General features: G+C 40.4%; 1 protein-coding gene across 4 annotated transcripts; it reads right to left on the bottom strand.

Annotated features, from left to right (window-relative positions):
* Positions 1–77,029: 77,029 nt before the first annotated feature.
* On the bottom strand, positions 77,030–119,114 carry LOC142098860 (uncharacterized). 4 transcript variants are annotated; one of them, XM_075181707.1, is made up of 16 exons: positions 119,001–119,114; positions 109,996–110,083; positions 108,282–108,320; positions 104,604–106,360; positions 102,609–102,670; positions 98,726–98,877; positions 94,255–95,417; positions 93,367–93,425; positions 90,417–90,568; positions 89,135–89,431; positions 85,596–85,724; positions 83,273–83,647; positions 82,806–82,949; positions 81,837–81,934; positions 80,393–80,441; positions 77,030–78,179 (listed from the first exon to the last, which is right to left on the bottom strand). In XM_075181707.1, exons 2-15 carry the CDS (start codon positions 110,039–110,041, stop codon positions 80,406–80,408), a joined length of 4,509 nt encoding a protein of 1,502 aa, XP_075037808.1. In that variant the 5' UTR covers positions 110,042–110,083; positions 119,001–119,114; the 3' UTR covers positions 77,030–78,179; positions 80,393–80,405. The 4 variants fall into 4 exon arrangements, with proteins under 4 accessions (XP_075037808.1, XP_075037807.1, XP_075037809.1 ...); XM_075181706.1 differs by having other exon boundaries at positions 89,129–89,431; XM_075181708.1 differs by lacking the exon at positions 108,282–108,320 and having other exon boundaries at positions 89,129–89,431.
* Between the last annotated feature and the right edge of the window lie 25,065 nt (positions 119,115–144,179).

The raw sequence follows: 144,179 nt of genomic DNA on the forward strand, positions 1-144,179 counted from the left end.
ACCAGTGGAAGAGACAGTTGTTCCAGTTGTAGTGGTACCAGTGGAAGAGACTGTTGTTCCAGGTGTAGTGGTACCAGTGGAAGAGACAGTTGTTTCAGGTGTTGTTGTACCAGTGGAAGAGACAGTTGTTCCAGGTGTAGTGGTACCAGTGGAAGAGACTGTTGTTCCAGGTGTAGTGGTAGCAGTGGAAGAGACTGTTGTTCCAGGTTTAGTGGTACCAGTGGAAGAGACAGTTGTTTCAGGTGTTGTTGTACCAGTGGAAGAGACAGTTGTTCCAGGTGTAGTGGTACCAGTGGAAGAGACAGTTGTTTCAGGTGTAGTGGTACCAGTGGAAGAGACAGTTGTTCCAGGTGTAGTGGTACCAGTGGAAGAGACAGTTGTTTCAGGTGTTGTTGTACCAGTGGAAGAGACAGTTGTTCCAGGTGTAGTGGTACCAGTGGAGGAGACAGTTGTTCCAGGTGTAGTGGTACCAGTGGAAGAGACAGTTGTTCCAGGTGTAGTGGTACCAGTGGAAGAGACAGTTATTCCAGGTGTCGTGGTACCAGTGGAAGAGACAGTTGTTCCAGGTGTAGTGGTACCAGTGGAAGAGACAGTTGTTCCAGGTGTAGTGGTACCAGTGGAAGAGACAGTTGTTTCAGGTGTTGTTGTACCAGTGGAAGAGACAGTTGTTCCAGGTGTAGTGGTACCAGTGGAAGAGACAGTTGTTCCAGCTGTAGTGGTACCAGTGGAAGAGACTGTTGTTCCAGGTGTCGTGGTACCAGTGGAAGAGACAGTTGTTTCAGGTGTAGTGGTACCAGTGGAAGAGACAGTTGTTCCAGGTGTAGTGGTACCAGTGGAAGAGACAGTTGTTCCAGGTGTAGTGGTACCAATGAAAGAGACAGTTGTGCCAGGTGTAGTGGTACCAGTGGAAGAGACAGTTGTTCCAGGTGTAGTGGTACCAGTGGAAGAGACTGTTGTTCCAGGTGTAGTGGTACCAGTGGAAGAGACAGTTGTTCCAGGTGTAGTGGTACCAGTGGAAGAGACAGTTGTTATGGGTATAGTGGTACCAGTGAAAGAGACAGTTGTGCCAGGTGTAGTGGTACCAGTGGAAGAGACAGTTGTTCCAGGTGTAGTGGTACCAATGGAAGAGACAGTTGTGCCAGGTGTAGTGGTACCAGTGGAAGAGACAGTTGTTCCAGGTGTAGTGGTACCAGTGGAAGAGACAGTTGTTCCAGGTGTAGTGGTACCAGTGGAAGAGACAGTTGTTCCAGGTGTAGTGGTACCAGTGGAAGAGACAGTTGTTCCAGGTGTAGTGGTACCAATGGAAGAGACAGTTGTTCCAGGTGTAGTGGTACTAGTGGAAGAGACTGTTGTTCCAGGTGTAGTGGTAGCAGTGGAAGAGACAGTTGTTCCAGGTGTAGTGGTACCAATGGAAGAGACAGTTGTTATGGGTATAGTGGTACCAGTGAAAGAGACAGTTGTGCCAGGTGTAGTGGTACCAGTGGAAGAGACAGTTGTTCCAGGTGTAGTGGCACCAATGGAAGAGACAGTTGTTCCAGGTGTAGTGGTACCAGTGGAAGAGACAATTGTTCCAGGTGTAGTGGTACTAGTGGAAGAGACTGTTGTTCCAGGTGTAGTGGTACTAGTGGAAGAGACTGTTGTTCCAGGTGTAGTGGTAGCAGTGGAAGAGACAGTTGTTCCAGGTGTAGTGGTACCAGTGGAAGAGACAGTTGTGCCAGGTGTAGTGGTACCAGTGGAAGAGACAGTTGTTATGGGTATAGTGGTACCAGTGAAAGAGACAGTTGTGCCAGGTGTAGTGGTACCAGTGGAAGAGACAGTTGTTCCAGGTGTAGTGGTACCAATGGAAGAGACAGTTGTGCCAGGTGTAGTGGTACCAGTGGAAGAGACAGTTGTTCCAGGTGTAGTGGTACCAGTGGAAGAGACAGTTGTTCCAGGTGTAGTGGTACCAGTCAAAGAGACAGTTGTTCCAGGTGTAGTGGTACCAGTGGAAGAGACAGTTGTTCCAGGTGTAGTGGTACCAGTGGAAGAGACAGTTGTTGCAGGTGTAGTGGTACCAATGGAAGAGACAGTTGTTCCAGGTGTAGTGGTACTAGTGGAAGAGACTGTTGTTCCAGGTGTAGTGGTAGCAGTGGAAGAGACAGTTGTTCCAGGTGTAGTGGTACCAATGGAAGAGACAGTTGTTATGGGTATAGTGGTACCAGTGAAAGAGACAGTTGTGCCAGGTGTAGTGGTACCAGTGGAAGAGACAATTGTGCCAGGTGTGGTGGTACTGGTGGAAGAGACAGTTGTTTCAGGTGTAGTGGTACCAGTGGAAGAGACAGATGGGCCAGGTGTGGTGGTACTGGTGGAAGAGACAGTTGTTTCAGGTGTAGTGGTACCAGTGGAAGAGACAGTTGTTCCAGGTGTTGTGGTACCAGTGGAAGAGACAGTTGTTCCAGGTGTAGTGGTACCATTGGAAGAGACCGTTGTTCCGGGTGTAGTGGTACCAGTGAAAGAGACAGTTGTTCCAGGTGCAGTGGTACCAGTGGAAGAGACAGTTGTGTCAAGTGTAGTGGTACCAGTGGAAGAGACAGATGTGCCAGGTGTAGTGGTACCAGTGGAAGATACCGTTGTTCCAGGTGTAGTGGTACCATTGTAAGAGACCGTTGTTCCGGGTGTAGTTGTATCACTGGAAGAGACAGTTGTTCCAGGTGCAGTGGTACCATTGGAAGAGACCGTTGTTCCAGGTGTAGTTGTATCACTGGAAGAGACAGTTGGGCCAGGTGTAGTGGTACCAGTGGAAAATACCGTTGTTCCTGATGTAGTGGTACCATTGTAAGAGACCGTTGTTCCGGGTGTAGTTGTATCACTGGAAGAGACAGTTGTTCCAGGTGCAGTGGTACCAGTGGAAGAGACAGTTGTTCCAGGTGTAGTGGTACCATTGTAAGAGACCGTTGTTCCGGGTGTAGTTATATCACTGGAAGAGACAGTTGTTCCAGGTGCAGTGGTACCAGTGGAAGTGACAGTTGTTCCAGGTGTAGTGGTACCAATGGAAGAGACAGTTGTTACGGGTGTTGTGGTACCAGTGGAAGAGACAGTTGTTCCAGGTGTTGTGGTACCAGTGGAAGAGACAGTTGTTCCAGGTGTTGTGGTACCAGTGGAAGAGACAGTTGATCCAGGTGTAGTGGTACCAATGGAAGAGACAGTTGTTCCAGGTGTAGTGGTACCAGTGGAAGAGACAGTTGTTCCAGGTGTTGTGGTACCAGTGGAAGAGACAGTTGTTCCAGGTGTTGTGGTACCAGTAAAACTTGTAGTTATCTCAGTTATATTAGTACCAATAAATGTAGTAGTCACTGTAGGTTTGGTAGCATCGGTGTAAGAGGTAGTTTTTGCAGGTGTAGTGCTACCATCTATAAGAGCGTTTGTGTCTGGAGTCAGGACACCAGTTAGAGGTGTAGTGGTTGTACTGTGTCTGGTTGTTGTGTTAGGTGTAACAGTTGAAGTGTGTCCTGTTGCGGTTCCTGTCTCGCTGGAAGTAATTAGCTTTGTGCTAGATCCAGATGTTGCAGTAGGTGCGCGCATTGTGCTAGATCCAGATGTTGCAGTAGGTGTGCGCATTGTGCTAGATCCAGATGTTGCAGTAGGTGCGCGCATTGTGCTAGATCCAGATGTTGCAGTAGGTGTGCGCATTGTGCTAGATCCAGATGTTGCAGTAGGTGCGCGCATTGTGCTAGATCCAGATGTTGCAGTAGGTGCGCGCATTGTGCTAGATCCAGATGTTGCAGTAGGTGCGCGCATTGTGCTAGATCCAGATGTTGCAGTAGGTGTGCGCATTGTGCTCGATCTTGATGTTGCAGTAGGTGTGCGCATTGTGCTAGATCCTGATGTTGCAGTAGGTGCGCGCATTGTGCTAGATCCAGATGTTGCAGTAGGTGCGCGCATTGTGCTAGATCCAGATGTTGCAGTAGGTGCGCGCATTGTGCTAGATCCAGATGTTGCAGTAGGTGCGCGCATTGTGCTAGATCCAGATGTTGCAGTAGGTGCGCGCATTGTGCTAGATCCAGATGTTGCAGTAGGTGTGCGCATTGTGCTCGATCTTGATGTTGCAGTAGGTGTGCGCATTGTGCTAGATCCAGATGTTGCAGTAGGTGTGCGCATTGTGCTAGATCTAGATGTTGCAGTAGGTGTGCGCATTGTGCTAGATCTAGATGTTGCAGTAGGTGCGCGCATTGTGCTAGATCCAGATGTTGCAGTAGGTGCGCGCATTGTGCTAGATCCAGATGTTGCAGTAGGTGCGCGCATTGTGCTAGATCCAGATGTTGCAGTAGGTGTGCGCATTGTGCTCGATCTTGATGTTGCAGTAGGTGTGCGCATTGTGCTAGATCCAGATGTTGCAGTAGGTGTGTGCATTGTGCTAGATCCAGATGTTGCAGTAGGTGTGCGCATTGTGCTAGATCTAGATGTTGCAGTAGGTGTGCGCATTGTGCTAGATCCAGATGTTGCAGTAGGTGTGCGCATTGTGCTAGATCTAGATGTTGCAGTAGGTGTGCGCATTGTGCTAGATCCAGATGTACTCAGTTGTGTAGTTGTGGTTTGCGGATATGTTAGAACTGTAAAAGTAAAGACAAAATCTTGTTAAACATTTATAGATGATCCATGCAGCAAGTTACACCTGATCTCTGGCAGATGGTTGTTGTTTCTCTCATTACCATTATACATTTAATCCTGTATGAAGGGAAATACCAGGCAAAACTGTTTTTTATTTGTGCAGGAAATGCAACAGTGCAAACTCTTTACACAACCACTTGTGGATTTGCAGGCTGAGATAATAACCTGATTATGTTCACACTCCTGCTAACTATCACTTATGCTGGGTACACACTACAGAACATGTATCCAAAGGTGATATCATAAACGATTTTACCAACGACTGCAAAGATGGTGGCTCTGCCCAGTCCATAGAGATCTATGGACGCTGCTGGTCGACACTGCAGAATTGGACATCGTTCCATCGTTGAACAAAATTTTTAGTTTGGTTTAAAAATGAAATGAAATGATATTATGTGCTTCGGTAGAATAACCGTTCATCGTTGCAGTGTACACACTAATATATATCCGACCGAACGGTCGTTTATCGCGTGATTGGCCGAATAATTGGCTGAAAACCCTGTAGTGTGTATCCAGCCTTAGGAACAACATTTATGTCTCAATAAGCTATGAGAGGGAAGGGAATTTGGGGCTGTCTATATTTTCGGTGTCAAATTTGTATATTTTATTGTTTTAGTGGAACACCTATAAATCTGCTTTTCTTTATAACATGCGTATGATCGCCAGCGCCTCTGAGGACATGTCAGAATCAATTGGTTTTCATACATGGCACAGTGGTAAGCATTGCTGTCTCACAGAGCTTGGGTCATAGGTTCAATTCACACCACGGTCCTATCCGTGTAGAGTTTGTGTGGTCTCCCCATGTTTTCTGAAATCGTGGTCCCTTAATGCACACTCTGGAATGGTAAAACGAAGAATGGGGCTCATTATACAACTAAATAAGGATGCAGGACAGCAGGTGCTAGACCTGAATAATGGCCGCCCAGTGGGTGGAGCCAGCTGAAGGACCGCTCTCCCACAAATATATGAATATGTTGTATTTGGAGATTGCAGTGTGTGACTTATTTAGTTTCACTATAAGATCCAACTTACCAACTCCGGAAACACTTTCAGGAACAAAAGTCAGGTTTCCTATTGTGTTGTTCCTCTTTGCTAGTTCGCTAGTTATGTTCTTTTCCAGAACCTCTTTAGAGGGGGCATCGTTGGAGTTTGGGAATAAAAGGTTGGTTTCTGCCACCACTGATCCTCTCCTGCGACAACAGAGAAAAAGATGTGTGATTAGGCTGTAAGCATAACATCAGTCTGTCCGGGATGTTCACAAAGTGTGACTATTAAACCATGTGTGACCCCTGTCCATTATACTGGAGCTACATGTTCCACAACACACTGGCAGCCATTGAGTGTAAGGGCATGCTGGTGCTCGTGGTTTAAGATGCCCTTCCAGTCAATGGCTGCCAGTGAATGTTGGATTCTAGTTCCATGATAGCTGGAGGAGGGAGGGACAGCGGATAGAAACTGTTTGCGTAAAACTTGGTTCCCATCAAACGTTAGTACCTGCCAAATACCACACGAGGTCCGACAAGCAGGAACTTCCACGGAATTAGGGGATACTTTGGGTGCGATAAGTGGAACTTTGTACGTGAAAAGTGGCACTAATATCATGTCTGTAAAAAAGCTTCATTTATCGTGCTAAATTAAATAGTCCCCAGGGTGTTCTCTGAATAAATCTGATTCTCTTCCTGTGTTTAGTCAAAATGATTTCCCTGTATCCATCATTATATTATTATATGATATACAGTGATATTTAAATGAGAACGTTGATCTAAACAATATATAACCAATGGTATAATTTATGATATGTACATACTATTAAATGAAGTGGTGATTTAAATAAACAATGAGGAATACAAAATAATAAAATATTGTGATTATGGAAAGTAGATAGGAAACTATGCCAATTTCTATTGAAATATCCAGGTTAATTTTTTTTACTTGTTTCTGAATTTAGTTTTATTTTAGTTTAATATTATTTCTTTTATGATCATTGTTTTTATCATATATAATTTATCATTAATTTTTATATGGGATTTCCTTTATACACCAATATATAACCAATAATATAATTTATGATATGTACATGGTATTAAATGAAGTGGTGATTTAAAAAACAATAAGGAACATAAAATAATATGATATTGTGATTATTGAAAGTAGATAAGAAACTATGCCAATATGTATTAAAATATCCAGGTTAATTCTTTTTTACTTGTTTCTGAATTTAGTTTTAATTTAGTTTAATATTATTTATTTTATGATAATTTTTTTATCATATATTATTTACCATTAATTCTTATTTTGGATGTATTTTACGTTACTAATCTAACTAAATATTTATATATAATATTATATTTTTGGGAGTTGGATGAGCATACCTACATTTTAAATTTAATGAATTCAATGAATTCAATTAATTTAACATTAATGCAAATTGTTTTTTCAATCTATGATTATGGATATATTATATGAATTGAATTTTCTGAGGTTGATAATTAATCGATACCTGCCCAGGCCTATATTACTTGTACGTAATACAATTGTTTTATACAACATGACTTTTTATTTGAACTACTGTTCAGTTTATTTATAACTGTATATGAGTGCGTTTTGTAACTGTTTTTTTTAAATAAAAATAAAAACTAGATGCTAAAAGCAAGTTGATACTTCTAGGAATTGCACAAAAGTGCACTGGTATTAATTCTACTGAAGCGATTATGAATGGATACATTGTAGCTTCGAAACAAGGGAATGTTTACCTAGTAATCATTTTGCTATACATCGGAACTTTGACCAATACATGTTCAATGAGGGTGATTATTCAATAGATTTCATCTAAGGCTGGGTACACACTACAGAAATTCTCATCTGATGCAATAGGGTTAACGATTTTACTAACGACTAAAACAATAAAAGTCCCGATCAGTAGCCGGTTCATATGCACATACTATACACATTTTACACGATTTACCTTCAGATCTGTGCCCTTCATAGAGATCTATGGACACTGCCGGTCCTGAGTGCGTACACACTGCAGAATTGGAACGACATTGTTCCATCGTTGAATGAGATTTTTAGTTGAGTTTAAAAATCAAATGCTACAATGAGCTTTGGAACAATAATCGGTCATCGTTGAAGCGTACACACTAATGTGATATCGGGTCAAACGGTCGTTTATCGTCTGATTGGCCCGATAATCGTCTGAAAACCCTGTAATGTGTACTCACCCTTAGAGATATGTAACAAATTCTATAATGAATTGGTTTGTATAGTAACTGGCAAACAAAGGCGAATAATATAAGTGTGACATGATGCTTTTATTTAGTTAGACATCAGACATTACTGAGAATTATTCACAAACTTACCTGAACCCTTTGACTTGTACTCTCTCACAGCCCGGTAATGCCTCCTTTATCATCCGAAATACCTGCAGGAGAAGCATGTTATGGGAGAAAGGATTATACAGGTTGATATAGATGTATCGCTTGTAAATCCTGGAGTGAAACATCTCCCAGCTATAGATAATAATCACAAGTACTTTGTGAGATGTTGGAGATGAGGTAACAGTTTGGCTTTATTGGAGAATTGGTGAAGAATTTTTAGAGATCTATGGACAAAATTACTTTTGAAATGATTGCTCATAACATTGTATGAAAATGAGAGAAAGAAGACACATTCCTCATACAATCTAAGGGCCTGATTCAGTAAGACACGCAAAATGAACGTATTGTGTATTATTTTTAAAACCGCACATAAATTGGGCATACGCACGTCCGTACTCAACAAGTAGCGGATGTGAGGATACGTCTGGTGATGAATACGGGTCTAGGTCCGCTCTGCTCTAACAGACAACACACTGCAGGATACGTCCAATACATATGTGGAATATAAAGTCACAAAATAACGCACAGAAGAAAAAAAATATTTGATTAATGTCACCTGTTAATAATATAGAGAAAAAGTTGTTTTTTTTCTCATTTATCCCCAATAAAATACATTTATTAGGATGTTGTTAATGACTACTGTACATAAAATACATTGTTACAGTTGCTGCTGATTACAAACACATGTTCTAGCTGTATACACAGCCGTCATCACTAGTAATCAGCACTTACACCTGAGCTGTAGCTGATGTGAGTGGTACAACATAAAATCACGTACCAGAGAGATGCCCAAAGCTTGAATCGGACGCTGCAGTGTGCGCTCCAGCTGGGCACGTCCTTACTGTACACTGACTACCTGCATACGCCCAGTACCCTCCCCATTACGTTCATGAAATCATAGGCTGTAGTAAGGGTCCTTTGAGCACAAAAATGAATTGGACCTTGCTGCATTCTCTGGTGTAAGGTTAGTATCTGGCCATGTGCAGGGTGAACTTAGGCAAAATATGGCACGTGTGGGCATTTATGTTTCATATTGAATCAGGCCCTAGATGTGTAAATATGGTTACTTGGACAGACTTTGAGCCTGATTCATTAAGGAACTTAGGCAAGAAATTGAGTAAGTTTTCTTACTTAAATTTTCTGGACAAAACCATGTTATAATGCAAGGGGTGCAAATTAGTTTATTATTTTGCACATAAGTTAAATACTGACTGTTTTTTCATGTAGCACACAAATATCAACTTTAAATTTCAGTGTACTAATAAGCTGTCAAGTATTTGTGTGCTACATGAAAAAACATCCAGTATTTTCCTTATGTACAAAATAATAAACTAATTTGCACCCCTAGCAGTGCAACATGGTTTTGTCCAGGAAACTTAAGTAAGAAAACTCACTCAATTTCTTGCTTAAGTTCCTTAATGAATCAGGCCCTTTGTCCATACCTCACGTTAAAATCACTGGTGGTCACCTATGAAGTTTAGTCGATACACACATCAAATCACATTGGTTTTGCCTTAGTCCTCAAGGTGTACACCTACACTCCTCTCTCCGAAAATACCTCTGTTATATATAACTGTGACTGTCACATCAAAGTCCGATCTTCTACAACTGTAGAACCATAGACATCCGGACTGGTGGTATTACCGGTCACAATTGCATGTGTGAGAGTTTTTATTACATTACTGGGAGCTGTGAGTTCTCTTCTTCACCACTGCAACATTGAGACACAAATCTGGTCCTATTAAAATGATATGACAAGACCCTATCTCCACTTACTCAGGGCTTCTCCAGCATTCAAGTCCATTTGCAAGAGACACCCCTAAAACTGTGCCCTCCCCGCCTGTTTGTCTAATTTCAATCATCTCTGTACTTTCTTTCCTGCACCTACTGCAAAGATTGCTAAGTGGTCTTAAATGAGCTTTAAAGTAACAAAAAATCCCTATAAATTGTTTTACTGGATTTGTATATTACACACAGGACTAGTACAAAGTGTTAGGTTTCAGATATCATTAATACAGTAATTAGTTAACTAATAAGTTGTATGTGACATTTTAGAAAAGGATAAAAAGACTTATGTGCATCCGCCCTACACAACATAGGAAGTAATGTATCAGTGATATTTCAGTAATGTATCAGTGATGTATCAGTAATGTATCAGTGATGTATCAGTGATATATCAGTAATGTATCAGTGATATATAAGTGATGTATCACATATTTATCAGGAATGTATCAGTAATGTATCAGTGATGTATCAGTAATGTATCAGTGATATATCAGTAATGTATCAGTAATGTATCAGTAATTTATCAGGAATGTATCAGTGATGTATCAGTGATATATCAGTAATGTATCAGTGATGTATCAGTAATGTATCAGTAATTTATCAGGAATGTATCAGTGACAGATCACACACAGTATAATATGATGCTCAGTTAATCAGGGTAAAAGACACAATAACACGATACAACTTACCTCTGTTACCAGCACATATACTAGAGATTTGTAGTAACTTGACGTAGAATCACTGAGGCTATCCATGAATACTATGTTATAAATTTTGAACTCCAAATAAACAATTTTTCCAGTGTAGGAAGTAGTGGAAATAGATGAAGCTGCAGATGATGTAGGTTCTGCAGTTGTTGATGATGCTGTTGATGTGAAAAAGACCATTGTTCCAGGTGTAGTGGTACCAGTGGAAGAGACAGTTGTTCCAGGTGTAGTGGTACCAGTGGAAGAGACAGTTGTTCCAGTTGTAGTGGTACCAGTGGAAGAGACTGTTGTTCCAGGTGTAGTGGTACCAGTGGAAGAGACTGTTGTTCCAGGTTTAGTGGTACCAGTGGAAGAGACAGTTGTTTCAGGTGTTGTTGTACCAGTGGAAGAGACAGTTGTTCCAGGTGTTGCTGTACCAGTGGAAGAGACAGTTGTTCCAGTTGTAGTGGCACCAGTGGAAGAGACTGTTGTTCCAGGTGTAGTGGTACCAGTGGAATAGACAGTTCTTCCAGGTGTAGTGGTACCAGTGGAAGAGACAGTTGTTCCAGTTGTAGTGGTACCAGTGGAAGAGACTGTTGTTCCAGGTGTTGTGGTACCAGTGGAAGAGACAGTTGTTCCAGTTGTAGTGGTACCAGTGGAAGAGACAGTTGTTCCAGTTGTAGTGGTACCAGTGGAAGAGACTGTTGTTCCAGGTGTTGTGGTACCAGTGGAAGAGACAGTTGTTCCAGGTGTAGTGGTACCAGTGGAAGAGACCGTTGTTCCAGTTGTAGTGGTACCAGTGGAAGAGAAAGTTGTTCCAGGTGTAGGGGTACCAGTGGAAGAGACTGTTGTTCCAGGTGTAGTGGTACCAATGGAAGAGACAGTTGTTCCAGGTGTAGTGGTACCAGTGGAAGAGAAAGTTGTTCTAGGTGTAGTGGTACCAGTGGAAGAGACAGTTGTTCCAAGTGTAGTGGTACCAGTGGAAGAGATAGTTCTTCCATGTGTAGTGGTACCAGTGGAAGAGACAGTTGTTCCAATTGTAGTGGTACCAGTGGAAGAGACTGTTGTTCCAGTTGTAGTGGTACCAGTGGAAGAGACTGTTGTTCCAGGTGTAGTGGTACCAGTGGAAGAGACAGTTGTTCCAGGTGTAGTGGTACCAGTGGAAGAGACTGTTGTTCCAGGTGTAGTGGTACCAGTGGAAGAGACAGTTGTTCCAGGTGTAGTGGTACCAGTGGAAGAGACAGTTGTTCCAGGTGTAGTGGTACCAGTGGAAGAGACAGTTATTCCAGGTGTCGTGGTACCAGTGGAAGAGACAGTTGTTCCAGGTGTAGTGGTACCAGTGGAAGAGACCGTTGTTCCAGTTGTAGTGGTACCAGTGGAAGAGACTGTTGTTCCAGATGTTGTGGTACCAGTGGAAGAGAAAGTTGTTCCAGATGTAGGGGTACCAGTGGAAGAGACTGTTGTTCCAGGTGTTGTGGTACCAGTGGAATAGACAGTTGTTCCAGGTGTTGTGGTACCAGTGGAAGAGACAGTTGTTCCAGGTGTAGTGGTACCAGTGGAAGAGACTGTTGTTCCAGGTGTTGTGGTACCAGTGGAAGAGACAGTTGTTCCAGGTGTTGTGGTACCAGTGGAAGAGACAGTTGTTCCAGGTGTAGTGGTACCAGTGGAAGAGACAGTTGTTCCAGGTGTAGTGGTACCAGTGGAAGAAAAAGTTGTTCCAGGTGTAGTGGTACCAGTGGAAGAGACAGTTGTTCCAGGTGTTGTGGTACCAGTGGAAGAGACAGTTGTTCCAGGTGTAGTGGTACCAGTGGAAGAGACTGTTGTTCCAGGTGTTGTGGTACCAGTGGAAGAGACAGTTGTTCCAGGTGTAGTGGTACCAGTGGAAGAGACAGTTGTTCCAGGTGTAGTGGTACCAGTGGAAGAGAAAGTTGTTCCAGGTGTAGTGGTACCAATGGAAGAGACAGTTGTTCCAGGTGTAGTGGTACCAGTGGAAGAGAAAGTTGTTCTAGGTGTAGTGGTACCAGTGGAAGAGACAGTTGTTCCAAGTGTAGTGGTACCAGTGGAAGAGATAGTTCTTCCATGTGTAGTGGTACCAGTGGAAGAGACAGTTGTTCCAATTGTAGTGGTACCAGTGGAAGAGACTGTTGTTCCAGTTGTAGTGGTACCAGTGGAAGAGACTGTTGTTCCAGGTGTAGTGGTACCAGTGGAAGAGACAGTTGTTCCAGGTGTAGTGGTACCAGTGGAAGAGACTGTTGTTCCAGGTGTAGTGGTACCAGTGGAAGAGACAGTTGTTCCAGGTGTAGTGGTACCAGTGGAAGAGACAGTTGTTCCAGGTGTAGTGGTACCAGTGGAAGAGACAGTTATTCCAGGTGTCGTGGTACCAGTGGAAGAGACAGTTGTTCCAGGTGTAGTGGTACCAGTGGAAGAGACCGTTGTTCCAGTTGTAGTGGTACCAGTGGAAGAGACTGTTGTTCCAGATGTTGTGGTACCAGTGGAAGAGAAAGTTGTTCCAGATGTAGGGGTACCAGTGGAAGAGACTGTTGTTCCAGGTGTTGTGGTACCAGTGGAATAGACAGTTGTTCCAGGTGTTGTGGTACCAGTGGAAGAGACAGTTGTTCCAGGTGTAGTGGTACCAGTGGAAGAGACTGTTGTTCCAGGTGTTGTGGTACCAGTGGAAGAGACAGTTGTTCCAGGTGTTGTGGTACCAGTGGAAGAGACAGTTGTTCCAGGTGTAGTGGTACCAGTGGAAGAGACAGTTGTTCCAGGTGTAGTGGTACCAGTGGAAGAAAAAGTTGTTCCAGGTGTAGTGGTACCAGTGGAAGAGACAGTTGTTCCAGGTGTTGTGGTACCAGTGGAAGAGACAGTTGTTCCAGGTGTAGTGGTACCAGTGGAAGAGACTGTTGTTCCAGGTGTTGTGGTACCAGTGGAAGAGACAGTTGTTCCAGGTGTAGTGGTACCAGTGGAAGAGACAGTTGTTCCAGGTGTAGTGGTACCAGTGGAAGAGAAAGTTGTTCCAGGTGTAGTGGTACCAGTGGAAGAGACAGTTGTTCCAGGTGTTGTGGTACCAGTGGAAGAGACAGTTGTTCCAGGTGTAGTGGTACCAGTGGAAGAGACAGTTGTTCCAGGTGTAGTGGTACCAGTGGAAGAGAAAGTTGTTCCAGGTGTAGTGGTACCAGTGGAAGAGACAGTTGTTCCAGTTGTAGTGGTACCAGTGGAAGAGACTGTTGTTCCAGGTGTAGTGGTACCAGTGGAAGAGACAGTTGTTCCAGGTGTAGTGGTACCAGTGGAAGAGAAAGTTGTTCCAGGTGTAGTGGTACCAGTGGAAGAGACAGTTGTGCCAAGTGTAGTGGTACCAGTGGAAGAGACAGTTGTTCCAGGTGTAGTGGTACCAGTGGAAGAGACAGTTGTTCCAGGTGTAGTGGTACCAGTGGAAGAGACAGTTCTTCCATGTGTAGTGGTACCAGTGGAAGAGACCGTTGTTCCAGGTGTAGTGGTACCAGTGGAAGAGACAGTTGTTCCAGGTGTAGTGGTACCAGTGGAAGAGACAGTTGTTCCAGGTGTTGTGGTACCAGTAAATCTTGTAGTTATCTCAGTTATATTAGTACCAATAAATGTAGTAGTCACTGTAGGTTTGGTAGCATCGGTGTAAGAGGTAGTTTTTGCAGGTGTAGTGCTACCATCTATAAGAGCGTTTGTGTCTGGAGTCAGGACACTAGTTAGAAGTGTAGTGGTTGTACTGTGTCTGGTTGTTGTGTTAGGTGTAACAGTTGAACTGTTTCCTGTTGCGGTTCCTGTCTCGCTGGAAGTAATTAGTATTGTGCTAGATCCAGATGTTGCAGTAGGTGCGCGCATTGTGCTAGATCCAGATGTTGCAGTAGGTGCGCGTATTGTGCTAGATCCAGATGTTGCAGTAGGTGTGCGCATTGTGCTAGATCCTGATGTTGCAGTAGGTGTGTGCATTGTGCTAGATCCAGATGTTGCAGTAGGTGTGCGCATTGTGCTAGATCCAGATGTTGCAGTAGGTGTGCGCATTGTGCTAGATCCTGATGTACTCAGTTGTGTAGTTGTGGTTTGCGGATATGTTAGAACTGTAAAAGTAAAGACAAAATCTTGTTAAACATTTATAGATGATCCATGCAGCAAGTTACACCTGATCTCTGGCAGATGGTTGTTGTTTCTCTCATTACCATTACACATTTAATCCTGCGTGAAGGGAAACGCCAGGCAAAACTGTTTTTTCTTTGTGCAATGCACTTATTTCACGGCCTTGTGTACACATAGATGTACATCTACTGTCTGCTTGTAGGAAGTGCAACAGTGCAAACTCTTTACACAACCACTTGTGGATTTGCAGGCTGAGATAATAACCTGATTATGTTCACACTCCTGCTAACTATCACTTATGCTGGGTACACACTACAGAAAATGTATCCAAAGGTGATATCATAAACGATTTTTACCAACGAGTGCAAAGATGGTGGCTCTGCCCAGTCCATAGAGATCTATGGACGCTGCTGGTCGACACTGCAGAATTGGACATCGTTCCATCGTTGAACAACATTTTTAGTTTGGTTTAAAAATTAAATGAAATGATATTATGTGCTTCGGTAGAATAACCGTTCATCGTTGCAGTGTACACACTAATATATATCGGACCGAACGGTCGTTTATCGCGTGATTGGCCGAATAATTGGCTGAAAACCCTGTAGTGTGTACCCAGCCTCAGGAACAACATTTATGTCTCAATAAGCTATGAGAGTGAAGGGAATTTGGGGCTGTCTATAGTTTCGGTGTCAAATTTGTATATTTTATTGTTTTAGTGGAACACCTATAAATCTGCTTTTCTTTATAACATGCGTATGATCGCCAGCGCCTCTGAGGACATGTCAGAATCAATTGGTTTTTATACATGGCACAGTGGTAAGCATTGCTGTCTCACAGAGCTTGGGTCATAGGTTCAATTCACACCACGGTCCTATCCGTGTAGAGTTTGTGTGGTCTCCCCATGTTTTCTGAAATCGTGGTCCCTTAATGCACACTCTGGAATGGGAAAACGACGAATGGGACAGCAGGTGCTAGACCTGAATAATGGCCGCCCAGTGGGTGGAGCCAGCTGAAGGACCGCTCTCCCACAAATATATGAATATGTTGTATTTGGAGATTGCAGTGTGTGACTTATTTAGTTTCACTATAAGATCCAACTTACCAACTCCGGAAACACTTTCAGGAACAAAAGTCAGGTTTCCTATTGTGTTGTTCCTCTTTGCTAGTTCGCTAGTTATGTTCTTTTCCAGAACCTCTTTAGAGGGGGCATCGTTGGAGTTTGGGAATAAAAGGTTGGTTTCTGCCACCACTGATCCTCTCCTGCGACAACAGAGAAAAAGATGTTTGATTAGGCTGTAAGCATAACATCAGTCTGTCCGGGATGTTCACAAAGTGTGACTATTAAACCATGTGTGACCCCTGTCCATTATACTGGAGCTACATGTTCCACAACACACTGGCAGCCATTGAGTGTAAGGGCATGCTGGTGCTCGTGGTTTAAGATGCCCTTCCAGTCAATGGCTGCCAGTGATTGTTGGATTCTAGTTCCATGATAGCTGGAGGAGGGAGGGACAGCGGATAGAAGCTGTTTGCGTAAAACTTGGTTCCCATCAAACGTTAGTACCTGCCAAATACCACACGAGGTCCGACAAGCAGGAACTTCTACGGAATTAGGGGATACTTTGGGTGCGATAAGTGGAACTTTGTACGTGAAAAGTGGCACTAATATCATGTCTGTAAAAAAGCTTCATTTATCGTGCTAAATTAAATAGTCCCCAGGGTGTTCTCTGAATAAATACGATTCTCTTCCTGTGTTTAGTAAAAATGATTTCCCTGTATCCATCATTATATTATTATATGATATACAGTGATATTTAAATGAGAATGTTGATCTAAACAATACATAACCAATGGTATAATTTATGATATGTACATACTATTAAATGAAGTGGTGATTTAAATAAACAATGAGGAATACAAAATAATAAAATATTGTGATTATGGAAAGTAGATAGGAAACTATGCCAATTTCTATTGAAATATCCAGGTTAATTTTTTTTACTTGTTTCTGAATTTAGTTTTATTTTAGTTTAATATTATTTCTTTTATGATCATTTTTTTTTATCATATATAATTTATCATTAATTTTTATATGGGATTTCCTTTATACACCAATATATAACCAATAATATAGCTTATGATATGTACATGGTATTAAATGAAGTGGTGATTTAAAAAACAATAAGGAACATAAAATAATATGATATTGTGATTATTGAAAGTAGATAAGAAACTATGCCAATATGTATTGAAATATCCAGGTTAATTCTTTTTTACTTGTTTCTGAATTTAGTTTTAATTTAGTTTAATAACATTTATTTTATGATAATTTTTTTTATCATATATTATTTACCATTAATTCTTATTTTGGATGTATTTTACGTTACTAATCTAACTAAATATTTATATATAATATTATATTTTTGGGAGTTGGATGAGCATACCTACATTTTAAATTTAATGAATTCAATGAATTCAATTAATTTAACATTAATGCAAAATTGTTTTTCAATCTATGATTATGGATATATTATATGAATTGAATTTTCTGAGGTTGATAATTAATCGATACCTGCCCAGGCCTATATTACTTGTACATAATACAATTGTTTTATACAACATGACTTTTTTCTTGAACTACTGTTCAGTTTATTTATAACTGTATATGAGTGCGTTTTGGAACTGTTTTTTTTTTTAATTAAAATAAAAACTAGATGCTAAAAGCAAGTTGATACTTCTAGGAATTGCACAAAAGTGCACTGGTATTAATTCTACTGAAGCGATTATGAATGGATACATTGTCGCTTCCAAACAAGGGAATGTTTACCTAGTAATCATTTTGCTATACATCGGAACTTTGACCAATACATGTTCAATGAGGGTGATTATTCAATAGATTTCATCTAAGGCTGGCTACACACTACAGAAAATTTCATCTGATGCAATAGGGTTAACGATTTTACTAACGACTGAAACAATAAAAGTCCCCATCAGCAGCCGGTTCATATGCACATACTATACACATTTTACACGATTTACCTTCAGATCTGTGCCCTTCATAGAGATCTATGGACACTGCCGGTCCTGAGTGCGTACACACTGCAGAATTGGAACGACATTGTTCCATCGTTGAACAAGATTTTTAGTTGAGTTTAAAAATCAAATGATACGATACAATGAGCTTTGGAACAATAATCGGTCATCGTTGGAGCGTACACAGTAATGTGATATCGGGTCAAACGGTCGTTTATCGTCTGATTGGCCCGATAATCGTCTGAAAACCCTGTAATGTGTACTCACCCTTAGAGATATGTAACAAATTCTATAATGAATTGGTTTGTATAGTAACTGGCAAACAAAGGCGAATAATATAAGTGTGACATGATGCTTTTATTTAGTTAGACATCAGACATTACTGAGAATTATTCACAAACTTACCTGAACCCTTTGACTTGTACTCTCTCACAGCCCGGTAATGCCTCCTTTATCATCCGAAATACCTGCAGGAGAAGCATGTTATGGGAGAAAGGATTATACAGGTTGATATAGATGTATCGCTTGTAAATCCTGGAGTGAAACATCTCCCAGCTATAGATAATAATCACAAGTACTTTGTGAGATGTTGGAGATGAGGTAACAGTTTGGCTTTATTGGAGAATTGGTGAAGAGTTTTTAGAGATCTATGGACAAAATTACTTTTGAAATGATTGCTCATAACATTGTATGAAAATGAGATAAAGAAGACACATTCCTCATACAATCTAAGGGCCTGATTCAGTAAGACACGCAAAATGAACGTATTGTGTATTATTTTTAAAACCGCACATAAATCAGGTATACGCACGTCCGTACTCAACAAGTAGCGGATGTGAGGATACGTCTGGTGATGAATACGGGTCTAGGTCCGCTCTGCTCTAACAGACAACACACTGCAGGATACGTCCAATACATATGTGTAATATAAAGTCACAAAATAACGCACAGAAGAAAAAAAATATTTGATTAATGTCACCTGTTAATAATATAGAGAAAAAGTTGTTTTTTTCTCATTTATCCCCAATAAAATACATTTATTAGGATGTTGTTAATGACTACTGTACATAAAATACATTGTTACAGTTGCTGCTGATTACAAACACATGTTCTAGCTGTATACACAGCCGTCATCACTAGTAATCAGCACTTACACCTGACCTGTAGCTGATGTGAGTGGTACAACATAAAATCACGTACCAGAGAGATGCCCAAAGCTTGAATCGGACGCTGCAGTGTGCGCTCCTGCTGGGCACGTCCTTACTGTACACTGACTACCTGCATACGCCCAGTCCCCTCCCCGTTACGTTCATGAAATCATAGGCTGTAGTAAGGGTCCTTTGTGCTCGAAGATTAATTGGATGTTGCTGAGTTCTCTGGTGTAAGGTTAGTATCTGGCCATGTGCAGGGTGAACTTAGGCAAAATATGGCACGTGTGGGCATTTATGTTTCATATTGAATCAGGCCCTAGATGTGTAAATATGGTTACTTGGACAGACTTTGAGCCTGATTCATTAAGGAACTTAGGCAAGAAATTGAGTAAGTTTTCTTACTTAAATTTTCTGGACAAAACCATGTTACAATGCAAGGGGTGCAAATTAGTTTATTATTTTGCACATAAGTTAAATACTGACTGTTTTTTCATTTAGCACACAAATATCAACTTTAAATTTCAGTGTACTAATAAGCTGTCAAGTATTTGTGAGCTACATGAAAAAACATCCAGTATTTTCCTTATGTACAAAATAATAAACTAATTTGCACCCCTAGCAGTGCAACATGGTTTTGTCCAGGAAACTTAAGTAAGAAAACTCACTCAATTTCTTGCTTAAGTTCCTTAATGAATCAGGCCCTTTGTCCATACCTCACGTTAAAATCACTGGTGGTCACCTATGAAGTTTAGTCGATACACACATCAAATCACATTGGTTTTGCCTTAGTCCTCAAGGTGTACACCTACACTCCTCTCTCCGAAAATACCTCTGTAATATAAAACTGTGACTGTCACATCAAAGTCCGATCTTCTACAACTGTAGAACCATAGACATCCGGACTGGTGGTATTACCGGTCACAATTGCATGTGTGAGAGTTTTTATTACATTACTGGGAGCTGTGAGTTCTCTTTTTCACCACTGCAACATTGAGACACAAATCTGGTCCTATTAAAATGATATGACAAGACCCTATCTCCACTTACTCAGGGCTTCTCCAGCATTCAAGTCCATTTGCAAGAGACACCCCTAAAACTGTGCCCTCCCCGCCTGTTTGTCTAATTTCAATCATCTCTGCACTTTCTTTCCTGCACCTACTGCATAGATTGCTAAGTGGTCTTAAATGAGCTTTAAAGTAACAAAAAATCCCTATAAATTGTTTTACTGGATTTGTATATTACACACAGGACTAGTACAAACTGTTAGGTTTCAGATATCATTAATACAGTAATTAGTTAACTAATAAGTTGTATGTGACATTTTAGAAAAGGATAAAAAGACTTATGTGCATCCGCCCTACACAACATAGGAAGTAATGTATCAGTGATATATCAGTAATGTATCAGTGATGTATCAGTAATGTATCAGTGATGTATCAGTGATATATCAGTAATGTATCAGTGATGTATCAGTTATTTATCAGGAATGTATCAGTGATGTATCAGTGATGTATCAGTAATGTATCAGTGATATATCAGTAATGTATCAGTAATGTATCAGTAATTTATCAGGAATGTATCAGTGATGTATCAGTAATGTATCAGTGATGTATCAGTGATGTATCAGTAATGTATCAGTAATTTATCAGGAATGTATCAGTGACAGATCACACACAGTATAATATGATGCTCAGTTAATCAGGGTAAAAGACACAATAACACGATACAACTTACCTCTGTTACCAGCACATATACTAGAGATTTGTAGTAACTTGACGTAGAATCACTGAGGCTATCCATGAATACTATGTTATAAATTTTGAACTCCAAATAAACAATTTTTCCAGTGTAGGAAGTAGTGGAAATAGATGAAGCTGCAGATGATGTAGGTTCTGCAGTTGTTGATGATGCTGTTGATGTGAAAAAGACCATTGTTCCAGGTGTAGTGGTACCAGTGGAAGAGACAGTTGTTCCAGGTGTAGTGGTACCAGTGGAAGAGACAGTTGTTCCAGTTGTAGTGGTACCAGTGGAAGAGACTGTTGTTCCAGGTGTAGTGGTACCAGTGGAAGAGACAGTTGTTCCAGGTGTAGTGGTACTAGTGGAAGAGACTGTTGTTCCAGGTGTAGTGGTACTAGTGGAAGAGACTGTTGTTCCAGTTGTAGTGGTACCAGTGGAAGAGACAGTTGTTCCAGGTGTAGTGGTACCAGTGGAAGAGATAGTTGTTCCAGTTGTAGTGGTACTAGTGGAAGAGACTGTTGTTCCAGGTGTAGTGGTACCAGTGGAAGAGACAGTTGTTTCAGGTGTAGTGGTACCAGTGGAAGAGACAGTTGTTCCAGGTGTTGTGGTAACAGTGGAAGAGACAGTTGTTCCAGTTGTAGTGGTACCAGTGGAAGAGACAGTTGTTTCAGGTGTTGTTGTACCAGTGGAAGAGACAGTTGTTCCAGGTGTAGTGGTACCAGTGGAAGAGACAGTTGTTCCAGGTGTAGTGGTACCAGTGGAAGAGACAGTTGTGCCAGGTGTAGTGGTACCAGTGGAAGAGACAGTTGTTCCAGGTGTAGTGGTACCAGTGGAATAGACAGTTGTTCCAGGTGTAGTGGTACCAGTGGAAGATACAGTTGTTCCAGGTGTAGTGGTACCAGTGGAAGAGACAGTTGTTCCAGTTGTAGTGGTACCAGTGGAAGAGACAGTTGTTCCAGGTGTTGTGGTACCAGTGGAAGAGACAGTTGTTCCAGGTGTAGTGGTACCAGTGGAATAGACAGTTGTTTCAGGTGTTGTGGTACCAGTGGAAGAGACAATTGTTTGAGGTGTAGTGGTACCAGTGGAAGAGACAGTTGTTCCAGGTGTAGTGGTACCAGTGGAAGAGACAGTTGTTCCAGGTGTATTGGTACTAGTGGAAGAGACAGTTGTTTCAGGTGTAGTGGTACCAGTTAAAGGAACAGTTGTTTCAGGTGTTGTGGTACCAGTGGAAGTCACTGTTGTTCCAGTTGTAGTGGTACCAGTGGAAGAGACAGATGTTCCAGGTGTTGTGTTACCAGTGGAAGAGACAGTTGTTCCAGGTGTTGTGGTACCAGTGGAAGAGACAGTTGTTCCAGTTGTTGTGGTACCAGTGGAAGAGACAGTTGTGCCAAGTGTAGTGGTACCAGTGGAAGAGACCGTGGTACCAGTGGAAGAGACAGTTGTTTCAAGTGTTTTTGTACCAGTGGAAGAGACAATTGTTTGAGGTGTAGTGGTACCAGTGGAAGAGACTGTTGTTCCAGGTGTAGTGATACCAGTGGAAGGCACAGTTGTTCCAGGTGTAGTGGTACCAGTGGAAGAGACAATTGTTTGAGGTGTAGTGGTACCAGTGGAAGAGACAGTTGTTCCAGGTGTAGTGGTACCAGTGGAAGAGACAGTTGTTCCAGGTGTATTGGTACCAGTGGAAGAGACAGTTGTTCCAGATGTAGTGGTACCAGTGGAAGAGACAGTTGTGCCAAGTGTAGTGGTACCAGTGGAAGAGACCGTGGTACCAGTGGAAGAGACAGTTGTTTCAAGTGTTTTTGTACCAGTGGAAAAGACAGTTGTTTGAGGTGTAGTGGTACCAGTGGAAGAGACTGTTGTTCCAGGTGTAGTTGTACCAGTGGAAGAGACAGTTGTTCCAGGTGTAGTGGTACCAGTGGAAGAGACAGTTGTTCCAGGTGTAGTGGTACCAGTGGAAGAGACAGTTGTTCCAGGTGTAGTGGTACCAGTGGAAGAGACAGTTGTTCCAGGTGTAGTGGTACCAGTGGAAGAGACAGTTCTTCCAGGTGTTGTGGTACCAGTGGAAGAGACAGTTGTTCCAGATGTAGTGGTACCAGTGGAAGAGACAGTTGTGCCAAGTGTAGTGGTACCAGTGGAAGAGACCGTGGTACCAGTGGAAGAGACAGTTGTTCCAGGTGTAGTGGTACCAGTGGAAGAGACAGTTGTTCCAGGTGTAGTGGTACCAGTGGAAGAGACAGTTGTTCCAGGTGTAGTGGTACCAGTGGAAGGCACTGTTGTTCCAGGTGTAGTGGTATCAGTGGAAGAGACAGTTGTTCCAGGTGTAGTGGTACCAGTGGAAGAGACAGTTGTTCCAGGTGTAGTGGTACCAGTAGAAGAGACAGTTGTTCCAGGTGTAGTGGTACCAGTGGAAGAGACAGTTGTTCCAGGTGTAGTGGTACCAGTGGAAGAGACAGTTGTTCCAGGTGTAGTGGTACCAGTAGAAGAGACAGTTGTTCCAGGTGTAGTGGTACCAGTGGAAGAGACTGTTGTTCCAGGTGTAGTTGTACCAGTGGAAGAGACAGTTGTTGCAGGTGTAGTGGTACCAGTGGAAGAGACAGTTGTTCCAGGTGTAGTGGTACCAGTGGAAGGCACTGTTGTTCCAGGTGTAGTGGTATCAGTGAAAGAGACAGTTGTTCCAGGTGTAGTGGTACCAGTGGAAGAGACAGTTGTTCCAGGTGTAGTGGTACCAGTGGAAGAGACAGTTGTTCCAGGTGTAGTGGTACCAGTGGAAGAGACAGTTGTTCCAGGTGTAGTGGTACCAGTGGAAGAGACAGTTGTTCCAGGTGTAGTGGTACCAGTTAAAGGAACAGTTGTTCCAGGTGTTGTGGTAACAGTGGAAGAGACAGTTGTTCCAGTTGTAGTGGTACCAGTGGAAGAGACAGTTGTTCCAGGTGTAGTGGTACCAGTTAAAGGAACAGTTGTTCCAGGTGTAGTGGTACCAGTGGAAGGCACTGTTGTTCCAGGTGTAGTGGTATCAGTGGAAGAGACAGTTGTTCCAGGTGTAGTGGTACCAGTGGAAGAGACAGTTGTTCCAGGTGTAGTGGTACCAGTAGAAGAGACAGTTGTTCCAGGTGTAGTGGTACCAGTGGAAGAGACAGTTGGGCCAGGTGTAGTGGTACCAGTGGAAGAGACAGTTGTTCCAGGTGTAGTAGTACCAGTGGAAGAGACAGTTGTTCCAGGTGTAGTGGTACCAGTGGAAGAGACAGTTGTTCCAGGTGTTGTGGTACCAGTAAATCTTGTAGTTATCTCAGTTATATTAGTACCAATAAATGTAGTAGTCACTGTAGGTTTGGTAGCATCGGTGTAAGAGGTAGTTTTTGCAGGTGTAGTGCTACCATCTATAAGAGCGTTTGTGTCTGGAGTCAGGACACTAGTTAGAGGTGTAGTGGTTGTACTGTGTCTGGTTGTTGTGTTAGGTGTAACAGTTGAACTGTGTCCTGTTGCGGTTCCTGTCTCGCTGGAAGTAATTAGTATTGTGCTAGATCCAGATGTTGCAGTAGGTGCGCGCATTGTGCTAGATCCAGATGTTGCAGTAGGTGCGCGCATTGTGCTAGATCCAGATGTTGCAGTAGGTGTGCGCATTGTGCTAGATCCAGATGTTGCAGTAGGTGTGCGCATTGTGCTAGATCCTGATGTTGCAGTAGGTGTGTGCATTGTGCTAGATCCAGATGTTGCAGTAGGTGTGCGCATTGTGCTAGATCCAGATGTTGCAGTAGGTGTGCGCATTGTGCTAGATCCTGATGTACTCAGTTGTGTAGTTGTGGTTTGCGGATATGTTAGAACTGTAAAAGTAAAGACAAAATCTTGTTAAACATTTAAAGATGATCCATGCAGCAAGTTACACCTGATCTCTGGCAGATGGTTGTTGTTTCTCTCATTACCATTATACATTTAATCCTGTGTGAAGGGAAACACCAGGCAAAACTGTTTTTTCTTTGTGCAATGCACTTATTTCACGGCCTTGTGTACACATAGATGTACATCTACTGTCTGCTTGTAGGAAGTGCAACAGTGCAAACTCTTTACACAACCACTTGTGGATTTGCAGGCTGAGATAATAACCTGATTATGTTGACACTCCTGCTAACTATCACTTATGCTGGGTACACACTACAGAAAATGTATCCAAAGGTGATATCATAAATGATTTTTACCAACGAGTGCAAAGATGGTGGCTCTGCCCAGTCCATAGAGATCTATGGACGCTGCTGGTCGACACTGCAGAATTGGACATCGTTCCATCGTTGAACAACATTTTTAGTTTGGTTTAAAAATTAAATGAAATGATATTATGTGCTTCGGTAGAATAACCGTTCATCGTTGCAGTGTACACACTGATATATATCCGACCGAACGGTCGTTTATCGCGTGATTGGCCGAATAATTGGCTGAAAACCCTGTAGTGTGTATCCAGCCTTAGGAACAACATTTATGTCTCAATAAGCTATGAGAGTGAAGGGAATTTGGGGCTGTCTATATTTTCGGTGTCAAATTTGTATATTTTATTGTTTTAGTGGAACACCTATAAATCTGCTTTTCTTTATAACATGCGTATGATCGCCAGCGCCTCTGAGGACATGTCAGAATCAATTGGTTTTCATACATGGCACAGTGGTAAGCATTGCTGTCTCACAGAGCTTGGGTCATAGGTTCAATTCACACCACGGTCCTATCCGTGTAGAGTTTGTGTGGTCTCCCCATGTTTTCTGAAATCGTGGTCCCTTAATGCACACTCTGGAATGGGAAAACGACGAATGGGGCTCATTATACAACTAAATAAGGATGCAGGACAGCAGGTGCTAGACCTGAATAATGGCCGCCCAGTGGGTGGAGCCAGCTGAAGGACCGCTCTCCCACAAATATATGAATATGTTGTATTTGGAGATTGCAGTGTGTGACTTATTTAGTTTCACTATAAGATCCAACTTACCAACTCCGGAAACACTTTCAGGAACAAAAGTCAGGTTTCCTATTGTGTTGTTCCTCTTTGCTAGTTCGCTAGTTATGTTCTTTTCCAGAACCTCTTTAGAGGGGGCATCGTTGGAGTTTGGGAATAAAAGTTTGGTTTCTGCCACCACTGATCCTCTCCTGCGACAACAGAGAAAAAGATGTTTGATTAGGCTGTAAGCATAACATCAGTCTGTCCGGGATGTTCACAAAGTGTGACTATTAAACCATGTGTGACCCCTGTCCATTATACTGGAGCTACATGTTCCACAACACACTGGCAGCCATTGAGTGTAAGGGCATGCTGGTGCTCGTGGTTTAAGATGCCCTTCCAGTCAATGGCTGCCAGTGATTGTTGGATTCTAGTTCCATGATAGCTGGAGGAGGGAGGGACAGCGGATAGAAGCTGTTTGCGTAAAACTTGGTTCCCATCAAACGTTAGTACCTGCCAAATCCCACACGAGGTCCGACAAGCAGGAACTTCTACGGAATTAGGGGATACTTTGGGTTCGATAAGTGGAACTTTGTACGTGAAAAGTGGCACTAATATCACGTCTGTGAAAAAGCTTCATTTATCGTGCTAAATTAAATAGTCCCCAGGTTGTTCTCTGAATAAATACGATTCTCTTCCTGTGTTTAGTCAAAATGATTTCCCTGTATCCATCATTATATTATTATATGATATACAGTGATATTTAAATGAGAACGTTGATCTAAACAATATATAACCAATGGTATAATTTATGATATGTACATACTATTAAATGAAGTGGTGATTTAAATAAACAATGAGGAGTACAAAATAATAAAATATTGTGATTATGGAAAGTAGAAAGGAAACTATGCCAATTTGTATTGAAATATCCAGGTTAATTTTTTTTACTTATTTCTGAACTTAGTTTTATTTTAGTTTAATATTATTTCTTTTATGATCATTTTTTTATCATATATAATTTATCATTAATTTTTATATGGGATTTCCTTTATACACCAATATATAACCAATAATATCATTTATGATATGTACATGGTATTAAATTAAGTGGTGATTTAAAAAACAATAAGGAACATAAAATAATATGATATTGTGATTATGGAAACTAGATAAGAAACTATGCCAATATGTATTAAAATATCCAGGTTAATTCTTTCTTACTTGTTTCTGAATTTAGTTTTAATTTAGTTTAATATTATTTATTTTATGGAAAAATTTTTTATCATATATTATTTACCATTAATTCTTATTTTGGATGTATTTTACGTTACTAATCTAACTAAATATTTATATATAATATTATATTTTTGGGAGTTGGATGAGCATACCTACATTTTAAATTTAATTAATTCAATGAATTCAATTAATTTAACATTAATGCAATTTTTTTTTTCAATCTATGATTATGGATATATTATATGAATTAAATTTTCTGAGGTTGATAATTAATTAATACCTGCCCAGGCCTACATTACTTGTACGTAATACAATTGTTTTATACAACATGACTTTTTTCTTGAACTACTGTTCAGTTTATTTATAACTGTATATGAGTGCGTTTTGGAACTGGTTTTTTTAAAATTAAAATAAAAACTAGATACTAAAAGCAAGTTGATACTTCTAGGAATTGCACAAAAGTGCACCGGTATTAATACTACTGAAGCGATTATGAATGGATACATTGTCGCTTCCAAACAAGGGAATGTTTACCTAGTAATCATTTTGCTATACATCGGAACTTTGACCAATACATGTTCAATGAGGGTGATTATTCAATAGATTTCATCTAAGGCTGGGTACACACTACAGAAAATTTCATCTGATGCAATATGGTTAACGATTTTACTAACGACTGAAACAATAAAAGTCCCGATCAGCAGCCGGTTCATATGCACACACTATACACATTTTACACGATTTACCTTCAGATCTGTGCCCTTCATAGAGATCTATGGACACTGCCGGTCCTGAGTGCGTACACACTGCAGAATTGGAACGACATTGTTCCATCGTTGAACAAGATTTTTAGTTGAGTTTAAAAATCAAATGATACAATACGATGAGCTTTGGAACAATAATCGGTCATCGTTGAAGCGTACACACTAATGTAATATTGGGTCAAACGGTCGTTTATCGTCTGATTGGCCCGATAATCGTCTAAAAACCCTGTAATGTGTACTCACCCTTAGAGATATGTAACAAATTCTATAATGAATTGGTTTGTATAGTAACTGGCAAACAAAGGCGAATAATATAAGTGTGACATGATGCTTTTATTTAGTTAGACATCAGACATTACTGAGAATTATTCACAAACTTACCTGAACCCTTTGACTTGTACTCTCTCACAGCCCGGTAATGCCTCCTTTATCATCCGAAATACCTGCAGGAGAAGCATGTTATGGGAGAAAGGATTATACAGGTTGATATAGATGTATCGCTTGTAAATCCTGGAGTGAAACATCTCCCAGCTATAGATAATAATCACAAGTACTTTGTGAGATGTTGGAGATGAGGTAACAGTTTGGTTTTATTGGAGAATTGGTGAAGAGTTTTTAGAGATCTATGGACAAAATTACTTTTGAAATGATTGCTCATAACATTGTATGAAAATGAGATAAAGAAGACACATTCCTCATACAATCTAAGGGCCTGATTCAGTAAGACACGCAAAATGAACGTATTGTGTATTATTTTTAAAACCGCACATAAATCAGGTATACGCACGTCCGTACTCAACAAGTAGCGGATGTGAGGATACGTCTGGTGATGAATATGGGTCTAGGTCCGCTCTGCTCTAACAGACAACACACTGCAGGATACGTCCAATACATATGTGGAATATAAAGTCACAAAATAACGCACAGAATAAAAAAAATATTTGATTAATGTCACCTGTTAATAATATAGAGAAAAAGTTGGTTTTTTCTCATTTATCCCCAATAAAATACATTTATTAGGATGTTGTTAATGACTACTGTACATAAGATACATTGTTACAGCTGCTCCTGATTACAGACACATGTTCTAGCTGTATACACAGCCGTCATCACTAGTAATCAGCACTTACACCTGACCTGTAGCTGATGTGAGTGGTACAACATAAAATCACGTACCAGAGAGATGCCCAAAGCTTGAATCGGACGCTGCAGTGTGCGCTCCTGCTGGGCACGTCCTTACTGTACACTGACTACCTGCATACGCCCAGTACCCTCCCCATTACGTTCATGAAATCATAGGCTGTAGTAAGGGTCCTTTGAGCACAAAAATGAATTGGACCTTGCTGCATTCTCTGGTGTAAGGTTAGTATCTGGCCATGTGCAGGGTGAACTTAGGCAAAATATGGCACGTGTGGGCATTTATGTTTCATATTGAATCAGGCCCTAGATGTGTAAATATGGTTACTTGGACAGACTTTGAGCCTGATTCATTAAGGAACTTAGGCAAGAAATTGAGTAAGTTTTCTTACTTAAATTTTCTGGACAAAACCATGTTACAATGCAAGGGGTGCAAATTAGTTTATTATTTTGCACATAAGTTAAATACTGACTGTTTTTTCATGTAGCACACAAATATCAACTTTAAATTTCAGTGTACTAATAAGCTGTCAAGTATTTGTGAGCTACATGAAAAAACATCCAGTATTTTCCTTATGTACAAAATAATAAACTAATTTGCACCCCTAGCAGTGCAACATGGTTTTGTCCAGGAAACTTAAGTAAGAAAACTCACTCAATTTCTTGCTTAAGTTTCTTAATGAATCAGGCCCTTTGTCCATACCTCACGTTAAAATCACTGGTGGTCACCTATGAAGTTTAGTCGATACACACATCAAATCACATTGGTTTTGCCTTAGTCCTCAAGGTGTACACCTACACTCCTCTCTCCGAAAATACCTCTGTAATATATAACTGTGACTGTCACATCAAAGTCTGATCTTCTACAACTGTAGAACCATAGACATCCGGACTGGTGGTATTACCGGTCACAATTGCATGTGTGAGAGTTTTTATTACATTACTGGGAGCTGTGAGTTCTCTTTTTCACCACTGCAACATTGAGACACAAATCTGGTCCTATTAAAATGATATGACAAGACCCTATCTCCACTTACTCAGGGCTTCTCCGGCATTCAAGTCCATTTGCAAGAGACACCCCTAAAACTGTGCCCTCCCCGCCTGTTTGTCTAATTTCAATCATCTCTGTACTTTCTTTCCTGCACCTACTGCATAGATTGCTAAGTGGTCTTAAATGAAATTTAAAGTAACAAAAAATCCCTATAAATTGTTTTACTGGATTTGTATATTACACACAGGACTAGTACAAACTGTTAGGTTTCAGATATCATTAATACAGTAATTAGTTAACTAATAAGTTGTATGTGACATTTTAGAAAAGGATAAAAAGACTTATGTGCATCCGCCCTACACAACATAGGAAGTAATGTATCAGTGATATATCAGTAATGTATCAGTGATGTATCAGTAATGTATCAGTGATATATCAGTAATGTATCAGTGATGTATCGGTAATGTATCAGTTATTTATCAGGAATGTATCAGTAATGTATCAGTGATGTATCAGTAATGTATCAGTGATATATCAGTGATGTATCGGTAATGTATCAGTAATTTATCAGGAATTAACAGTAATGTATCAGTGATGTATCAGTAATTTATCAGGAATGTATCAGTGATGTATCAGTGATATATCAGTAATGTATCAGTGATGTATCAGTAATTTATCAGGAATATATCAGTGACAGATCACACACAGTATAATATGATGCTCAGTTAATCAGGGTAAAAGACACAATAACACGATACAACTTACCTCTGTTACCAGCATATATACTAGAGATTTGTAGTAACTTGACGTAGAATCACTGAGGCTATCCATGAATACTATGTTATAAATTTTAAACTCCAAATAAACAATTTTTCCAGCGTAGGAAGTAGTGGAAATAGACGAAGCTGCAGATGATGTAGGTTCTGCAGTTGTTGATGCTGCTGTTGATGTGAAAAAGACCATTGTTCCAGGTGTAGTGGTGCCAGTGGAAGAGACTGTTGTTCCAGGTGTAGTGGTACCAGTGGAAAAGACAGTTGTTCCAGGTGTAGTGGTACCAGTGGAAGAGACAGTTGTTCCAGGTGTAGTGGTACCAGTGGAAGAGACAGTTGTTCCAGTTGTAGTGGTACCAGTGGAAGAGACTGTTGTTCCAGGTGTAGTGGTACCAGTGGAAGAGACAGTTGTTCCAGGTGTTGTGGTACCAGTGGAAGAGACAGTTGTTCCAGGTGTTGTGGTACCAGTGGAAGAGACAGATGTTCCAGGTGTTGTGGTACCAATGGAAGAGACAGTTGTTCCAGGTGTTGTGGTACCAGTGGAAGAGACAGTTATCCCAGGTGTTGTTGTACTAGTGGAAGAGACTGTTGTTCCAGGTGTAGTGGTACCAGTGGAAGAGACAGTTGTTCCAGGTGTAGTGGTACCAGTGGAAGGCACTGTTGTTCCAGGTGTAGTGGTACCAGTGGAAGAGACAGTTGTTCTGGGTGTAGTGGTACCAATGGAAGAGACAGTTGTTCCAGGTGTAGTGGTACCAGTGGAAGAGACAGTTGTTCCAGGTGTATTGGTAACAGTGGAAGAGACAGTTGTTCCAGGAGTATTGGTACTAGTGGAAGAGACAGTTGTTCCAGGTGTAGTGGTACCAGTGGAAGAGACAGTTGTTCCAGGTGTTGTGGTACCAGTGGAAGAGACTGTTGTTCCAGGTGTAGTGGTACCAGTGGAAGAGACTGTTGTTCCAGGTGTAGTGGTACCAGTGGAAGAGACAGTTGTTCCAGGTGTAGTGGTACCAGTGGAAGAGACAATTGTTCCAGGTGTATTGGTACCAGTGGAAGAGACAGTTGTTCCAGGAGTATTGGTACTAGTTGAAGAGACAGTTGTTCCAGGTGTTGTGGTACCAGTGGAAGAGACAGTTGTTCCAGGTGTTGTGGTACCAGTGGAAGAGACAGTTGTTCCAGGTGTTGTGGTACCAGTGGAAGAGACAGATGTTCCAGGTGTTGTGGTACCAATGGAAGAGACAGCTGTTCCAGGTGTTGTGGTACCAGTGGAAGAGACAGATGTTCCAGGTGTTGTGGTACCAGTGGAAGAGACAGTTGTTCCAGGTGTTGTGGTACCAGTGGAAGAGACAGTTGTTCCAGGTGTAGTGGTACCAGTGGAAGAGACAGTTGTTCCAGGTGTAGTGGTACCAGTTGAAGAGACAGTTGTTCCAGGTGTAGTGGTACCAGTGGAAGAGACAGTTGTTCCAGGTGTAGTGGTACCAGTGGAAGAGACAGTTGTTCCAGGTATAGTGGTACCAGTGGAAGAGACAGTTGTTCCAGGTGTAGTGGTACCAGTGGAAGAGACAGTTGTTCCAGGTGTAGTGGTACCAGTGGAAGAGACAGTTGTTCCAGTTGTAGTGGTACCAGTGGAAGAGACAGTTCTTCCAGGTGTAGTGGTACCAGTGGAAGAGACAGTTGTTCCAGTTGTAGTGGTACCAGTGGAAGAGACTGTTGTTCCAGGTGTCGTGGTACCAGTGGAAGAGACAGTTATTCCAGGTGTCGTGGTACCAGTGGAAGAGACAGTTGTTCCAGGTGTAGTGGTACCATTGGAAGAGACAGTTTTTCCAGGTGTAGTGTTACCAGTGGAAGAGACAGTTGTTCCAGGTGTTGTGGTACCAGTGAAAGAGACAGTTGTTCCAGATGTAGTGGTACCAGTGGAAGAGACAGTTGTGCCAAGTGTAGTGGTACCAGTGGAAGAGACCATGGTACCAGTGGAAGAGACAGTTGTTTCAAATGTTTTTGTACCAGTGGAAGAGACAGTTGTTTGAGGTGTAGTGGTACCAGTGGAAGAGACAGTTGTTCCAGGTGTAGTGGTACCAGTGGAAGAGACAGTTGTTTCAAGTGTTTTTGTACCAGTGGAAGAGACAGTTGTTTCAAGTGTTTTTGTACCAGTTGAAGGCACAGTTGTTCCAGGTGTAGTGGTACCAGTGGAAGGGACCGTTGTTCCAGATGTAGTGGTACCAGTGTAAGAGACAGTTCTTCCAGGTGTAGTGGTACCAGTGGAAGAGACAGTTGTTCCAGGTGTAGTGGTACCAGTGGAAGAGACTGTTGTTCCAGGTGTAGTGGTACCAGTGGAAGAGACAGTTGTTCCAGGTGTAGTGGTACCAGTGGAAGAGACAGTTGTTCCAGGTGTAGTGGTACCAGTGGAAGAGACAGTTGTTCCAGGTGTTGTGGTACCAGTGGAAGAGACAGTTGTTCCAGGTGTATTGGTACCAGTGGAAGAGACAGTTGTTCCAGGAGTATTGGTACTGCTTGAAGAGACAGTTGTTCCAGGGGTTGTGGTACCAGTGGAAGAGACAGTTGTTTCAGGTGTTGTGGTACCAGTGGAAGAGACAGTTGTTCCAGGTGTTGTGGTACCAGTGGAAGAGACAGTTGTTCCAGGTGTTGTGGTACCAGTGGAAGAGACAGATGTTCCAGGTGTTGTGGTACCAATGGAAGAGACAGTTGTTCCAGGTGTTGTGGTACCAGTGGAAGAGACAGATGTTCCAGGTGTTGTGGTACCAGTGGAAGAGACAGTTGTCCCAGGTGTTGTTGTACTAGTGGAAGTAACAGTTGTTCCAGGTGTTGTGGTACCAGTGGAAGAGACAGTTGTTCCAGGTGTTGTGGTACCAGTGGAAGAGACAGTTGTTTCAAGTGTTTTTGTACCAGTGGAAGAGACAGTTGTTTCAAGTGTTTTTGTACCAGTTGAAGGCACAGTTGTTCCAGGTGTAGTGGTACCAGTGGAAGGGACCGTTGTTCCAGATGTAGTGGTACCAGTGTAAGAGACAGTTCTTCCAGGTGTAGTGGTACCAGTGGAAGAGACAGTTGTTCCAGGTGTAGTGGTACCAGTGGAAGAGACAGTTGTTCCAGGTGTAGTGGTACCAGTGGAAGAGACAGTTGTTCCAGGTGTAGTGGTACCAGTGGAAGAGACAGTTGTTCCAGGTGTAGTGGTACCAGTGGAAGAGACAGTTGTTCCAGGTGTTGTGGTACCAGTGGAAGAGACAGTTGTTCCAGGTGTATTGGTACCAGTGGAAGAGACAGTTGTTCCAGCAGTATTGGTACTGCTTGAAGAGACAGTTGTTCCAGGGGTTGTGGTACCAGTGGAAGAGACAGTTGTTTCAGGTGTTGTGGTACCAGTGGAAGAGACAGTTGTTCCAGGTGTTGTGGTACCAGTGGAAGAGACAGTTGTTCCAGGTGTTGTGGTACCAGTGGAAGAGACAGATGTTCCAGGTGTTGTGGTACCAATGGAAGAGACAGTTGTTCCAGGTGTTGTGGTACCAGTGGAAGAGACAGATGTTCCAGGTGTTGTGGTACCAGTGGAAGAGACAGTTGTCCCAGGTGTTGTTGTACTAGTGGAAGTAACAGTTGTTCCAGGTGTTGTGGTACCAGTGGAAGAGACAGTTGTTCCAGGTGTTGTGGTACCAGTGGAAGAGACAGTTGTTCCAGGTGTTGTGGTACCAGTGGAAGAGACAGTTGTTCCAGGTGTTGTGGTACCAGTGGAAGAGACTGTTTTTCCAGGTGTAGTGGTACCAGTGGAAGAGACAGTTGTTCCAGGTGTTGTGGTACCAGTGGAAGAGACTGTTGTTTCAAGTGTTTTTGTACCAGTTGAAGGCACAGTTGTTCCAGGTGTAGTTGTACCAGTGGAAGGGACCGTTGTTCCAGGTGTAGAGGTACCAGTGTAAGAGACAGTTCTTCCAGGTGTAGTGGTACCAGTGGAAGAGACAGTTGTTCCAGGTGTAGTGGTACCAGTGGAAGAGACTGTTGTTCCAGGTGTAGTGGTACCAGTGGAAGAGACAGTTGTTCCAGGTGTAGTGGTACCAGTGGAAGAGACAGTTGTTCCAGGTGTAGTGGTACCAGTGGAAGACACAGTTGTTCCAGGTGTTGTGGTACCAGTGGAAGAGACTGTTGTTCCAGGTGTAGTGGTACCAGTGGAAGAGACTGTTGTTCCAGGTGTAGTGGTACCAGTGGAAGAGACAGTTGTTCCAGGTGTAGTGGTACCAGTGGAAGAGACAATTGTTCCAGGTGTATTGGTACCAGTGGAAGAGACAGTTGTTCCAGGAGTATTGGTACTACTTGAAGAGACAGTTGTTCCAGGGGTTGTGGTACCAGTGGAAGAGACAGTTGTTTCAGGTGTTGTGGTACCAGTGGAAGAGACAGTTGTTCCAGGTGTTGTGGTACCAGTGGAAGAGACAGTTGTTCCAGGTGTTGTGGTACCAGTGGAAGAGACAGATGTTCCAGGTGTTGTGGTACCAATGGAAGAGACAGTTGTTCCAGGTGTTGTGGTACCAGTGGAAGAGACAGATGTTCCAGGTGTTGTGGTACCAGTGGAAGAGACAGTTGTCCCAGGTGTTGTTGTACTAGTGGAAGTAACAGTTGTTCCAGGTGTTGTGGTACCAGTGGAAGAGACAGTTGTTCCAGGTGTTGTGGTACCAGTGGAAGAGACAGTTGTTCCAGGTGTTGTGGTACCAGTGGAAGAGACAGTTGTTCCAGGTGTTGTGGTACCAGTGGAAGAGACTGTTGTTCCAGGTGTAGTGGTACCAGTGGAAGAGACTGTTGTTCCAGGTGTAGTGGTACCAGTGGAAGAGACAGTTGTTCCAGGTGTAGTGGTACCAGTTGAAGAGACAATTGTTCCAGGTGTATTGGTACCAGTGGAAGAGACAGTTGTTCCAGGAGTATTGGTACTAGTTGAAGAGACAGTTGTTCCAGGTGTTGTGGTACCAGTGGAAGAGACAGTTGTTCCAGGTGTTGTGGTACCAGTGGAAGAGACAGTTGTTCCAGGTGTTGTGGTACCAGTGGAAGAGACAGTTGTTCCAGGTGTTGTGGTACCAGTGGAAGAGACAGATGTTCCAGGTGTTGTGGTACCAATGGAAGAGACAGTTGTTCCAGGTGTTGTGGTACCAGTGGAAGAGACAGATGTTCCAGGTGTTGTGGTACCAGTGGAAGAGACAGTTGTCCCAGGTGTTGTTGTACTAGTGGAAGTGACAGTTGTTCCAGGTGTTGTGGTACCAGTGGAAGAGACAGTTGTTCCAGGTGTTGTGGTACCAGTGGAAGAGACAGTTGTTCCAGGTGTTGTGGTACCAGTGGAGGAGACAGATGTTTCAGGTGTTGTGGTACCAGTGGAAGAGACAGTTGTTCCAGGTGTTGTGGTACCAGTGGAAGAGACTGTTGTTCCAGGTGTAGTGGTACCAGTGGAAGGCACAGTTGTTCCAGGTGTAGTGGTACCAGTGGAAGGCACTGTTGTTCCAGGTGTAGTGGTACCAGTGGAAGAGACAGTTGTTCCGGGTGTAGTGGTACCAATGGAAGAGACAGTTGTTCCAGTTGTAGTGGTACCAGTGGAAGAGACAGTTGTTCCAGGTGTATTGGTACCAGTGGAAGAGACAGTTGTTCCAGGAGTATTGGTACTAGTGGAAGAGACAGTTGTTCCAGGTGTTGTGGTACCAGTGGAAGAGACAGTTGTTCCCGGTGTTGTGGTACCAGTGGAAGAGACAGATGTTCCAGGTGTAGTGGTACCAATGGAAGAGACAGTTGTTCCAGGTGTAGTGGTACCAGTGGAAGAGACAGTTGTTCCAGGTGTATTGGTACCAGTGGAAGAGACAGTTGTTCCAGGAGTATTGGTACTAGTGGAAGAGACAGTTGTTCCAGGTGTTTTGGTACCAGTGGAAGAGACAGTTGTTCCAGGTGTTGTGGTACCAGTGGAAGAGACAGATGTTCCAGGTGTAGTGGTACCAATGGAAGAGACAGTTGTTCCAGGTGTAGTGGTACCAGTGGAAGAGACAGTTGTTCCAGGTGTTGTGGTACCAATGGAAGAGACAGTTGGGCCAGGTGTTGTGGGACCAGTAAAACCTGTAGTTATCTCAGTTATATTAGTACCAATAAATGTAGTAGTCACTGTAGGTTTGGTAGCATCGGTGTAAGAGGTAGTTTTTGCAGGTGTAGTGCTACCATCTATAAGAGCGTTTGTGTCTGGAGTCAGGACACCAGTTAGAGGTGTAGTGATTGTACTGTGTCTGGTTGTTGTGTTAGGTGTAACAGTTGAACTGTGTCCTGTTGTGGTTCCTGTCTCGCTGGAAGTAATTAGTATTGTGCTAGATCCAGATGTTGCAGTAGGTGTGCGCATTGTGCTAGATCCAGATGTTGCAGTAGGTGTGCGCATTGTGCTAGATCCAGATGTTGCAGTAGGTGTGCGCATTGTGCTAGATCCAGTTGTACTCAGTTCTGTAGTTGTTGTTTGTGGATATGTTGTTAGAACTGTAAAAGTAAAGATAAAATCTTGTTAAACATTTATAGATGATCCATGCAGCAAGTTACACCTGATCTCTGGCAGATGGTTGTTGTTTCTCTCATTACCATTACACATTTAATCCTGTGTGAAGGGAAACACCAGGCAAAACAGTTTTTTCTTTGTGCATTGCACTTATTTCACGGCCTTGTGTACACATAGATGTACATCTACTGTCTGCTTGTAGGAAGTGCAACAGTGCAGACTCTTTACACAACCACTTGTGGATTTGCAGGCTGAGATAATAACCTGATTATGTTCACACTCCTGCTAACTATCACTTATGCTGGGTACACACTACAGAAAATTTCTCCCAATGTGATTTTGTTAACGATTTTACCAACAACTGCAAAGATGGTGGCTCTGCCCAGTCCATAGAGATCTATGGACGCTGCTGGTCGACACTGCAGAATTGGAACGACATCGTTTTATCGTTGAACAACATTTTTCGTTTGCTTTAAAAATTAAATGAAATTATATTATGTGCTTCGGAACGATAACCGTTCATCGTTACACACTAATATATATCGGACCCAACGGTCGTTTATCACATGATTGGCCGGATAATTGGCTGAAAACTCTATAGTGTGTACCCAGCCTTAGTACCAACATTTCTGATTTCTGCCAAAAATACATTTATGTCTTATTAAGCTATGAGAGTGAAGGGAATTTGGGGCTGTCTATATTTTTGGTGTCAAATTGTTATATTTTATTGTTTTAGTGGAGCACCTATAAATCTGCCTTTTCTCTATAACATGACTGATCACCAGCATCTCTGAGGACATGTCAGAATCGATTTGTTTCTCATACAGTGGTAAGCATTGCTGTCTCACAGAGCTCGGGTCATAGGTACGATTCACACCAAGGTCCTATCTGTGTAGAGTTTGTATGTTCTCCCCATGTTTGCGTGGGTTTCCTCTGGGTTCCTCCCATGCTGTAATCATGGTCCCTTAATGCACACTCTGGAATGGGAAAACTTGACGAATGGGGCTCATTATATAACTAAATAAGGATGCAGGACAGCAGGTGCTAGACCTGAATAATGGCCGCCCAGTGGATGGAGCCAGCTGAAGGACCGCTCTCCCACAAATATATGAATATGTTATACATGGAGATTGCAGTGTGGGACTTATTTAGTTTCACTATAAGATCCAACTTACCAACTCCGGAAACACTTTCAGGAACAATAGTCAGATTTCCTATTGTGTTGTTCCTCGTTGCTAGTTCGCTAGTTATGTTATTTTCCAGAACCTCTTTAGAGGGGGCATCGGTGGAGTTTGGGAACAAAAGGTTGGTTTCTGCCACCACTGATCCTCTCCTGCGACAACAGAGAAAAAGATGTTTGATTAGGCTGTAAGCATAACATCAGTCTGTCCGGGATGTTCACAAAGTGTGACTATGAAACCATGTGTGACCCCTGTCCATTATACTGGAGAAACATGTTCCAGAACACACTGGCAGCCATTGACTGTAAGGGCATGCTGGTGCTCGTGGTTTAAGATGCCCTTCCAGTCACGGGCTGCCAGTGATTGTTGGATTCTAGTTCCATGATACCTGGAGGAGGGAGGGATACGGTTAGAAGCTATTTGCTTAAAACTTGGTTCCCATCAAACTTTAGTACCCGTCAAATACCACATGAGGTCCAACAAACAGGAACTTCTACGGAATTAGGGGATACTTTGGGTGCGATAAGTGGAACTTTGTACGGGAAAAGTGGCACTAATATCACTTCTGGGAAAATGCTTCATTTATCGTGCTAAATTAAATAGTCCCCAGGGTGTTCTCTGAAAAAATATGATTCTATTCCTTTGTTTAGTCAAAATGATTTTCCTGTATCCATCATTATATTATTATATGATATAAAGTGATGTTTAAATGAGAGCGTTGATCTCACCAATATATAACCAATAATATAATTTATCATATGTACATGGTATTAAATGAAGTGGTGATTTAAATAAAAAATATTGAATATAAAATAATATGATATTGTGATTATGAAAAGTAGATAGGAAACTATGCCAATTTGTGTTGAAATTTCCAAGTTATTTTTTTTACTTGTTTCTGAATTTTGTTTTATTTTAGTGTAATATTTTTTCTTTTATGATAATTTTTTTATCATATATTATTTATCATTATCTTTTATTTTGGATGTATCTTACATTACTAATCTAACGGAATATTTATATATATTATTATATTTTTTGGAGGTTAGATGAGCACACCTATATTTTAAATTTAATGAATTCAATGAATTCAATTAATTTAACATTAATGCAATTTTTTTTTTCAATCTATGATTATGGATATATTATATGAATTGAATTTTCTGAGGTTGATAATTAATCGATACCTGCCCAGGCCTATATTACTTGTACGTAATACAATTGTTTTATACAACATGACTTTTTTCTTGAACTACTGTTCAGTTTATTTATAACTGTATATGAGTGCGTTTTGGAACTGTTTTTTTAAAAATTAAAATAAAAACTAGATACTAAAAGCAAGTTGATACTTCTAGGAATTGCACAAAAGTGCACCGGTATTAATACTACTGAAGCGATTATGAATGGATACATTGTCGCTTCCAAACAAGGGAATGTTTACCTAGTAATTATTTTGCTATACATCGGAACTTTGACCAATACATGTTTAATGAGGGTGATTATTCAATAGATTTCAACTAAGGCTGGGTACACACTACAGAAAATTTCATCTGATGCAATATGGTAAACGATTTTACCAATGACTGAAACAATAAAAGTCCCGATCAGCAGCCGATTCATGTGTACACACTATATATGTTTTACATGATTTACCTTCAGGTCTGTGCTCTTCATCTGTCATAACCATCAGCTGAAAAGATGGTGACACTGCACACTGCATAGAGATCTATGGACACTGCCGGTCCTGTGTGCGTACACACTGCATAGAGATCTATGGACACTGCCGGTCCTGAGTGCTTACACACTGCATAGAGATCTATGGACACTGCCGGTCCTGAGTGCTTACACACTGCAGGATTGGGACAACATTGTTCCATCATTGAATGAGATTTTTAGTTGAGTTTATAAATAAATCAAATTAAATGATACAATACAATGAGCTTTGGAACGATAATCGTTCATCGTTGGAGCGTACACAGTAATGCGATATCCGGCCGAACAGTCGTTTATCGTCTGATTGGCCCAATATTTGGCTGAAAACCCTGTAGTGCTTACCCATCCATAGAGATATATAACACATTCTATATTGAATTGGTTTTCATACTAACTAGTAAAGAAAGACAAATGAGTGTGACATGATGCTTTTATTTAGCCATAGTTAGAAACATCAGACATTACTGAGAAGTATTCACAAACTTACCTGAACCCTCTGACTTGTACTCTCTCACAGCCCGGTAATACTTCCTTTACCATCCGAAATAACTGCAGGAGAAGCATGTTATGGGAGAAAGGATTATACAGGTTGTATATCCTGGAGTGAAACATCTCCCAGCTATAGATAATAATCACAAGTACTTTGTGAGATGTTGGACATGAGGTTTACAGTTTGGCTTTATTGGAGAAATGATGAAGAGTTTTTAGGGATTTATGGACAAAATTACTTTTTAAATGATTGGTCATAACATTGTATGAAAATGAGAGAAAGAAGACACATTCCTCATACAATCTAAAACTGCACATAGATTGGGCCTACGCACGTCCGTATTCAATGAGGAGTGGATGTAAAGATACATCTGGTGTATGGTTAGTTTCTGGCCATGTGCAGGGTGAATTTAAGCAAAATATGGCACATGTGGGCATTTACGTTTCTTATTGAATCAGGCCCTAGATGTGTAAATATGGTTATTTGGACAGACTTTGGGCCTGATGCATTAAGGAGCTTAGTCAAGAAGTTGAGTACGTTTTCTTACTTAAGTTTCCTGGACAGAACCATGTTGCACTGCAAGGGGTGCAAATTAGTTTATTGTTTTGCACATAAGTAAAATACTGGCTGTTTTTTCATTTAGCACACAAATATCAACTTTAAATTTCAGTGTACAAATAAGCTATCAAGTATTTGTGTGCTACATGAAAAAACAGCCAGTATTTTCCTTATGTGCAAAATAATAAACTAATTTGCACCCCTTGCATTGTACACATGGTTTTGTCCAGAAAACTTACTCAATTTCTTGTTTAACTTCCTTAATGAATCAGGCCCTTTGTCCATACCTCACGTTAAAATCACTGGTTGTCATCTATGAAGTTTAGTCGATGCACACATCAAATCACATTGGTTTTGCCTTAGTCCTCAAGGTGTACACCTATACTCCTCTCTCCGAAAATACCTCTGTAATATATAACTGTGACTGTCACATCAAAGGCCGATCTTCTACAACTGTAGAACCATAGACATCCGGACTGGTGGTATTACCGGTCACAATTGCATGTGTGAGAGTTTTTATTACATTACTGGGAGCTGTGTGTTCTCTTCTTCATCACTGCAACATGGAGACGCAAATCTGGTCCTAATAAAATTATATGACAAAACCCTATCTACACTTACTCAGGGCTTCTCCAGCATTCAAGTCCATTTGCAAGAGACACCCCTAAAACTGTGCCCTCCCCGCCTGTTTGTCTAATTTCAATCATCACTGCACTTTCTTTACTGCACCTACTGCATAGTGGTCTTAAATGAGCTTTAAAGTAACAAAAAATCCCTATAAATTGTTTTACTGGATTATTATATTACACACAGGACTAGTACAAACTGTTAGGATTCAAATATCATTAATACAGTAATTAGTTTACTAATAAGTTGTACGCAACATTTTTAGAAAAGAATAAAAAGACTTATGTGCATCTGCCCTACACAAAGTAGGAAGTAATGTATCAGGAATGTATCAGGAATGTATCAGTGATGTATCAGTAAAGTATCAGTGACAGATCACACACAGTATAATATGATGCTCAGTTAATCAGGGTAAAAGACACAATAACACGATACAACTTACCTCTGTTATCAGCACATATACTAGAGATTTGTAGTAACTTGACGTAGAATCACTGAGGCTATCCATGAATACTATGTTATAAATTTTAAACTCCAAATAAACAATTTTTCCAGTGTAGGAAGTAGTGGAAATAGATGAAGCTGCACTTTCCGGCATTTCGGTAGCTTTAGTGGGTATTTCTTGGACTCTTCTGGTTGTGAATACTGTAGTTGGTTCTTCTGAAGTTATGGGGGCAGCAGTTTTTCTTGGTGCTCCTGTAGTTGAAGGAAAAGGAGTTACGTCTGGGGATCCAGTTGTTGTGGTCTCAGCAGTTGTTGCTGAGACTGCTGCAGCTCTGGACAAATCAGTTGAAACTTTGTTTTCTGCAGTTGTGAGCAGAGCAATTGTTTCTGGGGCTGCTGTAGTTGTGGTCCCAACAGTTGTTTCTGCATTTGATGTAAGTGTTCCTGTGGTTATGTGTGCAGTTAGTGTTAGGGATGCTGATGTGGATGCTGTAGTTATTGATGCAGCCCCTGTTGTGGTTGACTTTGCTGTCAATGTGGGTTCTCTAGTTGTTGATGAAACTGTTGATGTGGGTGTTGTAGATGTTGAAAATACTGTTGATGTGGGGATATTTGCTGTTGATTTTCCAGTTGTTATTGGTGTTATAGATGTTAATGCAGCTGTTGATGTGAGTTCTGCTGCTGTTGAAGTTGGTTCTGTAATTGTTGATGCAGCTCTTGATGTGGGTGCTACAGATGTTGATGCTGCTTTTGATGTCAATTTTGTAGTTGTTGATTTTGCTGTTAATGTTGGTGTTATAGTTGTTGATGTTGCTTGCACAGTTGTTGATGCAGCTGCTGATGTTGGTTCTGCAGTTGCTGATGCTACTGTTGCTGTGGATGTTGCAGTTGTGGATGCAGCTGTTGATGCAGTTGTTGATGCGGGTGTTATAGATGTTAATGCTGCTGTTGATGTGGATGTTATAGATATTAATGTAGCTGTTGATGTGAATTCTGAAGTTTTTAATGCAGCTGTTGAAGTGGGTTCTGCAGTTGTTGATGCTGCTGTTGATGTTGGATCTGCAATTGTTGATGCGGCTGTTGATGTGGGTGTTATAGTTGTCGATTTTGCTGTTGATGTTGGTGTTATAATTGTTGATGTTGGTATTGCAGTTGTTGATACGGCTTGTGATGTGAGTTCTGCAGTTGTTGATGTAGTCGTTGATGCTACTGTTGATGTTGGTTCCATAGATGTTGATGCAGCTGTTGATGTAGGATCTGTAGTTGTTGATGTAGCAGTTGATGTGGGTTCTGCAGATGTTGATGACACTGTTGTTGTGGATATTGTAGTTGTTGATTCAGCTGTTGATGTGGATTCTGCAGTTGTTGATGATGTTGTTGATGTAGGTATTATAGAAGTTGATGTGGATGTTGTAGTAGGTTCTGCAGTTGTTGATGCAGCTGTTGATATTGATCCTGCAGCTGTTGTTGTGGGTGTTACAGATGTTGATGCTGCAGTTGATGTGGGTGTTATAGTTGTTGATTTTGCTGTTGATGTTGGTGTTATAATTATTGATGTTGGTATTGCAGTTGTTGATACGGCTTGTGATGTGAGTTCTGCAGTTGTTGATGTAGTCGTTGATGTTACTGTTAATATTGGTTCCATAGTTGTTGATGCAGTTGTTGATGATGGTTCTGCAGTTCTTGATGCAGGTGTTATAGATGTTGATGCTGCTGTTGATGATGGTTCTGCAGTTGTTGATGCTACTGATGATGTGGGTGTTGTAGATGTTGATGCAGCTGTTGATGCGGGTGTTATAGATGTTGATGCTTCTGTTGATGTGGGTTCTGCAGTTGTTGATGCTACTGATGATGTGAGTGTTGTAGTTGTTGATGCAGCTGTTGATGTGGACATTGTAGTTGTTGATGTAGCAGTTGATGTGGGTTCTGCAGATGTTGATGACACTGTTGTTGTGGATATTGTAGTTGTTGATGTGGATTCTGCAGTTGTTGATGTAGGTATTATAGAAGTTGATGTGGATGTTGTAGTAAGTTCTGCAGTTGTTGATGCAGCTGTTGATATTAATGATGCAGCTGTTGTTATGGGTGTTACAGATGTTGATGCTGCAGTTGATGTGGGTGTTATAGTTGTCGATTTTGCTGTTGATGTTGGTTTTACAGTTGTTGATGCGGATTGTGATGTGAGTTCTGCAGTTGTTGATGTAGTCGTTGATGCTACTGTTGATGTTGGTTCCATAGATGTTGATGCAGCTGTTGATGATAGTTCTGCAGTTCTTGATGCAGGTGTTATAGATGTTGATGCTGCTGTTGATGATGGTTCTGCAGTTGTTGATGCGTGAGTTATAGATACTGATGATGCTGTTGAAGTGGGTTCTGCAGTTGTTAATGCTGGATCTGAAATTGTTGATGCAGCTGTTGATGATGTTGTTGGTGCTATAGAAGTTGATGTGGATGTTGTAGTAGGTTCTGCAGTTGTTGATATTGATTCTGCAGCGGTTGATGTAGGTGTTACAGATGTTGATACTGCAGTTGATGTGGGTTTTAAAGTTGTCAATTTTGCTGTTGATGTTGGTGTTATAATTGTTGATGTTGGTTTTTCAGTTGTTGATGCGGCTTTTGGTGTTGTTTCGGCAGTTGTTGATGCTGCTGTTGATGATGGTTCTGCAGTTGTTGATGCTACTGATGATGTGGGTGTTGTAGTTGTTGATGCAGGTGTTATAGATATTGATGCTGCTGTTGATGATGGTTCTGCAGTCTTTGATGCAGGTGTTATAGATGTTGATGCTGCTGTAGATGAGAGTTCTACAGTTCTTGATGCAGGTGTTATAGTTGTTGATGCTACTGGTGATGAGGGTTCTGCAGTTGTTGATGCTACTGTTGATGTGAATTTTGTAGTTGTTGGTGCAGCTGTTGATGTGGGTGTTATAGATGTTGATGCTGCTGTTGATGATGTTTCTGCAGTTGTTGATGCAGGTGTTATAGATGTTAATGCAGCTGTTGATGTGAGTTCTGCAGTTGTTGGATTTGAAATTGTTGATGCAGCTGTTGATGTGGACATTGTAGTTGTTGATAAAGCTGTTGATGTAGGATCTGCAGTTGTTGATGTAGCAGTTGATGTGGGTTTTGCAGATGTTGATGACACTGTTGATGTGGATATTGTAGTTGTTGATGTAGCTGTTGATGTGGATTTTGCAGTTGTTGTTGATGATGTTGATGTTGGTGTTATAGAAGTTAATGTGGATGTTGTAGTTGTTGATGCAGGTTCTGCAGTTGTTGATGCAGCAGTTGATATTGATCCTGCAGCTGTTGTTCTAGGTGTCACAGATGTTGATGCTACTGATGATGTGGATGTTGCAGCTATTGATGCAGCTATTGATGCAGGTGTTATAGATGTTGATGCTGCTGTTGATGATGGTTCTGCAGTTGTTGATGCATTATCCAACTTACCATCTCCGGAAACACTTTCAGGATCAATAGTCAGGTTTCCTATTCTGTTGTTCCTCTTTGCTAGTTCGCTAGTTATGTTCTTTTCCAGAACCTCTTTAGAGGGGGCATCGGTGGAGTTTGGGAAAAAAAGGTTGGTTTCTGCCACCACTGATCCTCTCCTGCGACAACAGAGAACACAGATGTGTGATTAGGCTGTAAGCATAACATCAGTCTGTCCGGGATGTTCACAAAGTGTGACTATGAAACCACGTGTGACCCCTGTCCATTATACTGGAGCTACATGTTCCACAACACACTGGCAGCCATTGAGTGTAAGGGCATGCTGGTGCTCGTGGTTTAAGATGCCCTTCCAGTCAATGGCTGCCAGTGAATGCTGGATTCTAGTTCCATGATAGCTGGAGGAGGGAGGGACAGCGGATAGAAACTGTTTGTCTAAAACTTGGTTCCCATCAAACGTTAGTACCTGCCAAATCCCACACGAGGTCCTACAAGCAGGAACTTCCACGGAATTAGGGGATACTTTGGGTGCGATAAGTGGAACTTTGTACGTGAAATGTGGTGCTAATATCACGTCTGTGAAAAAGCTTCATTTATCGTGCTAAATTAAATAGTCCCCAGGGTGTTCTCTGAATAAATATGATTCTCTTCCTGTGTTTAGTCAAAATGATTTCCCTGTATCCATCATTATATTATTATATGATATACAGTGATATTTAAATGAGAACGTTGATCTAAACAATATATAACCAATAGTATAATTTATCATATGTACATGGTATTAAGTGATTTAAATAAACAATAAGGAACATAAAATAATATGATATTGTGATTATGGAAAGTAGATAAGAAACTATGCCAATATGTATTGAAATATCCAGGTTAATTTTTTTTACTTGTTTCTGAATTTAGTATTATTTTAGTTTAATATTATTTCTTTCATGACAATTTTTTTTATCATATATTATTTATCATTAATTTTTATTTTGGACGTATCTTACATTACTAATCTAACGGAATATTTATATATATTATTATATTTTTGGGGGTTGGATGAGCACACCTACATTTTAAATTTAATGAATTCAATTAATTTAACATTAATGTGATTCTTTTTTCAATCTATGATTATGGAAATATTATATGAATTGAATTTTCTGAGGTTGATTATTAACTGATTCCTGCCCAGGCCTCCATCACTTCTGCGTAATACAATCGTATTATACAACATGACTTTTTACTTGAACGACTGTTCAGTTTATTTATAACTGTATATGAGTGCGTTTCGGAACTGGCTTCTTTAAATTAAAATAAAAAACTAGATACTAAAAGCAAGTGGATACTTTCTGGGAATTGCACAAAAATGCTACATATTACTGCACCGGTATTAATACTACTGAAGCGATTATGAATGGATACATTGTCGCTTCCAAACAAGGGAATGTTTATCTAGTAATCATTTTGCTATACATCGAAACTTTGACCAATACATGTTCAATGAGGGTGATTATTCAATAGATTTCATCTAAGGCTGGGTACACACTACAGAAATTTTCACCCGCTGCAATATGGTTAGAGATTTTACTAACGATTGAAACAATAAAAGTCCCGATCAGCAGCCGATTCCTGTGTACATACTATATATGTTTTACATGATTTACCTTCAGATCTGGGCCCTTCATCTCTCATAACCATCAGCTGAATAGATGGTGACTCTGCACACTTCATAGAGATCTGTGGACACTGCCGGTCCTGAGTGCTTACACACTGCAGGATTGGGACAACATTGTTCCATTGTTGAACAAGATTTTTAGTTGAGTTTAAAACGCAAACAATACGTTGGAGTGTACACACTAATGTGATATTAGGCCAAACGGTCGTTTATCGTGTGATTGGTCCGATAATCGTCTGAAAACCCTGTAGTGCTTACCCATCCTTAGAGATATATAACAAATTTTATATTGAATTGGTTTGCATAGTAACTGGCAAAGGAAGACAAATATTATGAGTTTGACATGATGCTTTTATTTAGCCATAGTTAGATATCAGATATTACTGAGAATTATTCACAAACTTACCTGAACCCTCTGACTTGTACTCTCTCACAGCCCGGTAATACTTCCTTTACCATCCGAAATAACTGCAAGAGAAGCATGTTATGGGAAGAAGGATTATACAGGTTGATATAGATGTATCGCTTGTAAATCCTGGAGTGAAACATCTCCCAGCTATAGATAATAATCACAAGTACTTTGTGAGATGTTGGAGATGAGGTAACAGTTTGGCTTTATTGGAGAAATGATGAAGAGTTTTTAGGGATTGTAATATATAACTGTGACTGTCACATCAAAGTCCGATCCTCTACAACTGTAGAACCATAGACATCTGGACTGGTGGTATTACCGGTCACAATTGCATGTGTGAGAGTTTTTATTACATTACTGGGAGCTGTGAGTTCTCTTCTTCACCACTGCAACATTGAGACACAAATCTGGTCCTATTAAAATGATATGACAAGACCCTATCTCCACTTACTCAGGACTTCTCCAGCATTCAAGTCCATTTGCAAGAGACACCCCTAAAAATGTGCCCTCCCAGCCTGTTTGTCTAATTTCAATCATCTCTGCACTTTCTTTACTGCACCTACTGCATAGTGGTCTTAAATGAGCTTTAAAGTAACAAAAAATCCCTATAAATTGTTTTACTGGATTATTATATTACACACAGGACTAGTACAAACTGATAGGGTTTAAATATCATTAATACAGTAATTAGTTTACTAATAAATTGTACACAACATTTTTAGAAAAGAATAAAAAGACTTATGTGCATCCGCCCTACACAACCACATTAAGTAATGAATCAGTGATGTATCAGTAATGTATCAGTAATGTATCAGTGATGCATCAGTAATGTATCAGTGATGTATCAGTGACAGATCACACACACAGTATAATATGATGCTCAGTTAATCAGGGAAAAACACACAATAACACGATACAACTTACCTCTGTTACCAGCATATATACTAGAGATTTGTAGTAACTTGACGTAGAATCACTGAGGCTATCCATGAATACTATGTTATAAATTTTAAACTCCAAATAAGCAATTTTTCCAGTGTAGGAAGTAGTGGAAATAGATGAAGCTGCAGTTTTAGATCTTTGTGTTGGTATTTCGGTAGCTTTAGGGGGTATTTCAGGGACTCTTCTGGTTGTGAGTACAGTAGTTGGTTCTTCTGAAGTTATGGGGGCAGCAGTTTTTCTTGGTGCTCCTGTAGTTGTAGGAAAAGGAGTTATGTCTGGGGATCCAGTTGTTGTGGTCTCAGCAGTTGTTGTTGTCTCAGCAGTTGTTGTTGTCTCAGCAGTTGTTGTTGTCTCAGCAGTTGTTGTGGTCTCAGCAGTTGTTGCTGTGGCTGCTGCAGCTCTGGACAAATCAGTTGAAACTTTGTTTTCTGCAGTTGTGAGCAGAGCAATTGTTCCTGTGGCTGCTGTAGTTGTGGTCCCAACAGTTGTTGCTGGGATTGCTGTAATCATGGGTAGAGCAGTTGATGTTGGGTCTACTGTAATTGTGGGCAAAGCAGTTGTTACTGGTGTTCCTGTAGTTGTGGTTGGTACCCTGGTAATTGTGCGTGCAGCAGTTGTTGTCTGTGCTACTCTAGATGCCAGAGCAAAAGACGTTGGGGATTCTGTAGTTGTGGTTGAAGTTGTTGTTAATGCTGCTGTTGATGTGGATGTTATAGATGTTAATGCAGCTGTAGATGTGAGTTTAGCAGTTGTTGATGCAGCTGTTGAAGTGGGTTCTGCAGTTGTTGATGCAGCTCTTAATGTCAGATCTGCAATTGTTGATGCAGTTTTTGATGTGGACATTGTAGTTGTTGATTCAGCTGTTAATGTAGGATCTGCAGTTGTTGATGTAGCAGTTGATGTGGATATTGTAGCTCTTGATGCAGCTGTTGATGTGGATTCTGCAGTTGATGCAGCTGTTGATGTTGGATCCGCAATTGTTGATGCAGCTGTTGATGTGGACATTGTAGTTGTTGATTCAACTTTTGATGTAGGATCTGTAGTTGTTGATGTAGCAGTTGAAGTGGGTTCTGCAGATGTTGATGAAACTGTTGATGTGGTTATTGTAGTTGTTGATGCAGCCGTTGATGTGGATTCTGCAGTTGTTGATGTGGGTGTTATAGTTATAGATTTTGCTGTTGATGTTGGTGTTATAATTGTTGATGTTGATTTTCCAGTTGTTGATGCGGCTTTTGATGTGGGTTCTGCAGTTGATGTAGTTGTTGATGTTGGTTCCATATATGTTGATGCTGCTGTTGATGATGGTTCTGCAGTTGTTGATGCTACTGATGATGTGGATGTTGTATTTGTTGATGCAGCTGTTGATGCAGGTGTTATAGATGTTGATGCAGCTGTTAATGATGGTTCTGCAGTTGTTGATACGTGAGTTATAGATGTTGATGCTGTTGTTGATGATGGTTCTGCAGTCTTTGATGCAGGTGTTATAGATGTTGATGCTGTTGTAGATGAGGGTTCTACAGTTGTTGATACAGGTTTTATAGTTGTTGATGCTGCTGTTGATGATGGTTCTGCAGTTGTTGATGCTACTGATGATGTGGATGTTGTATTTGTTGATGCTACTGTTGATGCAGGTGTTATAGATGTTGATGCTGCTGTTGCTGATGGTTCTGCAGTTGTTGATGCTACTGATGGTGTGGATGTTGCATTTGTTGATGCAGCTGTTGATGTGGGTGTTATAGATGTTGATGCTGCTGTTGATGAGGGTTCTGCAGTTGTTGATGCTACTGATGATGTGGATGTTGCATTTGTTGATGCAGGTGTTATAGATGTTGATGCTGCTGTTGATGAGGGTTCTGCAGTTGTTGATGCTACTGATGATGTGGATGTTGCATTTGTTGATGCAGCTGTTGATGTGGGTGTTATAGATGTTGATGCTGCTTTTGATAATTGTTCTGCAGTCTTTGATGCAGGTATTGCAGATATTAATGCTGCTGTTGATGATGGCTCTGCAGTCTTTGATGCAGGTGTTATAGATGTTGATGCTGTTGTAGATGAGGGTTCTACAGTTGTTGATGCGGGTGTTATAGATGTTGATGCTGCTGTTGTTGATGGTTCTGCAGTTGTTGATGCTACTGATGATGTGGATGTTGCATTTGTTGATGCAGCTGTTGATGTGGGTGTTATAGATGTTGATGCTGCTGTTGATGTGAGTTCTACAGTTGTTGATGCTACTGATGGTGTGGATGTTGCATTTGTTGATGCAGCTGTTGATGTGGGTGTTATAGATGTTGATGCTGCTGTTGATGTGAGTTCTACAGTTGTTGATGCTACTGATGGTGTGGATGTTGCATTTGTTGATGCAGCTGTTGATGTGGGTGTTATAGATGTTGATGCTGCTGTTGATAATTGTTCTGCAGTTGTTGATGCTACTGATGATGTGGATGTTTTATTTGTTGATGCTATTGTTGATGCAGGTGTTATAGATGTTGATGCTGCTGTTGATGTGAGTTCTACAGTTGTTGATGCTACTGATGGTGTGGATGTTGCATTTGTTGATGCAGCTGTTGGTGTTATAGATGTTGATGCTGCCGTTGATAATTGTTCTGCAGTCTTTGATGCAGATATTGCAGATATTAATGCTGCTGTTGATGATGGTTCTGCAGTCTTTGATGCAGGTGTTATAGATGTTGATGCTGCTGCTGATGTGGGTTCTGCAGTTGTTGGTGCAGGTGCAGCTGTTGATGTGGGTTTTGCAGTTGTTGGTGCAGCTGTTGATGAGGGTTCTGCAGTTGTTGATGCTACTGATGATGTGGATGTTGCATTTGTTGATGCAGCTGTTGATGCAGGTGTTATAGATGTTGATGCTGCTGTTGATGAGGGTTCTGCAGTTGTTGATGCTACTGATGATGTGGATGTTGCATTTGTTGATGCAGCTGTTGATGTGGGTGTTATAGATGTTGATGCTACTGTTAATGTGGCTTTAGTAGTTGATGATGCAGCTGTTGATAATGGTCCTGGAGTTGTTGATGCAGCTGTTGTAGATGTTGATGCTGCGGTTGATGTTGGATCTGCAATCGTTGATGCAGCTGTTGATGTGGACATTGTAGTTGTTGATTCAGCTTTTAATGTAGGATCTGCAGTTGTTGATGAAGCAGTTGATGTGAGTTCTCCAGATGTTGATGCTACTGTTGATGTGGTTATTGTAGTTGTTGATGATGCTGTTGATGGTTCTGCAGTTGTCGATGCTACTGATAATGTGGATGTTGTATTTGTTGATGCAGCTGTTGATGTGGGTGTTATAGATGTTGATGCTGCTGTTGATGATGGTTCTGCAGTTGTTGATGCTACTGATGATGTGGATGTTGCATTTGTTGATGCAGCTGTTGATGTGGGTGTTATAGATGTTGATGCTGCTGTTGATGATGGTTCTGCAGTTGTTGATGCTACTGATGATGTGGATGTTGCATTTGTTGATGCAGCTGTTGATGTGGGTGTTATAGATGTTGATGCTGCTGTTGATGATGGTTCTGCAGTTGTTGATGCTACTGATGATGTGGATGTTGCATTTGTTGATGCAGCTGTTGATGTGGGTGTTATAGATGTTGATGCTGCTGTTGATGATGGTTCTGCAGTTGTTGATGCAGGTATTACAGATATTAATGCTGCTGTTGATGATGGTTCTGCAGTCTTTGATGCAGGTGTTATAGATGCTGATGCTGCTGTTGATGATGGTTCTGCAGTCTTTGATGCAGGTGTTATAGATGTTGAGGCTGCTGATATGGGTGCTATAGATGTTAATGCAGCAGTTGATGTGGGTGTATTAATTGTTGATGTGGGATCTGCAACTGATGATGCTGTTTTTGATGTTGGTTCTGCAGTTGTTAATGCAGCTGTTGCTGTGGGTGTTACAAATGTTGCTGCTGCTGTAGATATACGTTCTGCAGTTGTTGATTTGGGTTTTGTAGTTGTTGATGCTAATGCTGATGTGGTTTCTGCAGTTGTTGATTCTGCTGTTGATGTAGGCGCTAATGATTTTAATGCTGGTGTAGATGTGTTTTCTGCAGTTGTTGAAGTTGCTTTTGATGCTCCCGTTGCAGTTATTGATTTTGCTGGTAATGTTGGCTTTGCAGTTGTTGATGCTACTGTTGATGTGGGTTCTGCATTTGTTGAGGTTACTTTTGATATTGTTGTTATTTTTGTTGATGTTGGCTGTGCAGTTGTTGATCTACCTGTTAATGACGATTCTGTAGTTGTTGCAGGTATTGATCTGGATTCTGCAGTCATTGATCCTGCTGTTGATGTGGATGCTTTTGTTGAAGCTGTGTTTGATGTTGGTTCTGCAGTTGTTGATGCTGCTTTTGATGAAGTTGTTGTAGTTCTTGATGCTGCTGTTGATGCGGGTTCTGCAGTTGATGCTTCTGCAGATGTGGATACTGTAGTTGTTGATGCTGTTGGTGATATAATCAGGAAATGCCCTGTTGGGAAATTGGGTGTTGTTAAAGTTATTTTGCCAATTTTAAAATAAACATAATTTTCCATTTAACAACGCCTCTATAATGTGCTTTTTAAAACTGCGCTCACGTCCATTATACAGCGCTGTTATGTTTTGTACATAGCAATGTATTAGAGAGGTTGTAGACCTGCTCCAACATGTGTGTCACGGACCCATAAGATTGGTTAGTATGCAGAATGGAGCAGGGAGATTATCAGAGTACAATATCTGTATACTGCACAACTCGTGCTGGATGGCCTGATTTAATTTAAAAAATGATCTTAATGTGTGTGTTACAATAGTGTTAGATTATATCTATGGGCAGCACAGTGGTCTGCATTGTTGCTGGCAGCTGCAGGGAGGGAATGAAGCGAATGAATAAACAAACATGATAACATTGCAAAGTGCTGCCTAATATATTAGAGCAATATAAATAAATGGTATAATAATATTATATAGGAATAATATTAATATAGGGATATACTACCGCAAATTAAGTGTTTGCTTCAAAAATAACACAGCTAGAATAAAATTGTGTGGAAATTTGCATTAAAAATAAGATAAAACTGCTCAAAATTGGAAAATAAATAGTATATTTCTTTTTACTAAAAGCATGTACCTTATAAATTAAGTTTTTTCCCCAAAATCAACTTTTTACCTGGAAACAACATTTGAAATTTCTAAAAAAAAAAAATTAACTTAAAAAACAATTATTTAAAAACGGTTCCATAATGGACCTATTAACATCACTGTTTTATAAAGTGGACTAATTTAAAGTATATCTGTCGCCTACACAATGTGGAGGCAGACATTTTTTTGACAATTGGGAGTAGATTTTACTAAAACTTCTAAGAAGGATATTTAGAATTGTTGCCCATGTCAACCAATCAGGTTCTATCTATGTGCTAGATGTGATAGCTGGAATCTGGTTGGTTGCTATTGGCAACATCTCCAATTTACCTTTTTAGGAGTTTTAGTAAATATTTATTTGCTCCTAATGAACTGTTAGACTACATTAGAGTGTACACAATGGGTTTCCCTTCCCATTTTCAGTAAATACCAAGTAAGCTTTGAAAAGAGAATTTTCAAGACATAAGACGTTTTATAAATCGTGGTGCTCATTGTTTACTAGTCCTGAGACTCTTTAACAGCGTGTTTGGTTTGTACAATAAATTATGAATGCTCTTAAAACTAGAACTGTGCTTTTTATATTATCATCTATGTTTTTCTCTGTTAAAATAAATACTATGTCTGCACTCATCACAATTGTCTTGCAGGTTACCAAGGTAAGGTCACATAACAGACCTATGTATGGTCCCACCCCTGGACCTATGTATGGTTCTCCTGGACCCCATCATAACCTGGCCTATCTGTTCCTAGGAGATCCAGCCATTTCCACCACCTAACCCAATTTTTTCAATTATCATAAAAAGTGTTTACCTGCCACGAGGGGGGCGGGAACTGAGGTTTAAAGTTTATGGAGGTTTATGGTGGGTCTTGAAGACCCAATTGCCCACTAGATGATAAGAATCGGGTCATCAAGCTCCGCCCACTTCCTCTTTTCCTGCCTCGCCTCCCACCTCCTGGAAAGGAGGTAACAAAAGGTAGGTAGCTATGAGATATATAATGATGTGTTTACAGTATAACTCTTTGAAAGTAGAGGGCAGCACTGACCGAAGGACAGTCGGGAATTTTTTTTTACATTTATTTTATTTATTGCTTTCTGAAAATCAATTATCAATTATCATCTGACTCAGTGATAGTGGACCAAAGCGGTAAGGTTTATATTTGCAAATGTGCGCATGCGTGAGACGGGTTCTTTCAGTTCCAATTAAATTAAATTAAATTAAATATAACAGACTAAAAGATTAAAAATAGAGAAAAACATTTTTTTTAAAAAAAATTAAAAAAATTATTTACAAACTTGTATACATTGAAAAAAAATTATTCAAACAATTAAGCATTTTTAAATGACTTTAATCTGTTATCGTCATCCTTAGGTATTGTGGTGGTACAAGTGATTAAAATCTCATCACAGACAGCAGAAAGATATTTATCATCACAGGGCAAATAATGCTAGATACACTCTCCTAAATAGTGTATCAAACCAATAAAAGAAAATAAGCAGAGATATTCATATAAAAATTACACTTATGGCCAATAAATATATTTTATAGGCATTTTTTTAAAAAACAAACAAAAAAACCCAAACATTTCTGTTATATACTGGATAGTTCTTCTGACGTACTCATTCTTTAGTTGTGGCTTACATCAGAAAACTTACATTTTTCTTGGATTTAAATTCCCTCCACACCCATAAAATCTTTACTATTATAATGTATTCTAGTCCACTAATAAAACAATAAAATGTTTTTACATATTCATTGGAGGGTGCTTTGCATACAACTTTTCTCTTACCGGTCAGGAGCACAAAGCACGTCCATATAGACATATTCCTTTCCATCTCGAGGTCAGACTCTGCAGAGAAGGAAATGAAACTGACATTAGTCCAGTCAACAAAATTATCTTTATTAAATAACATTTACCCCACTTGAAGTTGCTGAAAGCAAATTGTTCAATACATTTTTTTAAATAGAATAAAAAAGGAAAAATGTACAACCTACTTTAAAATATATGGATCTTAGAACTCATCAAGGATTTGTCTGACTATATAATGGACAAGACAGAAAGTAAAGTAATTCAGCTCACATTTTCCAACATGTAATGCTTTCAGAAAGGACACCACTAAACACTAAATATAATGTTTAGTGTATGTTTTATTGGGTTTAAAGTATAGTTTTTATTATCTAGGATTTATCAATATATTGCTGATCCCACCGATATCGCAGTGTAAAAAAAATGTATCAGAATTGATAAAAGAAAACAAAAATCTTCTATTATTACACAGCCCAACAACAACAACAGAATTTATTTGCTAAGGATATTTGAACGAAGTTAAGGCATTTTATTGGTGCTGAATGCAAAAATGAAATTAGTTTTATCGAACTGGCTCTAGTTTTTGTGATTGTGATTGTTATTTGTGTATTATTATGGAACTTAGCCATAACACCTGCATACGCGAATCTACCAGAACATTCTAGAGGGCGAGACACGCGGATATTCTAGGCGTTCACTCCGCTATCATTGTAGAATATTCCGTATATAAGTGATCGGTCACCCAACCAGCAGTCAGGTGGTAGTTGAGCGGTTCGTGCTGTCTATTGTGTTTTTCTTGTTTCTTGTCTTTTTAATATATTTGTATACATGTAATTAGTATAAATAAGTTGTAGTAGTGACATTTTGTATATACAGAGTATTTAAAATAAGAATAAAGTTAATTAACGATAAAAAGTGTTTTATCTACAACGCCCACAAGACAATATCATATTAAATAAACTTTATTTTTATTGGTATTTTTTTTTCAAAGAAATAGGAGATCTCCATGGAGAAGCTGCTGAAACAATCCTAATGCATTCTGCTGCTTTTGTGGTGAATACTCTCTGCAAAAACAAAGGAAAACCATCAATGGGGTACTGTGACAGAATCACTGGGTTGATGCTGAATGGCAGGTATCCATGTCCCAGGCTGTCTCCCTTATATGCTGTTAAACCCAGGGAAATTGCTCTGTATAGGAAGCATTGTCCAAAAGAGTGTGTTCGGCTTCAGGAAAAGCTGTTAAGGGTCCCTGGTGTTTTTTATGGAGAGAGCAGCAGGCTCCATACATAAGGCCCAGTTGGGGTCTTCTGATCTGCAGGCTCACAGAGGACTAATTAGGAGCTGCACCTGAGTGGTGTCTGTTAAAAGCTGCAGCTCTGCCTCAATCAGTCTCTCAGATCTGGGGAGGAGGTTGGATGCCTCTTGTGAGAACCTGCAAGTGGTGAGCAGATATTATTATGTTTGGTATTTGTCTGGGACACAAGGTTCCACACTTGAGAGAGGGTGTTGGAGAATTTAGTTAGTGCTGCACAGGCACGGCTTTTTATTTATGTTTTGTTTATTTGAATGTGCTTAATAGAACTGGCTGAGATCAGTTCTATCGAAAATAATGGCCTTGTATGACTTTATTGCTGCTGTTCGCTGCCGTCTGCCCCAGGAGATGGTACCTGTTCCCCTGATTACCTCACATATGGCGGAGAACAAGCTTGCAAAGATCTGCCCATGTCTTATCATGTGGATAAAATCAGCTACAAATTGGAGTGTTTGCGTACAACAACAGTGGAAAGCAGAGAACCGCGTGGATGTGAGTGACGAACCCTGCTATAAAGATTTAAGAGAAGTTAAACTTTGTCGGTGTAAAGTGGATATTTTTGTGATTGGAATAACAGAAGTGTCTGCAAAACCATTTCAGCAGCAGTGAAAAGTTTTCTGCTCTGTTTTCATGGAGTGAGTTTGTTAATTTCTGTAAATCAGCTGAGTTCAGTAAGACTGCAAAGAAAACCCAGGTATATTCTGCTGTAGTCTAGAAAGTGGATGTGCCTGCACAATACAAGTTGGGGGTGACTTGGACCTGTGCAAAATACAAACAGCAAGGAGAGTTTAACAGAAAAGTTTATTAGGACATACGCTGGTTATTGTAGTACCACACATCCTACGTCAAATGAAATGGATTTCTATAAAGAAGGCACTTTTTTTCTCTGAAGATAAAACTGGCTGCTTTTCGAGCTACATTGGGAAAAAAAAAGCAGAAGATTACGGACTTAAAACCAAAAAGATTGTAGACAAGTCTATCAGAGCCTCAAGGAGGACAGAAGAATTTAAAGGGACAGGTAACAATTTATCTTGGATTTGGGAAAAAGACTGTTACAGTGCCCTAGCGTGGAGGATTTGGTCAAGGCATTTCAGCGGTTAGCTATTGAGGAGTCCTGGAGGCCACAGCAACGAGTTCATGAAGCCCTCTGTCCAGGACCGTCATTAGGGGGGTACAGGGAGTACAGTTGTATGGGGCCCAACAGCAGATTGGGGCCCCACCAGCCCTGGACCCAAACAAATTTATTATGGGCGGTGGCCTCTGCACTGAATTAAGGGAGGTAGCGGGCGCCATTTCTAGGCAACAGCTGCGCTTGAGATGTGAGAATTGGTGTGGGGAGAGTCCTCTGTGTGTAACTAAGGATGCGGCAGGGGAGTCCTTGTAGGCACCATGTCTGCCTCCGATCCCAAGATGTCAGGGCCCCACAGCTGCCGCTCTTTGCTCCAATCCCAGCCCCCCAGGTGCTCGGCTCCCAGACAGAGATAAATTAATAACGTCACAGCACTGTCAATACAGAGTAGCCGAAAGGAGAACGCAAGTAGAACCAGAGAGGTAAGTAAACTACTGCAGGGGTTAGAGGGAACTGCGGGAGACTGTAGAGAATGGGGTGGGGGCAAACGTTGGGTAGAGAATAATTTACAAATGAAGATGGGGTGAGAGAAGGAAGGAGGGGGGCCCTGCCTGTTACATTTGTACTGGGCCCCACAATTTCTGGTGGCAGCTCTGCCCCCATATAATGGTGAGTTCAATGTCCCTTTCAATGAGGAAGGAAAGACTCAGGAGGATGTCATAGAAATGCTCAAATTGCTGAAACAAGATTTGAAACTTTTCAAGTGGAATATTTAAGATACCAGCAGCGTACAGAGCACATGGGGAGAGAAATAAACCAACTACAAGATAGTATGACTACAGAGCATGGAAAGGTTCTGGTAACTGCAAAGACAGTGGTCCAAGGAAACCTGAGTGTCTCAGTGCAGACGATCAAAAGCAGCCCTCTGATTTCTGGCTATTGATCCATTTATAAATCAAATGCAAAATATCATCATCATCATCATGACCGCCAGTTATTTATATAGCGCCACTGATTCTGCAGCGCTGTACAGAGAACTCACATCAGTCCCTGCTCCATTGGAGCTGACAGTCTAAATTCCCTAACATACACACACAGACAGAGAGAGATAGACTAGGGTCAATTTTGATAGCAGCCAATTAACCTACTAGTTTGTTTTTGGAGTGTGGGAAGAAACCGGAGCACCCGGAGGAAACCCACGTAAACACGGGGAGAACATACAAACTCCTCACAGATAAGGCCATGGTCGGGAATTGAACTCATGACCCCAGTGCTGTGAGGCAGAAGTGCTAACCACTGAGCCACTGTGCTGCCCTGCCCTGTTCACAGATATTGAAAACCATGATGGCGCTGCTGCTAATCTCAATACACTGTATTCTATTAAACAATAACAATAAAAAATATATCTCAAGTGATGTGAATCCTAAAAAATAAAAATCATATGTGTCATTATTTGATTCAAAAACAAAAAAATAGCCATAGAAATGTCTATAAAGTCTAAATTGTAAATCACCTAAAATTCAAATACCGTCCTTGATGTCAGATTTCCTCAGATTTTCCTCTAAAGTGATGTATATATAGGATAAAACAGGAAAAAAAATATCATAGTGCAATATGATGGAGCATAACAATATTAATGAGTGTATTCCAAACCAGTACTTCCCAATTAAGCTGGGTACACACTACACTGTTTTCGTCCAATAATCGGCTCAAACAGCCGACATACGACCGCTCGTTCAAAAGCCGGGTCAGTGTGTGCAGTGACACGATGGTCGAAAGTTTGCCCAAATGGACGATTATCGCCTCATTTGGTTGGTCGTACCGTTTAATATTTTCGTTCCAATCTCGTTTCCACTGTGTAGTGTGTATAAACTTCTGACCGACCCACAACAGTGAGTACGAAATTACAGTCATTGCTCACGACAACATGGCTGTAAAAAGTTGCTAAAGGGACGTCCGCTCTTCCCTTTATCGTCCTAAACAAGGCTAGTGTGTATGCAGTCCATGGACCGAGCGATCGGAACATCGGTCGCATGTAAAATCGCTCGGCATAAAAAGTTGGTCGAAATTTCTGTAGTGTGTACCCAGCTTTAGTGAGTGGTCAATTTCAATTATCAACACCGCGTGAGTCACTCCACAACATTTTGTAAGTGCACTTACAAGATGACGATTGTAAACCAGCGTTGTATATCAATAATGCTCCGTCTTACTGAAGCCATACGTCAGATTATTCACTTAGATCCGCTTGCTATATACATGTGGAAGACAATTACCACTAATAGTGTATTATCCTTTAAACATTTATTAAATAATAATACCCAAGGAGATGGTACCTATTCTCCTGATTACCTCACAGTTACTAATTTGCTCAAATATTAGAGCCAATCTAGCAAAACCAATGTCATATTCAGAATCAGCACCACAAAGTTACCCAAAAATCACTGTATTATGATAAATTATTGCTTCCTGCTCCACGATACAATATTGATTTCATTAATTTGACAGATTTTCAATGAAATGATTTCATATCAACAGTAACTGTCTTAAAGAACAACGTCTTCCATTTCTACTGACCCCCACATAGTGATATAAGAAGATTTTCAACATAGGAATCAATAATATTCAATAATAGCTGAACTAGTAGTCTTCTTTTTTTTTTGTTCATCAATTGTTTTTATTATCCAAGAAAATATCGATCATGCTTAGGAATGGAAGTCGGGTGCACTAGTAGTTTTCTTAAAGACTACAGGCCTGATTCATTAAGGAAAGGAAAGCAATAAAATGAGTAAGTTTTCTCCTGGGCAAAACCATGTTACAATGCAAGGGGTACATATTAACTTATTATTTTGCACATAAGATAAATACTGGCTGTTTTTTCATGTAGCACAAATACTTTATAGTTTTATTTGTACACTGAAATTTAAAGTTGATCTAGGACATGCCCTACCCCAACTATAAATCTGTCCTCACATTTTAAATGTAGCTCCTCTTCCAATGCAACATGGTTTTGCCAAGGTGCAAAGTTACTCATTTTTTTGTTTTCCTTTCCTTAATGAATCAGGCCCTATGGGTTTCCTCTGGAAACTCTGGTTTCTTCTCACATTCCAAAACACATACTAGTAGGTTAATTGGCTGCTGGCAAATTAACCCTAGCCTGTGTGTGTCTGAGTGTTAGGGAATGCGCTGTAAATATAAATGGTGACGAAGATAATAAGTATTTATAAATAGATACACTTATTGTATCTGCCAGTAATTTATGAAATGCAAACAACACTCTACCTGTTAAATTGTAACTTAGTAATAAAGTTCAGATACTGAAGAGATGCATTTAAGTCTTTACAAAGACAAGTACAAGAGTACTTGTGTCATAATAGTATCTTCATTATGTCTGATCAAACCTTTTACTCTAACCTATAAATATAATTTCCTACTTATGAGTACTATTTTATGGACATTTTTGTTTTATAATCCTATTTGGAATTAAATCATGTTAATAGCAGGCTCTTGGCTATGTAATATATCTACACTTATTGCGCTTTTGAAGGTGTAGCTCAGTGGTTAAATACACTTATTAAATAACAAGAAGCTTTAACTAAGGAACTAGCTAGAAAACCTGTTTCAATTCCTCATCAACTCTGTTTCACCCAAGATAAATCCATTTGTCTCTGGCAACTAGACTCTAATACCTGAACTTAACACTGTATATATGTGTACCCCCCGCAGTATATACAATGTAATACTGTATTTAGCTGCCTGATACTATGGCCAGATTTATACAATTATTATGAACAATCAGCACTTCCTAGCATACATTCGAATAAGCCTTTATATAACCCTTATTTAATGAAATTTACAATTTTACAAAGAGTGGCTTCAGAAAATATATTTTACACTGAATCAGCAAAACATGTTAAGACAAGGAGAGACAAGAAGGGGTAGTCTGGTTTGGGGGGTGCATTAGTAGGATATAAATTGACAAGATTACGCCATACATTTTTATTAATTTATTTTCCCCCGTTTATATATAAGATGATACAAATTATCCTTTTCATTTTCAACAGGTGGGAAAAATAAACCTGCATTAAAATACATTGTAACCCATCTACTTCTAAGCTGGAGACTTCAGATATTCAGAGCGAGTTTGAAAACATATGCAGAGAATATGCGTTGACCTATCAGTCTCTGTTTATATAGTAATAAAATCCGGTGACAGTGGAACACATCACTAACACTTAATGATTATACTTTCATGACACCCAGCCTGGGTCAGACAGGAAGAAATAATTCTTATACAATAAGAGAAGAAGCCAGAAGCCAGTTGCAACATCCTGGGCAGGAATTCTGCTAAGACGACAAGTTATTGTCTTTTAATCTCTCAGTTTATTTTGTTATTGCAGGAGTGTGACTCACTTCTGGCACCTCGGAATGATATATTATTATATACACACCCTAAAGATGAGCAACCCCTCAGGCATTATCAGGGATTTCTTTTCCCTTTTTGTTTATTCCATTACAAATCTCAGGGTGAAATTCCCCTCTAAGGAACTAAGAGCTGAAGGTGAGAAAATACCGTGCGCGTTATTATCTAACCTGGGGGTCTGAGCTGTCCCTACGGAGCCACCGGCCCCCATTGCTGCGGCGGAGATTTAAGATTTCAATGAACAGATCACCTGTGCTGTTCTCTATTGATTCAGGACAATATGGATACTCTATATACCCTGCTGTGAGTTACAGTTAATTATTTTATTAGTCTGAGATACTCACATAGGAGTAATCCTATGATATGCAGGGGCAAAACGCAGGATTTGTAGAGGGGGGTTTCCACACCACGCCACCAGTGGGCGTGACCATCATGCATGGGGGCGTGGCTATAATATTAGACAGTGATTGGCTGCTCTCCAACTCTTCATATCCATATAATATACATGGGCAATGCTGCGTGTACTACTGTTAGGTGCATGCAGCTCTCCCTTTTCAAGCAGAGCTGTGTGAAGCGGGGGCAGGGTCCAGCCACCTCAATTATACAGTGCCTCAGGCTTGGAGGGGGGTTTCCAGATGCTAGGAAACCCCCTCTCGGTTTGCCTATGATATGATACTAAATCACTTTTGATCCCTAAGTGTGATTTTGGTACTAAAGTGGAGGATTAATCTACTATATCTTCCCCGAATTAATGCAGGTGCAGCCTTCTTGTTAATACAATATTACATCGAGGTTTTACCATAAGTACTGTGAATGGTTTTAAATAAATTCTTTTTTAATGTTTAGCTAGAAACCTTTTGTGTGTTTTTCTGTCATAGTCAGCAGATTATATATATTTATAATTTTCGATTCATTTACCTATAATACATGGCACTCTTTCCGTTTGGATTAGTGAAATTCCAGGTGAACTGGACATTATAAATGAAGGTTATTGAGTACAATTATATTATATATTACAGTTATTGAGCTGCTACTTTATATGTACTTAGTCCAGAACTGAGAAACCTTTTTTGCGGTGCAGAGTAGGGGTGTAACAGTCGTGGGTACAGGGGGTACGGGGCACAGAGGGGAAGGGTGTCGCCGACATTTTCGGGATCCTCTGCTCCCCCCTCACAACCCTGATCCCCACTAATGCCCCCACTCTGCTTCAATAAAGCAGGGAGGAGGCCTCTTATGGTAATGGTACAGTCTAACACATGCAGGGGTGCCAAGAGGAGAGTGTAGGGGGGCAGGTACAAAGTACTGGGTCCCAGGGCTGCCTGGGGGACCTGAGCTACCTGTGTAGTGGGAGGTGCCAATAACTGGTCTGGTTACGCCCCCTTTGTGGCTATGGAAGGGGTCCCCAAAAGTTGCTGTATTGGGGCCCGAAATTCCTCTTGGCGACCCTGGGCATGTGTACATGCTCAGAAGAGGCTCCCCGGTATGCACTATTGAGAGCAGAGTGGGGGGGCTTCAGAAGGGTTTGGGGCCCAGGTCTGTTGTACCCCTATTGTAGAGGTACCAATAGTGACACCTACAGGCGGGGGACACATTGCACCCTGACAATTTATCAAATGCAGCTTCATATTTTTGACATACGAATATCACACATCAAACATAAGATCACCCCCTTAAATGTTCGGGGCGGTAGCCGTCGCTTTATGCAACTCTTGTTTTGTCAGGTGCTAAATCTGAAAATAAACATGAAGGAAAGAAGTGACCGAAAGCTTCAGTATAATTATACACAAGTGATGCACCAGGGCTGACGGAGGAAGTGGCTGAGAACCAAAAAATGGGCAATTCGGAAACGTGTCGGTAATCACTGCACCCCCCCGAGCTGTGCGGAGGCCACGGTTGTAAACCACTTAGCAAGTATAAACCCCATGGAACCAAATTCAGGCAAAGCAGAGGACAAGTTACAGAGAATAAATTAATAGAATTATTAATTCCAATGATATACAATAATAAATGCATTTAAATAGAATTAAGTTAAAAACAGCTGTTGCAGATAAGTTTAGTTGTTACTCTTTATTGGTACCGAGTCACTAATAACCTGTTAGCTGTGGTATCTCAGTTGTGTGCAGATATAGTGCACCACTTGGGCAGCTCTTATCTATATGTTAATATATATATATATATATATAGACATTTGGGACTGGTGTTGCTGTGATACCACTGAGAATATTGGCGAAATCTATTCCTACTTGGACCTGGTTCACTGCGCAATTTACATTACAGATAAGCTGTTATTTAATCACTGAAATGTGAGTGCATTACCTCTGTGTGTATGAATTAAGACTTGTTGTACTTACAATACTATACCATATGGATTTTTATTAATTATAACTATGAGGTACAAGGCTATCAGGTGGATCTGAAAGAAAGTGGACCTGCTGCAGCCTATTGGATTCCACACAGATAAGCTTTAAAGATTATATATCTGGTACGCAGTCATACACTGAAGTGGGAATAATGTGCACTGCTTGTCTTATCTAAGACACTATCACTGGTTTGGTATCTCTTTATAGGTATAACCCACTCAACCAGATCTTGATCCTGAATATTTGGTGATGAGGTTTTTGAACGTGCTCACACACTCTGACAGTCTGGTATGCATATATAAATATCACCTAATAATTTGGAAATTTGAATCCTAAAATACTACACTATTGTGCACCCTATTCCTCTGTTTGTATTCTATATATATATATATATATATATATATATATATATATATATATATTTTATATATATATATATATATATATATATATATATATATATATATATATATAAAAATATATATTTATATGCATTATATTTATATACAGTAGAGACACACATACTTCGGACCTGAGTCATTATGGAAAGTATGGCAAAAAAAGGAGTACATTTTGTCCTGGACAAACCATGTTACAATGCAAGGGGTGCAAATTATGTGTTATTATGTGCGGTGTTTATTATTTTGCTGTTTTTTCATGTAGGACACAGATATTTGATAGATTAATTTTAACACTGAAATGTAAAGATGATTTAGGACATGTCCTACTCCAACTATAACTCTGTCCCCACAATTTACATTTACCTCCCCCTCCAATGCAACATGGTTTATTAAAGGCTCAAAGTTACTCCCTTTTTTCCCTTTCCTTTCTTTAATGAATCAGATCTTATGTTTGTATTTTCATGTTCCCACCTGTGTCAGTATCCATTTTATCATACAGTTACTTACCTGTATCCTCTTCCTCAGTATTGTCCTCTCAGTAGGTACAGATGAGTGACAGACATTGCAACTGAGAAGGACTTTTATAAAGTAGGTTGGACCAGCTGGTGACCTGTGACAGAGGCCCCTGGCACATTCTCCTACCATGATAACACATTACACATAGCAGCATAATCCTTCACGTGTTTTAATTGCCTAATTTATTTTCATAGGGTGAGTATCACACGAAGATACAGAGGAATGTGAGCCATGAAAGTCTGGTTGAGTAGATGCAGAATACAGGTCATTACGTGACTTTCTTCTACTGTAAACTTTGCATTAAAAAAAGTTTCATTAAATCTAATGCATTTGCATTATCTATGTGCAACAAATCTCAGCTTCAATCATTTGCACCCTGAGTGTTTGAACTTCTCAAGACTGAAGGAGAGGAATCTGTCCTCATTCTAAGGGATTTCAGACAAGGGAGGGAATTGAAAAGTTTAAGAAGTTCGAAATTGTTTTATGGAGCTCTAAAGTTCTCAAACTTTAGCATGCATTTTCAGTGGGTGAGGAAAGCACATTGAAATGCATTGTTCATTGAAATAAATGGGAAAAGCTCAGCCAATCACTAGCGATGATTACACACTGGCTGCTTGTTATTGGTTGAACAGACACTGATCTCCATCCTGGCTGATATCAATTACATTATCAGCAAAGCAATGAAATAATATTGTGGAACTGTGTCATGGTGCTCTGGTTAACACAAGTCCTAGCAATTTCCAACATATCCATGGGACATGAAGTTCGACAATAATATTTAGCTAGTATTCCATCTTTTTTCTCATTAAAAAAGTAATATATATATATAATCTTCTTATGTAATAGATCAGTTTCCCATTAACTTGAGTCTGCAATGCAAATGTATGTGGACTTTTCTGTGTCAATTGAAATGCATTGTCCATTACTAGGAATGTGGAATCTCACTCATCTCATTGGTTTTCATACTGTCTTCAACCACTGAGATTATTTTTGGATATTTCCTTAACGATTTTGCAAATTGCTGTTCAGCAGGTACCCTGGTTCTACACTTCACAAAGCATAAATCGATGATCTCTGGGATTGTGAGATGTATAGAGATTATTTTTCTTTTGAAGGTTTCAATAATAGAGACTTACACTGAAGTTTGCCCCCTAACCTTTAACATATAATAAAAGTAATTGTTTATTAAAGCATTGAGATAAGTATATGAAATGTTTTAATAAATTGCATAAGCCATTTATATACTTTCATATTCCAAGATAGAGGATTACGATAACGAACTTCTGGATTTATTGTATTTATCCAATTAAATGAAATTGAAACAAATTGAGGTGTGAATGTAAAAAGGACCACCATCAGGGGGGTGCAGGGAGTGCAGCTGTATGGGGCACAACAGCAGAGAGGGGCCCCACCAGCCCTGGGCCCAAACAAATTTATTAGGAGAGGTGGCCCCTGCAGTGAATTAAGCGTGGTAGTGGGTACCATTCTTAGGCTGCACTTGAGATGTGAGAGTTGGTGTGGGGCGAGACCTCTGCGTGTAATTAAGGATGTGGCAGCGGGCCCCCTTGTAAGCACCATGTCTGTCTCTGCTCCCAAGATGTCGGGGCCCCACAGTTGACGCTATTTGCTCCAGTCCCAGCCTCCTAGGAGCCCAGCTGCCGGACAGAGAGTAATTACAAATGTCACAGCTCTGTCAATACAGAGGAGCCGAAAGGAGATCGCAAGAAGACGCAGAGAGGTAAGTAAACTACTGCAGGGGGTAGATGGAACCAGGATGGGGGGGAGACTGTAGAGAATGGGGGTGGGAGGCAAATTTTGGGTAGAGAATAATTTAAAAATAAAGGTGGGGTGAGAGAGGGAAGGAGGGGGGCCCTGCCTGTTGCATTTGTACTGGGCCCCATAATTTCTGGTGGCAGCTCTGAATATAAATGTTACTGATAACATACACTGCGATCTATATTACCTGTACAGAGTAAAACAATTGGTCTGGATATCGTTCTAGTTAGCAGACAACACTCAATATATGATATATATGTACCAAACAAATGTAATAAGCTTTGTTGAATAAAATTACTTACACAGGCATTTACAAAACACATATTATTGTTATTACCATTTATTTATATAGTTCCACAGTTCCACTTATTCCTCAGTGCTGTACAGAGAACTCATTCACATCAGTCCCTGCCCCATTGGGGCTTACAGTCTAAATTCCCTAACATACACACACACAGACACAGAGAGTGAAAGAGAGAGAGAGACAGACTAGGGTCAATTTTGATAGCAGCCAATTAACCTACCAGTATGTTTTTGGAGTGTGGGAGGAAACCGGAGCATCCGGAGGAAACCCATGCAAACATGGCGAGAACATACAAACTCCTCACAGATAAGGCCATGGTTGGGAATTGAACTCATGACCCCAGTGCTGTAAGGCAGAAGTGCTAACCACTTAGCCACCATATTGGAAACACATCATGAACAAACACATCAGTTGTTTCTTTGGCCCAAATGCATAATGACCTGGATAGGTAACCAACTTAGCAACAAAAGTGGAATTCCAAATGGGACCAATCTGATCATTTAGGGGCAGGTGAAATGATGACTGGACAACAAATTGCCCTTCCAGTTAGTTTCCTTCTAGTTGTCTGTTGACATTGTACTTGCCCATTGACATCATCTTAATCGCTGCCCATTGTATCCAATTTATAGAATGATTGATTGGCTGTACTCAAAGGAAATTTGTGATGTCACCCCTTGCAACCAATCTGATTCTGTCGTTTTTCCTGTTCAGACTACAAAGTTAAGGTAAATGTGTTGGTGCTATGGGCAACAGGGCCGTCTTTCCCATTGGGCACAATGGGCAGGTGCCCGGGGGCCCTTGAGCCCAGGGGGGCCCGTCGGAGGCAGCAAAAAAAAAGAAGACCTGGAAAAAAAGAAGACAATACTTACCTTGCGGTCAGCTGGCGATCCGGCTCCCTCCATGGTCTCCTCCTCCGTGCGGCGCCCGCAGTGCATGTTGGGTGTGACGTCATCATGCCCGCCCGACATGCACTGCGGGCGCCGCACGGAGGAGGAGACCATGGAGGGAGCCGGATCACCAGTTGACCGCAAGGTAAGTATTGTCTTTTTTTTTTCCAGGTCTTCTTTTTTTTTTGCTGCCTCCGACGGGCCCCCCTGGGCTGCAGGGCCCATATATATAATCATTTTAATTTTTTTTGTATATATAGGGGCCCCGGTGCACTGCTGTGCCCAGGGGCCCAAGATGTTCTTAAGAGGGCCCTGATGGGCAACTCACTTTTTTTCCTTTGCATCACTGCCCTTAAATGTCCTCAACGTTGTTTCATTATGGGGCAATTCAGTTCAGAAAAAGTTAGAAGGGAAATATCTCTTTTCCATGTAAACCGTGACTGTTCTTTTATGTCCGTGCTAAATTAATTAGATGAAGCCTAATGTATAAACAATCAGAAATAACTGACATTACTGGTTGGGTTGCGACTTCTCTTTATGACCTACAGGGAGAATGTTTTAGCCGTACAGTAGAAAACCATTTCCACATTTAAAAGCAGACCTGCCGCTCCCCCCCATCATAGTAACAACTAGCATTTGTCTACGTGATTGTTTACTAATAACAGAAATTAAATTGACAGCTGTTAATCTTGCTTAATCTACCACACCAAGAAAAACTAGTTTTACTGCACCGTAACACCAGAAGCTTTGTAAACATTTACTAATGTTGAGGATATATAATGTTAATATACTATGTTGAGGATATATAATCATTGGAAGAATAATAGTGGCTTATTATACATGTGGAATTAACCCTCTGAGATACAACACAAGTTTTGTATTTTCACTAACTCAGAACACATACGGGTTATAATATTTTATTGAATGCTTCAGCACTAAGGGCCTGATTCATTAAGGATCTTAACTTGAGAAACGTCTTATTTAAGTCTCCTGGACAAAACCATGTTACAATGCAAGGGGTGAAAATGAGTATTCTGGGGCCTGATTCATTAAGGATCTTAACTTAAGAAACTTCTTATTTCAGTCTCCTGGACAAAACCATGTTACAATGCAAGGGGTGCAAATTAGTATTCTGTTTTGCACATAAGTTAAATACTGTCAGTTTTTTAATGTAGCACACAAATATCAACTTTAAATTTCAGTGTAGAAATAAGCTATCAAGTATTTGTGTGCTACATGAAAAAACAGTCAGTATTTAACTTATGTGCAAAACAGAATACTAATTTGCACCCCTTGCATTGTAACATTGTTTTGTCCAGGAGACTGAAATAAGAAGTTTCTTAAGTTAAGATCCTTAATGAATCTGGCCCTAAATCACAATATAGATGATATGATCATTGACACTTAAAGTGAGCAACATTCAGGATCAACAAATTCATCATCATCATCATCATCATTTATTTATATAGCGCCACTAATTCCGCAGCGCTGAACAGAGAACTCATTCACATCAGTCCCTGCCCCATTGGAGCTTACAGTCTAAATTCCCTACTATAGACACACACTCACACACAGAGACAGACAGACAGAGAGGGAGAGACTAGGGTCAATTTTTGATTGCAGCCAATTACCCTACCAGTATGTTTTTGGAGTGTGGGAGGAAACCGGAGCACCCGGAGGAAACCCACGCAAACACAGGGAGAACATACAAACTCCACACAGATAAGGCCATGGTCGGGAATCGAACTCATGACCCCAGTGCTGTGAGGCAGACGTGCTAACCACTAGGCCACTGTGCTGCCCACAACAAATTGAACACATGGAAGTAGTGAGGGGTCTAGCAGCCTTTTGCTACTTTGTTAACAGCATGCATCGATTTTTGGGAGTCATAATTCATTTTCGCTTTTAATATTTCGCTTGCCTTTCTTTTTGAAATCCTTGTATATTTTTAATATATTCCAATAAAGCATTTTCAGTTTCATTCCATTGAATGATTGGTCTTGGAGTGCCCCAATCTAGCATATTTCCCCCCCTTTTTTTTTCCTCTCAGCGAATTATATTCATGTGAGGGTGCACCCCCCCTAATATTTATCATAGTATCTTCAGCTTTTGAATTTTGATATTAAAAATGATGGGGGTGTTGGTCCATACTCGATGCGGTATATAATCTTTCGTATTATATCTAAATGTAATAAATGTTTTTTCAATCTGCATCACTTTTTTTTTTCCAGTCTATTCTTTTGGCGAACCCCATCCGGACAAGCCATTACCAGATCAGGTATAGCTGGCGGGTTTATCATCAGCAATCACTATGTTACCTCTGGTTGTAATATCTTACAAACATATGTCCGAGGTGAAAAAAACGCACCAGCAGCGAAAACTCCTGTTTGACAAATGTGCCCCTTAAACTAGGAGCTGATTGGTGTTTATGTCATTTTATTGGAAATGTGTTAATTTTATTCTAGAAATTTGCATTTTTTTTTTATCAAACAATGATAATTAAAAAAAGAAATACAGGAAACATTTCAATGCGTGTTGACCTTTTGGCTTTTATTGTATTTTCCCGGCACGATGGAATGTTGGCAGGTCATCAATCAAGACAGAACAAGAATAATTTGTGTACGATGCAATCTTAATTAGTTACGCAAAATTTTATCACACGTTGTCACTGTTGCAATCTACATGTGTTAATCTTTTAATGACAAGTATGAATAAATCTGTATAATGCACTCATTCCTGCACTGTTTATCTGTGTATTGTATCTAGTGATTTTATGACTGCAGAGTGATGTGATCTGTGTCTCTTATATACATGTTTGGTGTTTGTAAGTAAAGGCTATTACAAGACTCACTGTGATTGGCTGTTCAGTCAGTGCGCTATACAGACACCCAGAGCGCACAAACAGCGACTCAGCCCAGGGTCAGTGAGGGGAAATGTGAAGTTACTGTAAGAGGGAGAGAAAGAGAGAAAATAAGGTAGAGGTGGAAATGAGACAACAACCTTGTGCCCCAACCCAACTCTCACTGCCAGGTCCAGAGGTACAGGGTGGTACAGCTGCCATTTTGTAATTTTTTGACTCTTAATAGTAATAAATTACCAATTGGGACAACATTGACCACACATCTAATCTATCAATGCCACACCTGATCTGTGCTAACCACACCCATATACACAGATGTCAAGTTTGACCATGATAATTGGGACTGTCTTATGAAAATTGGGACTGCTGGAGAATATGGTAATGGGACTCATATATAAAAACATCCTGCACTTGAGATACAGTAGTGATTTCACATTCACATTGTCCTATCCTGTGGCTGGTTGCAACTCCAGAAAAAATTAATTGGGCTTGGACTCCCATTGCTCTATGTTCAATAAAACTATTGCGCAGTATCAATTTTAGTATAAATATATATATCATCATCAGCTATTTATATATCGCTACTAATGCCGCAGTGCTGTACAGAGAACTCACTCACATCAGTCCCTGCCCCATTGGAGCTTACAGTCTAAATTCCCTAACATACACATACACACACATACACACACACACACACACACATACACACACACACACACACACACACACACACACACACACACACACAAAATAGGGTCAATTTGATAGCAGCCAATTAACCTACTAGTATGTTTTTGGAATGTGGGGGAAACCAGAGCACCCGGAGAAAACCCATGCAAGCATGGGGACAACATACAAACTCCAAGACATATAAGGCCATGGTCGGAAATGGAACTCATGACCCCAATGCTGTGAGGCAGAAGTGCTAACCACTTAGCCAACGTGCTGCCCCATATATATGATAACACATTTAACGTTATAAACTGAAACATGGGCTCCAACGCTACTTATGCACAATTAATGTGGATCTGCGTGAAAACGTTTAATATATCCTGTCCCATGCAGTAATTATAAGGAAGTAAGAGTCATTTATGGAAGTGCAGAACTGCGGATCCGCTGTGCAAATAATGTTTTGTGAAAATGTACTTCATTTCATGTGATGAGGATGGAGTTTACATGACACAATTGCAGTGTCCAAAATTTTGCTCTGATGGGAGAAGCTAGGTGGATTATGAACAGGACATCACAATAAAATGTAGGCTAGGGCACTTGTGCCCCTCCTTTTATGCCCATGTACAAAAGAGATTGCTTTGTGGGATTTGATAAGTAAAGTTGATTCAAGGGATAGAGAAGGTTCATATACCGGGATGTTTTCTTAAAAGTTATTTGAGCTTTCAATTTCAGAAATTGCTGCTGAAATGTTGGTGGCCAGCTGGAGTAATTGGTTGCTATCGAATCTCTGCATTTCATGAAAGGTGAAATCCTAAGCAAGTTCTTTTTTACATTAAATTTTCTGTATAAGTTAATAAGCAGCAAAAGCACATTAGGAAATAAGGATATTAGTGAATGGTACATAGGTACGGTTTGGCAACTTTTCTTTTTAGAGGTCAGAACAAGTAAATGTCCTAGGCAATGTAGTAGTGTGCTACAATTAAATTATGGACATTGCAAAAATCCTGCATTCTGGTTTGTCTAATGTGGGCTTCTATTTACACAGCCCGTGATATTAATGGAAAATTGTATGGAAAATTGTTATTTCAAAGAGCTATAATCAGACGCAACATGACTCCATATGACCTGTATGCACTGCAGAGACTGAGGAGAGATGTTGTCATTAGTCGGACAGCTATAGTGATATTCCCTATTGAAAGGGCACTGCTGGTCAGAAAATTAGATGTCTTTTACAAGGTACTATACTTCATGAAACTGTGGTGCAGCCATGGGAAGCAGATTTGCCCCTAGTTGTGCAAACTTATTTAATAGATAGATGAATAGATAGACATGAGATATACATAAGATCTATCATTTCAGTGATACATTTGATGAAGATTACCATTTGGATAGTCTATGTTCTGTCTGAACTGGGTAATAGTAGTAAAATATTATCCAGTTCGCTATATATAGCACTGTTATCTTTTGTTTTCCATGTTTTGATGTTTTTTTCTTTGTTTTTATTTCTCTTTTGTTATTTTCTGCACCTGTGTCCTTCCATTGTTATTATCCTATTGCTGTTCTACATTCTACTACTGCAAATTCTTCTTAATTGAAGTAGTGGAATGTATAAAATATAAACCATCTTAACTGTTCTGCTCACAGAACGTTTATCCTTTATATTAAATAGTTTGAAAACAAGGTTATTACAAACTATGATCCACTTGCATTAATGAAACATATTTTTTTATATTAGTAACAAACAGGAGGAGATTGCTAATCAATAACTGTGTGAGAACAGAAACCAGTGCAGGAACTAAAATAAAAGAACAGGATGGGTAGGTTGGTAGATTAAAGAGGGATTATGAGTCATCGACATAGCAAAACATATTGTCAGAAAAAAAAGCCACAACAAGAGATATGTCAGACAGGATCAGGAGCGGAAGCCATGCAACTAAGGGTCAAAACCAAAATGGGTAGATTGTGTGACAAGTCGTCACGTTCTCTGTGACTAATCTGTCCCTGCTTCTGCTAGGCTTTACAGGTCAATACTAAATCAATGTTAATATAGACTGAACATAGATAAATCAACGGATATTGGACAAGACTGAAGCAGGAATGACACAAGGAAACCTAAACCTCTACTACTGAACCGAGTTCCCAGTCTCAACGTACCGTTGGGCCTAAAGCAGCTGATTTACCCTTCAGGATTGCCCTTAGGGTGCTTCAATTCCACTTAAAATTGGAGGTGGCAGGACCAGGACATAGATAAAAGGGAAGGTGGCAACAATAACTTGTACAAGGCAAACGCAAACTAAACAATGGGGCTGGAAAACAGGAGAAGAAGTAAAATGTTACCAATGGCAAGGGAGGGTGTATGGATCAGTGATCAGGGTTACAGATGTAGCTTGGAATGTCCATAGCCATAGAAGGAGTACAGATCGAGGGTCAGAGACCTGGGAAGGTAGTTAGGGACAGTCAAGGTAATGCACATGGCTCAATGAACACTAGATCATGGCTGAATACACCATAATCTTGCAGTTTGTACAACTGACTGACAGACTTCTATGTCCCCAAAATGAGACACCTTACAGAAGCACTTGTTAGAGAGGGGAACATAGACATAAAATGGAGCGACAATACAACAAGAGAACTGGAGAGAGACATACCCAATAGCATAGAAGCTAACATGCAGAGGTCCTGGTAAAACCCTACACCAATCACTACAATATCCATTTATCTCTAGGAATATAGACTGCTATGTTGTTTTATTGCATGTTTGTTATCGTTTGTCTCTGATGCTACTTTGTCCCACACAACCTGCAGTAACTGAAATCGTATTGTCAACTACCCAATCTTGATCTGCTTTCAAACTCTGAAATAATTTACATCAGAGAGAGGGAAGCAGGGGCAAATGCAGGATTTGTACTAGGGGATTTCCACACCACGCCACCTGTGGGAGTGACCAGCATGCATGGGGGCGTGGCTATAATATTAGACAGTGCTTAGCTGCTCTCCAACTCCTCCTATCCCTATGATATACAAAACAATGCTGCATGCACTACTGTTAGGTGCACGCAGCTCTCCCTTTTCAAGCAGAGCCAAGTAAAGCGGGGTCAGGGTCCAGCCACCTCAATTATACAGTTCTCCAGGCTTGGAGGGGGTTTCCAGGCACTAGGAACCCCCCTTGTTTGTCTATGGGAAGGGGGGGGGGTCTACATTATGTTATTGCATAATGATTATTGTAGTAGGGATGATGATATTGTGTACTCTAATAATGTTATTATTTAGAAGGAAAAGGTAATATGTCTCCCTATGTCTCCAAAATAATGTCTGGATGACAAAGTTGTATTTGTTGCAAGTAGCAGTCAAAGAAATGCATCATTTTTATGATTTATTTATACACTGACCCTTAAGACGCCAGCAGGCAACTTAATTGGGACACTTTGCCGCCATCTAATAGAGGAAAGAGTGGTTGTTTACCTGGGAAACCACAGCCTAAAGGTGCAGAGAGGGTTAAATCTGCACACAACACAGACACACACACATACACACACACACACACACACACACACACACAGAGAGCAGGAGACCAGGTGGAGCACCTCGTCTAATCAATTACTGGTGCCAACAAGTGGCCAGTGACTAGTTAGGGACCTAACTGTTATAGCCAGAGTCGAGGACTTTTGGATTATATTTATTGCTTTGAAAGTTTCATTTGTTTGCTGAAGACACTGCCAAAACTATTTATTCATCCCGACAAGTAAAATAAACGTCAAAGTGCTTCAGAAAAACCTGTTTGCAGGCTTTTCACTATATATAAACATATATATATATATATATATATATATATATATATATATATATATATATATACTTATAATGCAAACAAGTGGAAAATATGGTTATGTTTTGTGGAATGGGATATTGCAACAAGCTTTAAGGGATTAGACTGATGCAGGAGGGTTTTTTTAGCTGTATACCCCAGCTGGGATATGGGGTAATTACTTTTCTGCTACTGGTTTCAGTGGGGGATCTTTTGTACAGACAGGAGGCATTTAATAGTGAAAGGTCCTTAATATGTGTGAATTATATAATGTATTAAAAAAACTCAGAATGTAAACTTTTGACACATGAAATAAATATAGCACCGACATTCTCTTACTGTTTTTAATTATATATGTAACCCCCAATAACTGTCCGTCCTGGGGCTATGGTGCTGAATGGGTATTGATACAGCGTCTTCACACGAATCTGTCTCTCGCTCCTAGGGATGGACGTTTTTGGCGATTCTTACCAGGAGTTGACTCGGGAAACCACATCAAAGAGCTCAGATACTCTGTTAATATAAAATATTGACCCGGACCATGACAATAGGGTAGCAACAACTTTGATTAGATATAGTCACTGGCCCACAGAGTGAGTTAGGCTGGGTATATCTCTCTGGTGATACTAGTATATTATCCCTACACAGATATGCTAGATCATGACAGATATAGTGCCTAGATCTGGACTACCTCTGGACACCTAGACTAGCAAATAGCCACTATTTGATATAATAGCTCTCTCTCTCTTTCTCCCTTTCTCTCTCTCTCTATATATGTATTGTGACACTGGCACACTTCTTGTAATGCACCCACAAATACCTTCTTTGCTTTTATTGTCAGGACGGCAAAGATATTCATAACACAAAGCTGCAAATGTTTTCTTGTGACCCTAATGCTAAAGTAACAGAGACCAGTTCCCTAGACACCGGCCACTGTCTGTCATCGGTCCTGCTGTAGAAATAAAAAAGACAGGTTTAAATAGTTTACTCTCCTCCCACAGCCCTAACTTGATAGACAGGTGACACTCCCACCTTGCCATTAAAAGGAGCTCTCATCAGGTGCTTGATTACCCTCAGTGCAGACACACCCTGTCAGTCTGTGGGAAAAGACACTTTCAAACCATTTCAAAACATGTAAGTTAAATCAGACTCTTTACTATTATTTTGTCACACATATGTCCTCCACCTGTATCTATTTAATATAAGTGCACTGCAAATAGGTAGCTCTGTTTGCAGCCTTGCTCTGCAGATTGCCAGTTAAATACCTAACTATACCTATCTCCTCTCTTAGAAGCAAACCTCTCCCTTTGTCACAATATATATAGTCCAATCTTTTTTCAATTCACACTTATATGTTTCTATCAAAGAGCAGGTCTTTAATAAATAATTCAAGTATACCAATTTCTTTTTGCTGATTTAATAGTTCATTACTCTGTAATCTTGCCAATTCATTACCTATCTAATAACAGACTTTAGTAGATGCACGTTTAAAATACACCAATTTCCATGTATTGATTTAGTCTTCAATTAATTTACATTCAGTAGTTTTTTCCCTAATGCTCCTGTTCAAAGTCTCTGCTCCCATATTTACAATGAATATAATCATAATGTTGAACATTTAATATTCTAATATCCTATGTTTATTACAGAATAAATAGATTCTTCCATGTGGAGTGTTTGCCCTAAATATTATACATTGTATCCACCTGTGAACTCAATCCAAGCTACAAATTTTCAAACAGATTAGACACCAATAGTTTATTCCCTACGTGTATGTCATATATTTTATTTATAATTGAAGTGACACGCAAGAAATATAACAGTGAATAACAATATATTGTAAAGTTATGGCTGTATCTGATCAGATTCCTTTTCATACAGTAAAAGTTTCTTGTAATTATATTCATCTTTATCAGCCTAAATAATCATTGTTTCGTGCAAAATAAAATTCTGATGCTACTTAATAGATGTTTCTATTTATTATATTTATCTCATCAACAGATAATATTCATTGTATCTACAGTGTATTGCACAATAAAATACTGACACTATTTAAACTAATAGTAATAAAATAGTTGATATATAATATTGTTCATTGAAATATAAATATTTTGCTTCTATAAATTAACTAGACAGCGATTCTGATTCTGTAACATCCAATAATAGTTGGATTTATGAGTGAAGAATGATTTGTGGATTATTACAATACTGAATAATGTGATCATTGCATAGATAAAGTAATTGTTCCTTCCGGTCATATAGCAGTTACTGGTTCCCTGTAGATGCTGATTTGTCCTGGACGTCCATTGTTTCTACAGCCCTCCCCACCTCTTGTGCTTGGTGCACCAAAGGGACTGATTGGCATACAGTGTTTTTTACTAATCTTTTTTCTTTTGGGTGAGACCCACATTTAGAGCTTATCCGGTGACTATCTGCACCCAGCACAGCTGATTTCGTTTTATGAGTTGCCCTGCGCTGAAATTATGCTCAGGAATTCTTGTTTTCAATGACCTGTAATTGTTCTGAATTTCCTGGAGATCATTCGTTTGGGCTGTAAAGGAATCCTAAAGAAATGAAATTAGTATTCTGAAAAAACAATATAATTTCATGAAGACGGCGTCTTATCTTTCTCTAATCTCCGCAGCTCATCTATTTTTTTAGAATGATGGGCCTGATAGATTAAGGCACGTCAATGCCGATACATTCCATAATTTGCATATAATTGCACTGTGCATGCTCTGAAACTAACAGTAAGTCAGAGAACGCAGCAACGTCTAATTCATCTTCGAGCGCAAAGGACCCTTACCATAGGCAAACCGAGGGGGGTTTCCTAGTGCCTGGAAACCCCCTCCAAATCTGGGGCACTGTATAATTGAGGCGGCTGGACCCTGCCCCCGCTTCACACAGCTCTCCTTGAAAAGGGAGAGCTGTGTGCACCTAACAGTAGTGCACGCAGCATTGCCCATGTATATTATGGGAATAGGAAGAGTTGGAGAGCAGCCAAGCACTGTCTAATATTATAGCCACACCCCCATGCATACTTGTGATCACCCATTGGTGGCGTAGTATGGAAACCCCCCTCTACAAATCCTGCGTTTGCCCCTGCCTACGATTTCAGGGGCAGAACAGGGGGTGGAAGGGGGGGGGTGTGACTGGTGTGCATGCACGTAGTCAATATACAGTAAAGTGGTGTCACTCTTGAGTGCACACAGCAGCGTCCAATTCAAGCTTTGGGAGTCTCTAAGCTACATAATTTTCAGTCGTATCACATGCAGGTGTAAGTGCCAATTACTAGTGATGACTGTTGCGTATGCATGTTAGCAAATAAACTTTAGAACATGTGTTTGCAATCAGAAGCAACTGTCAAAATGCATAATATGTACAGTAGTCATTAATAACATCCTCATAAATGTATTTTATGGAATAAAAACCTTTCTTTTATTTTTTAATGTTTTTTGTCATTATTAACAGGTGAATAACTGAATCGTTTTTTTTTCTGTGCGTACTTTTGTGACTTTATATTACACATATGTATTGGACGTATCCTGCAGTGTATGTTAGAGCAGAGCGGACCTAGACCCGTATTCATCACCAGACGTATCTTCACATCCGCTCCTTGTTAAATACGGTGGCGCATGTGCCAGAGTTATGTGCGTTTAAACAGCAAGAAAATATGTTCAGTTTGTGTTCCTTGATGAATCAGACCCAATATGTTTTCAGTCACCAATTTATGTAAATATTTCAGACACAGCTGTACCTCCACCCTGATTTCTGGGTCTCATTTGACCACATAATAGCGCCTAACAAAATACAGTCCGGACTCTGTGTCCCCAGCAATCACGAGACTTCCTGTAGGTTAAGCTGTAGTGCAGGGATTATAGCTGTGTACAGTAAACTGTTTAATGGCCATATTCAGCAGTAAATATTTGGAATATTATATATAAACAAGCAGTGTCCCTGGATATTATATGGAAATATTGGCATATATGCACTTCATGGAGCTGTTTTATGTCCTGAACGCAAATTGCACGTAAGATGGGTTTTGAAAAAAGCGCAGTTCCAACCATGTTCATATCCAAGTGAATCTCATGATACATTTCTATTTGAATCTGAGGGTAAGAACGCTCTGGCTAAACGTTACTTGTTACGTGCGTAAGTACAATATAAGGTCACATCACATAACTAATTAACAGTATAATTATTTATATAAATATTTATTTTCACATTTTTAAAAAATATTTTTTAGATAATTACACAAGTAAAGATGCTTCCTATACATAATGTACATGTAATGTGTTCTTAGTTGCACACAGATGTTCTGCGGTACCTAGTGGCATACATACGTGTACTTTTTAATTCAAAGACAATGCCGTGTCAGTCATCTCGGTCGGCGCTTACACTGCCCTGTAGTGGGTGCAATAAATATGGCTGAAAACAAGTGCACTTACCCCAAGCACAGGGCCTAGTCGGCTGCATCTGCGTCGGAACGCCCCAACTGCACATGGCCTACTATGGTCTCCCCCTTCCCTCCACCGTTCCGCCTCTCAAGTTGCAGACAGTCATTTGCATATGCACATGAATTGCATGGAATTGTGTTCATTGGCGTAAAGCCCGTTTCTGATACACAACGCAAACAGACATCTATCCAAACGTGAATCAGACTCACTGTGTGTAGTTCTGCAATGTGAACTCACTTCAGGAAATGTTATATTTATTCTGTATAACGTTACAACATATGCTGACCCTGCAGATTTTTATACTCACGCAAATAGCCAATTTATGAACCAAAAGAAAACAGTCCGGTCTGTGTGACCTACAAAAAAATGACACTTGTAATCCATCTGTTATAAGACCCACATTGCATTTTTTACACTTTTCATAATTATGCGAACAAATTTAATGAACTTATGGGAGCAATTTTTGTTTTTCATTACATTAAGGGGGCAATTTTATTGTATTATTATATTATGGGGCAATATGAATATATAATTATATTAAGGGGAAATAATATTTGATGGCTAACAGGGGCATACATTATTTATGATGGGGTAACACTTATTATATGGCACTACAAATGCCAGCATGCACTTGTGCACCTGTAAATGCTGACACTTATAATGCCACACGTGTGCCATGTAAGTGGTGACCCATCATGAAATAATAAGAGTTGTCCCGATCATACATAATTATTTCTCCCATTAGCAATCCGATATTATTGCCCCTTAATATAATTATATTTTCATATTGCCCCCATAATAAAATACAAAAATATTGCCCCCTTAATATAATGGAGGGAAAAATGCCCCCATAAGTCAATTATAAATTAATTTAGTCATCAAGTAAATGCTGCGGTTTGGAGCACTAAACTGTAGGAAATTTATGGTGATGTGCGGCAGTTTCAAACAACCACCATACAAAACTTTTAGTAAATCCTTTACATATATGTTCATATATGTGAATAGTAGTACTTTTATATAAGCTAGCTTGCATTTTAAGTTTAATGTACCTTTAAAATGAAATCGATCCTAAGCGATCGAGCCAAACAATCAGTATAGAGGGCCACACACTGAGCAATGTCAGATAACATTGGCCAGGACTGCACTTCACCAATTTTAATATTCACTAAACACTAGACTTGCCTTTACAAGCCATCACCACTTTAAATTTTAGCTTCAGAGATGCCGATCTCCCGCGAGATGCAAAAAACGGACTTTGATACATTTACCCCTAGGGGGTATATTTACTAAACTGCGAGTTTGAAAAAGAGGACATGTTGCCTATAGCAACCAATCAGATTCTAGCTGTCATGTTGTAGAATGCACTAAATAAATGAAAGCTAGAATCTGATTGGTTGCTATAGGCAACATCTCCTCTTTTTCAAACCCGAAGTTTAGTAAATCTAGCCCCAGAATTCTAATCTAGAACGGAAATTATTACTGTTGATTTGTAAGGCGCCACAACGCTCCTCAGCGCCATACAGTAGGGGAAACAGGGTTTTCAGAGAGCGTCTAAATATTTGAAGGCTGTGGGAGAGCCTGATTGGGCGTGGTAGTGAGTTCCAAAAGTGGGGAGCAGCTTGGGAGAAGTCTTGTAGGTGGCAATGATAAAATGCAATGCTTTGGACCATACAGATCCTTTTACTATATTTTATTATTTACTGTTCTTCAGCTTAGGCCATGAGAAACAAATGAAAAAACTAGATACTTACTACACAGAAGATTATGATAGTCAGGATTATTCCTGCAACGAATAAGCCAAGTATCGCTTGGGCATACGGAGGGAACGCCTCCTCTCCAGCCGTCGCACCTGTTAAAGAGTAAAAATGTAGATAAAGGTTAAAATCCATTTGGTTTCTCTTTCAACACCCTTATCGGCTTCCACACATTTCTGCCCTTCTTAAATCACTGTTTTTGTTGCATCGCTTCCTTGTTTTATTCTGCCAATAAATAATAAAATGTCTCCCTGTTTTGTAACATTTTCTTTTTTGTAAGTTTGTAATGTAAAATGTAAATGGCAAAAATCTACTGTCGGGTAGTCTGTACGTTACAACAGTGCTGTACAACTCGCGGCCCAAGGGAGACAGAACATATACAGGAAGGCCTCACATCAGTGCTGGATTAAGGGAATGGAGGCCCCTGGGCTAAGGGGGCCTCCATTCCCCTGTGAGGCCCCCCCACCCCCGTGATCCCAGCAGCACTGATCGCGCCAGGGGCGCCCCCGACCGATCAATACTGCTGCTGAGCACTTTCAAGGGCCCCCTGGATGCCATAGGCCCCTGGGCTGTAGCCCAGTTAGCCCTATGGTTAATCCGGCCCTGCCTCACATGCTCGGACAGAAATAGTACTGCAATATTTGCATCTCAGGTCCTCCTGTATCTGGACCACATTTTAGAGTCTCACACTCCCACTTTAGCTGTGGAGGGCCACCCCTAATTAAGACCCAGGCTTCATCAGTGAGGTCAGTCCGATGGTTTAACTCAATTGTCCAGCAGGTGTCTATCTGTATCGACCACAGTGTGGAGCCAATGCAGTCAGGACGTCTGGAGGAATTGATATTTAAATGTAACTGTGCATTAGATTGAATTTAGAACATTCAATAAGAAATAGATTTTGCTTATTAACATTGTTCTGCATTTGGAATTTCTCAACATTTGTCCCTGTGGTTGTAGCTGTCACACCTAAACCAGTAGTAGAAGAAGATCCTGTGCTTCCTGCAGGTCTTGCAGTGTTTCTGGAACCACTGCTTATTGCTGTAGTAGTTGAAGTTTCTGAATTAGACGCTGGGTTTGAAGTAATTAACGGACGGTCTGTATGTCCAGAACCTGCAAAATAATAGCAGAGTTATTTGTTTATTCACCATCTTCATTTTTTTTGTTATAATGAAAACTTCATAAAGTGAAATAAGATATCTACTCTTATACGATTAGTCTATGATGGTCAATTGCTAAGCATGAAATGTACATCTACATGTGGGTCCACAAATATGGTTGTCTATCTACAAAAGGTTGGGCTCTGGAACACTGAGAACTATTCCCAGACTTACTAGACCCTGATATGGATATGGCAACAACAGTTGTTGGAAGAGATGATGTTCTGAATGTCTAAACTGGTCGTAACTTTCGAGTCTATTTCCACTTTCCATTACCTGCCGATACACTTGGTCCAGTTGGAGAAGCACCACTTGAAGAAGATCCTGTGCTACCTCCAGGTCCTTGAGTTTCAGCTGAGTTCGTTAGTCCAGATCTGGGTGTGGTTGTACCCGAGACTGTTGCTGTTACACTTGATCCAGTTGTAGAAGCACCACTTGAAGAAGATCCTGTGCTACCTCCAGGTCCTTGAGTTTCAGCTGAGTTCGTTAGTCCAGATCTGGGTGTGGTTGTACCCGAGACTGTTGCTGTTACACTTGGTCCAGTTGGAGAAGCACCATTTGAAGAAGATCCTGTGCTACCTCCAGGTCCTTGAGTTTCAGCTGAATTCGTTAGTCCAGATTTGGAGGTGGTTGTGGAACCCGTGTTTATTGCTGTAATAGTTGAAGGTTTATGAATTAGAAACAGAACTTAAAGTAGTTGTAAGTTGAGTACGTCTAGAATCAGCAACAAAATCACAGAATTATTTATTTATTTATTGGCCATCTTTGTGTTCTACACTTGCACATAATTTTATTTCATGATGGAATTAATGATTTCTTTTATAGAAATTTGAGTTACTTAGATGCTGATATATAAATGTCCTAAAACAGTACTCGGTCACACCTTAGGTCACACCTTAATTCACCCCTCATTACCTTCTCCCATGCTCGCCTCCAATACTTCTGCCATGCTGCCCCCAGTCTTTGGAACTCCCTACCCTATCTCACTCGAATCTTCCCCAACCTTCAGTCCTTCAAACACTCACTCAAAACTAATTTTTTCAAGCTCGCCTATCCTACCACCTCCTAACCATTGTATCCATCGCCTCCTCTTCCTCGTCTGCCATCTCCATTTTTCTCCCACTTGGTCCTATTGTCTCTCACCACCCCTCCATTTAGAATGTAAGCTCTCACGGGCAGGGTCTTCTCTACCTATTATCCCACGTCTGTCTACTGTCCCTTGTACGTCCTGTCACGTCTTTTGGTGTACTCTGTGTGAGTCCCCATACTCACACTCATCTGTGCTACTGGCATGTATTACCTCATCTATTTGTTACTTGCTTCTCTATCCGGTGCTACGGAATCTGTGGCGCCTTATAAATAAATAAATAAATAATAATAATAGAAAAGGAAATACCGTATTTCCCCAAGTATAAGATGCACCTTAATTTTGGGGCCCAAAATGCAAAAAAAGTTATATAAAGTTATTGAACTCAATGCAATGTGCAGCAGGAGGAATCAAAAGGCTCTTTCTAATTGCCACAGAGCACACTATGGAGTAGCCTGCAATTTGTCACAGAACACACTGTAGCTTGTAATTTGTGATTCACTAGAGCAGCTTACACATTCACACCAAAATGAGGCAATGAGGCAGTGAGGCAATGAGGCAATAAGGCAATGAGGCAATGAGGCAATGAGCACTACTGCACAGTCTTGCCCCAAGCGTGTCTACGTGACTTGTCTAATGTCAACAAGACTGTGCAGCTTTTGTAGGGGAAACACAGAGGAATCTGCAGCAGCGATCATCGGAACTGTCAGTCATGTGACTGACTGCGCCGACACTGTGGGAGGCGCCTGCAGGACCTGAAGGTCCTTTTTATAACGGCTGACACGCTGAACACCGCTGGAGCTGCCGGAGCTGTTGGAGCTGATTAGAGCTGATTAGCTCACACCGGATGCCGACTTCTTCAATCAGGTAAGTGGAACTTGCATTGTATAAGACGCACCTTTTTTTTAGACCCAAAATTTGGGGTAAAAAGGTGCGTCTTATACATGGGGAAATACGGTAAATCTTGTATTCTTTAACATCTGGGGGTAAATGTATCAAGCTCAGATTTTTCCGGCAGGTTTGAAAAACCAGTCAGATTCTAGCTATCATTTATTTAGTACATTCTACAAAATGACAGCTAGAATCTGATTGGTTGCTATAGGCAACATCTCCACTTTTCAAAATCGCCGGAAAACTCTCAGCATTTACCCCCTGCTCTCCTGTTGTTTTATCTTCTCTCTCCTCACATGGTAGCATATATCACTGTTCTAAAATACTGTCAGTACTTTTAGCTTTTCTAGCTATGGTAAAAATTTAAAAAAAAGTGAAGTAAGATACCTACTCTCATACAGTTAGTCTATGATGGTTATTTATGAAATCCAAAATGTACAACTAAATGTGAGTCCACAAATATAGTTCTATCTAAAAGAAAGTTGGGGTCTGGAACACTGAGAACTATTCCCAGACTTACTAGAACCTATGTGGAAATGGTAACAACAGTTGCCAGAAGAGATGATGCACTGAACGCCTAAACTGGTCATAATTTTCTAGTCTCTTTCCACTTTCCATTACCTGCCGATACACTTGGTCCAGTTGGAGAAGCACCATTTGAAGAAGATCCTGTGCTACCTCCAGGTCTCTGAGTTTCAGCTGAGTTCGTTAGTCCAGATTTGGAGGTGGTTGTGGAACCCGTGTTTATTGCTGTAATAGTTAGAAGTTTATGAATTGGAAACAGAACTTAAAGTAGTTGTAAGTTGGCTACGTCTGGAATAGAGATGCTCACTTACCCCCGTGTTTTGGTTTTGGTTTTGCAAAACCGCCCTTGCGTGTTTTGGTTTCGTTTTGGTTTTGTTTGGTTTTGTTTTGCTATTTTTGAAAAAATACAATTTGTTTGGTCTAAAATAACCTACTTTAGTGCTCCACTAGTTTCTTGGATAAGTGAGGTAATTCTAAAGCTAATAAATTATGAAAAAAACGTTTAATCCCTGGTAGGCCGTCCTTAATTCTAACACTTGCCTGCAAATTTTACAGACAAACCTGGTTGTCTTCCCCTTCCATCTTTGATTATTGGCAATGTAGCCACCATCTTTCGGCGTATATTACACCCTCCACTTGTAGTTAAATAGACAAAAATCAGCCTGCATAGACTGAACAATATAAAAAATAAATGGACCAAGGAAGTTTGGTGGCTATCTATGCCCCTTCCCCCTGCCCTCCACTTGTAGTTGAATAGAAAAAAAGCAGCCTGCATAGACTGTAGAATTAGAATATAAAAATAAATGGACCAAGGTAGCTTGGGGGCTATCTATGCCCCCCTCCCGCCCTCCACTTGTAGTTGAATAGAAAAAAAACAGCCTGCATAGACTGTAGAATTAGAATATAAAAATAAATGGACCATGGTAGTTTGGTGGCTGTCTATGACCCCCCTGCCCTCAACTTGTAGTTGAATAGAAAGAAAGAGGCCTGCATAGACTGTAGAATTAGAATATAAAAACAAATGGACCAAGGCAGTTTGGTATCTGTCTGCATCAGACCCCCTCTCCACTAGGAGTAAAATAGAAAACTATTCAGCCGTTATATAATCTAGAATATAAATAGAAATTGAGAAAGGCAATTTGGTATCTGTCTGCATCATAATCATCAACATCATCATTAGTGCCCTCGTCGCCTACACAAATCTCCCCCTCATCCTCTTCTAATTCCAAAGTGGCATCCTCAATTGGTGCATCACCGACTACACTCGGGCTGTTCAGGCACACATCAGCAGAACTGCTGAAAGGGCCCTTCTTTATGGGTACACTAACAGAATGCTCACGATTACACATACCACTGGTGGATGGACTCTCCACAGGGATTGGTGTCATTTCTGATTCAGAGCATACATTAGCCTCTAATGCCTTACTGTTTTCTTGCAGCTCGGCTTTGACGCGTAACAGTACTTGTGCACCACTTTTAGATTCCAAATTACTTGGTCTTGCTTGGTCACGAGTGACTGTACAAGAAGAAGGCTCGGTAACATTTTTGGATCTGCCACTAATAGGGGAAGACGAAGGCCTCATTCTTTCTTTGCCACTGCGTGTGTAGAATGACATGTTGGCAATTTTTTTTTTTTATCGGCACTTAACTTTTCCTCAGTTACACTTCTTTTTCGCTTCAACACGGTAATTTTTTTTTTGGGTGTGTGTGTTTTTTTCCCTGATTTAAAAAGACTGTGTACTTTGACATCGCCTTTCCCAGATGACGTACTGAGAACACTACCATCTGGACTGGTGACAGGACCTGGTTGCTGATTCTGCTCATGTGTGGACTGCTTTGAATCCATTTTAATGAAGCAAAAGCACTTGTAGTGCCAAAATTGTATTAGATAGATACTGCTGACAAATATGAATTTTGACAGCCAGAAAAATTACTGTAAAACACTGGGAAATATGGGACACCCCAAAAGCACTTGGAGTGCAAGAAAATGAAAAAAAAACCCTCCTCTATCCTTCTCTTACTGCTTTAACAATTGGTATTAATATTAGAATTGTATAGAATAGATACAATAATGTGTCCAATTATTGTTCTGTCCCTGTGCTGATACAGCCTGTGATATAACCCTGCTCTCTCCCTCTGTCAAATGGCGATGGATTACTGTGGAGGCTGGTATTTATGCTTTTCAAATCTCGCGAGAACCGAGCTCAGAAATACGAATACGTCACGATGACGTTTTGCCTCGATTTCGATTCCGAATGGGCGGGAGACGGTACTCGGATAGGCGAAATTCGGATGGATTCGGATCTCAGGGAACCGAGCCCGCCCATCTCTAGTCTGGAATCAGCAACAAAATCACAGAATTATTTATTTATTTATTGGCCATCTTTGTTTTCTACACTTACACATAATTTTATTTCATGATGGAATTAACGATTTATTTATTTTTTATAGAAATTTGAGTTACTTAGATGCTGATACAGTACTCGGTCACACACAGGGGACGGCTCATTGTTAGTATGAAAAAAGGACACACTTCTGACCTTCAATTCATACAGAATGCTACAGCTAGGCGAATCTTCCTCTCCCACCGCACCTCTTCCGCTTCTCCTCTGCGTAAACCCCTTCATTGGCTCCCTATCTGTTTCAGAATTCAGTTCAAACTCCTTACCCTCACTTACAAAGCTTTTACCAACACTTCTCCCCCTTACATGTCTGACCTTATCTTGATGTACATACCTACACATCCACTCCGCTGTGCCTCTGACCTCCGCCTCAATTCACCTCTCATTACCTCCTCCATGCTCGCCTCCAAGACTTTTGGCGTGTTACCCCCAATCTTTGGAACTCCCTACCCTATCTCACTCGACTCTCTCCCTACCTTCAGTCCTTCAAACGCTCACTCAAAACTCACCTTTTCAAGCTCGCCTATCCTACCACCTCCTAACCATTCTATCCATCACCTCCTCTTCCTCGTCTGCCATCTCCATTTTTCTCCCAGTTGGTCTTCTGTTTCTTACCACCCCTCCATTTAGAATGTAAGCTCTCGCGGGCAGGGTCCTCTCTACCTAATATCCCACGTCTGTCTACTGTCCCTTGTACGTCGTGAGTCCCCATTACATTACTCGCACTCAGCTGTGCTACTGACATATATTACCTCATCTATTTGTTACTTGCTTCTGTATCTGGCGCTATGGAATCTGTGGCTCCTTATAAATAAATAATGAAATAAATAATAATAATAATAATAAAGGAAATAAATCTTATCTTCTTCAACATCTGCTCTCCTGTTGTCTTATCTTCTCTCTCCTCACATGGTAGCATATATCACTGTTATAAAATACTGTCAGTACTTTTAGCTTTTCTAGCTATGGTAAAAAGGTAAAAAAGTGAAATAACATATCTACTCTCATACAGTTAGTCTATGATGGTTATTTACGAATTCCAAAATGTACAACTAATGTGAGTCCACAAATATAGTTGTCTATCTAAAAAAAGTTGGGGTCTGGAACATTGAGAACTATTTCCAGACTTACTAGACCCTGATATGGATATGGTAACAACAGTTGTTAGAAGAGATGATGTACTGAGCGTCTAAACTGGTCGTAACTTTCTGGCCTCTTTCGACTTACCATTACCTGTGTTTGGTTCAGATGATGAGACTGAAAGACTGGTTCCTCCTGTTCTTGCTGTTGCTGTTCTTGGAGAACTTGCTGTATCTGCTGTTTTGGTTGTGGGTATGGTTGTCCCCATGGCTGTTGCAGAAGCACCACTTGAGGAAGATCCTGTGCTTCCTCCAGATCTTGGAGCTTCAGATGTGTTTGTTAGTCCAGACTTGGAGGTGGTTGTGGAACCTGTGTTTTTTGCCATAGTAGTTGAAGTTTCTGAACTAGACACAGGACGTAACGTGGTTGTAAGTTCGGTTGCTCTGGCATCTGCAAAATAGTCACAGAATAATTTGTTGTTGTAATGTTCACTTGTGTTTTACATATATTTTTATATAACAGACATTTGTTTTGAGTCTTAAATTAGTTAATGTGACATGTATCCATTTATAGTTATTTAAAAAGGATATACAATGAAACCCTCTCAGTGCCCTTAGCTGTTGGATGACCAGAAGTACATCTGATAGTTACTGTATTGACAGTCAGATGTTGCCAAGTTGACGTACATTTTAAGTTCTTAGCAGCGACCATTGACCAAAGCTAAGCAAACATTGGAACGTGAAAAAAGAAGTGTTGTTATAAATGTAATGGATCTTGGATGAATTCAAATAATGTGTACATATACTTATGCTTAAAGTGGTAATAAGAGTTCATTGTATGCAAAATGAATAGTCTGTTCAACTAAGGCCTAACAAAGAAGAGATAAGGCACATTCTTGGTGTTTGGCTGTACCAAGGCATGAGAAAACCAGGTGAAACCAGCTGTGTTGTGGGCCCCTGCAAAGTCAAATTCTGTACAGGGAGGAAAAGACCTAAAAACAGGGTGTGTTACTAAAATCTGTCCAGTAGCAAGAAAGGTATATAAGACTGTTTAAATGTATTGTTTGATGTTCAGACTCTTTTTAGAGTGGTCCACCCATGCTTGCATGAAATAAATGAGCTAACATTTGGGTCTTTTGACTTTTGAGTTCAGACTGATTGGTACGAACTAAGCTATAACAGTACTGTCTCAGTACTAACCAAGGATTCTAGTAAACAAACAGACATTCTATTAGAATGTCTGCTGGATCAATCTCCTCTTTCCTATAGTGCTAATCGCAAAGTAAATGGAGAAGGCGGACAAAAAATAAGAATAACTATTCTCTAGCATAACATATAGGTAGATAGTAATGTCCAGTTATATTTTAAAAATAATATGTCATGGTGTAATTAAAGAACAGTCAAGAAAACTGTCTGGGTTATTTGAAATCACTGACCTCCAGACCGAATGCTTGCAAGATCTATCAGCAGCTCCTCAAGAAACATATTGGTTTTCAGCAGCGCATCTCTCAATGTATTTGCAATCTCTAAGTTAGAAAGAGCTTCGTTTTGGAAGTACAAGATCATATACAGGATAATTGACCCAGGTCTGTCAGAAGAAAAATGAATAGTTAATATATTTCCAATTCGTGTTTGCAGACAGGGTTATAAAGAGATAAAACCAGAGACAAAACAAACCCCTGTTCTGTATATCCCATATTGTATATGGTACTAGCTACGGGGCAATATAAATGCCCATATATGTAGAGAAAATAAAAAGACAGTTGTTGTCACTGCTTATCTGTAACACTGCATATCTGTGTGTATCTAGCAAAATGAAAACATGAGGTATTGGTTCATATTTTGAGCAAAACATTTAAGCCTGCATCCCAGCGTCAAGGGCAGTGTTAAGGATAAGCGCTGACAACAACGGTCTTTTTGTTAGAGTTATAATGAATTGTCTTTTATGGTAAACAGCTTATGTAAGGAGAATACAATTTTATGTACTTGTTGTTATGCATTCAAGTGTGTATATTAGTTAGTATTTAGTTAACCTGTTTTTGTATATTTGGAACAGAAAATAAAAAATAACAAAAAACCTTTTGAGAATAAGCCACTCCTGCGTCACATATTTTTGGGTGATACCACTGTAACTATATTTGTACTGGGTAATGCCGGGTTAAATACACTGGTTGCTCTTTGTGAAGTGCTTGGTAGAGATCGCTGCAGGAGTAATAGATGGTTCTAGACACAGAATAAACCAGATGCAGAAGGCTATAACCTCCATTCCTGTATGTTGTCTCATTAAATTTATTACAGGTCAGTGAGAACCATCAATAATCTGTAAAAACACTACAGGTGTACTATAAACAACAACTACAGTACATATATTCAGCAAGGTTCTGCAGGTAAAAAGGTGTTTATTTCAGTTTAGGAAAACTAATGGCTTAACTGCATGTGTATAATGTATGAGGTTTAAAGTATATTTGTGAAGCATAATATGTGACTATGAGGGGTATAAACACAAAATATCATGGACATCTGTGTATTTTGTTCAAAGCATCAGAGAATATTTAACATGCAGAAAACTTGAAGGGCCCGATTCATTAAGGAATGTAAATGTTGCTATATACCGTATCTTGCATAACATTGCACTGCGCATGCTCACAAAAGGATTATGCGCCAGTAATCGCAGCAAGTACATCATACTTGCCAACTTGTGAATGTTGCCCTCCGGGTGATCCCGGAGAGGAGGGTGAGTGATGATGGAGGGGGCGGGGCTTGGTGAATTGCATCATTTTGGCCCCGCCCTGAACGCAAAGAAGCAATTCTTACTGTGGGGGAGTAGGGTGATCCAAAATAACACGATTCTCAATCGCATCACGGAGGCTCCAAATCCTGCCCACTTCACTAGGAAGTGCGGAAGAATGCCCTGCAGGTGGCCCAGTGACTCAGCCCAAGATAGCCCACTATAGAAGTCCCCCCCAGCCCAGCCTGCCCCTGCTAGAACATGTGTTTGCAATCAGGAGCACCTGTAAAAGTGCATTTTATTTACAGTAGACAATAATAACATCCTGATAAATGTTTTAATGGAAAAAAATGATATTGAAAAACACACTTTTTAATGTTTTTTTTTTCATTAATGACTATGTTACGAACAGGTGTTCATTTATTTCATAAAATTTCTTTAATCTGTGTGATCTGCGGGGACTTTATATCATTCGTATCTTGCAGCATATTGTGTCTGTTTCAATATGGTAAATGTCTTATAAGCAGAACGTATCTACACCCATATTCAACAAGAGATGTTTCCTCAGATCTGCTTGTAGTTGAATACAGACGTGCGTATGTCCGAATTACATGTGTTTTTAAAAGAAAATGCACATTACGTTAGTTCTGTGTGCCTTAATGAATCAGGCCCACAATATGTAAAACCTATCATATTGCTATTTGTGATTCTGGACAGAATTGACAGATGTTCCCCAGACCTTGAGATTGTAAGCTCATTTGGCCAGGGCCATCTATATCTTTTTGTTTAATGTCATTTGTTTATATCATGACCCCCTCAGTGTTCAGCGCTGTGGAGTATGTCAGCACTTTACTAATAATATAGCTGGAGGGATCGATACCCAAGATGCGATTATTTATACCATAATTTGCCCGACTTTAAATGAGGCCCTTATGAAATAATTCATTATTGATCCTTAAGACACCACCGATTGTAAACACAGACCTTCCATCAATGACTTCATCCTCATTTCATTGCTTGGACTCTGTTATTCAGTGGTGCAGGGGAGAATTAACCCAATATTCATCTTCTACCTAATGCTGTTTGGCAAGTTAATTCTGGACTCTTTCTTGGCAGTTAAGGTTTAGCTGTAAGTTAGAAGTTAAGATTTGGCTGTAAGGGTAGAAGTTGCGATTTAGGTGTAAGATAGAAGTTATGGTATGGCTGTAAGGTAGAAGTTATGGTATGGCTGTAAAATAGAAGTTATGGTTTGACTATAAGTTAGACGTTAAGGTTTGGCTGTAAGGTAGAAGTTATGGTTTGGCTGTAAGGTAGAACTTATGGTTTGGCTGTAAGGTGGAAGTTATGGTTTGGCTATAAGTTAGAATTTATTGTTTGGCTGTAAAGGAGAAGCTTCGGTTTAACTTTACGGTGGTTTATAAGGTTACTGCAGGGAGAAGTAGTGGAAAGGTCCAAGTTGTTTTAAGCCAGTTCCCTCTGAACAATTGTAGTTGCTCTAAAGAGGCATGATGAATTGCAACATATTATTTTATGGAGAATTACTGGACTGGCTGGGTAAGAGGGACTATTTATTGACCCTAATACATTGTTCTTCACTAAGAGTGCCATATGAGTTTAAAACAAAGAGAGTTTTAAGAATATGATGTTTGTAAACTCACCTGCACATGCCAAGCTTTGCAGTTACAAAATTGGGATGCTTCCGATATACGTTTGAAAACTGTGAAAACAAAACAAAAACAATGTTCTGAACACGTAGGTGATATTTCAACATGGAACAGCTTGTTGGGGTCCACGTTCTCTACACTTAATGACCTGGGTTACAAGGAGAAGATGTCCACCTTCAATTTAATGTTAGGAGGCGAATTGCAATATGATCGAATAGTGTTTTATCAAATATAATAACATTTAATACTGTATCAATTTGCTGCTTATTTAACATGTAGCTGCTGCCTGGCTGCGTGTGAGATTGATTTAGTGTCTCCTGGTGTTTTCTGGCATCTATGGATGTCCGCAATATTGCTGATGTAACTTTCAGTGCTGTGATAATTGCGGTGAAATGACACAATTGCTGGGGGGGGGGGGAGGGTGACCAGCCAGGATGCACTCGCATGTGAATTTCAAGACAAATGCACACAGTAAGGGAAGGGAGTAAGGGGACTATTTATCCAGCATAAGCATATTTTTTTACCCAAAATCATGTTTACAGCAGCTTTAAGTTTCGGGGTTATTTATTAAAGTAAAAAGGCCAGAGAAATCAGATATCTCAGGCGTTTACTAACTTAGTGCTTAGTACCACTGACCCAATAGATTGACCTAAGAATTGGTAAATAGGCCCCTAAGTGAGGTAATTACTGGCCCAATAAAAAGACATGAAAAAATGTTCATGATCAAGGAAATCCTGAAAACAAGACCTGTTGGAGACACTTAAAGAAAAAGGGCATTGCTTTCCTTTTATTACTTCTAAGGTGGTGGAAGTGAACTTGGGTGCTGAAAAATGTAAATTTATTATTTTTGCAGACAGCTTTTGTTTAATGAAAACTACTTACCAGTTTTTCAGTGTTTTGAGTAAAGTCCCCTCCGGTGTCACCCATGTTTCGATTCAACACTTTGCACTGAACTGTGGCAGCAATAATTTCTCCAGTCGCTGGAAATAATCCAGTTGTTGTAGTTTGGACTGTTGTAGTTAGTTTTCTGCTTGTGGTCAGTGTGGTTGACCTACCTGGTACGTTCGTTGTTGTAGGTTTACCTGTTGCACTGGATCTGATTGTGCTAGATCCACCTGATGCACCTGGACTTGGTGTGCTAGGTCCACCTGATGCACCTGGTCTTGTCGTGCTAGGACCACCTGATGCACCTGGACTTGGTGTGCTAGGACCACCTGATGCACCTGGACTTGGTGTGCTAGGTCCACCTGATGCACCTGGTCTTGGTGTGCTAGGTCCACCTGATGCACCTGGTCTTGTCGTGCTAGGTCCACCTGATGCACCTGGTCTTGTCGTGCTAGGTCCACCTGATGCACCTGGTCTTGTCGTGCTAGGTCCACCTGATGCACCTGGTCTTGTCGTGCTAGATCCACCTGATGCACCTGGTCTTGTCGTGCTAGATCCACCTGATGCACCTGGTCTTGTCGTGCTAGGTCCACCTGATGCACCTGGTCTTGTCGTGCTAGGTCCACCTGATGCACCTGGTCTTGTCGTGCTAGGTCCACCTGATGCACCTGGTCTTGTCGTGCTAGGTCCACCTGATGCACCTGGTCTTGTCGTGCTAGGTCCACCTGATGCACCTGGTCTTGTCGTGCTAGGTCCACCTGATGCACCTGGTCTTGTCGTGCTAGGTCCACCTGATGCACCTGGTCTTGTTGCGCTAGGACCACCTGTTGCACCTGATCTTGTCGTGCTAGGACCACCTGATGCACCTGGTCTTGTCGTGCTAGGTCTAGCTGTTGTACCAGGTCTTGTGGTGCTGGGTCTAGCTGTTGTTCTGGGTCTTGCTGTACTAGGTCGAGCCGTTGTATCTGGTTCTGTGGTGCTAGGTTTATTTGTTGTACTTGATTTGATTGAGCAAGGTCTAAAAGATGTGGTTGCATTGGTTGTTGAACCTTGTCTGCTTGTAGTGCTAGACATGGTAGGCTCGGTCCCTTGTTTTGTAGTCAATGTAGTTGTAGGTTCGGGTGTGGTGCTTCTTAGCGTCACTGGACTCGTAGTTGGAACTGTATTTGGAGAAATAATATCATATTAAGACTCCTAAAGCATTTTACATACCTAAAAAGATCATATCTACAATAATATAAACAAGAACTTTGCACCCTGTAAATATGTCGTACCATACTATGATTAAATATGAAGATCATTAGTTGCATAAGAAAATTAATATGCATAACCAAAAAGATTTTATAAGTCATAGATCATAGTAACCATAACTACAAGTTATCTTGTAATATTCTTATCCTGTGGGATATAATGCTTTATATAGTTATGTATTCTTAATATCGTGTGTATAGAGTCTAGAAAGTAATGTCTTCTGAAGATTTACAAAGTTATTTACAGTATTTAAGTACTTTTGTGATAGTGTTTTGTGTTTTAATATTGAATAATGAACCAAATTGACCTCACCTCCTAGCTGCATTCTCGTTCCTATTGCATGTACATGTCTTTGTTCATGTTAAAATGTATAATTGTTCTTATGCCCTATATGTATACGTCCTGGAGATGAAGGGCGCCAAAACCCACTCTGCGCTGGAGCCGCTGAAAGTGCAGTGAAGCCCCAGAGAAACATAGAATTTGACGGCAGATAAATTCTATACATTCCAAATGCTTGGTCCATCTAGTTTGCTCATTTTTTTAATTAACCTATGGTAACCTCAAACCCTATCTTTTAATCTTTACAATGATATCCTTATGTCTATCCCAAGCATGTTTCTATTGCTCTACTGTATTATCCTCTACCACCTCTGATGGGAGGATATTCCATTTATCCACTACCCCTTCTGTGAAATAGTTTTCCTCCCATTTTCTCAGTCGTTAACAGAGAGAACTTACAGTTATTTTTAAGGGTTAACCCATCACATAATTGTGGGGAATAAGGCCTAAATCATAACTGCAGTGTAAATAAGTTATATCAAATGTATCTATTGATAAGTTGAGCTACTAAAGTGTAAAATGTGAAGTCAGAAAGTCTGTTGTGTGTGTATTTGGTGGCTCTGCACATCCCAGTGTTAGAAGATAGCAGTGTCACCTGTAGGAGCTTCAAAGGGCCCTGCTGTGAGCTATATCCTGACACAAGTTAGTTTTTGGACGTCTGAATAGACTTTGTGGGGCCGGTCACAGCTTGACATCCTTGCAGACAAAGACAGCATTTGAAGGCCTATAGATGTATATAGAAATATGAGCTTCAAAGGAAAATGTCTTCATAGTTCATATTTTGGGAAATCTGTGTGGAACTCCATACTGAGGAGCAGATATCACACCAGGGTTGTGAATGGCAGATACTGGCGGTATCCGGGAACAGCTATAATCACATATATTTGTTAAAGGTATATCACATTGTCATAATTCCATCATGTTTGGTATTTAAATGTGCAGGAGATTATGACTGGTTTATTGAAGGGGAAGTTATGTCTCTGGGATATATCTGTGAAGAATTACCAGCGGTCAAACTGTTGGAATATTTGTGAGCAAACTATAGTAACACCCAGGGGAAATCCCTGCCCCCCTATCAGCATTAACACGCACCTGTGAAGAACATCCCATTTCAATTTGCTTAAAAAACCTATGTTGGGGAGGGGCAAATTGTCAGTATTTTTGGGAAAATCAATCCACATTGATAAACTGTCCATCTTCCTAGCCAATTTTCCATGGCACAGATTATACAACTCGAGTAAATTATACTCTGAATGTAGCCCCTTTTATTTTAAACTGCTTTGCTTGTGTATATTATGTTAATTGTTTTTTTTTACATCTGAATGCCCTGTACCTTTGTATTTTAAATCTAAAAAATTAATAAGTGGTGTCCTTGATACTCTAATGAATCCATTAGCCTGTTAAGAAGAATATAGTTAGACCAAGCTCCCCCTTTGAATGCCGGTGTGTGATTTGTTAATACATTTGAGGTGTGAGAGCGCGGTGTGGGGACGATTCAGTAGATCTATAACCTGTGTGCTGTATGAGGTTACACACGATTCCAGGCCACAGTCTCTCTCTACCTGTCAAACAGCCAAAGTCACCGCAGCTGGGAGCGTGTTTGTGACATCCTCCTTCCCCCTAGTGTCAGTACATGTCCTCGTGTTCTAATACTTCTCTTCCCTCCAGTGTCAGTACATGTCCTCATGTTCTAATACTTCTCTTCCCCCCCAGTGTCAGTACATGTCCTCATGTTCTAATACTTCTCTTCCCCCCCAGTGTCAGTACATGTCCTCGTGTTCTAATACTTCTCTTCCCCCCAGTGTCAGTACATGTCCTCGTGTTCTAATACTTCTCTTTCCCCCAGTGTCAGTACATGTCCTCGTGTTCTAATACTTCTCTTCCCCCCCAGTGTCAGTACATGTCCTCGTGTTCTAATACTTCTCTTCCCCCCAGTGTCAGTACATGTCCTCGTGTTCTAATACTTCTCTTCCCTCCAGTGTCAGTACATGTCCTCGTGTTCTAATACTTCTCTTCCCTCCAGTGTCAGTACATGTCCTCGTGTTCTAATACTTCTCTTCCCCCCAGTGTCAGTGCATGTCCTCGTGTTCTAATACTTCTCTTCCCCCAGTGTCAGTACATGTCCTCGTGTTCTAATACTTCTCTTCCCCCAGTGTCAGTACATGTCCTCGTGTTCTAATACTTCTCTTCCCCCCAGTGTCAGTACATGTCCTCGTGTTCTAATACTTCTCTTCCCCCCAGTGTCAGTACATGTCCTCGTGTTCTAATACTTCTCTTCCCACCAGTGTCAGTACATGTCCTCGTGTACTAATACTTCTCTTCCCCCCAGTGTCAGTACATGTCCTCGTGTTCTAATACTTCTCTTCCCACCAGTGTCAGTACATGTCCTCGTGTACTAATACTTCTCTTCCCACCAGTGTCAGTACATGTCCTCGTGTACTAATACTTCTCTTCCCCCCAGTGTCAGTACATGTCCTCGTGTTCTAATACTTCTCTTCCTTTGTAGAATGTTTCCCTCCTGCACCTTGTTATAACCCTGATATATATGACAGTTTCTATCATGTCCCCTGTTCCCTTCTCTGCTCCAAACTATACATATTAAAATCTTTTAGTCTTTCCGGGTTAGTTTTGTGCTGTAGACCATGCACCATGTTAGTTGCCCTTCTTTGTACAGTCTGTAATGTATTTATATCCTTCTGGAGATGTGGCCTCCAGAACTGAACACAGTATTCTAGATGAGGCCGTACTAATGACCTATAGAGTGGCGTTATTACTTAACCCATTTAGGCTTTCAGCTCCAGACCTGTATAATTTAAATATCAGGCTGCGAGATTCTGTAAACCAGCGTTTCATATAAGTGGATATAAATCTTACTTACCCGGAGTTGTTGTGTTAAGAAAAAAGACCTCCAAGTCTCCCACCCTGCTGTTATTTCTTGCAGCTTCCTCGTCAAATACACTTTGTACTTCCGCGTCTGTGTGGTTGTCTTTTGGGAATGTTAGTGAACAATTAGCGATGACCGAGCCTTTACTGCAACAAAAACAAAAAATAACTAATTTGCTGTTGGCTGCTCCCTTATTATTTATTTGTTTTAAATAGTATTTAATTTTATGTTCTAACAAGGGTAGAAAAACATAATGGTGAAGAGAGAAGTAGGGGAGCATCACACTGAAGACTACATCATCCTTGATTAAAATGTAACTTATAGCATGTTAATATCAGGGGAAATTCCAATTTGATAAACAATTTAGAGATAAAACTTAGGAAGAACTGGAAGGGAGGGAAACAGGGGGATGTTAGTATCGGGAAGAACAGGGAAAGGAGAGAGAAAAGTTCCTAAGCTACGTCTATAGTTATAGACTCGGATAGGGCGCACCTTCAAGAGTAAAAGTGCTCAGTCCATGCACTCCATACAGATAAAAACTGGTTGTGTCGGTCATGGATTAGGCTTGTAATGTATTCAAGTTTATATATCTACCATACATTATTGATAAGAGCAGGTATTGTGGTGATGGTGGTGGGGAGGGTCAGGTTTCTTACAGTTTAGTGTTACAAGACATCTAGCTGTTGTAAGTATGTGGCCTGCAAGCTTCCAAATCTGTTTTGGAACCTCCGTTGGAGGTTAAGGGAAAAGATAGAAGGAGGGTTTGGGGGGACCTCAATCTGGATGACCTTACTAACTAAATCTTAGACCTCTCTCCAGAAGATCTCAATCTTAGGACAGCTCCACCATAGGACAACTCTCCATGGGAGAGAGTGCTCTGAGCTCCTCACTTCCACCAACAAAGATCCAAGAAAGCCGAGTATATGGCTCTTAGTCTGGTGGGCACTAAGTACCATCTGAACAGGAGTTTATATGAGTTTTATTTGATTTGCGTGCAGATTGACAATTTGGCAACATCTTCTCTAATGTGAGACCATTCCTCTGGATTGAGGATCTCACCCATGTCCTCTTCCCAGCAAACTTTATGAGGCTACTTAGTCTGTAATTCATGTTGGAGAAGTTGGGAGTAAAAGGTGGAGATAAAGCAATTACAACAATGTTCACTGTGGTGGTGGCCCCGTTCAACTTCTTGCCCAGAAGACTGGAATTTATCAGATCTAACAGTAGGGGAGAAAGAACTGGAAGAAGTTTCTTATAATAGATTGCTGTGAACCGTCCAGACCCATAGAAGCAGAATTTTTGAGGGTCTTGAAGGTTTGTCTAATATCTTCAGTGTAAACTTCTGCATTAAGGATGTCTACTTGGGCCTCGGAGAGAGATCGGAGATGACAGTCATGATGGATGGTTTTAATTCTATTGTTGAGATCAATAAGAGTGCAGTTTTTCGAATTGAGATCATATAACTCAGAATTAAAATTGCCAAAGCGTTCAGAAATTTTTGTGGGTCATAGATCCGACTATTAATTGAGTCTTTTATAGATATTATTCTGTTATGGGTTCTTTTGGACCGAAAGCGCGGGGCCAGTTAAAATTCTGCTTAGTTGCCCCTCTCGTAGTATGTCTGACGGAGGCAATGCAGGGTGTCCGCTGCCTTATTTGTAAGGATCTTATTAACTTGGCCCTTAAGAGCAAGAAGTTTTTGGTGAGTTTTCCGTTTCTGAAAATGCTGGAGCTCTGTGGAGAACGGGGCGATCGCTGAGTCAAGATCTGAGATATGTTGTCTTTGGGGGAGTTTTCTCATTGGCGGAGTTACTTATGAACAGGCCGTGTATATCTGCCTTGTGAGCCTCCTACGTTAGTGTATGGGGGATATCTGCAGTGGAAATTAAGTTGCCTGAACACCACGATGACCTGAGAGATCATGTTTTTGTTTTCCTTTTTAGAGACAAGTCTGTCAATAAGTTGCCACTGAAAGCTTGGAGGTAACAACTGCACATAGGTCCATGTTCCAAATTACTGCATAGAGGTCTGTCCATGAGATAGGAGTCAGAGGAGCACAGTAAGGGGGAGTGGAAAAGTCGATTAATATATTTATACGCAAATGGGTGTTATGAGTGGCTGAAAAGTGCATGAATGCTTTTGCTGAGTTTAATACTATGCTGAAGCTATGGAAATTGTTTAGTTTGAGTAGAGAGGAAGCTAAGAGACTCTTTAGAGGGTCTCGGATTTGAGGGGGTAGGGGGAGAGCTATCTTGCCTCCCATATAATATTGTGTTATAGTCCCTCTCATACAACAATATATCCTTTGGGTATCTGACTGCTTGCTGAAGAATTCAGACACTCAGACCCACATTGGGGGCTTAAACTGAAGCTATTGTGATGAGCAATTCTGATTGTGCAACTGCCTTGATCGCCTAGAATTATGGAATCAACAGTAATGGGGACTGAATTATGTATCAGGATGACTCTAGTTTTGCCATCAGAGGTTGAATAATATGCTTGAGAATAGGTCCCACCTGACACCTGACAATTCTCAGTGAGAATGGGTAAAGTTGGAGTAAAATTATATGTGTTTTTAGGCATTTGAAGCATTAGATCGCCATTGTGCGCTTCTGTGGAATATTTAGTCCGTTAGCATTCAGGAAAGAGTCGTAAGGTTGAGGGCTAGTCTTAAGATATGTAAGAATTTGAGCATCATTTATTTGGATTACAGGAAAAGGGTGGGTGGTATTAGTATCGAAATGGAGATATGGGAGGAAGTGAGATCAGGGTCTGGCATGCAGATCCCTAGATCAATGAATCTGAAAAGGCAAGTCCTGTGTGCCGGGTGTCAGTTGGGGGAGCAGCTGACAGTTGGAGGGGGGACGACGACGACAAAAGAATTCAAAAGAAAAGGAAAAGAGAAAAGTAAGAGAGGACCGTGGGAAACAAGTCCAGCTGTGGAGTGGGGAGAAAGACTGGTCCGGGCGGCCGACACTGGACACCAAATCAATTTTACATGGCGTCCCCTGTCGAGCCCCCCAAAACCAAACCATGAAAATAGATAAGAGCAACATCACAAAATATCCATCATTTTTAAGCAAGAAAATTATTTCATGGCAGTGGGATCGTCTTTCTTCAAACAGGAGAAAATTTCCACATTGGGTGAGGGATGCTCTAGAAATCAAGACCTCCACCAAAGACAATGTCATATGGCTGACCAGTTAACTCTTTGGCTGCCGGGCAATCAGTGCTGAATTTGCACTTCAGGTGACTATTATTCACATTAAAGTTAAACTGCAGTAAAGAAGATTCCCATTGGTAGACGACAGAGGTGTTTGTGCCTAATTAAATTTTACGAGGAAGTCGCAACTTCACATTCCTCAACAACGCTGTAGAGACACTTTTCTTTCTTTCGTATCTGATACATCATTATATTATATTGTATACAAATAGAGTAATGCGACTTTAGCATCTACTTACACTGTACGCGATCGTGGGGCATACATCTGACCTACCCCCACTGCTGTTGGAACGTATCTTGAGATGTGTGCGACTCTACATACACAGGTGATTCGCTGCTTTTGCTACATCGTGGTATTTTGGGGTACCACAGCAACCCATTTCTTTTTTTGGGGGGGCCTCATTTAAAGCTACATGCACCTGGACAAACCAAGTTGTGATGCACCTCTAAATGAGAGCCCCTCTGTCCAGTGCAAATCAAGACAAGGAAAGCAATTATCTAGTTGCTGTGGTTTAGTGCAAATGTTGTATCTAAATACAATGTTAGTAATTGTTCCCTTTATTTTTATTTTCTTTGTGCTGGGGAATCAAGGCACCTGTAATAGACACCCCCCACCCATCAAACAGACTAATGATACTCAGCTCCCCAACTTACCTGAAAGAATATACATTTACACGTGAACAGTCAGGAAACCTTAGTCTGAATAATATAAATACCTGCAAGAAAACATAAACATATATGCATTACTAGCATGACAAAGTGACACAACAAAAGTAACAGGTCAAACTGTATTTGAGTCTTCCATTCATTTTTCCAATGTACTAAAGTAATCTCTGCTGTTTCCTGCATGATCCTAACAGAGCGTCAGTAACATTGTGTATGACAGACACCTCCAATAATGTTTATAAGCACAGAACAGTCCTGCGGTTAGAGGTACCTCCTCACAAACATAGACATGATGGGTCAGAGAGGATCAGTACCAACTTTTGATACTATGAACGAGCACCAGAGCACAGCAGGTAAATATGTCTTCTACTCTACCTGATACACCATTTTATACCCAAGGGTGAAGTTGGAGAGGTACCTGAGCTCTCCTCACTCCCACTCCGTGGCACTAATTTGTCATTGTCCCTGTCTTTTTACCAGGCACTGTGTTTCAGGACTCATTACCGGTTCAGTGTAGTCCGTCCCAGAGGCATGTTAGAGGAGGATTAAGGGTGTCCCATCTCCTCTAGCCAGGCCCCTGATCAATAACATCCCTTCCCTGGAGAAACATAACACTGGTACCCAGAGAACACCAGCAAAGGCATATGTGATAGGAATAAGCTTCAATTAACTGGAAAATGGCATTGGGAAGCGGAGTATATGGTAGCGCTAGACATGGAAGGCAGACTGGTACAGACATATCAGATAGACTTAATGCCTACCTGGGCCTCAGCCACAGCACCTGGAAAGATCACCTGTAACATGGCCCACAGTGAGACAGCAGATTTGACTATAAGACATGGCTAGCGTCAGCTCCAAATGGCAGAAATGCACTATATGGGACAGTGAGTAGGGGGCACAAAGTGAGACCAGAACTGACCAAGATAAAGGTAATCCTTAACTGGCCCAGAAACCCCCAAAGAGGTTGGTGAAAATCTGCCTGGGCCAGGAAGGTCCAGCAGCGGTTGGGCACCCCACTTCAGTCAGAAGGTAAAGCACCATCCTGGAGTTCAGAGAGCTCCAGTAGGGGCACAAGAGGGACTGTCGTCCGGATTGTGGGCAGCACAGTGGCTCAGTGGTTAGCACTTCTGCCTCACAGTACTGGGGTCATGAGTTCAATTCCCGACCATGGCCTTATCTGTGTGTAGTTTGTATGTTCTTCCCATGTATGCGTGGGTTTCCTCCGGGTGCTCCGGTTTTCTCCCACATTCCAAAAACATACTAGTAGGTTAATTGGCTGCTACCAAATTGACCTTAGTCTCTGTCTGTGTGTGTGTATATTAGGGAATTTAGACTGTAAGCTCCAATGGAGCAGGGACTGATGTGAGTGAGTTCAATGTACAGCGCTGCGGAATTAGTGGTACTATATAAATAACTGCTGATGATGATGATTGTGGCTTCCAGCCACCTGGAGTCGAGTTCTCTTTGGAGGTTGCACTAGACAATCTCAATTAAAAGAAAAACTATGAATGTGAAAACTGAGCTGATTGCCGCCTCTGCTCACCTGCCACCCAAGGCCCAGCCTATTTGGTCTTTCACAAAGAGGGGGATTCTAAGCACCTGCAATCTGTCTTCTGACTTCAAATCCCTAAGTGTCCCAAAACATGTAGCCCTCACTCCACAGCATAAATAATGATTTACACAAACTATATATAATCTATATGCATTGTGTTATTCTGCCTCATTGTATGTGATATAAGATGATGTGAAACCATACGCGGTTGGGGGGCCCTGGTTTCTGAGGCCCAGAAAATTCCAATCCCCGTGCCGTTCACTGCCTGTCTCTGCTTTTGTTATTGTTATTGACATATTGTGAATGGTCAATGCCTGCTGGATTATTAAAGAATAAACTTTACGTATCAGAAGTTACAGCTCCTTTAGCAGATGTGTGCAAAGCATTAAAAATAATACTTAATACTCTGACATATTATACATTAGACTTACAAATCGTAGAATCCTTGCTGAGAGAGCTTTGGACTGCTGGGATACAGGATTGTCAAAGGCTGTTACGTATGGCTCCTGTATGTGCATAGTGAAGGCATAGTCAAATGTTTGTGGCTGTTCAGTTATTACTGTAACTGTTGTAGTTGTGGTTTCAGCAGTCGTCCTTGGTGCAGCTGTAGTCAGTACTGTTGTAGTTGTCAATGGAGCAGATGTTGTAGGGGGTGGTGCAATTGTTGTGGGTGGTGCTTCTGTAGTTGTTGGCACTACAGTTGTTAGCGCTGTTGTAGTTGTTGGTGCAGCAGTTGTTATTGGCGCTGTAGTTGTTGGTTCAGCAGTTGTTGTTGGCTCTGTAGTTGTTGGTTCAGCAGTTGTTGTTGGCTCTGTAGTTGTTTGTTCAGCAGTTGTTGTTGGCGCTGTAGTTGTTGGTTCAGCAGTTGTTATTGGCGCTGTAGTTGTTGGTGCAGCAGTTGTTGTTGGTGCTGTAGTTGTTGGTGCAGCAGTTGTTGTCGGCGCTGTAGTTGTTGGTGCAGCAGTTGTTGTTGGTGCTGTAGTTGTTGGTGCAGCAGTTGTTATTGGCGCTGTAGTTGTTGGTGCAGCAGTTGTTGGTGCTGTAGTTGTTGGTGCAGCAGTTGTTATTGGCCCTGTAGTTGTTGGTGCAGCAGTTGTTATTGGCCCTGTAGTTGTTGGTGCAGCAGTTGTTATTGGCCCTGTAGTTGTTGGTGCAGCAGTTGTTGTTGGCGCTGTAGTTGTTGGTGCAGCAGTTGTTGTTGGCGCTGTAGTTGTTGGTGCAGCAGTTGTTGTTGGTGCTGTAGTTGTTGGCCCTGTAGTTGTTGGTGCAGCAGTTGTTGTTGGCGCTGTAGTTGTTGGTGCAGCAGTTGTTGTTGGCGCTGTAGTTGTTGGTGCAGCAGTTGTTGTTGGCGCTGTAGTTGTTGGTGCAGCAGTTGTTATTGGCCCTGTAGTTGTTGGTGCAGCAGTTGTTATTGGCCCTGTAGTTGTTGGTGCAGCAGTTGTTGTTGGCCCTGTAGTTGTTGGTGCAGCAGTTGTTGTTGGCCCTGTAGTTGTTGGTGCAGCAGTTGTTGTTGGCCCTGTAGTTGTTGGTGCAGCAGTTGTTGTTGACGCTGTAGTTGTTGGTGCAGCAGTTGTTATTGGCGCTGTAGTTGTTGGTGCAGCAGTTGTTATTGGCGCTGTAGTTGTTGGTGCAGCAGTTGTTGTTGGCGCTGTAGTTGTTGGTGCAGCAGTTGTTGGTGCAGCAGTTGTTGGTGCAGCAGTTGTTGGTGCAGCAGTTGTTGGTGCTGTAGTTGTTGGTGCAGCAGTTGTTGGTGCAGCAGTTGTTGGTGCAGCAGTTGTTGGTGCAGCAGTTGTTGTTGGCGCTGTAGTTGTTGGCGCTGTAGTTGTTGGCGCTGTAGTTGTTGGCGCTGTAGTTGTTGGCGCTGTAGTTGTTGGTGCAGCAGTTGTTATTGGCGCTGTAGTTGTTGGTGCAGCAGTTGTTGGTGCAGCAGTTGTTGGCGCTGTAGTTGTTGGTGCAGCAGTTGTTGGTGCAGCAGTTGTTGGTGCAGCAGTTGTTGGTGCTGTAGTTGTTGGTGCTGTAGTTGTTGGTGCTGTAGTTGTTGGTGCTGTGGTTGTCTGTGCTCCTGTAGTTGTTGGTGCTGCTGTAGTAGTTGTAGGCACTACAGCAGTTGTTGGTACAGCAGTTGTTGATGTTTGCAATGTGGTTGTTGGGGCAGCAGTTGTTGTCTGTGCTGTTGTAGTTGTCATTGCTGGTGTAGTTGTGAATGAAAAAGCAAATTAAAATTAATTTCTAGCATACCCACTGTCCAGTATGATTACATTAGACTAACACATTTTGTATAAGTATCACACTTGTGTAATCATGTATTAATATCAGTAGAATTAATGTGCCCACAGAAAATGTGCCATCACCTTCCCCCGACGTTAGTTCTGCTTCCTCTCAATGTAACAGTAGTGAACGCAGGGGCTTTTCAACTGGGTACAATCATTTTATACCGACTGAGATCAGACCTTGAGTAAAGTTCAAACATTTCATATCTTTATACTCGAAACCACAATCTGATTTTATTTTCAGGAAAACTTCTGGGGTAGCACGAATTATGTGAAAGTAACTTCAAGAAGAATGATGGAGTGTGTATTCCCTTTTTATACTTGTATTTCCCTTTAAAGACCAGGGGCCTGATTCATTTAGGTTTTTAACTTGAGAAACTTCTTATTTCAGTCTCCTGGACAAAACCATGTTACAATTCAAGGGGTGCAAACTAGTTTTCTGTTTTGCACATAAGTTAAATACTGACTGTTTTTTCATGTAGCACATAAATACTTGATAGCTTATTTGTACACTGAAATTTAAAGTTGATATTTGTGTGCTACATGAAAAAACAGTCAGTATTTAACTCACAACATTACCCTATTACCACCCGTTACACAACTACCCCTTGACCAACATTGTTGTGTGACAGGATCATTTAGCTTATGAGTCACTTTTACCTTTGCAGTCTGGCTGGGCCGAAATGCAAAATGTAGACTTAAACTCATGTGTCAACATATTGTCCCATAGATTGTAAGCTTGCAAGCACGGCCTTCTCACCTCTTTGTCTGTTTTACCCAGTTTGTTTATTAGTTTACTATGTTTATCCCCAATTGTAAAGCGCTACGGAATATGTTGGAGCTATATAAATAAATGATTTTGATGTTGATGAATATTACTCATGGATTTTCTCTCAGTTCAAAGGATGCAATTGCAGGTCATACCACTAGGTGTCACTGTTTGCAATTGTATAATACAGTACTTTAGAACTCTGAGACACAAGTGGCTTCCCTATGCAAATGCAATTTTATGTGCACGTAAGTAAATTCTTTTCTGTAATTATCAATGCATTATCCAAAATACATTTAAACTAGTGGCTGCGCGCATGTGTCATTTCATCATGTGTTCACATGACCTACCACAGCTTTTCATAACTACCTAATATTTCAGGAAGAAAAACAGCAACTTTTTCAAGAATTTGTACATAATGGGCCTCATTTATAATTGGCTTATCAGCAGCCGCATCTGATAGGCTGATTGTGTGTTGACCCCTACAACTTATGGTACTTAATTAGCATTGCACCTATATTATATGAAATTGCGGTTGTTTATGCGCATTATTTTATTGATATTTCCACTTGGACTACTGCAGGAATGAAGATTCCCCATTTGATTTGGAAATGGGGAGGACAATATAGGTGTGTATTTAATTTGTCTTTTGTATTTCTGTTTCTATTTAGTTACATTTTATATGGAACATGTGACTTTCACATTTATTAATAACACTAGGAACTATTCTCTTTTATGTGTATGACCCTTCTTTGTATTATTATATATTGGCCACATAGGGTAATGCGACCTAAACATTTACTATTAATATTATCAGAGAAATATAGCTTTCTCTATACCATCGTAGAACCAATTATACACACTTGATACTCCTGATGTACGTCTGGCGAAAACGCTACTCTTTTTGGGATGGTCGCCTCCAACTCATTATATGCATGTAAATAATGTAAATACGCATTTTGCTTGTCTGTTTCTTGCATGTGTCCTTACCGTACATCTACGTCTAAATAAGCCTCTTACTGAACCCTCACAAAGGACTGAACTGTGGACATATTGCAGCTTCTACTCACTTGGAGGTAGAGTTTGGCAGTTTGTAACCACGATGAGCCCTGAATCAAAATACAAGAAACATTATATTGTGCAATGTATATTTGTCAACCATTTATTACTACTTATATAACACTGCATATTAGTATTGGAGTGATGAATATTTTCATATAAATAAACTTAGCTTATAGCTGCAAGGTATGTAATCATCTGTTTGTGAGTTTACAAGTTCAGAGATCTATAAATATCTCCAAAATAGGAGTGAAAAGAAAGAAGTCCCAACATCGTGCAATTTTAGCACCTTTTGTCCTAACCGGGTTTCAAGGTTTCAATAACTTTTCCGAAATATGTACAAAATGAAGAATGGAAACTTGGGATTGTGGTAGCAGCTTATTTACCAGTATTTAAGGCAGTTCTACTATTTACCCATCGCCGTGCCTGAAAGATGGGGGCTTTCCACTGAGATCCCCTTTCTCTGCTCAGTGGGGACACCTGGAATTTGGTAGAAGCTTATTTACCAGCATTTAAGGCAGTTCTACTATTTACCCATCGCCGTACCTGAAAGATGGGGGTTTTCCACTGAGATCCCTTTTTCTGCACTGTGGGGACACCTGGATTTTGGTAGCAGCTTATTTACCAGCATTTAAGGCAGTTCTACTATTTATCCATTGCCGTACCTGAAAGATGGGGGTTTTCCACTGAGATCCCCTTTCTCTGCTCTATGAGGACAGCTGCATTTTGATAGCAGCTTATTTACCAGCATTTAAGGCAGCTCTACTATTTACCGAAGATATCACAAAATTTTGCGCACAACATATTTCTCGGTAAAACAGGCCGTATCACAGAGGTGCGAAGCTCTGGTGATACAATTTTTCAGTTTCTCTTCTGCATCTCTACCTAAAGAAGTTACCAAACTCTACACACTTCCAAAACAATATTAATACAGGATTCTTAAAAGTCTACATAAACCTGTTCCATGAGAATAATAAATTAAGAGACAACGATGTCGGTATCATCCTGATATTCGACTACCTCTTAAAATATAATCTCCCCCCCAGCTACAGACCGCTGCACCCACATCTACATCTTTGGGACTATGTCCTGTCATTTATAAATTTTGTGGTGAAGCGTTCAAGGCTTTTTCTTTGCCCGTTTGTTGTCTGTCAAGTGCATTTCAGGATGCATGCCAAGCTCCTGGTCAATGGAGACATGCCTACAAAAGGTGGATGAGCCGAAAAATATACAGGTTACCAAATTCTCCAGACTACCAAATACTAAGTAGGAAAAAAATGGTAAAAACATCACCTCAAAAAAATACCTCCCAAAATCTATTGGGGTGAATTTCGGGCAAAAAAGCTCCACATACTGTATACCCACACAAACCATGGCCCCAAGTCGGGCAATCTCTGCCCCATTCACGCCCACTCACACACACTTTCCTTTCCCATTTTTATAAATGACCCTTCCTGTCAGATATTAATGCAAACTACATTTAAAGTTCTTGCACAATAACCCAAAACACCAAAAGATCTATGTAATAGAGGGGTTAAGAGAGTGGTACAAGTTTTAGCCCAAAAGATGACCTATAAAGTGTTTAGCTGGAAACCTGTCTCTTATGAACAACTTTGTATTAAAAAAGTTTCATAACTTTTTTAGGATAGAGAAAAGTAAAACAGACACCGATCAGCTCCTCATTGGAGTATGTGACTTTGTGCTCTCAGTACGCTGATCTCTTACCTGTCAACAGCACAAAACAAGTCCACAGGGTCATTTTTCGTTTCATACTGAGACCAATGTCTCAGCAGCAGCTACGGCTCTTAGAATCCTGCAAAATAAATATAAATAAATACAAATAAAAATCATTTCTATCATCGAATACCCAAATATCCCCCCCCCCCCCAAAAAAAATTATTGATATTTTATTTTCACTTTTAAATACAAAATACCATTTTTGCCCAAACCCTGTTAGAGCTCAGTGACACTGCTACACCTGATATTCTTATTCTTGTATTAATATCTCCTCCTTTTTAGGTTTCCTCCTTAGTGCTCACTCTCCCTCCAGCCCCAACTGTTATTTTTTCATTTACTAAATACTGTTCCAAGATTATCACCTCACCACAAGTGTGATGTATGTATATGTGCCTATATCATACGTGTGCCTGTATCATACATGTGCCTACACAGTACCAGTGTCGGACTGGGGCATGAAGGGCCCACCGGGGGACTGCAACGCTAGGAGCCCACCAGAGGGGGTGTGGCCAGCCATCATAGAGGTGAGACCAGACACTAAAGGGAGAGTGGTCAGCCCACGAAGGACAGCTAGCACCATAGTGTAGTATATAAAGAATGTAGTGTGCTCATCCTTCTCTTTTAAAATGACAGGCTGACTGCGCACTTAGTTACTAACCTGCTCATGCTCTTCTGGGCGGTTGGATATCCGGAACTCCTACTCTCATCTGCCCTGCTCAAAGTGAAAAACACACTACCGCGCAGGTTCAGAGAGCCCAGACGCGGCTCTCTGCACCTGTGTGGTAGTGTGTTTAACGGGAGTGTTTGGCAAAAACGGGGAGGGGGGGAGTTGCGCTCTACCCCTACTGTTGCAAGAGCAGCATTAACACAGGTTATCCCTCTCTACGAACTAATAATATACTGAAAGTTAAGCGCTCATTGACTTATGTATTATTCCAAGTGTAATGCTAATAATAAAATTTGTATTCTTTTATCTTGAACACAATTCGTATTTTTCTATATCTTGTATTAGGCTGTGAGCAAGAGGCTCGGTTCAATTAGTGGGATAACATTTAATGTTAGTTTTATCACAATTTATTGAATCCTGGTTAAAATACATAAAAATACATTAATATAGACAAATAAAATACTCCAATTAAACCACAGTATTTATATTATGAGGCATTGATTTCTATATACATACATATGGTATGGCATCAATTGAACATACATAAAAAATCAGACAACCCTAGGTATATAGACCTGGACTAGTCTAGCTACTGGGAGGCAAATGGCAGTGGGTATAAATGCTGCATTGATCCAGATATAACACAGTCACTGATATCTCAATAAAATAATGTTCAAGCATACAAGTCCAGTAGATGGGAATTGGTATTTCTTTAAGTCTCTGCTAGTGCAATATAAATATTCAGATCACTGTCCACATATATCACATGGTTATTGCTGCGATGCTTTCAAATTTAACTTTGTTTACTTGCAGTTTCAATATATATAGAGATGGTGGCCGGGTATCCAGTGTGCTGAAATCAGAGGATGTTTCTCGTGGTCCGTGCTTGTTACTGTTGGAAAGGAAGGTGCCTGCGTTCCACTGTGGAACGCATCTGTCCCTTCCTGTTCTCGCGTATGTCCAAAAGATGAATTGTATGCAAGTCGGGAGTCAGCTATTTTCTTAGCTCCTCCCTAACAATGGAGGGGGCGTAGCTATAATGTGGAGGGGCCTACCGGTGGATAGTCCTGCTGCCCTGCAGGCCAGTCCGGGCCTGCACAGTACTACAAGCTGTAATGTGCTATGACACCTGTATGGTGGATCTACAGACCTGTCATGATTATTACCCAGTAGGCTCAGATCATAGACATCTCTAAATGTCTTTTACCAATGTGCAAATATGCCCAGTGCAAATGCCATTTTGCTTGCGATTTTATGCAAAGTGCACGGAGTTCGCACATGAACACAGGGCAAATGCAGGATTTGTAGAGGGGTGTTTCCACACCACGCCACCAGTGGGCATGACTAGCATGCATGGGGGCGTGGCTATAATTTTAGACGGTGCTTGGCTGCTCTCGAACTCTTCCTATCCCTATAATATACATGGGCAATACTGCGTGCACTACTGTTAGGTGCACGCAGCTCTCCCTTTTCAAGCAGAGCTGTGTGAAGCGGGGGCAAGGTCCAGCCACCTCAATTATACAGTTCCCCAGGCTTAGAGGGGGGTTTCCAGGCACTAGGAACCTCCCCCTCGGTTTGCCTATGATGAATATGTTGCATTATCTAATGAAGAATGGCAGAGGGGGGCTGTTTGTTGGTTAGAGGGGGATAGACGCAAAAATACAAAAAGGAGATTTCATTTTGCAGGGTTAGTTAAGTGAGCCTGAGGGGGTGGAATAGATAACTTTCAGGGAACAGTTATGGTTTACAAGAGGCCACTAAGAATTATTCTACCCACAAGGAAATTGCATTTTACAGGCTCCTCTAAGATAGTGGACACCAGACAACTGTAATTTACTTTCTATCAGGCGTCTTGTGCTTCTTCCACGTGAGCTTTCTAGAGTAAAACACATATCTAGGCAGCTTTCCACCGATGGAAAAAAATAAAACTCAAACTCACAAATATGACATTAAAAAAGACAGTCAGTATGTTCCCTCACTCTTATGACCACGTTAAGACATAATGAGACTAAACCAAGCAGTAAACATATATAAATGTTCAAATGTAACGTTCAATGTAAATTAAAAGGAGCAAATAAAAGTACCAGTATGCACAGGGAAGGGAAATTTTGACTTTGACTAGGCAACCCCTTTAAATTTATTGCATTATTTTTTATTTTTTTTTAAAGAAATGTCTAAATGAATACATAGGAAAGACTGGGATGAAATCCAAATGTATTTCTTTATATATTTGCTAGAATGTCACAAGAGGCTGCTTTATTTTTTTTTTTTTAAACTTTACTTTTCTGGATTATAGTTTTCCTTCAATAATTCTATTTAATAAAAAAATATCAATATTTTTAGGCTGCAAAAAAATGACATGTAAATGTTATATTACAAAAGGACAGCTGAGGAACACTGGCCCCTAGTTGTACCATAATGTCCCAACGTTCTGTTACATACAAATCCTAAAATAAAATGTAGAATTTGGCATCTTCTGATAGGAAGACTTCTGAATGTTAAGCTGGGTACACACTACACTGTTTTCGTCCAATAATCGGCTCAAACAGCCGACATACGACCGCTCGTTCAAAAGTCGGGTCAGTGTGTGCAGTGACACGATGGTCGAAAGTCTGCCCAAATGGACGATTGTCGCCTCATTTGGTTGGTCGTACCGTTTAATATTTTCGTTCCAATCTCATTTCCGCTGTGTAGTGTGTATAAACTTCCGACCGATCCACAACAGTGAGTATAAAATTACAATCATTGCTCACCACAACATGGCTGTAAAAATTCGCTAAAGGGACGTCCGCTCTTCCCTTTATCGTCCCTAAACAAGGCTGTGTGTATGCAGTCCATGGACCGAGCGATCGGACCATCGGCCGCATGTAAAATCGCTCGGCATAAAAAGTTGGTTGAAATTTCTGTAGTGTGTACCCAGCTTTACCCAGGGAGTGCCGGGTACCCCTATGAATGTACCTAAGTAAGCACCACATGCAAAAATAAAGTTTTGTGAATGAGCACATTCAAATGAGATCTAAGGGGTGAAGAAATGGCAGCTAGTGAGATGTTCCCTCTTTTTTCCGAAGCTGGAAGTGGGTGAATACAGGGCTCATTGTGTTTAGTAAATTTTAAATATATTGCTCAAAGTTATGGGTAAACCTCTTATCTGGAATACTCCAAATTCTAAGCATTCCCAATTATCGAGCCAAAGAAACAACAAACGATATCGTATTAGTCTGCACACTGCATCGATGAACGATTATAGTTCTAAAACACATCATATCGTTTCATTTGATTTTTAAACCAAACTAAAAATCTCGTTCAACGATGGAACGATGTTGTTCCAATCCTGCAGTGTGTAAGCACTCAGGACCGGCAGTGTCCATAGATCTCTATGCAGTGTGTAAGCACTCAGGACCGGCAGTGTCCATAGATCTCTATGCAGTGTGTAAGCACTCAGGACCGGCAGTGTCCATAGATCTCTATGCAGTGTGTAAGCACTCAGGACCGGCAGTGTCCATAGATCTCTATGCAGTGTGTAAGCACTCAGGACCGGCAGTGTCCATAGATCTCTATGGAGTGTGTAAGCACTCAGGACCGGCAGTGTCCATAGATCACTATGCAGTGTGTAAGCACTCAGGACCGGCAGTGTCCATAGATCTCTATGGAGTGTGCAGAGTCAGGATCTTTTCAGCCGATGGTTATGACAGGTGAAGAGCACATATCTGAAGGTAAATCGTGTAACATGTGTATAGTGTGTACACAGGAATGCTGATTGGACTTACTTTTTTTCCTGTTGTCGCTAAAATAGCTAAAGATGTCGCATCGGGAGAAATTTTCTGTAGTGTGTACCCAGCCTTACCCATCTAGGTCAATAGATGTAATTACTAGATGATCTTATCATATAAGATTTCACTGAAGAACCAGTTGTTTTACATACAGTATAAATCAGCTGTTGATAGGGACTTTACATGAGTAACGTAACGTTCAATGTAAAGCTTCCTCAGTGAAGAGCCAAATAGCACATGATTGTTACCGTGTGGATCATATAAAATCTCTATTAATATAATGCTGAGCCAACAATGTTAAACTGATTTTTCCTCATTCTCTACATGTGGTCTGCAAATGTAGCTGTCAGTATTTCTACATGAATGTGAGTTAACCCAACAGAATGCAAGATAAAAATATTTAATGAAATGATGTCTATAACTACATGATATCATTTCTATGGTCTACAAACAGCAAACTCGATTTCCTCCATAGCCTTATGTCTGTTTTTTTAATACTAAAATATGGTGAATATTTATCTAATCGATAAATGTGAATGCCCAATAGGTCTCACAGGGGACAACGTTGGTCTTATATAAACAGCTGTAACTTGTGAGTGGTGTCTTATGGATCAGTTCTTTCAGTCCTCTCTCTTTTCTTAAAACGACAGGGGTCAAAAGACGCTCTTGTCATGGCCCCACTAATGCAGGAAGACCGATGTAAACTTCCTAGTAATCGAGTTGGAAAAGGATGGACATTTCTTAGGCCCTGGGCAAATGATCCATTCTTTAAACTGGAGAATCTATATCAGGTAATTTGCTTATGCAAAATCTTAGTCTTAATCATAGTCCTAATATTAGCCCAAGTACTGAAATGAAGACTTGTGAGGACCGCAAATACTAGTGGGTTATTGGCAATCACCTAGGCAGTTTGTCAACCAAAATGCAGTTTATTTCGTAGATGACAATACAGATATGTGGGTATACAATCACCAGACAGATGAGATTGTTTGTCAGGACAGCATACAGACGTGTAAGAAGTGCAGTTCTTAGTCACCAATCCACGAACACCCTCAGTACAGTCAAGAAGACAGGATATATCCCCTTCAATATGGAGGAGGTAATGGTGGACAGATTAGGGGAGGTGGCCAGGTTTTGATAGGTGGACCAGTGATAAGTATAGCCCTGGGTGTCCTCCCCAAGGTGATTGGGCACCGCTGACTCCCTGTGGAGAAGGTGCCTAAGAGTCTAATCCAAGGATACTAGTATAACAATGATCTGGTTGACTACACAGGAGAGATTTTTTTAGCACTACACATGCATACACCAGTTGTTTAAGCAAGACATCTTGTCGTCACTTATCCCTGATCATGGGTGTAGAAAGAACAATGGATCATGACTGTCCCTCTATTTTATTCACACAAGTCCAAAAATTGCACTGTGTGGCTGTACAAGCCTACACCAAGTCTACTGCTGGCCACACGTGGACCAATCCTGTTCCACTTGCAGCAACCAACAGTCGGCAGCATTAATGTCTAATATGGCCACACCAAAACCAAATTGGACAAGATCTTGTATTTGCCCACTTAGGCTGGATCATTTTCGGCATGACTGGGACCTATTTCTAAATGAGGAGAGTACACATATGGCTCCAAATTATATTTTCACGGTGGAAGATTATTTTTCCTTCTCATTTGCAAATATATAACCCTATTGGCTTTGAAGAAATAATTCACTGGAGGTCATCACTCCAGACACGGATTCCTGCACTCAGCAAAGGTGCAGCAATAGAGATGGAGATACCTGGTTAGATAAGTTGAAAGAAAAACGCTCACAATAACAGAATCACCAACCTCCTGAACTGGTTCGGATCTTCTGTGGAGAAAGAGTGGTCCTTTAATGGGAAGAAACTAACTACTGTTACCTGCACGGGGTTGAAGTGACTCCTGAAAATGAACCCTGGTCCTGAAGATGCAAGTAGAGAGAGAGAAAGCCAGGCTTCAAAGTTGTCAAAGACGTGGGAGACCAGGCATAGGGGTAGATTATCTGTGATGTGGTGGTGGAGTGGAAAGAAGAGACGGAGGTTGTGGATTTTAAAGGAGGAGAAGGGGAGGTTGGTTTTCTGTGGGAATGACTTTGAAAGTGTAACTAGGGGAGAGTAGAAATCCTACTCCACCACTATGATGGCCAATGGATTGAGGAGTGTGGATGAGGGAGAGAACTACAGGAGACCAGTGTCGGAGAGCCTAGTTTTAGTAAAGGCTGACCAGAATTATAGAGTAATAGGTCATGAATGGATGTGAGCTTGCTGCAAACAGATCTAGCATTCCAGAGTGCTAAGGAAAAAGAAAAGGACAGAAGCAGAGAGATGGGAATGTCATTGGAAGGATTGTGTGAGTTAATAGCGGAGATTGCATGGGTCTCAGAGCTGGGACATATGTTGCCAGCAGAAAGGGGGATGAGATGGGTGCGAAAAAGGAAAACGAACAGATGATTTGTGGGTGTGAGGGCTGTTCCAGCTTGTATAGGCTGGAGAGAGACGAGGGGACAGGGAGCGGAGCATTACGAAGGTACGGTCAGGCAGAAAAGGGGGTAGTGTGGCAAAATATTAAAGCAAGGGTTGAGCTGGGACGTTGGCAGGGGAGGGCTGGCAAATTTTGGCCCAGGGGGGCAAGATTCGATTCAGCAGCCTGTTTTAAAGGAAACAAATAAAGGTGCCCCAGTGACCCAGCCCAAGGTAGCCCACTATGGGACCCGCCTGGGGGGCAGATGCCCCCCAGCCCAGCCTGTACCTGGAGAAAGAGGAGGTAGAGGTGAGTAGGAGGAAAGTGGATTCATGTATGCATGGAAGGGTGTTGAGAGATAAGACGATTTGTGCTATTAGAGGGAAGAGAGCAGAGGGATTGCAAAGGGGTCGCTGAATCAGACAATACAGGTGAGTTCAAGGGGATAGTTGTAAAAAGGGAGAATGCTACTTAGGAGTGACATAAATATATAGTATTATTATTATTATTATTATTATTATTATTATTAATATGATAGTATATGATAATAGTATATAGTGCACCTGGAAAAGAGAGGAGTGAAGTAAGGAGTGATAAAAAAAAAATCTGAACTTCAATGAAAAAACACCCACTTCATTTAAATTACACCCCAGTAATTATCAACCCCAGCAAAGCTCCCCCAGTAATGACTCAAGTTTAATATAGTCACATGGACATTGATTCATGACCCTTTCCCTCACCACTTGGATTACCCTGACTTGCACATGTCCCCCAATAAAGACTCAGGTTTCTGTTATTATTCAAATTTAATATGCATTCTAAAATATGAAATGCAAAGTTCCAGTTTCCAAAGCTGATAATACTGTAATGACGTTTGCACAACGGTAATAGCGCGCAGGCCGCATTAAGTTTTACAGTAACGTGGCCAATTGCATCTGCCTCTATATGTTAATGTGTTGGTTATGCTTTTCTGTAAACTTGATCTTTCGAAATCCTCAAGTCAGAAAGCCTTGATCTCCAGGCTAATGGTCATATTAACAGTCCCAAAGCACCAGATTTTGAAACAATTGCTTAACCCCCTATTCCCACAGCGTGGCCATGTTGAATTCATAACTAATATTGCTATACTCTGATAGAAGAGGTGCTTTGATGTTTATCAAGCATCCATAGCTCTCAATCTGTGTTCCATGGAATGTTGTGTATTCCTACCACACCCAATAATCACTTGCAGCTCGCGGGTCGAGTAGAAGTCATAGCATGCTAAGCACTGGCTCATTTACATTTATTTATTGTAATCTAAATAGAATGTTAACTATCACCTGTCACTAGAACATCCAGTTATACTACTGTTTGTGCATTTAATCTACTGAATAAAATCAATTCCAATTAAGGGCCTTTACATTCCACTTTCTTCAGTGCTGGAATAAACTTCTTATGGTATTTGGTGATGGTCGGTCAGACCCTTTAGAAAGAACAAAAAAATCATACTGCTGTGTCACGGCTAAGAGGTAGGTCCGTAATCATTAAAGGTCCTGTCTGATCTAGGGAATTGTTACATATTATTATAACGTGCTATTTGTAAAGCACCAGCCCGGAGATTTAGTAACGATTTGACAACATGCAGGAGGTTCCTGCAGACAGACAGTTATTTTAAATTCTATTACTTTAAGGTCATACCTTATTAATAGCCGGGCACCATATTTGGGAGAAACACATGGCACTGAACGCCTTTTAACGGAGCAATGGGTTAAACAGGTACCATAATTTATCTAGAACATTTTCCAATTTGCCTGATAAAATTCCAAATCAGATTTGAAAATAATTTCGGTTTTAAGAAGAAATCAATCAAAACATTACTCAGGCAAAGATGCAATGGATCACATCAAGTTACAGAGAAGACGACTTTATTTGATAAGTACAATAAAGCCTAATTTAAAAATATTGGTGTTAATATGCTCAGCTTCTGTAACGACTTCCAAAGGAAATGGTTAGTTTGGCGATTTGGTAGAGTCAGTTGGTCCAGTGTACACTGGGGCAGGACTATATAATATACAGAATCTTATAATAACTTACCTGTCCCCTTTTCCTCAGTATTGTCCTCTCAGTAGGTACAGATGAATGACAGACATTGCAGGTGAGAAGGAGTTTTATAAAGTAGGTTGGACCAGCTGGAGACCTGTGATAGAGGCCACTGACACATTCTCTTTCAGAGATAACAGGCTGTACCTAGAAATATCTCTCTTATTAATTAAGTGCCTAATTTAGTGTAATTCTGTGAGCATCAGCACCGTACAGAGGAATGTGAGGCATGGCAGACTGGTTTAATCAGTATTTAATAAGGGACAATCATATAATTTCCTTCTCGTATGATGTCATACATTGAGTTGGAAAGGAATCAACAGTTACATTGTTTATATTCAATTGTTATAAATTCATTATTGGTTTTATTTTTCATGGTGTTGCCTAGAGTAAGACAGCCTGTTGTAATCATTTCTTCTTTCCTTATCAAAAGGAAGTGGATTGCAATAATTATTTATATTTTCATAGCTGTCATCATAACCGCTGGCTGAAAAATATCTCTGCTGGACAATTTAGAAATTTTGTACAAGTTCTTCTATGAAAAATCAATTCATGGAATAAGCTATAGATTTAATGGGAGCATTCAAAGATACACGATATCCAACATCACTGCTGGAAAAATCTCTCAATAATACACGAATAGCGATAGTCTATTAACTGTTAGACCTGAAAAAACTAAATGGAAAGTTATCAACATATACGTCACACTTCATCCTTTATCTCCAGATTCAATCATTCTTCACATACAAACAAAAGGATTATTAAATACAATCATGCTTCTGACATATCCTGTATTAAAGTCTTGTTTGGATTCTGAACCTAATGTTATTTTTATAAAGTCCAAAAACCATGGTAATTTATTGGCTCCAAGCTTTTTTTTAAAACATAGGAGAAATACTGCTTTGGAAAATTCTAATATAGTACTTTCTAATACATTACTCAAATGCACCGAGTTTCATTCGACATTGAAGATTTAACTTCCTCCTTCACAAAAACAATAATTTTAATAGAACAGTTGATTGACTGTGATATGTGCCAACTCACCTACCTACCTACCTATTAGAGTGTCCTTGTGACATCTAATATATCGGGCAAACTACCTGTACGCTTAAGACCCTCTTTATGGAGCACCACCGAAATATTCTAAGAGAAAAAAGGGATCATATTATCCAATGGCTTTTTGCAGATAAGCGTGTGGGGAGTGTTTCAATGGGTCTAGAACATATAAATTCTACAGCCCAAGGGGGTGACATATATAAAGAACTGCGCTTAAGAGAATCCTTTTGGATTCATAAATTACAAGCACTTTATCAAGATGGACTCAATGAATCTTTGGAATTAGATTTCAATTAACTTGTCTATATGTTCTCTACACAGTAATGCAGTTAGAATATAGAGATTAAGGAGAATATTCTCTAGTAATAAAATCACTTTGCTGTGGTTTCTGCAAGTATATAACCCTAGTTTTGGCACAATTAAAAGGCAAACAGAGGACCTCTAGTACAATTGAATGTCCCCTATTGGTTCTATTTAACTTTGTGTACTAATTTTTTGTACTACTTTTTCTATGACATACGATGATGTTCAAATTAATATATATTTTTGCTTTTACACCAATTCTGCATATACATTGTAGTGTAGACCTGTGTGCATGGAACCTTTTATTGGTTATAGCGATCTTTTCACTATTCTTGTTTGAATATGATAACACATTGGTCATTTAACATGTATATTGTTTGGGCGAAAAATTATAATGGTCCTCACCATTCATTATATAAATTAGCAGTTTTTGGTTAGAGCAGATTATTCCGACTTTAGAATTGATCAAGGGCTGGCTGGGCTGGGGGGCACCTTCCCGTGGGCCTATCCTATCAGGGGCAAACGCAGGATTTGTGGAGGGGGGTTTCCACACCACACCACCAGTGGGTGTGACCAGCATGCATGGGGGCGTAGTTATAATATTAGACACTGCTTGGCTGCTCTCAAACTCTTCCTGTCCCTTTAATATACATGGGCAATGCTGCGTGCACCTAACATTAGTCTCCCTTTTCAAGCAGAGCCATGTGAAGCGGGGGCAGGGTCCAGCCACCTCAATTATACAGTGTCCCAGGCTTGGAGGGGGTTTTCGGGCACTAGGAATCCACCCTCGGTTTGCCTATGTCTATAATGGACTTCCTTGGGCTGGATCACTGGGCTACCTGCATTTTTCTTCTGTTATAATGTCCCTAATAGGCTGCTCAGTCGAGTCTCGCCCCCCTGGCTAAGATTTACCTGCAATTGATGCAGAGAGACCTCCGTGCACTGACAGTGTGTGAGAGGAGGAAGACTTTTGCCTTTTGTGATGTACATTATTCTGGCGGGAAATCCTCCTAAAAAATCAATTACTTTCCTCCTGTTCGTGATCTTGGATAATTCTCTGCGCTTGATACTTTCGTGTTTGTGTGAGTAAAATAATGTATTTATTTTCCTATAGTAATATTATCTTACAATTACACTAAATTTGTGTTTTCATTTTTGTGCGCCTGTTTTGGGTGTATTTCCTTGTTGTTTTATTTTTGGCACTGTTATTATATCTCCTTGAATTCAATTACATCATGCATTTTCTATATGTCTTAGATACTTGGCAGCTGACCTTATTCATTAGAATGTATTGACTTTATAGGTGTTTTTTCTGTAGGTCTTAATGCTCTAACATTTCAGATCCCTATATATCTCTATTGATGTTTTATGATACATCACAGAACATGTTGTAATACTAAACCTGACAGCTGTTGCTGTGGATCTTCCACTGTGATTGTTTCAACGTGAGGATGACTCTTGTGGATTGAACGAAACCCTCTTTAAATTATGGACCTGGGCAGCACTGTGGCTCAGTGGTTAGCACTTCTGCCTCACAGCGCTGGGGTCATGAGTTCAATCCCCAACCATGGCCTCTTCTGTGTGGAGTTTGTATGTTCTCCCCGTGTTTGCGTGGGTTTCCTCCGGGTGCTCCGGTTTCCTCCCACACTCCAAAAACATACTGGTAGGTTAATTGGCTGCTATCAAAATTGACCTTAGTCTGTCTGCGTGTGTCTGTGTGTGTTGGGGAATTTAGACTGTAAGCTCCAATGGGGCAGGGACTGATGTGAGTGAGATCTCTGTACAGCGCTGCGGAATCAGTGGCGCTATATTAATAAATGGTGATGATGATGATGATGATGATGGACCTTAATCCTTAATAATCTGAGCTTATACACTGGCCACTTGCTTCACCACAGGTTTGGCTTCAACTACACCTGGTGGGGGACATTGTCTGGTACAGTTTGGGGGTTATCTATGCTGCACAGAAGCCACTTTATTTCATGGGATTTGACTCCTCATACTCTGAGCACACATGACCGCCTGACAGAAATGTGTGAATTCGCTGCTGCTACAGCATGCAGCTGCTTTTTGGCTCAGTACTGCACCCGATATCTCTTACCCACCTTCCCTCTCCTACGTACCTTGCCAGAGAGAGACCTGTGGCACTCACAAGGAGATTGCATGGCTATACGTACGTTGATATGTTGGGACCTTGCTTCCTGGCTGGCTTGTCGGTTTCTGCAGACTCTTCCATCCAGTTTTCTTGCCCTTGTGTTGAGGTGCGGCGTAAGAGGGGACTGGCTCTCCATTTCAATTCTGAACTGACCGTTTACTTGCATCTCCGGCAATATAGCATGCATTTGAGGCACGTAATCATGCTCTTAAGCTGTGTGTGTCGTCATCATCATCATTTATTTATATATCGCGCAACATATTCCGTAGCGCTTTACAATTGGGGACAAACATAGTAAACTAATAAACAAACTGGGTAAAACAGACAAAGAGGTGAGAAGGCCGCTGCTCGCAGGCTTACAATCTATGGGACAATGGGAGATTGACACATGAGGTTAAGTCTACATTTTGCATTTCGGCCCAGCCAGACTGCAAAGGTAAAAGTGTCTCATAAGCTAAATGATCCTGTCACACAACAATGTTGGTCAGGGGGTAGTTGTCTTGTGTGAAATTGTGTAACGGGTGGTAATAGGGTAATGTAGTGAGGTTAAGAGGGTGGTTGAGGAATATTATAATCTTGTCTGAAGAGGTGGGTTTTCAGAGAGCGCTTGAAAGTTTGTAGAACAGAGGAGAGTCTTATTGTGCGAGGGAGAGAATTCCATAGAGTGGGTGCCGCCCCAAAAAAGTCCTGTAACCGGGAATGGGAGGATGTAATGAGTGTGGATGAGAGACACAGATCTAGTGCAGAACAAAGATGGCGAGTTGGGAGATATTTTGAGACAAGAGAGGAGATGTATGTTGGTGCAGCTTTGTGTCACACACTCCTGGATATTTTACGGTCTACTAACCATATTACTTTTGTGCAGTCTTTTTGACATGCACCTGACTATCAGTCACCTGCATTAGCCCCAATAAGACATTTTCTGTGACACCGTTTCAACCACTATATTAACCACTTGTGCATGCCTACATGCAATTTATCCACTACTTGCACCATTAACTTTACGCTTTGAGATGTGTATTGAGTTCACACCGTGAGATCTTGTGCATAACAAGACTTATTACTTTATTGTCATCTAAACACCCTACTGTTTATAACCTGCTGACTGCAGCGTGCCGCTGAACATTTGATCCATGGCTTACACCCCTAGGATTGCTTATAAAGCACAACCTCAAATTTTGGAACTTGGTCTCTATTTAATACTCATAGGGATTCACGTACTGATTATACTGAATGTTCACTGTGCTCTAATTTCTCCTACTGAGTTGTTAGTGGCTGCATACAGTACACAGACATTCCTTATCATTAAAATGTAATTAAAATGTCCTATAAATGGATGATGACTCATTCCTGGCTTGCCTGAGCTACATACTATGGACAAATATCTTGGTAAACAGCAAACAAACAAACCAAATGGACAAGCCTCATCCTTACAAAGGCTCCCCTGACTTGCACTCTGATTCCTCTGAGGACTCACATTTACCCTGCCACAATCTTAAACTCCTCTAGGCAGTTCTACTGAGCTGCAAAGGAGATGTCATTGGTTATCATGCTACTCATTGAGAAAAAAATGGACGGCATACACGCCCCTATTAACTAACTGATTGCCAGCTTGGAGTCTCAAACCAAGTGTATAACAGAACTGAAACAAAGAGTTAGTGGTGAAGATACCATCATTTTCATGCACACATCATTGGATGAACAATAACAAACCATTCATGAACTAAGGGACACACTAGATAATTGTCACAGACTAAATAATTTCAGGTTCTTTGGCAGTCCCAAGACATTTAAAGGCCCTGACCTCATAGATTTACTGAGTGTTGATTTAATTCATGCACTGAAAGTCCCTACATCATCAGGAACGAGCACATAGGGTGGGCCCATAAAGAGAGTCGTGGACCCCAAATCCTAGACCTGTAGTGTCAACATTTCTGGAATTCAGAGACAAAGATAATATTCTCAGAACTTTCCGTAAAACTACTACTCTCCAAGTACGATACTTTATAATCCTGATTTTTATGTTTTCTATGAGCAAATATCCGGTTTGATTTGTTAGATCCCTCAAGACAGAGTCAACGTGGATGGAACAATACTTCCGCTTGATGACCCTCAGATAGCCAAACAACACTTCAATATACTCCAAGAAGAACCCTGATCTCGGTAGTCATCATCCCAACCCGGATGAGACCACCACTGACATTTTACTGTCTCTTATTGTCTAATTATAACTCACTGCTTTCTTATGTCACACTGGATTCTGAGATATGTGCTTATTTGTCCTAAACGACACAATCAGTTATTAGTTACTTCATCTGTTCCATAGTTATTCATGTACCTAATGTTTTTACTGTTCACCTGTTTGTCTTTTCTCTTCCCTGAAGCCCTTTCCCCTTCCCCCTTCCACTTCCATTAGCAGGCCTCTTGTAAACGATAATGGATTTCAGAACCAGCTTTGTGATGATCTGTACCTACCTGGTAGACTGGGACGGAGCTGGACTCAGGTTTGTCTATTCTTTTCTTTACATCTTTCTTAAAACTGGTATTGTTTGATGTCCTCACGTATACACCTACCCACCACAAAGAAGCTGACCTCACATCACATCCGACTACTTTCTTGGATGTGGCTGAACTAAACCGTGCCATTAAGAGTAATCGGGTCCTGTCCCATCTTAATAAATTTCGGCCACACACAGTTCTCTGACAAGAAATGCATTGGCTAGCCAATTCACTTGACATAATTAAATCCCATTGGATACAGGATTACATCTCTGCATCCTTTACACAAAAAGAGAAAGGAATGGCTATACTACTAAGCTCTAATAATATGTCATAATAAGTGTAATCACTGACTCTGAGGAATGATGCATTTTACTGCACATACTAATTTCTGATGAGCAATTCACAATGCTAACACTCGACTAAGCAGCCTCTTTTAAATGGAAAAAATGTAGGTGGCCCAGTGATCCAGCCCAAGGTATCCCACTATGGGACCGACCCGGAGGGCAGATGTCCCCCTTCCCCCAGCCAAACTTGCCCCTGACAAGCTAGTATGAGACTGTAACAAGAGGCTGGTCAATGTAGCCAGAAATGGTACACAAATGGACTGCAGGGTGCCAAATCAGAAAACAGAAGGAGTGAGCAACAAGCCGGGTCAGCAACAAGCAGGAGCATAAACAGTACAAAACGACAGTCAGAAAAAAGTTCATGAATGGTTCGGCTCAGGATTTACAGGGATTATCCACAGGACGTGCTAGAATGCTGAGTAATACTTTGGTACCCAATACTCTGGCACAGGCCTGTTCACTGAGCAGGTTTAAATAGCTGTGGCTAATAAATAGGGCGGGTCTCAGGTCACAACACATGACCCCAGAGTGCGCATTCTGCTGGACAAAATATTATTATGACACAAGGTTCTGTGCCTGGAGATGAGGGAGTGGGTTTGAAAAGTAATAGCCGGACTCCAATGTGTGACAAGGTGTGTACGCATGAATTTGCATGCTCATCTGGACTTTCTTCTGGTTAGATGCTCAGATTTATTTAATGTACAGCTTATTTTATGCCTCATTCTTTTTTTATGTAACATTTTATTACATTTTACTGTCCAAATTCTAGTTTTCATATCTGACTACAGCACTACTGCCTAAGTTCTGTTTTGTGTGCAATTCTGAATTGTTCTGTTATAAATGTATGGACGCTGCACAGTACAACTTCTATTTATGTCATGTTAATGCTGTACATACATATCTATGTGATACCCAGCTGATGCGGAGCCTCACTCAGCAATCACTCAGACTGTCAGTTCCTTGGTGGAGTTGATGGCGGCCATCTTTGAGTAGTACATATGTAGAACTGGTGGCCATTTTGGGTGAGTCTTTATAGTAACAAGATCTCCCAGAATGCCCCAGGTTCCCCAGAATGCACTGGGAGAAAATCAGTTGGAGAAGAGAGGGGAGAGATCTCTGAGGGAGTGTGTGAGAAAAGTACAGGAGACAGAAAGACTGCAAGGGAGCCGCTGTATGCTGACAGGAGACCGTCTAACAAGTGCTAGAGACAGACAAGAGAGCGACAAGTTGGAAACAGAGGACTCACTGGTGTCTGACACCCACAAGTTACTACAAGGCTGTTGTGGTTGATGATTAAGAGGAGAAGAACTACTGCTCCCAGCACAGTCTGCAGTGGTGAGAAGTAAAACACCTGTTTATCTTATTTTATTCACATATTTGCACCTCACCTCAGCAGTGACCAGCCCCTATTCTACATGGTACAGACAGACCAGAGAATAAGTAAGGACACTGTATAAAGCAAGTTTCATGTGTGCACCATAGTCATCATTACTCACAGCGGTGTAACATCTATATCTGTGTAAAGTGGAAGAGACCAATAATTCCTATCCTATACTTCTCAGTCAACAAGGGCCCCAACGTGCACATTAAACAGTTAAAATAACCGGTGTTATATATACATATATATATATATATATATATATAAGTTAACCCATGCATGATACTCATGCATTCTAGTCAAATCAAGCTACTTAAGGTGTTAAAAAGGTTCTTGTCATGCATTTGGGCCATAGCCCAGGCCTCAACCACCAACCACTCCCCACTGTTACCCCCGGCAACCACCAACCACTCCCCACTGTCACTTCTCCTTCAAGAAATATATATATATATATATATATATATATATATATATATATATATATATTTTAAATCTTTATAAACACTTTTAACAATTAACAAATTAAATTAACAAATTAAAAACATCTTAGTATACCAAATTTCAGCCCTTTCTGAATTTTTTTTCCCACGCACACTAAGAATTTAGTAGGTCAGTGTATAACTCTGCCCAGCAGGTGGCGCTGCAGCTTGGTTTTATTTTTTACACACACACACACACACACACACACACACACACACACACACACACACAGACAGACTAACACACGCCACTAGACATTTATATATTAGATATATGTATGTGTATGTGTGTGTGTGTGTGTGTGTGTGTGTGTGTGTGTGTGTGTGTGTGTGTGTGTGTGTGTGAACTCTGACTAAATCCCTTGTGAGAATTTAGTCAGATTCCTTGTGAGACTAGGTAATACATTTCCAGTGCTGGCAACTACCATGTGTAAATACTATGTTCAGAGGTGTATCTTTATTTTGCTGGCATATAGATTGTTTGCAGTGCTTAGAGTTATTTCTATCTTTATACGTAAACTAAACAAAGTTTTTTATTTTGAATTTATTCCATATTGGCACTAAACTGGAAAAGACATTATCTACATGTTAAATGTTCATGATTGCTTATTAAGGGTGACTGACTTTGACTCTACGGTTTACAGCTATGGACAGAGTTAACAAAACCAGGAAATATTCAACTTCTAAACTTTGTGTAACTTATCTACTATAATCTCTATCTGGAGGGGGGTAGACCCTCCCCTCTCTGCCGTAGCCACGCTACACAAGGTACCATTTGACCTGTGCTATCCATTATACACCGAACACCTCATCTACATCAGGGTACCACATATTCACTGCACAGTACCACTTCTATTTATGTCATGTTCATGCTGTACATACAGACACTGCACAGTGCCACTTCTCTTTATCAGTTCTCATGCTGTATTATGGACACTGCACACTGCCACTTCTCTTTATCAGTTCTCATGCTGTAGTACGGACACTGCACAGTGGCACTTCACTTTGTCGTTCTCATGCTGTAAATTTAGGAAATTCTCCACTGCCCATGCACCACCAAAAGTCTCAGAATCCTAGCGGTGGCCATGTTTAAAAAAAAAAATGAAACATAAAATATTAAAATAAGTTAGAATTACTGGGGTTTCTCAAACATTTCCCGATCAGGGTAAAATTTCCAGAAAACCTGCAATAAAATCTCAAAGTGGAATCGGCGGAGGAAACGCCTCTCAGTCGCTGTTTCTGCACCAGTTGTTATTAGTTTGTCTTATATGTGACTCAACTAAACTTCTTATTTACAGTCAAACAATTTCACTACAAAAAAGTGTTTCCGGTTTATTGCAACAAATTTGTTTTTGTTTTATCTTTGCTTTGCTCCGAAATCAAACATTTGGAAATCCTGCATTTCCCCTCTAGAAATCCTGCATTTCCCCTGTCTACCTGCAAAACAATGATAACTGTGGGCCAGTTGCACCGTTCTTTCTGGATTGGGTCTCTGTTTACCGACTGCTTGTTGGCGGGTTCTGAGCTAATTCAATCTTCAACTTTAACAGACTCTATTTTTACAACCTTATGGAGATAATGAAGTCATTAACAAGTTGCAGATGGAGATGAACAGAGCCCAGAACAATAACAGTTGTTTACATTGTGGTAATTTACAGCACTTTAGTAAGTAAACAAAATTTCCACCATATACCGAGAATGGAAGTTAGGCTGGGTAGACTCTCTCTTTGTTTTAATATTAGATGCACAATTCTATGTAATATTTAATTAATATGATTTCCCCCTAGTAGATTCAACAGGGGCCTGAATATTGTCAACTCGGAACACTAAATATTTTAGTTTTTGGGGGGGATGTTACACAGCCGCTGTGTGTGGTACAGTAGTAAACGCTAAAGTCACATTACGCTATTTGTACACAATATATTACTATAATGAAGTGTTATATACACATGAGAGAATCGTGTCTTCACAGTGTTATTAATAAATGTGGAAGTCATTATCAATATAAAATGTAAGTAAACATGTTTTGCCCTTTAAAAACCAAATGGTACTCTCTTTTCCTGCAGTCGCCCAAATGGAAATATCAATTAAGTGAGTTAAGTACTATCAGTGGGAGGGGTCAACACCTAATCAGCCAATTAGAATCTGCTAGGTGATAGTCACTGTGTATCATTACACTAACCCTCAAGCACCCGCAAGAGCTACACCTCCTAAAAGACCTAGGAGTAAATTTATCAGGCGGGTTTGTTTCCTATAGCAACCAATCTGATTCTAGTTATCATTTATTTAGTACATTATACAAAATGATAACTAATCATAAAATAATAAGAATCTGATTAGTTATTATTATGGGCGAAAGACTAATCAAACCATCTAGTAGCTGGTACCCTCCGAAGTTTCCCTCAGGATAGCATCTCCACTCTATCAAACTCACAGCTTGATAAATCTACGCTCTATTCTAATTGTGTTGTAATTGCATGAACATGCGCTCAGGTGCCTGGCTAAGAGGGAAAGCAAGGTTTGGCATAGAGTTTGGGAGTGGGGAATTTTGAGCTCATATTTGGGAAAATCCAAGGGATATATTTACTACACTGTGGGTTTGAAAAGTGGAGATGTTGCCTATAGCAACCAATCAGATTCTAGCTATCATTTATTTACAACATTCTACAAAATGACAGCTAGAATCTGATTGGTTGCTATAGGCAACATCTCCACTTTTTTCAAACCCACAGTTTAGTAAATATAGCCCCAACTGTTTGCCTTATGCCAAAACAATAATTTTTGTACGGTAATGAAAAATGCTAACCGTAGAACACAACTATAAAACGGTGTTAGAAAGTTGACTCTTGCTGTCAATCTGCAGCCAGACGCACTGACGCCTACACCATGATAGCCTAGGGAAAGGAGAATTTAGATTTATTTTATCAGCCCGAATTCTAGCGGAAGTGGAACTATGTTTGTATATCACATTTGTTCTGGGTAATGCAGGAAATACGCTGGTTGCTGTTTGTGGAGTGTTCAGTAGTGCAGGAGAATCGGATATTAATCTAGAAAATCCTTCTGGCTCAGTTCACATTAAGCTAGACGCAGACGGATGACCGCCGTCTCTGTATGTAGTCTTGTTACACTTATTCCAGGTCAGTGAGACGCCTCCATAAGCCATAAAACACGCCATACTGAACTATTATTGTGGTACAGAATAAGAAAAGTTTTGCTGGTGTTTGTTTAAGAAAAGAAAACAAATAGCTTTACTGTATCATCATCATCATCACCATTTATTTATATAGCGCCACTAATTCCGCAGCGATGTACAGAGGACTCACTCACATCAGAGTTTTTACACCCTTACAGAAGCCAGGCAGAGGAGTATCCTGCAATATAATTTACCTCAATGTTTTGATTAGATAAAGTGTGTCTTTATGTATTCAATCCATGCTGCCAATCAGCAACGTCACTGAGTGTAAGTGTTATATACTAAGCCCCGACTTGTTGCCAACTGAACTCTTCTGGTCTCTTGGTGGTTAGATGATGACATGGCCACCATGATTAATATTGCCCAGGTGCCATAAGCTGGTTCTCTACCAGTTATAGATAGCCTAATACACCTCAAGGGCTGCATAGTGCGGCCGACTGACCCTCAATGGCCGCACGTTACCCATAATGTCAGTAATAGGGAAAACAATACATTTAATAAAAGAAAGAGACACCTATATGTAATAACACGTCAGCAGATATTTACAACAAGTGTTATAACGAATAACTCTGACAGTAAAGCAGGATGGATCTGGGGGCCGCAGGGGAAGACTCGGAGGGCCACCAGTTGTCCATCACTGTTCTATACACTTCTATATCATTTGAGTACAAATTAGCAATTCTGGCTGTTAATCCTTCTGCTTGCTACAGCTAATAGAAGGTGACAATTATTGTCGAAAGCAATATGTAAAATGTGTTACATATATATATATATATATATAGACATATAAGATGCACTGTGTTCTGACAGCTTTCTTTCATAGCCAGCAATTTGTGTGACCGGATCTATTATGTGGGTTTGGACCAGACTAGCCTTCGCTCCCCACGCGCACCAATGAGCCTTGGGCTCCCATGACCCTGTCGCCAGTTCACCGGTTGTCCTTCCTTGGACCACTTTTGGTAGGTACTAACCACTGCACACCAGGGACACCCCACAAGACCGGCCGTTGTGGAGATGCTCTGACCCAGTCCTCTAATCATCACAATTTGGCTCTTGTTAAAGTTGCTCTGATCTTTACGTTCGCCCATTTTCCCTGCTTTCAAACACATCAACTTCAAGAACTGACTGTTCACTTACTGTCTAATAGACCCCACCCCATGAAAGGTGTCATTGTAACCAGATAATAATAATAATTTTATTCACTTCACTCATTGGTGGTTTTAATGTTGTGGCTGATTGGTGTAAATCAGGATGTTATTTCTGTACATAAAATACATTGTTACAGTTGCTCCTGATTACAGACACATGTTCTAGCTGTATACACAGCCGTCATCACTAGTAATCAGCACTTACACCTGACCTGTAACTGGTGCAGGAGCAGGGCCGGATTAACCCGAGGTCTAACTGGGCTATAGCCCAGGGGCCTCGGGCATCCAGGGGGCCCTTCAAACTCCTCAGCAGCATTATTGATCGGTCGGGGGCGGGGGCGCCCTCGGCCCGATCAATGCTGCTGAGCACTGTCAGTACAGTCCTCCGTCCCGGTGCGCTGTAGTCTGCTTACTGGGGATATTTCGCGAGAGTTCATGAACTCTCGCGAGATCTCCTCAGTAAGGAGCTTACAGCGCGCCGGGACGGAGGACTGCACTGACAGGTAAGTGCTTGGGGGGGTCCTCGCGGGGGGCGGCGGACGGCTCACATTGGGGTGCCTCGTGGGGAATGGAGGGCCCCTTAGCCCAGGGGCCTCCATTCCCTTAATCCGGCCCTGTGCAGGAGATACGACAGAAAAACACGTACCTGAGAGATGCCCAGAGATTGAATCGGACGAATGTGCATGTGCTTGACCTTGGCACACTCTTACTTTACATTGTGTACGTGCATACGCCCCTTCCCCTTCCCGGTACGCCCTTCAAATCATAAACAGTCAGAAGTGTCATTTGTGTTCAAAGATGAATTACATGCACTTGCGTTCACTGGCGTAAAGTCCGTTTCTGGGCATCTGCGTGGCAATTTCACGCAAAATACGTCACACAACGTGACTTTTGTTCCTTACTGTATCAGAACAATAAATAATTTAACCTGTTGCTTGTTTTTCATTAATAGACAACAGGCAGAAGGTGTGCACAGATACAGATAGAGATTTTGTTTTGTCCTTTGTAAATATAGGATAGTCCAAGACATTATCACGTATACTTACCAATATTTTAAATATATTTCAGTGACACTTTGCATCTTCCGGGGAGTTTAAAAGGTGTTTTTCATCCCTGTATTTAGTTCTACTTTAACAAGCTGAAACTGCCGACTGCATTCTCTGTATATTTTTTCATTCTCCACCAAATACTATAAAAGAGATTACGATTTATCTTAGAAATATTTCCAGTTCAAATGCAGGTCCGTCATTTTTTGAAGGAATGAAATGCTACAGGGCAAATATCAGACACAATATAATTATGCATTATTGTCATTTAAGGCTCATTATTCTAATATTCATTACATGTATGAGATCACCTTGTTAATTATATGCTGCCCCCTGGTGCCAAAGCCAGTAAACATTAATTATAGTGTTTTGTTTAATTATACGTGAAGAGAAGTGAGACTAGCCAATTATTATTTTATTGTGCACCTAAATGATTCAAACATTTTATATAAACATCAAAGCCGTTTAAAACAATAAACTGACTCATGTATCTTTCTAGCAATGGAAGCAATGGATTGTTTAGATCTTATTTTAAGGAGCAGTGAGTCTCAAGATGCAATGTTTTCACTATGTCAGCAACCTGTATATATTAGGAGCAATACAAAGAAAATAAAACAGGTATTGTATAACAGGGACACTTTCTGTTCATTTGAACGTTTTTACTCATACTTGCCTACTTTCAGGCAGTGCGGTCAGGAGAGGGGCGTGACTAGAGGGTGGGAGGGGCGGGGCACGGTTAATTGCGTCATTTTGGCCCCACCCCCTGCAACGAAAATTATGTTTTGACGCCGGGGCCAAATCGCGCTATTTTGGCCAGGGCATTGCGGGATGCGGGAAACTTGCCTGCTCTTCCGGGAGACCGACCCGGATTTCGGGAGTCTCCCAGACATTCTGGGAGAGTTGGCAAGTTTGTTTTTTAGTGTCAACAGGATAAATAAGCATAACATTATTGTACATTTTATTGGACACTTTAACTACACAGTAAAGACATATGTATATGTTTGATACAGATACGATATCCCTTGTTAAATGATAAATCTTTTCTTTTCTCTGTATTGTAGTATGATAGTTATCCGGGGAGCACTGATTGCGTACTTTTCTGGTATGATGATATTTTTAATATATTAGTAATACTATTTCAGATGTATTATTATGTTATGCACACGTGCGGAAAGTCTTTAGTTTTGTGTTAGGACATATTAAAGACAAATAAGAAACAAGGTTCTAATTATATTAAATTCCTACAGTGATATCAAGCTGCTGCTTTAGGAGATTCCATAGACCAGTGATGGGCAACCTGGAACCTGACCAGGGGCGGGCTGGCCCCCCGGGCCGCTCAGTCAGACCGCTATGAGGGCCGGGGGGTAGGCCGGCCGGCCGCCCCACGGATGCAATGTGCCCCATTTTCACCGGCGGTCGCATCTGATGACATGAGATGCGGCCGTGTCAGCGCACAGGCGGCCGCATCACATGACAGTTTCATGTGATGCGGCTGCCTGTGTGCCCCCCGGGGCTTCCCTCTCCCAACCCGCGCCTGAACCTGACAACACTTCCCCCGACATCTTCACACCAAAGGGCTCCTTCCCGACGAGGCTCAATGACAACTGATGTGGCAACTGACTGGAAGCAACCGCGATGAATGAAGCAGCCACCGCGACTTGATGACGTGACTTACACCTGCAACGCTTTTAACGCTGCTGTTAAGGGGGTAATGTAAGCATGCGTCCATGTAAAATGTACAACGCTTTGTTTGTAAAGTACATTGTACATGGGCACATACTTACATTACCCGCTTAACAGCAGCGTTAACAGAAAGGGTTATTTAACTAGTTGAGTTGTTTTGTTGTTTAGCAGTTTTTCTTTTAGAGATTTTCTTTTTATTGTTACAAACTATTCCTGCACAGTTTCCCTCTGCTCTCTGCCACTGTCTGACATTATCATGCTTGTGCTTATAGCAGGGAGTCTTCTAGTAAATCCTGCTTCTCAAGATATGAGGTTATCCTGTAGCGCAAGATTGTGGTTTGATGACTTTCTTCTGGAATAATATTGTTTCCACCATTCCTGGAACAATATTTCTTTGTATTATGTGGTTGTAATGACAGCATCGGAACATTTACTTGTGCGCTGACAAGTTTTGTTACATGAGTTTCATGTTCTTATTTAAACAATAGTCATGTTTTATTCTTAAAGTTATGCCACCTTCTGGAATTAATATACATAAAAGGGTGTGTATGGCTGAGCTGAGTAATATATGTGAAATACCTGGAGTGTTTATACTTAAATATATCCGTGTCCTCTCACTCCTTTGCAGCCAGTTCCCTTGTAAGGAAGAATGTGGTTTATCATCCTAGAAACACGTAGAGTAGGACGGATTTGCATCCAAAAGGTGCATGTAAAATGCTACAAAAATAGTCCTTTTATATGGTTATGCTGAGTTGGGCTTATGATATGTAAGTTAAGTGAACCATTTTTTGGCAGGCTTTATAAGTTGGGTGCCATGGTTTTTCTTAAATTATTTATTATTTAATTTCTCATTTTAAATTTTTTTAATGCAAAAACATGGAAAAACATAGTTTCATTAATTCAGCACTGTTCATCATCAGATCATGTCCACTCGTAAGGCAACCAGTGTACAACCTAACATAGATTCTTTAATGGACTATATTAGATACAGATATATACGGACGACTACTGTATATAGGCAATTCAATATATTAAAATGTTGCAAATCAAAAATATTACAGAAACAAATGTAAAATAAATTTTGCGAGGACGGTGCAATAATACTGCAATAGTACTTGTATAAATTGGACACCATGTGACTGTATCATTTATTAAAAAGTTTATTATGTCAAAAGTTAATGGTCTTAAATGCAATTTCAGTATTTATAGCATGAATTGAGGATTGAGGATTACATTGCATAATACACGTGATAACTAGAAGGATAAAAGCACTGTCCGTAAATAATTGTGCTCTTTGAGGGCAAGAGCCAAAGGCTGTTTTCACCCTGAGCGCTGCTTGGTCTATAACCAGCCCTGACTATATAGCAATTCCTGTATGTCTTCACCGTTACATTTGGGAGGAGATTTGGGGGTGGAATTCAATTGACCGCGGGGTTTTTGTTTTATAGCAGCGTTAAAAAAAAAAAATCCTGTGCGGGGATTGACCCGCTAGAGCGACCATTTTTAGTTACCGCTGTGTAAAAAATCGTGCAATTCAATATCTTCAAACGCCGCCACCCCCGCGCGCTAACGATAGGTCAAAGCAAGTTTTTTGCTGTCATTTGCTGATAGCTGTTGGCTGGTTTGGCGACTGCATAGTATCTGGCTTGTGAGTTTTCTTCATTGCATTGAATTGGTATACCTTAGCATTACACTACTCAATACTATATTAATAAATACCTACTGCATTTGTGTTTAAAATTTAATTTTAATAGAAAACACTACTTCATACACATTAATACATACATACATACCCACTTTTACTAACACATCCCCACATAGATACATACATACCTATATATAGCTATACCTATAATTTTTCAGTGTATTTTTGTGCTGGAGTCAGCATTAGTACATACACTTTTTACATACAACCACAAAATCTTTTCTTTTTTTTTTTTGTTTTATTGTTTTTTTCTTAACCGTGCCAAACAAATTTTTTGCATTAGGATAGCTTTTTCAATTGCAGATAAGCCGAGGTAATAATATATTTCTTATAACCTAGTGCAAAATTATGGCACCATTGTAGTATAGGATAGGTTTTTATATTGATAGGGCAAGGTAATATCTTTTACCATCAGACATCTATGTATCAGAAGAATACATAGATGTCACTGCAAACTGAATGAAAGCAAAGTAAAGACACCAACATAGAAGATTGTAAATCTTGTAGTAAATAACAATTTGAAAAACAATTGTTTTTTTTAATAGATATATATATATATACTGTAACACAAACATTAATGACTATAACTTAAAAAAAAAAAATTAGTAGTGGTGTTAGAACGTCCTCACTGTAGACGTGTAGTTTTCAGTTCCATTATTCTAAACAAACGTTTGATGGCCACTGTCCCTATTCACATAATGTTCTGTAGGTAAGTGTTTGCTCATAAAACCAAAATCAGTTTTGGTGTAAGCGCTATCATTAATCCATATACCAATAGCTCTTTGGTTAAATATAAAAAAAAGGTTGAAGCTTATTTAACTGTAATCTGCTGTGACAAAAGCAACCATTCAGTACTTGCACAATAACTGTAGCAAATAATGAAATGATTTACATATCCATAAACATAACAGTAAAGTAGCCTGTTAAACAATGTAGTTCTGGATTTAGATGGTAAAAAAAAGTACAAGTGAAAATAGTATTCACGGTAGACAATGTCAATAACACCTTACTGACAAAAATGTTCCAGTTTGATTATGTCAATCGCACTATCACATTTATTTATAAATCTATTGATAGTTTCACAGAATAAATTTAACCATAAGGACAATAGTTGTAGAACGTAGGTGATATTTCTATTTCTAACAATAAATGGAGCCTCTTTCAACCACTCTTATGGTGGTGAATGTGAATCCGCAAAGAGCAGCATAGCTACACACTTATGTTACCCCACAAATTGGATACAACTTGTACATCCAAAACGTTTTCTTTATTTTTTTTAAACAATTCACCATTTAGATTAATATCATTAACTTATACAAAGCACTCTGGGGTTGGGTTAAAAAAGAAATGTTTACTGCAGTGCACGGGACATTCAGATTTTAGAGGCTTTAGAGTCATACCCTATCCAGAGCAGTCTGGACAGGGCTGTACTTGTTTTTTCAGAACAAACGTCATGTGTGTTCTTAACCTATAATAACTACCATACCCACTGGCTGGTGTACTGATTTTTATGTTGAAAAATATGTTTTGAACCACTAATCTGTTAAAAAATGAAAAACATTACACTGTAATGTAAGATTTTTCAACCCAAATCAAGTTTACTCCTTCATCCACTCTGGGGGACACTGCTACCATGGGGTTGTATGTGGGCGCATGGAGTTGGCACTTAAATAGTTAACAACTAAGTTTGCTGCTGACTCCTCCCCTCTGCAACCCCACAGACCTCAGTTTTGTTTAAGTGCCCAAGGAGTTGGGCTGTTTCAGTACTGCTCTGCAGTACTTGCTGTTTAGTTTAGATTTTATTATTTTTCTTGTTCTATTCCAGTAATGTTAGATGAGGATAAGTGTTGATTGACATTTTTTTCCTCTTAGGTTTCTAATGGAACTATTTTCAGTTTTTATTTAAAAAAGAAAAGAAAAAGACCAACAGAGGAATCTTTAGACTGCGGGCAGTGACCGCGCTATGCGGCTGTCACTGCACTGTCCCGACGGGTCCGGCGCTGCCACAGGCAGAGAGCGCTGCACTCTGTCCGAGGACCGGACATACTGGGAGATACCAAGTCCCCCGCTGAGGCGGAGGGGGGACTTAGATCTCATAGAGCCCTAGGAAGGATTCCCAATGGGCATTGATACAGAGGCACAATGCAGTGTGGCAGCCGGGGCTGATAGAGGCTTCCTCTGGGCGTTTGAACCATCAGACAGTGGGGATTGAGTGAGAGATTCTCCCCCTGTCAGTGGTACGCTCCGGAGCTGGAGATATTCAGACTTCAGAGGCCCCTCAGAGAGTTCTGCTGCTGCTTCTCCTCACATCTCCTCCTTGTGTCAGCTCAGTACCCCATAGGGGGTATATATTAAGAAAAAAAAACCCAAAGAAAAAGCACCAGTGCTGGGTGTGTAAAGGAGAGCCTTATGAGCTACTTTAGAAGGTCCCCATGGTAGCAGTGTCCCCCGAGTGGATGAAGGAGAAAAGAAGATTTTTGTACTTGCGTTAAATCTCTTTCTCCGATTCCATCTGGGGGACACTGCGTTCCCGCCCTTTTGCTGTTCTACAGTTAGTTGTGGTGTTGAGCCCTTTTCTGGGGACTTTAGTATTACTGAGGTCTGTGGGGTTGCAGAGGGGAGGAGTCATCAGCAAACTTAGTTGCTAACTATTTAAGTGCCAACTCCATGTGCCCTCATACAACCCCATGGTAGCAGTGTCCCCCAGCTGGAGATTTAACGTAAGTACAAAAATCTTCTTTTTCTTATTTCTACAAGGGTACAAAATAAAAACTAATGATCAAACTACTTTACCATGTTATTATCATGATTCAGCCATCTATTTATATTATTTGTTCACAATTCACAGCCTTTGATAACTCCCTCTATTGTCATGAATAATATGATTGCAGTTCTACTAACTATGTAAAAATATTTTTTACAACATTGATTTGACTTCTGTTATATTTTCTGCTATAATCTGTTAAGAGTTGTAGTTACTGTGTAATGTATTTTGAATTTTTTGGTTAATTTAATTTTTTTTTATTATCAATGAACAGCTGACAGCTGACTTTTACAGAACATATAAGATTGTATATAAATTCAAGCTGCATTGAGTTGATTTATGTTTTCATATTGAATCTGTTAAAAGTTGTAGTAACTCGGTGATGTTTATTTTCATTAAAAAATTGTATTTAACACACTTTTCAAAAGATAGGAGAGATTAGAACATTATCCTTTTTTGTAGATAACTCTTCTTTTGTGCTGAAATGATCTCCTGAAAGTTGTAGTAATTTAGTTTTGTCAACACTTCTTTTCAAAATAAATGTACATGCAGTTTTGTAACTCAATTACATTCTGGTTGAAAATATAATAATAACCCATTACACTTTTAATATTGTGTGCCTGATAAAAAAAGAAAAAAATACATTAATAACACACTTATATTTTTATTTTTATTAATAATAAAAATATCAGACTCCTTTCGATCTGCGAGGTCAGTTTACGTGAAGAATTCAGTTAGGTACTGTTCACTTAGTTGAAGGAAATATTATAATTGCCTTTTTTTGTTAGTAAAATTATTGAAAATTTAGTAATAATTTATTTATACACCTCATAGCGGATCTCTGCTTACTAATCTACTTTATCAGAAAACATCTGCTCCATGCTGGGATATCTTAGAGCATCAAAATTAAATGTTAGTATTACATTCATTTAAGATGAATTTTTCTTTTCATCATTAAAAATAAAAATTGAGTGTTATCATTTGACAAATCCAGTTCACATCATTCCATTACATATAACTTTCAAAGAACAATTTTACATTCTGTGTAATGGCAAAACATAAAACATAAAATACTCACCATGGCTGAATTATTATTTTTCCTACCCATGATCATGCATTGATCCAAAATATCCTCCTTGGTGAGAGCTATATAGTTGTGCATCATTCCTGTATATTGGATGACAATGCCATATTTTTATTGTTTCACACTTTCTGGAACACATAAATATAAATTTTTGGATAAAAATTCTAATTACTTACATGAAAAAAATTCCGCTATTACACGTTGCCGTACCTGAGTTCTGTGCTCCACCACCTGTATGTACTACCTCAGTAGAAAGGTCCAAATCCAAAGAAATCTCTGGATCTATATTAACCTCCAATTTGTTTGCAATACAGATATTGTGCAGAATAGCACAATCAATAATTATATCACAAACTTTAGAGGGTGAATATAAAAGCCCACCACCGGTTCTGTCTAAACAACAAAACAGGCTTTTAAGGGCACCAAAGGTTCTTTCAATAACTCCCCTGGTACTAATGTGTGCTGCTTGGTACCTTTTTTCTGCTACAGATACAGGGTTGCTTAACGGAGTCAGCAACCAGGATCAACTTCCATATCCTGTGTCTCCTAAACAAAAAAAAATTATACATTACATTAACATTATACTTTCTTTGTAAAAATAGTTAGTACATTTTATTTGTAAAAAAAAATTTGCATTGTAGTTACCAAGCAGCCAGCCATATGGAAAGGATATTTCTTTAAAATTTCGTAACAACGACGACTGCTGCAAGATGGAGTCATGCGATGAACCTGGAAAACCGATAACAACATTGGTGATTTTTGGTTTGGCATCACAAACCATCTGAACATTTATGGAATGGAAGCGTTTTCAATTATGAAAACTTTCTTCCATTCGGCAGGGTGGTGTAAGTGCAATGTGGGAGCAATCAATTGCACCCAGCACATTGGGCATTTGAGTCAAAGCATAAAAATCTGCTTTGAGCTCACGCAACTCATTGGCACACTGCGGAAATTTAATAAAATGTGCAATGTGCTTTTTGAGGGCTTTTAAGACCTGGAACAGGATAATAGAAAAGGTGGGTTGGGAAAACCCGGCAATAAATGCCAAAGGTGGGCTGAAATGTTCCTGAAGCCAAAAAATGCAAAGCAATAAGCAGTTTGGTGTCCAGGGACTGCTCGGTTAGTAGTGGCACAAGGTTCCAGGAACTCTTTTACAATCCCATACAGATTGTAAATTGCTAAGGAGGATAGGCGATAACGTTTTTTCACCTCCTTCTCGGGCAATCCATCAAGCAAATGCCTGTTGCGGTACAGATATGTCCTGGGGATTCTAGGCCTACTTGTCTCAATTGACAATGCTGCCATTGCCTGTCCACCATTCTCTCCCACAGTCTCCCCCTCTTCCATACTCACATTCACACCACAATATTCTCTCCAGCCCCTCCTACACTTGCATCGCCTTGCATTGCATCCAAAGCAGTCTCCTCCATACATGCAGCATACATGTACATCCACACTGTGTCCATAAATGGCTCCATTAAAAAAAGAGACACTAAACTAGAAAGGATAATTAAACTAAACTAAACTATTAACTATTTCATTACACCCAAAAATGTAGGGAGTCAGGCCTGTTTGTGCAGGGGAAGAATGACCATCTCTGAGGAAGTTGTATCATACAACGAAACACGTAAGACGGGTGTCCTCACCATTTGGATAATTCTACTTGTATGCCATTTTTTACTTGAAGCTCACTTTATATCAAAGCTGGTACTATACGGACAAACACAACAAACAGGTCTTAATTCTAAAGACCGGAGGTTAATTGTTCCGCTATAGAAGGCTTAATTCATCATTACATCTCAATTGGCCGTCTATTGGATACACGGAAGTTCACTATATACCCACTTGCATGGGAATTAAGATCTCGATGCCCATTTCTGGAAGAGGATGTTAATTGATACTCCGAGCATGCATGCGTGAAACGGAGAAATCCGGATCGGGTGTTCCATCAGAGACTTCCACCTCGGGTAAGCAAGTGCCTATACACGGGCTGTAATTACCCCTATGAATACATGTTTTACTATTTGCGGAGGAGGCACCCTGATCATAGACTTTAGTACACTCTAGGAGACGGCTTTTCTAACAAGTCCTGTGATGTCCAATTGTGATATCTAAGCCGACGGACCATTTTTTACTCCGGATATTTACGCAATATTGCAAGTTACCTAATATATTATTGGACTGTACGGAAACCAACAAAGTGAGTCGCTAATTAGTTTGGTATTGTTGCAACAACAACCATCATATGTGGAGATATATATAATTAGATTCAAGGTACTATAGGTGCACCTATTATTGATACTCCCTTTGAGATGGGTACTTGTTGTTTTTGAATGCATATTGAATAATACCTATGTTTTATATATATTTATTTTATTAAATTCATATTTTTAAATCTATCCACATTGCATTTCCAGTCCTTTGGAGGATTTGATATCCTACTGCGCTTTTGGTTTGTCACACATTGTTTATTTTACGGGGACGCAGACCCCGTGCAGTAGTTACTCAATCCTCTCCATAATTTGCTCCAGAACATTTTGGTGATCGGGTAAAGTTAACCCGCTCCAAAATGAGTGAAAACCACGTTAAGATGAATTAACACGGTGTTAAAAAAAGAACCCGCAGTCAATTGAATCCCCCCCCATGGTGACAGTTTATTGGGTTTCATTTTAATGTTCAGTACCACTGATTTGAGGAGGTTGTGATCAGACTGGCACATTTTTCTGACAGACTTTATTTCACTGCTTATTGCAATTTAATAATAGAAGGTTGTGGGGCAGCTGGCAGCACTCAGAGGACTCCACTGCTTCGCCTACCAGTGTTAGGACCATCTGCGCATGCGTAAACCGGTTTGCTGCTGTCCATGATAAAAAGGCTTCCACAAGCAATAATCGGTATTTGTGCACCTATACAGCTAATCGTGCTGATAACAAGTTCCGAAAAATTGTGTTTTGTCCCGATTTTCCATGTATGAATGTTGGGAGGTATATAGATCCTGCAAGTTTATTTAATGTGTTCAGAAAATTTTGTATAATACATAGAATGCCACCAGGCATTTTCCCGACGAAATCTGAAACCTATTGTAGAATAACCGCGGTGCTACATTTACCGCCACAATCCACTTACCGCTATCGCCATCTCAGAATAATAAAAATGCTTTATTTTAAGCATTTTTTTATATTTTGCAATTTATTTATTTTTTAATACACTATTATTTTGAATCGATTTATTTAACGTTTTATTACTTTTTAGTAGAAAATTGGAAGTGGAACGTCAAGCCAGGCAATTGCCGTGTCAAACATACGTACAACCAGACAGGCGGGCGGTAAGAGTTATCTAACTACTGCCAGCCAATATCATTGGGGAACCGAGTATCAATAATCTGAATCAGCGACAATGTAATGGTAAGTTACAGTGATGCAAAGTTTACTATTGCTGCTCTATTAGTGTTAGTCTTTGTCGTCCTATTGGTGAATGACGCTTGTAATATTAATGTGTATTTGTTTTCTGAAGAAAGTGACAGGAATTTCACTAAATTTCCCTTGGAGTACTCACGATGATCTTGCTACATTTTACTTCCTAATAATTCCCAGCATTGACCTAATTAAGTCACAATCACTCCCAATAGTAATTTCTGTGGGCGGTTTGGCACATATTTGGAATTCAATAAATGATGCTGTCTAACATCTATCACCAGAGATGGGTGGAAAACATAATTGCACTCACTTGTACTGATTGCCAGTTTTATAAGATACAAACACTATTGTAAAAACAATTCGACTCAGTCTTTGTGGTGTAACGCCACGGATGAACATGAAGCTGGCAACTGGTTTTTTTTTGGTCCACGTGGTCATCCCCCCTCCCCCCACACCCTTAGCCCCTATAGCAGGCATTTTCTAAATGTTTACCACTATCAGTCAGGCATACATGATTGGTGTTGTAGCTCAGGTAAGTTAAAGCCTTGTACAAAACTGCTTCTGTGTGTAGTTCATGGGGGGTCAGCATCGAGCCACTCCCCCCCCCCCCCCTCCCCACAGTGCGTCGGCCCACTGGACCATGCCCTATCCACCTGGGTACAATCACTGATCTCTGACGTATATACTGAGCACAAAATGCCTTTCCATGAAATAGTTTAATAAATAACCTGAATTAGGTAGCTTGTGAATTCTAAGGTATTACATAAAGGGGGTTCATACAGTCATCCAACTATAATTTATTGGCTTACACAGTCGCTTCTGAATCTTTTACTAGAAATACATTGTTTTATTTCTCTGTCCTTCTGTGCTTTCATCCCTGTGCAGATTTTTTTTATTGTAATCTCCCTGGGGTATAA

Source organism: Mixophyes fleayi, chromosome 8, assembly GCF_038048845.1.
Source record: "Mixophyes fleayi isolate aMixFle1 chromosome 8, aMixFle1.hap1, whole genome shotgun sequence".
Classification (NCBI taxonomy): domain Eukaryota; kingdom Metazoa; phylum Chordata; class Amphibia; order Anura; family Limnodynastidae; genus Mixophyes; species Mixophyes fleayi.

Bases quoted from the DNA above. Each gene is read 5' to 3' on its own strand.
- LOC142098860 (XM_075181706.1), bottom strand. From the start codon at position 110,041: ATGAAACGAAAAATGACCCTGTGGACTTGTTTTGTGCTGTTGACAG. The intron at 93,426-94,254 runs GTAAGTAGTTTT...TTGTTTTCACAG, and splicing joins CTCAAAACACTGAAAAACTG to TTTTCAAACGTATATCGGAA. The intron at 85,725-89,128 runs GTAAGTCGAAAG...TAACTATTACAG, and splicing joins TGAACCAAACACAGGTAATG to CAATAAACACGGGTTCCACA.